The sequence below is a fragment of the Pyrus communis genome, chromosome 8, assembly GCF_041283825.1.
Source record: "Pyrus communis isolate YQ-2024b chromosome 8, ASM4128382v1, whole genome shotgun sequence".
Taxonomy (NCBI): Eukaryota; Viridiplantae; Streptophyta; class Magnoliopsida; order Rosales; family Rosaceae; genus Pyrus; species Pyrus communis.
In genome coordinates this window covers 19,016,594-19,138,682 of record NC_142572.1, presented here as the reverse complement: position 1 = coordinate 19,138,682, position 122,089 = coordinate 19,016,594, and the positions used below count along the sequence as shown (strand labels likewise).

The window sequence follows — 122,089 nt, the reverse complement described above, 5'->3', positions numbered from 1 at the left end:
TCTGAACTTTTATTTAATTTTTAATTTTTGCTTTAAACTTTTTGATTGGAAAATCGAGGACTTAAATTATTTTTTTGGTTGATTCTCCACTTACCGTTAGTTTTCCACATATTTCATTCAAATTAACGTTAATTCTTATCACGTGCATACCACGTGACTCTCTTTTGAGGACAAATGTGTCACTTCGCTGGATCTTTAGACACAAAAGTTATATAATCACGCAAATTTGCATAGGTTGACAATTTAGAAATCTAGGGTTTTCAATTATTTTAAGCATGAAGCGAGCAAACTACCCTTACATGTGTGCATGCTACCATTTAACATAAATTTGGATGTAATGAATGAAAAACTAACAACAGAGGAAATCGGCAAAGAAAATTAGTTTAAGTCCTTAATTTTCCAATTGAAAAGTTTAGGCGGAAATCAAAAGTTAAGTGAAAGTTCATGGGAAAATCGATAGTTACCCTAAATATTAATGCATTACGAAAATAAGATTTGAGACGCATATCAATTCAAAACCTCTCCTCAACATTCAAGTGAGCTAAACTTGAGACTTCAAATTTATGAGCAAGACAGAAGCACTATTAGTAATATTGATGAACGTATCACAAACAGTAGTTTAATCTTCCTCTTAGTCCAATCTTCTTAGTTTTAGCGTGAATGGACACAAAAATGTAATGGAATAATTGTAGTTTAAATTTGTTTTAAAAAATATGACGTCCTAGCAACTGGCAAGTCAAGACAACCAACAAAGAATTAAATTGATGAATAAAATTAACGTAACGTTTCGGGTTCGATACTCTACCCCTCGTTGCTTGTTTCACTAAAACAAATGAAAACAGCAGACAAGAGAGAATCTGTACGTTAAAAAAACGATTTATCTCGAAAACGAAATTGAAAGATTCGCAATATGCAAAAATTAAAAACCGGAAATTTCGCAACGTCTCTCTCTCTGTAAAAACCGCCATTAAATTATCCAAATTCTCTCTCTCTCTCTCTCCCCCGGTCTCTGTCTCTCTACCTGCTGCGTCCACAGTCGTTGGAGGGTGACGTGTCGAATACGCAATTCAAACCCTCGGTCTCCGCCATTTCGAACTCCTACTCTACACCTGTTAGGGCGGGAACCCAAAATTTTCACCCAAAACTCTCTCTCTCTCCTCACTTTCTCTCTCTACTTTGTCCTTATCGGGTTCTTTCTAAACCTCTCACGATTTCCGCTCTTCCGCCGCTTGTCGTCTTCTCCAACCGAATTCTAGGGTTTCTGGTTCTCTGAAGGCAGCTGAAATCTTCCGCCGTGGGTCCTCCGAGATGAGCCTCCGCCGGGGCTCCAAGGTCTGGGTCGAGGACCGGGATTTGGCCTGGGTTCCGGCTGAAGTCGCCGACTGGAAGGGGAAGCAGCTCCAGGTCGTCACCGCTTCGGGAAAGAAGGTGAAGTGAAACGTTTGCCCTCGGTTTTTGTGTGTAATTACTGATTAGTGTGTTTGAGTGTTTGAAATTTGGGTATTTTTGTGTTGATTGTGGGGGTTTTGGGAGTGTAGGTTTTGGCTTTGCCGGAGAAGCTGTTTCTGAGGGATGCGGATGAGGACGAGCATGGCGGAGTGGACGACATGACGAAGCTGACGTATTTGAACGAGCCGGGTGTGCTGTATAATCTTCAGAGGAGATACGCTCTCAATGATATATATGTGAGTCGACTTTTGTGTGCAATTTGTATAATTGGAGTGATACGGCTAGTTTGTGAAAGGGCTTTTATGTGCCACATTATGCTATGTCATCTAGGATTGATGATGATTTGTTAATCCGTGGATCGGCTTAAATGCTTGCGAAAATTTTCAAATTGGCTATTGATTGTCTCATTGATGGCTTACACTTGGCGTGCTACTGGTTTTCCGTTAGCCCTGGACGAGGCTTACTAGCAGATGAGTTGACCTGAATTGACTTATTCTAGAAATGTTGCTACTGGTTTTCCGTTAGCCCTGGACGAGGCTTACTAGCAGATGAGTTGACGTGAATTGACTTATTCTAGAAATGTTAAGTATAACCCCAAAATATCCTTGATTTCAACCGGAGAGTTGGGAAGGCTTAAATTGACTGCTGTTAAATGCATACGAAAGAGATCATATTGAGTGTTATAATGGAATTGGTATTTCACTTGTCATGTTTGATGCCTTCATTTCCAGACGAGATAATGATAAATGGATAATTTCATAAACCAGCGTAGAAAATGTGGTATACTAAGAACTTTTCCTTTTATATTTTCATATTATTAAAATTGGTTTACGTGACTTACTTTCGGAATTGAAGTGATTGTTTTCTTTTGTTGTTGGTAGACATATACTGGGAGCATTTTGATTGCGGTTAACCCATTCACAAAGCTTCCCCATCTATACAATGTCCACATGATGGAGCAGTATAAGGGAGCCCCATTTGGTGAGCTAAGCCCCCATGTTTTCGCAGTGGCTGATGCATCTTATAGGTATGCCAATTTTATGATAATCGAGTCTTGACCTTTGTTGTACATTGCTATTCCATTGAATGACTCAAGTTAGCTTTTCTGGATTTTGTAATCCAGAGCAATGGTGAATGATGGACAAAGCCAATCAATACTGGTCAGTGGTGAAAGTGGAGCTGGGAAGACTGAAACGACGAAACTAATTATGCAGTATCTTACTTATGTAGGAGGCCGAGCTGCTGGTGCTGGTGATGAGAGAACTGTTGAACAACAAGTTCTTGAAGTAAGATCAACCTCCATTCAAACAAATACCAACTCTGAATAAGAGTAGACATAAATTCACACTGTTATAGATAAGGGTTTTTCATTTTTGCCACTAAATTTTGGCAGTGGAGAAGTTATGGTTGAGTTAAATAATTTTTTTTTTTGACCAGTTTGGTCTTCGTCATGGTCCAACGCTTGAGAAAAAGAATTGATCTTCTTCATTTTTACTGAGAAAATTGGTCAATTTAGTTTTCTATATTTTTGTTAGATTTTGTTTTTAAATTTTATTATCTTGTTTCCTTTAATGTGTCACTGATTCTTTTTGGTGCATGGTTCAGTCGAATCCCCTTTTGGAGGCATTTGGTAATGCCAGGACTGTTAGAAATGACAATTCAAGGTGTGCTATATGTTTATTCTTCTCCTGAAATATCACTAATTTGGTATGTAAACATTTGAAATTCTCACACTTTCCATTGAGGCACATGTATGCTTTCTTGATGATAAAAGAATGGGGTAAAAGTTATGCTGGTTAGTTGAAAATCGAGGTTAGAGAGTGAGGGCAATGGAGGAAGAGTATGGATTAATGAAAAGAACTAGGTCTTGGCTTTTACTTAGTATAAAGTAAATACCTTGAGGGTAATTATAATTGGAGGATGTAGGAGAGGATATAGAATATAATTACTGAACTGTTTCTGCCCTTTTTAATAGATAACAGTATTCATTAATGAACTTGTTGTTTATTGTATCCAACAATAATTGGGGTATTTATCATTGTAATTGCTAATCAGTTTAGTATTATATCATTAACTACTAATAATGATTTTAGTTTTTCTGGCAATTTGGTTTTATGTCAAGCCTATTTTCATTTTAGTTTTTGAAGTGAAAATGATTTTCCTTCCATTGTCATTCTTCTCTGAGGCAGTCGTTTCGGCAAGTTTGTTGAGATCCAGTTTGATGCAAGTGGTAGAATATCTGGAGCTGCAATTAGAACTTATCTACTGGAAAGATCTCGTGTTGTTCAGATTACAGATCCTGAAAGGAATTACCACTGTTTTTACCAATTGTGTGCATCTGGAAAGGTACTCTTTGTGTCTGTGATTGGATGGATTTATCACACAGTTACCATTGTAAATATCTGAGCATCTATAGTCAATTAGCTGTTTATCATTGAGTGTTTATGTGTATACATGCGTCAAGTTTTCCTTATGCATCCCAGGATGTTTCAAGTTGTGTATGCGTGTACATGTGTTTTTTTACTCCCATTTCTATGTATCATCATGGTTCACATATGACCATCAGTCTTGTACTCTATTGAAGCTCATGGATATTGTTCTCTGGATTCTCCATATGTCTAGGATGCAGAGAAGTACAAGTTAGACCACCCAAGCCACTTCCATTATCTGAATCAAAGCAAGACTTATGAACTTGATGGAGTGAGCAGTGCAGAAGAGTATACGAAGACAAGAACAGCAATGGATATTGTTGGTATCAGCCGTGAAGATCAGGTTTAAAACTGAATCCAAGTTGATGGTGCTTTAAGATGACTACTTTTTTTCCCTTCACTTCCGCTCTTGGGTGTTTCTGAGGTTCATTATTCTACCTTTTTAGGAAGCAATATTCCGCACCTTGGCTGCAATTCTGCATTTGGGGAACATTGAATTTTCTCCTGGGAAAGAGCACGACTCTTCAGTTCTAAAGGATCAGAAATCGAACTTTCATATGCATATGGCTGCTAATCTTTTCATGTAGGTGATTTATATAGCTTGAACTTTAACTTTTACTTTCCCTTACTAGCTTTGAACAAACTGAAAGGTTTAATATCCTGTCAGTTTCTTTAATATTTTGTGAGTGAACATTCAATTCAGAGATTTTTTTTTATTTTATTTTTTGTAATTTACTGAGGGAGTATCTTCATGGACTTTATAATGCAATCCGTGCATATTATGAGTCAGGAGATACATCTCTAGAATGTCGCCTGTAACTTAATCACTCTATTGCATTTTGTGATAGGAGCATGCTAAAGAAAGTTCCTGCCCAAACTATATCATATGTACAATTTGCATTCGATAATTTAATTTAGAGTTGCTTAATAAATCAGGTGTGATGTGGACCTCTTATTAGCAACACTGTCTACTCGTACAATCCAAACTCGTGAAGGAACTATTGTTAAAGCTCTCGACTGTAGTGGCGCTATTTCTAGTAGAGATGCATTGGCAAAGACTGTTTATTCTCGGTTGTTTGACTGGTATGGTTTCATCAACATTCCCCAGAGGAATCATTTTCTTAACTCGTCTGGCAAGATTCTTCTTTACCTTATTTGGGTTCGGACGTTGTCACAGGCTTGTTGATAAGATTAATACATCTGTTGGCCAAGACTCGACTTCCCAAATGCAAATAGGAGTGTTGGACATTTATGGTTTTGAATGCTTTAAGGACAATAGGTGAGATCTTTACCCATATCTATTTCAATTTTAAATATTATGAGTCTTAAATTTGGGTTTGGAATACTATCTAAGTGCCATTGAAATTTTGTATGGTCAGTGGTCATGTCACTCTGAATTTTCTTGACTTGTCCAGAGGGTGTATAAGTCTATTGTAAATTAGTTAGTATCATGTGTGTTTCTGCATCTTGTTTGTCACTGTAATTCATAAGGTGATTGGACTTTTGACATCCCAGCTGATCTGTTAGTTGGTGATAGTCATAGTTTCTCTCTACTCAAGTTTTACTCTTTCATCCTATATCATGGTTATTATTATTGTTTTATTTCTGCCTTGTCAAAAGTCAAACTCTAGTCTATTATTATAAGAGTATCCTTGCAATTGTACATTATTCCTTTGGTTAAGTTAAGTTTTTCTTTTCCACAGTTTTGAGCAATTTTGCATTAACTTTGCAAATGAGAAGCTACAGCAACACTTTAATGAGGTGTGCATTAATGTTTTATGAGATTAATATACTACATCATTTTATGTTATTAATAATTATTGTATTCTAACTTTGTTCCCACTTGCTCCAGCATGTGTTCAAGATGGAGCAGGAGGAGTATAGCAAAGAGGAAATTGATTGGAGCTACATTGAATTCATTGACAACCAAGATGTTCTGGATTTGATTGAGAAGGTTTTGCCCATTCTGTCTCCCTTATTTTTGTTGACAAATATTTATGAAAAGCTGCAAAGCCATCTTCTTCTCCCCTCCCTTTTATTATATGATTTTAAAAGGATAATTGGTATCCTGGATTGATTTCATAGTAGCATGTATGCAAGGAGTTGACCTAATTTATAGTCATATTTACGTGGTAAGGAATGACCTTGTTCGCGAAGTTGTCCATATGGACTGTAATTTGTGATAGCATGTATGCAAGGAGTGGACACAACTAATTATATATCACTGAAGCTACCACCCTACTTTGGCAAAAATGCATGACGGGCAATTGTAGTCTGAGTTTTGGTAGCCCTATTGCATGACAGAAGTTGACAATAACTGTATTTCTTCATTTTTATTAATGTTTTGCCTAATCTTATTTTCTATAGTTTTTTGTTTTCATATGCCTTGAGAGTCTGTAAGGCTTGGATCTTATGTTCTCAATCATTGATTTGCAGAAACCTGTTGGGATAATTGCTCTCTTGGATGAAGCTTGGTACAATTAAGTTCACTATAATTTGGTGCGTGTTACTCGATATAGTATTCTCTGGAATTTTATCCTTATCCTGATTTTCTTATTTTTTCAGCATGTTCCCAAAATCAACACACCAAAGTTTTTCAACCAGGTTGTTTCAGCTTTTAAGGCCCCACCCAAGGTTGGAAAGGGCAAAGTTTTCGGAAACAGATTTTACCATGTCCCATTATGCTGGAAAGGTATTTATATGTCAATACATATTTGTGTGCAGCATCTTGATATTGAATCATTTATAATAGAGTATTCACTATTTGTTCAGGTTACTTATCACACAGATACCTTTTTGGATAAGAATCGTGATTATGTTGTCGTAGAACATTGCAATCTGTTGTTTTCTTCCAAATGCCCTTTTGTTGCTGGTCTTTTCGGTCCACTACCTGAGGAATCTTCAAGATCATCGTACAAATTTTCTTCTGTGGCCACTAGATTTAAGGTACATTCCATCTCTGTACCTTATATGTGATGTGATGTTGATTGGTTGCAACTGCTTAAAAGACTACAGAAGCTGATACATGAAAAGATATTTAATAGGAGAAGGCTCCAGCTGGAGATTTTTCTGTTCAAGAAACTCACATTAGATCATTAATCAATTCAAAACTTTACGGTTCAATGAAGAAGAAAAAATGTATGTTGTTTGCTGTCTTGCAGGATTTTGGGCTTAAAAACTTCTTTTCTCACAAATGAATGTCAATTTGAGGATGTCATTGTTTTCTGATTCGGTCTTAGAATTTGTGTCAATAGCTTTAGGTTGAATCTGTACCTTTCTTTTTTCTCCGACTCATGCGTCCAATAAAATCCTACTTGTTGGATATCATTCGGATAATGCTTCATGATGTGGTTATCATTTCTGCTTGTATTCAACTGATCATTTACTTTGACCTGTATTGGGAATTATTACTGCCTTTTGAACATTAGCCTATTTGTGTGATATACCTCCCTTCCTGAAAGCCTTGTATTTAATTACTTGTTTGATGGTCCTTAAGCTGATAACTCCCCCTTCCTGTTTTGGTTATTGTAGCAACAACTTCAAGCACTGATGGAAACCCTCAATTCAACCGAGCCTCATTACATACGCTGTGTTAAGCCGAACTCATTGAATCGACCGCAAAAGTTTGAGAATTTGAGCATCTTACATCAATTACGCTGCGGGGTCAGTGCGTTCAAAATTTTTATGTTTCTTTATGTTGGATCTGGTGTCATACACAGAAAAAACAGGGATTGACTACTATTTTTTTTCAGGTTTAAGGGTAAATTAAAAATAAAATTTGAATTTTCATTTAAAGAGAGTATTAGAATGATTTTCTAGTTTAAAGTGAATCTACGAAAAAAAAAATTAAATAATAAAAGAAAGAAACAATTCATATATGTGGATTTTTGCTATCTTTCATATCTTTGTCATATCTGTATTCTTAGTTTTTGAAGAGTTATTTGTATTATCAATATTGGAGCAACATAACACATGCCTGAACCCACATTGCGTAGTGTTTCTTATTGATGTCACGTTCTTTGCACTAATGATTCTCTTATTCCACATAGGGTGTTCTAGAGGCTGTTCGGATTAGTCTGGCAGGTTATCCCACACGTAGAACTTACTCAGAGTTTGTAGATCGATTTGGATTATTAGCTCCTGAATTCATGGATGGAAGGTGGGTTCATTCATAGTCCTTAATCTTGAAGACTCTGCCTAATAAATTTCAAAGATGGTCTGGTTATATTTATCACATTTGATGTTTTTAGATTTTACTTTACGTTTTATTGTGCTGCAAACTAGTGTTACTACGGTTCTAATTCTCTAATTTTGTTTTGTGCTTTTAATATTGTTCTTTTAAGTCTTTGAAGCCTTTCCTTATTCTCCATTTCCCTTTGTTCTAATATCTTATGACTTCTTTGATTTGCTATGCTTATGTAGCTATGATGAAAAATCTACAACTGAGAAAATTTTGAAAAAGTTAAAGCTAGAGAATTTTCAGGTACGAATCCAATGATCCAGTAGGATGGTATTCACATTATATTACTGCTGACAGAGAATTTGACAAGGTTGTTCTTTCCTTGAAGTTGGGTAGGACCAAAGTATTTCTTAGGGCTGGTCAAATTGGTGTTCTGGACTCCCGACGGGCAGAGGTTTTGGACAATGCTGTAAAGCGCATTCAACGTCAATTGCGAACGTTTGTTGCTCGCAAAGATTTTGTTTCCAAACGAGCTGCTGCATTTGCACTCCAAGCTTTTTGCAGAGGTCAGATTTTTCTGCCAGACTTCCATGGGAAATGTGAATTCTTATTATCGACACTTTCTTCAGATCCGTGATATTTGCTTTTTTTTTTTTTTTTTGGTTGATGTTTGATGTTTATTATGGTTGAAGGATGCCTTGCTCGAGCGTTGTATACTTTAAAACGGGAGGCAGCGGCTGCTATTTTTATACAGAAACATGTCCGAAGGTGGCTATTAAAGCGTGCTTATATGGAATTATATTCAGCTGCTACTGTCATACAGTCCAATATTCGTGGTTTTTCAATTCGCCGAAGATTTTTGCATGGAAAGAAACATAAAGCTGCCACCTTGATCCAGGTAAACTTAATTCATAGACTTTTCCTGTGTAATAATTTGCATTGTGCAAACATGTAGAGTGATGTGTTCTGAATCTGTTGTTTAGAAATTTAGGCTTTTTGGAATATTTTTATATGCGGGTGGAATGTTGTTAGGATTAGCAATATGTTCTTCATTGTGAAGTTGGGTTCTGTTCATGCATAAATGTATTTCTTCTTTGTAATAATATCTGGCTGGTTGTCTGCTCGATATGGCGCTGTCACTTACCACTTTGTTTCTGTTTTGACAAAAAATATATACTTGTAGGCTCAGTGGAGGATGTGCAAGGTTCGCTCGGCATTCCAACATCACCAAGCTTCTGTTGTAGCAATACAATGTCTTTGGAGGAAAAAGTTAGCAAGGAGAGAGCTCCAAAGGCTTAAACAAGTGAGTGAAATTATATTGCTGCTCCTGACAAAACAATATGCATGAGAATTTCCTTTATATGTTTATTTATTTATTTACTATTTGCAGGAGGCAAATGAAACCGGTGCCTTGCGTTTAGCTAAGGGTAAACTTGAGAAGAAGTTAGAGGACCTCACATGGCGGTTACAACTTGAGAAAAGATTACGGGTATTTTTTTAGCTGTGTTAATTTTGTGTTGGGTGGTTTGTGGATTCATGTCTATTAAAGTATTAGGTAACCTGTTTTGGGGGCACTCCTGTTATTACTCTGCTTGTGCCAAATGTATGTCAGTAGAGTTTGTAGCTTTTTGGCAATGTTATGGCTCATGGACTAAATGAAGCTTTTGGCCTTACCTCCATAAAATAGCTTGATCACTTGGCAATTTATCTTGATAAAGAACCATATATATTGTGAGTTTGCAAATTATTGGTTCCAACATATCATTTTATAGTTGTAATTTGCTTTATTTGCTCGTTGCATTTCCTCAGAAAATCGTTATAAAGGTGTTATGTGCTTTTCTGTAAATTATTAGTTGCAAGACTTAAACTTATTTCTTTTGGTTCAGTAACTTGACAAACTGTTGTATGGGTGTGCAGACGTTTCTTTTCTTACTGCAAGCTGAATTGAATGCAGGTATCTAATGAGGAAGCTAAGTCAGTAGAAATTTCAAAACTTCAAAAAGTGTTGGAATCCTTGAGTCTTGAGTTAGATGCGTCAAAGCTGGCTACAATTAATGAGTGCAACAAGAATGCAGTGCTTCAAAATCAATTGGAGTTATCAGTGAAAGAAAAATCATCTTTGGAAAGAGAAATCATTGGAATGGCTGAATTGAGAAGGGAAAATGCATTTTTAAAGGTGAGTTTTCTGATGTTTGTTAAATTATGTTCTTATGTCAGTTTTACTTTGGGATTTTGTACGCTACATCTTATCGACTCAGAGATTATATCTGTCTCAGGCAGTAAATCTGGAGACACCGATGTAATTAGTTGGATTCTTGTAGATTTGATAAATACAAAGTTACGAACTCGTTCTTTTGCTATTTTTTTTTAAAATCAATTTAAACTTTTCTTTTCTTGACCGACATAGGTATTTGACATTTACTGAAGTCTATTGTCTCTTTTTCTTGGCATGTCTTTCCTTTTTAGTGTGTTTTCCTTTTTCTTTACCCTATCCCTCCCAACGTTTGGGGGATGGTTAGGACATTTGCTGTGTCCTTTGAAAACTTTCTTATGTTTTTTGTTTGCAGATTTCTTTGGATGCTTTGGACAAGAAGAACTCAGCTCTTGAAACTGAACTTCTCAAGGCTCAAAAGGACAGTACAGACACCATTCAGAAGTTGCATGAATTTGAACAGAAGTGCAACCAGCTCCAGCAGAATGTAAAGAGGTGCTTTTCCGAAATTCATAACTATCTTTCAAGTGTTTATTTCAGCTTTGTTAAGTTCTTTTGTACATCAGTTTTAGAAAAAAAATTTTCACTCCAAATATGTTGTCTTATGTATCGATTATACAATTTATACTACATTTCATTGATGCTTGCAATATTGTATCTAAATTACAGCCTTGAGGAGAAACTCTCTGGATTAGAGGAGGAGAATCTTATCATGCGACAAAAGGCCCTTAGTGTGCCCGCAAAGAGCACTCGGCGTGGTGTTGAAAAGTTAGTTCCAGAGGTAATGATTATATACATGCAACATATGATTAAACAGTTTGATCTAAAAAGTAGGTTGAAAACCTCTTTATATGCAGTCTGATTTGCTTCATAAAATCTTATACCATAGATTTGTGGGTCTGGTCTCAAGTGTTAGTTTTTATTTATACAGAAAAACCCTGGTGCGGTTATTCCCATCACTGACCAGAAGCCTGCATTCGTAAGACATGATCTCTCTCCCTCTGATTTATTTTTTCATCTAACCATCACAGCATAATATCTTCTTCATGTGTCATACCATCTAATGCAGGAGTCACCCACACCTACAAAAATGATTGCACCCTTTTCACATGTCTTGTCAGAATCACGCCGATCGAAGTTAGCAGTTGAGAGGCACCAGGTTTTGTCCCTTATTGTTTATTTGAACCTTAGCTTTATATTTTGGTATCCACTGTAATCTTTTTATGGACTTTCACTGCTGTTATTTTTATATTTGGGTAGTTTTGCTTGTAAGTTTAAGCATGTCGCTTTGACATGTACAGGAGAACTATGAATTCCTATCAAGATGTGTTAAAGAAGATTTGGGGTTTAAAGACAGCAAACCATTGGCGGCTTGTATCATATACCAATGCCTTCTTCAGTGGCATGCCTTTGAGTCTGAGCGTACAGTTATTTTTGACCATATAATTGAGGGAATAAATGAGGTTCTGAAGGTAATTTACTTGCTTCAGTCAAATTTGTTTTGGCTTTATGATTTTGTTTCTACTTGAGGCTCAAACTGATGTTTTTAACTGTACCTGAAATAAATTATGTGGAGAGATACAGATATTATGTAAAAGCTATTCTCGGTCGACTGTGGATTTACATATCTTTTAAGGTTTTTTAGAATTTGAGTAAACTACTTGCTAATGTTGTAGAATATTTGAAAATTTCTGTACGGCCGTTTCAGGTGGGGGATGAGAACATAACCTTGCCCTATTGGCTGTCCAATGCCTCAGCGCTTCTATGCCTTTTGCAGAGGAATTTACGACCAAATAGTTTCCCAGCAACTCAGCGTTCTGGGTCTTCTGCTTTAGCTCTCAGGATTGCACAAGTAGGTTATAGAAACAAATGATGGGCTTGTTGAATACATATTCTTTGTATACATAATCTGTTTATCAAATGTTCGACCAAAAAACAATCTCTTTAGATTTCCTTTGAACTTTACTTAGTTGCAATTACAAAATCAATATGAGTTTATTATGTTGTTTGCTTTGCTTTCAATATTTCATTGTAGTTTATTAAATGTCCTCCCCCCACTTTCATTTTCAGGGACTGACATCTCCTTTCAAATATATTGGTTATGAAGATGGTATGTCACATCTTGAAGCAAGATATCCAGCTATATTGTTCAAACAACAGCTAACTGCTTGCGTAGAAAAGATCTTTGGCTTGATGCGTGACAGTTTGAAGAAGGAATTAGCTCCACTCTTGGGCTCATGCATTCAGGTGAATCTGATTTATTCTGATCTGCTCAAAGATTCTAATTCAAAGTATGGGTGCAAAGTTTTACTATTGTTCACTTTTGGGAAAATGGTAGTTGGTCCAAAATGTTTGTTCATGTTTGTGTGCATTTAGTGGTTACTGGCTGTAGTTTAGTTAATTTAAAGCAATGAGACAAAGAAGAAATGAATGAATGTGCATTTTCCTTCGTTTTTAGTCATGGTACACCAATGCTTGGGGCCAGAAATTATTTAACGCTTGCTTTGAATCAATCACAAGTATTGACCTGCCATGAGCAATTATCTGAACAGGAACCCATACGTCAGGTAGTACTTTAGCCTTCCCAAGTATAGAAGGGAGAAAAGAGATAGATTGTTGCTCAGCTCATTCACATAGAAGATTTACACAAAAAACCCGGAAGATTCTCACTTCCATTTTCTTTTAGCTGGCCTTCTGAAGCCTAATGTTTGATTTTAATTTCTGAATGCTATCTTTTGGCCAATAGATTTTGTTTTGTCTGTGTTTGATCGATCTACATACTAATAACATGTTATGAATATTCATGGCAAATTTTAAGGCACCCAAAGCTGCGCGAAAGTCATCTAGATCACCTGGTAATGCTCCTCAGCAATTACCTGGAAGTCAGTGGGACAACATAATCAAATTCTTGGATAGCCTAATGAGTCGATTACGTGGGAATCATGTACGTGGGAATTTTTTCTGATTTGTTTCTTTAAATCTACATTGCTTTTCTTTTCTGTTTTGATGTTATCATGTATTGCAAAAACTGTTGGCCATGGTCACCTGAATCACCAATTTCCATTAGTTGATTTCAAAGCTTTTTATCTAGATCATGTAATTGTTTGCTAAATTGAAGCTTAATATTTATTTTGTAGTTCCCCGTGATGGGTGAAAACCCAGAATTAATTACGCTTGAGCGCGTATAAGAAGTTGCAGTTGTACTCTGTTATTTCCTTTGTTGACTTTTGCTTGTTCTTTTCTGACCTAAACACTTAACTTTACTCAGGTACCTTCATTTTTTATTCGCAAGCTAATCACACAGGTCTTCTCTTTCATCAATATGTCACTTTTCAACAGGCAAGAGTTTATTGCTATTCCAGCTTTTCATTGCTAATAAATGGCATTTGTAATGGTTTATGTATTAACTCTAGCTTTTCTTTCCCTGGGCAGTCTACTGCTGCGACGCGAATGTTGCACATTTTCAAACGGTGAATATGTGAAATCAGGTCTTGCTGAACTGGAGAAATGGATTGGCAACACTGGGGAGGAGGCAAGTATATAACTACCATGTTGCAAGCATTCTGCGTTTAAATGACTTTATGCATTTGTTGGTCTGACTCTTTATGCAATGCAGTATGCCGGAACCTCTTGGCACGAGCTAAATTATATCAGACAAGCTGTTGGTTTTCTGGTAAAAGCTAAAGCTATTTTCTTTGAATTTTAAATTGTACAATCTATGAGAAGTTAGGAACCTTTTCTGTTTGTGCTATTTGGTATAGGTAATACATCAGAAGAGGAAAAAGTCTCTGGATGAAATTAGGCAGGATCTTTGTCCGGTATGATGCTCTTGCATAATTAGTTTGTCTCAATCTTCTCTTTTACCCATTACTGGCCTCACGAAAAGTGTTTTTACCTCCAAAATTAATCCATTTGGCATTGTGAACAATGTACAGGCATTGACTGTCAGACAAATCTACCGAATAAGTACCATGTACTGGGATGATAAATACGGCACTCAGAGTGTGTCCAACGAGGCATGTTTGCATGTTTAGTTCTTTGTTGTTCCGTAAACTTTGTGATTGGAGTCCCATTGTTATCTGAACGTTATTGCTTGCAGGTGGTTGCTCAAATGAGGGAGATTTTGAACAAGGACAACCAGAATCTGACCTCCAATTCGTTCTTGTTGGATGATGATCTGAGGTAATCCGCTTCTCGTCTAATTATCTCATCTAATTGCATACAAAACAAGTATTGCTACTTGTCTGATAAAAAACAGAACCGAAAACCTTAACCTATTTTCTTAACTTTCTCATTGCAGCATTCCATTCTCTACCGAAGATATTGACATGGCAATTCCTCTAACCGATCCTTCAGAAATCGAACTTCCATCATCCTTGTCTGGTTATACTTGCGCGCAGTTTCTTGTCCAGCCCCAAACTTAAATCGTGCGCTAAACTCACAAGGGTTGCGGTGTAAGCTTACGCCAGATGGATGTAAAGGGAAATGTCTTTTACACGCTTAGAAGTTCAAAAAATGAGCAGCAATCATCTAAATATTAAGAGGATGACTTGTTACATTGCTCGAATTCGTTAATTAAATTTTCGGGTTTTTAGGCTTCATCAAGCTTGATGAATTCGTTCCCCTCCAATCAGTTGCAGGTTTAGGGATTGGTCATCTTATTGTAATTAAACTACATTTCTCTCCAATTCTTTTGTTTTCGTTCTCTCGGACGACGGGGCCGGGGACGTCGGGGAGGGGTTAAGATTGGCGTCGAGAGTGACATGTTTATACTCTTGAAATCGCGTCCATGTTGTATCACGATGTTTCTGTAATTCTTATTTGTACATTCAGAAAGAGGATCAAGGAAATTGCAGAATTCTTGTACCTTTTTTTTTTTTTTTTTTTTAAAAAAAACTTTATGCCAAACAGTTATTTGTACTGGTAAACAGTATATCACCACTATCGATTCTTTGTATGAAAAAATAATTAAACGAACTATATTTCTCAAAATTAATGTATGACATGTCGAATATTTTTTGTCATCCAAAATCAATATCGATCCTTGTTGCATAAAGAAAATGCCTGTGTCGTTGTGCTCACGAAGGATTTCTCTAATTTTGTTCATGTCACATTTGACTGTATATTTCCTTATAACTTAAGATAAATCTCTTGGGTCCTGTAAATTCCTCATCCAAACATAGCATGTGAGAGATGTTTAATGTTTAGATGATGACACATTAAGCGATGTAATCATGTCTTTGACTGCTAAACCAAACTTAAAACAATCAAACCAAGGGGTTTTTTTTTTTTTTTTTTTTTGTGTTAAAACCACAAAATCAATCCCACTCCAGCATTGCTATCATGGGAAGTGACAATGAGGTATCTTTATTAAAAAGACGAAAAATACAACAGATAAGGGGAACATAAAGCCTAACCTTGACCATGATAACACCCGTAACAAACAAAACTTCGAACAACCAATACAAGATATAACAAGGCCAACAAAAATAATCTATCTAAAGCGGTAGTGTGGAAGTTCCACATAATCACGCTGATAATACGGCAGAATGAAATCAGGAGGAAAATCCCACCAAACAGGACCAATAGAAAAGGAACCATAATTTGCAAGGGCATCAGCAGCTAGATTACCTTTCCTATAAATGTGAGAAGACCGGAAATGCATTTGTGAAATTCTATGCAAGCAATTCTTCCACTCCACTCTCAATTGCCAAGAAACCAATTAAGGGGAGGGCAAGAAATGCAGAGTCAATGCCGTTAACTTCCTTGTTCACCTGATTGTATTTTGACATGTTGTAAAATGACCATGAAGGAGCGGGTCCAAGCATCTTCTCATTGCATCGGTGAAGATGATCAAAATTTCAGTTGAACTTCAGTAGGTAACGTTGATGGTTGACATCATAACTTTTCGCTTCGACAGATTCCCTGAAACGACAGACGGATTCCTGATTCAGCAACATCTCATGAGAAACTTTTTGTGGCTTGATGAAGGCTGAAGGTGAATTCAACTGGCAGTCCTTAATTTGTCTCGCATCCATCTCAGTCCCGTATGTTGTAGTCTGTGAAAAAGCTTGAGCAAACTAAGATGAGCTAGCAAATCCTGCGCACGGAAATTTGGTATCGAATTTGGTAACCGTATGATAGGCCATAGGAGTACTTCAATGGAGCGATGAATAATTACGTAAAAGCGTCATCCATATACACAGAAGAAGAAAAGTAAGCAAAGCAATATGAAGATAACCGTAACTGATGCATACGTAAATTTCTGAAAATATAGAGCCGATATGTTACCAGGAGATGACGTTGGTACTCATAATAATTCTGATGTTTGGGATGTAAGAAATCTTTGGCCACTCCTCTCCACTGCCTTGTTTACAACGATCTGCAAGCCTGGAACAGTGGCAGATGGCAAGCTCCTGCAGGGGTGTTTTGCAGAGGAAGTCTGGCAGTGTTTTTAAGGATCCACAGTGCTGAATTTCCAAGGAGGAAAGGCATGGCATGATTGAAATTTCAGAACCCTCTTTGTTCCACCCTTCCGCGCCTACTTCCCACTCTTCCAACGCATCCATGGAGCGAATTCCGAGTTTTTTTCAACTTTGGGAAAAATGAGGATGATGATGATGTCAATGACGTTTCATCTTTGTCTATTCCCAGAAACTCACCACTAACCTCTTTCACCTTCCTCAATCCCTCTAGAGACAGTTCTTCAAGGCGCGGCAGTTTCCCGAGAGGAGGCAAATACTTGCATTCACTCCATTCAAATAGATCGAGCTTTCTTAAGTTGTGCAAAAACATCAACCAACTGGGCCAGGTGTTGCCTGAATGAAACCAAATGCCTAAAGATTCCCGATTTTCGTGCGGTCGCAAGATATTCAGTATTTCTGTTGTGCTTCTTGTCTGCTTGTATCGGGCATGCTCACAATTAATTGTGAGATGAGTGATTTGTTTTCTTTCCCACAGTTGTGCTTTTTCAATCTCCCTCTCATCCTCCACATTCCCCTTGAACTTTATGAAGAGACCGCCCTCAAAGTTCAAGAGTTCCAGATCTCCCAGTTGTAATGCTGCTGTAACCTCGTCGCCACCACAAGACACAACACACTCATCTATTTTTTTTCAATTTTTTTAATCTTCGAATCCCTTTTGGCAAGTACTCCAGACTCAAACAGCCACAAATATAAAGGTCCTTTAAGCTAATCAACTTTTCCATGTTATCAGGTAATTTTTCAAGTGAATAACAGAAATTGAAGCGCAAGATATACAAATTGTACAACCCACAGATACTGTTCGGCAATATCTTCCCATTCGATGACAAATCAATATACCTCAAATGTATCAATTCACTAATTTCTTTCGGGACTTCTCTTATGTTATTTCCTCTCAAATTTAATGTCCTAACACATTTTTGTTGTAGAATAAAATTTGAGTCTGAAGTAACAATGGATGAATAAAGAATTGTGAGCGTACGTAGATTTTTGCAATTGTGATATGCATTAGATGGTTGGAATGGCTTACCATGTTCCAACACTAACGTCAAATGGTGAACCTTTTCACCCAAAACCTCTAGTTCATTACCAACACCTTCAACGTCGATGATCAAACATTCGTTCTTGGTGAGAGATTGTACAAAGTCATGAACAATATCATGCATTTTGCAGCCCATAATTTTACTATCGACACTATCTTTCTCAAAATCTTGAAAAAAGGATCGTGCTATTAAGTTATCAAAAAATGCTTCACCAATTTCTCCCTTATCTTTATTCTCTTTTGAATTAAGATAATCTTGTGCCATCCAAAGATTAATCAAGTCTTCTCTCTCAAACTTATAATCTTTAGGCAAACTAGCACAATATAAAAGACAAGATTTAATTGATGGGGCCAAATCATAATAACTTAGTAACAGTGGTTGGAAAACTTTTTGCTCCATCTCTTCTCGATCCCATATCTTACTATTCAAGACACCTAGCCATTCCTTCTTTGTTCTCTTGTTGCGCATGAGACTGCCTAAAGCTTTTGCAACGAGAGGCAAACCCTTACATTTCTCCACCATTTTCTTACTAATATCTTCAAACGCCTTAGACTCATCTACATGCCTACCAAAAAATGCCATATGGTTGAAGATTGACGAACAATATTCGTTACTCAACTCTCCTAGCTAGATTGATCATGTCACTTGTTGCTCTCATCGTATCAACAACATCACGTTGTCTTGTGGTTACCAGTATTCTACTACCTTTAGCACCACTTTGGACAAGTGGTACCCTTAACTGTTCCCACTTTTCATGATCATGAGTCCACACATCATCTAGAACTATGAGAAATCTCTTGCCCTCGATGGATTTTGACATACACTCCAAGACATGGCTCAACTGATCATTTGAACTTGGAGTGTTATCACCGGTTATTGCTTTGGCAATCTTAATCACATCAAAAGGATCTGAGACACAAATCCACACTCTCTTTTCAAAATAGGCAATAACATTGTCGTCATGATAAACTAGTTGGGTCAAAGTTGTCTTACCCGTTCCTCCCATCCCTAAAACAGGGATGACAAGGACCCCCCTATGGTCTTCTCTACCCTCACTCAACAACTTTGTTATCAAAAAATCTTTTTCTTTTTCTCGACCAAAAACCTTGGACATGTCAACAAAGTGAGAAGTCTCTTGTCGTGTAGGTACTTGTTGAATGCCGTTTTCATTGGGTTGAAACACAAGCGTGTTTCTTCTTTGCTCATCTATCACACTTAGCCTATCATTCAGATCTTTTATCTTAAGCACAATGTCATGGCGAAAGATTACCTCTCTAGCTTTGCGAAAACAAAAGCAACTAGAGGAAGCAGAGAAAGTTACCTTCTTCTTCTTCTTCTTCTTCTCAAGAACAACAGCATTTTCAGCTTCTCGTTCTTGCTGCTCAACTTGTTGTCTCAGCACATCAGTGTTCCACTCGTCCAGCACGTCCTCCATCTCGAAGGATATGTTCTTCAACTTATCCAACCAGATTCTGACACTGGCCTTCTTCACTTGTCTTCGCTCCGCATCTTCGAGAACAGCTTGAATGCCTATGAGTTTGGCAGCGAAATCTTCAACTTCTTTGGTGACGTTCAAAACAAGTTTCACCTCTCCTGCTACGTATTCATAAGCTGTTGAAGTTAGCCGATCCAGTAGCATGGAAATGAGCCCGTCAGCCATCTTTCAGCCTCTCTCCAGAAATGGGGTGACAGTGAAAGAAAGAAATAGGGAAGCCTGTAGACGAATGATGGATGAACAAGAAATGCAATGCTGAATATGTGGGTGTGCCGTTGCTTTTGCCTGGCTGATTATATAACTCCAAGTCAAATTAGTTTTGAAGGGGACAGACAGTCTTCCGCCTTTGCTGGATCTCAATTGGATAATGTTAAAGAGATTAAATTTAGAGATTAAACTTGCAAACTAAATGATGTGTCATCGATAAAAACAAACAAGTTTATGAACGTTTAAGTAATAAACCAATCATTAACTTTTATGTCTTTTAATTCTCAAAACTTTATCTACGAATTTAATCTCTTTAACATTATCTATTGCAATTATAATATAATCCAAAGTTTTAACTTTTTTTAATGACAATTACTTGAAAGTTGTGAAGAAAAAGACAATAAGGAAATATAATTAACGCTATGGAGCGTGAAAAATCACAGAAATGAGTGCCTGTGCCGACTGCCGAGGCCACTTTTGGTCCTAAAAATTGTTTAACAATTGAAACCGAAAAAATTGAGAGAACAGAGAAACGCGTGATGGTTGTGATGTCTTATTCTATGGAGGACAACCCCAATTCACATCGCACCTTAGCAATAAAGTAATTGAATACATCGAGGTTTTTACTGTAAAAACAAGGTTCTTTCTCTTAAATTGTGAAATTTATTCTCAACATAATTCGTGAGCCAAAATTTTGAACTTCATGATTTTTGCAAACGATTAATCCAGAATATGCAAATCACATACCTTAATGATTAGCTTGTCAAATGTCGTCTACAACTTGTATCTTGAGCGGTCCGTAGACGAGCCGTTGTTGTGGAGGAAATTGAGTTTCTCTCTCTAGCCTTGTTTGCATGCTAAAACCCTAATACGTGTTTTTCAACATATAATTAATTATCATCACAATAATAAAGTAGGAAACCAATTTCATAATTTGACCAATAAAATTACTTCCAAATCAATATTCTTTTTTTTTAGTACATCAATATTTTTATACTAAGGAAATGGAGAATTCGGCAAAGCCACACAATGGGTAGTCTAATTTGGTTTCGAATTCGCCATCCACGAGATTCAAATCTAAACAGAGAAATATTATCAGACCGTAATACTAAGTGGCTCAAAATCAATATCCGTTGAACCTAAATAAATCACACATGAATTATTCCATATATGGACCACACTAAAATATTGAAATATTCTTACACAAGCAGGCGTGCTCACAGTCTCACAAGAGACTTCCGCCTTTGATGGATCTAAATTATAATATAATCCAAAGTTTAACATTCTTTAGGGATCAATAGTTGGAAAGATTTTTCAGTGTGACCGTCACATGAGGTGGTACATCATGTATCCCTATATAAAAGGTGGGTTATATGTGTTAAAAGGTTAATAAAGTAAAAATTAAAATTTTTCACCACTTACATAAAAACACATGGCGTATCATCCGTATTCTCATCACAATTAAAAATTTCTTCATTAGTTAGAAGTTGGTGAAGAAAAAGACAATTAGAAAATATAAGTAACGGTTTGGAGTGTGAAAATCACAGAAATCAGTTCATGTGCCGCGACTGCCGAGGCCACTTTTGGTCCTAGAAATTGTTTAACAATTGAAACAGAAAAAATTGAGAGAACAGAGAAAAATGCAGGATGGTTGTGATGCCTTACTCTGTAAACAACTCCAATTCACACCCTAGCATTAAAGTAATTGAATCAATTGAAGTCTTTACTGTTCAAACAATTGGTAATATTAGGAATAGTTTAACATTCTTTTTCTTATAACGTGAAATTGATTCTCAACTCGACTCCTCACTTAACATTTTTTTCACGTGAGTACATGACATGCATTTTTTTTGTTGTTGTTTGGATTGTGGTAAGATGAGGACAATTCATGTCACTACAAGAATATATTGTGTTATAGTGCAATCGAATTGACTTTCCTAGCTTGTTTTAAGTGCTTTTAGCAAGTAGAGCTAAAAGTTTTTTCAGATAATCAAAAGTGTTTTAAGTGCGTTTGTAAGGAGTTGGGAGCTCTTGTCGAGTTTTTACTTAGAAACTACTTCCAGCTCAAGACTTGGGAAATTTTTGTGGTCTCGTATTCTAAAAGGCTTTCATCTTTAGACAATGCCAGGTGATTGGGATTTAACCATTTCTAGCAGGTTCCGTGCATGCCAAGTTTTAAATTAAATTTTGAGTTATTCAGATGAAGCATGTCTCGTGAGTCTGGTCATGTTATATATGTTTAGATGGGAAGACAACTGATTGTTACCACAAAAAATTGAAGGAGATGTAGTAAACATCTCATGGGGCTGTACCAGTATATGATAGATTGATTCTAGCATGCATACAACCGGCCTATATATATATGTCTCATGTGATATTTGTGAGAGGTAGAAACGAGCAATGAGTTCCAAATATTTGACAAATTTGACAGTAACACAAACCCTTGCTGTTAAATTTGACAAATTTGAGAGGTAGAAACAACCAGTATATAAATATATTTCTTGTGATACTTGTGTATAGCAGCCCACATCCTTACTATTAAATTTGACAGCAACGTCAAATATTCTTCTTCGCCGAGCTCCTACTTCTTCCCCCATTTTCTAATTCGCCGATACAAATATTCTTCTTCGCCAAGCTCCTACTTCTTCCCCCGTTTTCTGATTCGCCAATACTACCCAATAGTTGGTTTCCTTAGTTCCTCTAGACTTGCCAAAATCCAATCTTTTATTTTACCAATCCCCCAATCCTCCTCTGGTTTTTCTAGGGTTTCCTTCATATATGTTCATCAGATTGGGGATTTGATTTTGTATTTTAATTTTATATTAATCTTTCGCTTAGCTTTTTTATTTTTAAATACTAGATTTCTGAATACCGAAAATTCTTATTTGGTTGTTTCCTTTGTTTTTCTGGGAAAATTCTTATTTGGGTTTTTTTTTGGGATACTTTCAAAGACCATCTCCAAAGGAAATATCAAATTTTAAACCTAAAATTTAAATTTGAATACCTATGTGACAATTTGACATCTTTTAAAATTTTAGTCTCCATCCCATATGTCAAATTGAACTATTATTTTATTACATTATTGTCTTTTTATAATTTTTATTTTATATTTATATTTTACAAATCCCACCTCACATCTTCAAAGGTAAGAATTTTCCCAAAAAAACCCATATAAGATTTTTTCCAGGAAAACAAAGGAAACAACCCAGATAAGAATTTTCGGTTTTCCTCTTCAAGGGTTCAATTTTTCATTTGCTGCAGAAGCACTAACCAATATGGTATTCAGAAACCCAGTATTTAAAAATAAAAACCCAAAAAGCTAAGCAAAAGATTAATATAAAATTAAAATACAAAATCAAATCCCCAATCTAATGAACAGATATGAAAGAAATCCTAAAAAAAACAGAGGAGGATTAGGGGATTTGTAAAATAAAAGATGGGATTTTGGTAAGCCTGGAGGAACTGAGGAAACCAACTATTGGGTAGTATCGGCGAATCAGAAAATGGGGGAAGAGGTAGGAGCTCGATGAAGAAGAATATTTGTATCGGCGAATCAGAAAATGGGGGAAGAAGTAGGAGCTCGACGAAGAAGAATATTCAACATTGCTGTCAAATTTGACAGCAAGGGTGTGGGCTGCTATTCCATGTCATGCCACATCAGATTTGACTTCTTGTTTGAAAAATTTTGTTGTTGCCTTTTATGACTGTTGAAGCTTATTTGAACATTTTGATAGCTCCTTTGGAGATGCTCGAAGAGGTGGGGTGGGATTTGTAAAATATAATTGTCTCGAATCAATAAGACAAATAGATAATTTAAACCGGTAATTAACAATTCAAAACCTACATGCATAATATTATAACCAAATTAAAAAGCACAAAGCATAATCCCTAACTGATGAGGAAAATCTGCCCAGAATTTGCACAACCATGTTTTGGACCCAAGTCTCTTCCAAAACCAAATCTAAGAGATTTGTTTTCTACGAGAATTTAAACTTTGTTTTAAAATGAAACTATAGGGATTGTCAAACATTGGTTTGGACGAAATATAAGAGTTTCTCTGATATTTAATGGTTGTGTCAGAAATATTGACTATATATATCGATTTTAGCCTAAACTTAAGAGATTCTCCGACATAAGTGAAGTCTAAACTTCACTGCTCATTTTCATATCTTTCTCTAATTTTTTTTGGATATTTTCATAGAAATGTTGACCGTATCGAAGAAATTTTAATCACTGGGGTATTGGGTTACATAGGACAGGTATAAAATAGTATTGTTGGTTGTTTCTTGGTTGTTATTGTTGTTCTGTAGATGATAGGTGAGCAGGAAATACAAGACCTCCTGGTATATATGCCTTTTGCAGCCGGATGTTTCTAGTCTGCAGGGGCCTAAGTTCATGGCTTGTTGATTTGCAGAATATGAGAGGAGGAAGGAGATTATGCAGTGGTTGATCTTAATTATGTGCATAATTTGGAAGATTGGGAATGCTGCTGTTTTTACAGAGGCTGGAGGGGAGAGTTTGGAAGATCAGAAATTTGAAGGACGTTCGTTTCTGAATGCTAAATTATATGAAAGCCAACCTAGAATTAAGGAGTAGATAATTACACGCACAACAGCTGAAAACTAATCTTAAGAAGCCAAAAGTAATTAAGGGTAAACTAGGTATGAAAATAATCAAATCATACAAAATGCAAAGAAATAGGGTAACTTGCTTATGTGGATTCCCAATCATCGGACCTAATTCAGTAAGGAGTAAAAATTGGACTGTTGCCATAGAGACTCCTAAAAATGGACTTAATTATATCGTCTCTCTGTTGTTGTTGTTTTTTTTTTTTTTTTTTCTTCAATAGAGCGATAGTGTTTCAGTGAGTTAAATAGTTAATTGTTAGAGATTTAGTGGAGCGATAATATTTTAGTGGATTAGATAGTTGAACCAAGATCTTCTCTGGATCTAAAAAATCTAAGCCTAATGATAAAATAATCCGAACCGTTGAAATTTGATCTAACGGCTACGATTATTATAAGTTTTAGAAGCTCCCTATTTGTAACCGTTAGATCAAATTTTAATGGTCCGGATCATTTGATCTTTAGGCTTAAATTTTTTAGATTCGGAAAGGATCTGGGTTCTGGATTGTTAATTGTTAGAGATAAAATAATCAGCAGAGATTGAACCCGCAATATTATGCATAAAATCGGTCTCTTTAGTGTGTGTTAGATAGTTAATTGTTAGTGCTGCCTAATCCATTGCTTCTGTCAAAGCTCCCCTCTTGAGAAACATTCAAAATTCTAAGCAAATTAACAATATTCGTGATTGCAAATCAGTTGTGGTAATATGGGGTTATTTTACTCATTCAACATATGTACAAATAACATCAGATTTTTGAAATTCTTCTACCCTTACACTTTTAATCAAAGATTAATTAGACTAGAAGAACCATATTTCCTGACAACACCATCGCAAACTCAGCTCGATGCAGGCAGGAACACTGGCAAGATTCAAGTTAGGGTTTCTACACGTTCGGTTTCGTCGTGGAAGCCGCCGAGAATCGTGAAGCATTTACAGTCGTAGCAACGGTACATTCTTGCAGATCAGCCAATGAATACGATCTCCAAGCTGCATAACTTCCTAGTGCACAAGCGTTACCCGGTGGGAGAGGTGGCCGCGGCGACGACGGATTTGAGCTCGAATTGGATTCCTCACTTGTGCTACTAGTACTGCTTTCCGAGCAGCTGCCCAGCTTCACAGCCAGAGCCAATGCGCTTCGACTGGACGGAATCGGCCTCTTTGAAATTCCGCCGCTATTGCTTCTCAGCGGGAAGGAGGTTCGGTTCTTCTCCCACATGTGGTTGGAGGCAAGGAGGTTCCTGCGTTTTCGGGTGTAGGCATTGTCTGGTTTTGCAAGCTCCTTGATGTTGGAAGAAGATGAAGCTTCTACTAGACTTGTGAAGGACTTGGATTTATAGTTGTAGTGCTTTGAGATCCCTCTCCTGCAATTTTTTCATAATTTCATCAGTCAAAAAGCACCAAACAAACTCCGATTACAGACGTGAATTAGGTTCGTTGATCAGTTTAAATTAGGTTACATAAATTAGAGTAAATTAGAATATCGCTTTCTGTAACATGCATAACACCCAACAGAAAAAAAAGGTAAAAGACAGTATTTTATCATTTTGGTCTTATTTAAAGAAATTTTTTTACGGAACAACCAAGATGATCAACGATGGATAAACTCAGAAATCACTTTGATCGATTTTAAACGACGAAAGTAAGAAGGCATGACAATTTCATAAATTATTTTGAGTACATACCAAAGTAAAATTTGCAGTTAAAAATGAAAAAAAGATTTAACTGCTAACCTCATGGGTAAAACTTCCTCCAACTCGTTCATCATATCCAACGGACCTTTATACGAGCTCTGAGCCTCATCATTTTCGCCGCCGTCGTATCTCTCCGATTCATCGTCGCTGTTCTTCCCGATCGACGACGAACTCGAAGAAGAAACCGAAACCTCACCGGCGGGAACCCCCCGGCGGTTTTCCGGCGAGTCGAAGAGCAACCCACCACACGCGACCCCGCCGTGCGCGAACCCAGACGACGGCGCGATGCCGATCCTAGCCGCTGTGCTATTCAATGCAATCGACATTAATGTATCACAAACGCAATCTAAATCTGACAAATCAGGCAAAGTAATCGATTTGGGATTTCAACGGAGGGACGACCGGTCGATGAGCGGCGGCAGATCTTGAGATTGTTGGTCGAAAGCAGCTTTAGATTTGCCGGAGGAGGAAACGCATCGTGTCTCTCTTTTCATACACTTTGTTGTCTGGGGATTAATTTGTATATATAGCTTTAAGGTGGTTGAGATTAAGTGGTTGGATAATGATTAATTAATGCTTGATTATGTGATTAGGAGAGGATAATGTTCCTAATTAATTAATTTTATAATTAGTAAAAAAAATTGATGGCACTGCAGAGCCAGCACAGACTTTAGAGTTTAGGCCTTATCCTCAAATCCCTTTGCCAACTAAGATGTACCTTGCAATATTTTTCAAGGAGCTGTCATCCCCTGCTTCGCATCCGATTCTACTTGCTCTGTTTCCATCTCGGTTCTTTACTCTTTACACTTTTTCAATTTTTTTTTTTTCGTTTTTCTAATTTTGATCGAATAAACCAAAGATGAATCGAGTGAAAGAATAAAAATAAATAAATTTGTATGTAAGAAAAACTTAAAGTGAAAATATTCATTTTCAGCTTGAGATGTAAAAAACATTTGCTGGAAATTTTAATCACTGAATAATAACTTAATATCTTGATTTGATTAATTGATGTTTTTATATGCTGTGAAATGTTTTGAATTAACATTGTTTTTAACATCTCTAATATTAGAAAATTAGAAATCGTTTTAGACAAAATCATGTGTTTAGGGATAATTGTTTTTTATCTAGTCGAGTAATTCTTATATGAATTTGACAAAAGCATTTTGGCTAAAATGATTCTTGAAATTGACATAACTTTTTACGTGTATCTCTAAAATTTAAAATCAATAGAACTGGTTCCTGAATCTACTGTCAATCATTTTGGTCATTCCATAAAAAATCTCTATTAAATAAGGAAAATATGACAAAAATACTCTAAACTTTTGTCAACTTATTTTGGTCCATTGTTTATTAGTTTGATGGTAATTTTGTCATTTTGGTCTTATTTAATAGATCTTTTTCATGATCAAAATGATTAACAGTAGATAAAGTTACAGACAATTTCTATCGATTTCAAATTTCAAGGATTAAAATGAGAAGTTATGCAAAATTGAAGACTATTTTGACTGAAATGCCGTTATATTTTGAAATTTTTAGTTGGTATAGTAAAATTGTACAATATTTTAAAATATTAAATACTTCGAAACTTCGAGCCCTTAAATCCAATTTAGTTAAAACAAAAAAAGTTTAAATAGTGGTTGAACGATATCCGGTGCTATAACATGATCAACATGATAGAATAAAGCTAAAAGGGATTTTATTGGTCGAGATTTGGGGGCACCAAGAAAAGAGTTGCACCGGATAAAAATGGAAACTCCGTCTCCCGATGGGAGTCATAGACTTGGGGCGCATCCTACCTGAAAAACCGCCCACAGTTTGTTCTTGGCATGCCACGTTGAGTCATCAGAAGCTTCCACGTCGAAGAATGTGGTCGGCCCTCGGGAGGGAGAGAGTACTTATTTATTTTAGGTTTGTGTCGGGTTGGGAAGCCACCGGTCCTTCAACGAGATGCTCTTCGAATTCTTTTTGTAGAAATTCTACAAATTCTTAATTTGTATTCGTTCATCTTATATCATGTAATCAGAAATTATTTTAAATACTTTTATTTAAAATTAAAAATAAACAATACTAAACTAAAATTGATCTAACAATATACGATAAACCGATACAATTTAAAGATTCTTAAAATCCTTATAAAAATGATTGGGAGAGGAACCTTATTCCTCCTTCTTATCCTCGTCAGTTGTGACTGGTGAAGCTTATCCAAAAGGGCGTGGGTCCCCCCACCATCTCCCTCTCTCTAAACCCACTTTTGAAAACGAATTCGGATAAGGTTTTGCTTCTTTGTCTACCCACCTTGATAAGTTAATTAATTCGAGGATCTTATCACAGATGATTTTCTGTTTCACCGACCCATTAGTTTGCAAACTTATCAATCTAACATCGCTTCTTAATATGGTGTTTATCATCCAACTTTATTAGTAACATTGTTAATATGCTGACTTGGAATATGTGGAGCCCATCATACTAATTATTTGTCACCTGTATTAATAAAAATTCAATTTTATAAAATTGCTTAAATTTTTTAAAAGTATGGTGAATATAATTATTAATAAGAATACGATTGTGTAAAACTAAGGTAGAATTCGAAATAGAATTGGGATATCAAATCTTCATAGATCTGTATTATTTATAAGGTAAAAAAATTCATCATGATTACTATAAATACACGTGCAAGATAAAAGGTGAACGCAAAATTATCAGAAATTAAAATGGATTTAAGTTTTATTTTTTCTTGTAGAGAAAGGCATTGGTTGAAATGGTGATATTCCTTGTTGTGGCATCTTGCCGATGCTTGTAGACAATGATGGAAAAGCAAGGATTGATTTGTTTATGTAGTTGGTAGCTATATGATATACTTTTTGTAGAGGTCCTTGCGAATCATGGAGATTAATCAATCAATCAACCAACAGGGGATCTTATGGAGAATTAAAATCTTATAGAGATGAAAGAGAAGAAAGAAGAAAGAAAAACAAATTGGGTTTTAACCCAATTGGGCATGTCATATTACTTCACAGTTGTGAGATGAGCTTGTCGTTATAGAGACTCGACAACTACACCAACTTGTTCGACACCATTTTGATTATGCTCTCTAAAAGACACATGGACTGTAAGTTGAACCAACTAATTAATTAACTTCCAATAGAGTGGTACTTTTCTTTCTGATGTTCAAAATATGTCTCAAGTTCTACTCTCCACTTATCCAATAATAAAATAACAAAAAAGATACAATAAGCCAATTAATCAATCCAATGCAATATCAATATTTGTTAGACTATATAGGAAGCCTACATATTTCTTCCTTTCATCATTCATTAATGATCAAATGTTAAAGCTTAGCATATTTTACACGAGTACATATAAACAATGCAACAATTCGAAGAAAGAGAAAGTTAAAACTAGAGACGGAATAATGCTAGTTAATTAGCTTCTTTTTTTTTTTTTTTGGCTGGTTAAGTGTTGGTTTCGTCGTTTGTTTGCCTTCAAAAAAGACCATGTGGGCATTTTTGTGATGTCTCATAGTAGAGCTTCTTTGTCGGAAAAGTGTTGTGTTTTGCAAGTTCATCATAAATTGACACAAAGTTTTGTCCTAATGAGCGTAAGTTATCTCTCCGTTTGTTAAATGTGGTTATGTGGGGTACATTTTATATTTTCTTTTTATTGCGTTTGTAATCATAAAATTGTATTCATGATGGATAATATTCCTCGGTTTATTTGATTAGTAAAATTTTTATTACCTTAAAAATACAGATATACATATTCAAGTTAGACTAGTTAATTAGATTAATGTGCTCGTCTCTTTACTCTTTTTAAGTTCAAACCCCTTAGGCCATCTCTAAGCGAAGGGTCCAGAGGGCCAGAGGGTCGAAAATAGCCCGAAAACCGTCTCCAACCGAGGGCTAGGCCAGAGGGCTCGTGGAATATGAGAGGGCCCCATGGAATCTGAAAAGGCTGGAGGGTTAGCCAGAAAACTGATTAAACCTGTTGGTTATAACCGACAGGAATACATTCATTGTATTTAATATAAATGTATTCTTGTCGGTTATTTTGAATCCAACGGCTAGCTGACGTTAGCTACTTGGCGCCAGTTACCGTTGGATTCAATTTTTTTTTTTTAGGTTTTTTGGGCCTTTTTTTTAAAAAAAAAAAAGAAAAAAAATTCTATTTAAAAAAATAAAAAATTCTATTTTTTTTCCTATAAATACCTAAACCATTCCTCACAAAATTTTCACCATTCCTACACCATTTCAATTCTCATATTTTCCTTCCTCTTTCAAAAATCTATCCTTCAATTTTTTTAATAATTTTGAAATGGCTTCGTCTGCAATGAAAGGTAGGGCTTGGACCTGAAAAGAAGATGAAGCTCTTTACAAGGCTTATAGATGGGTGTCGGAAGATAGTGTGAGGGGGAATTGTCAAACAAATGACAGTGTTTGGACTCATGTGTCCAAAAAATATTTAGAGTTCTATGAAGGCACCACTCCAGTGAATATTCGAAACCACGAGAGTTGTTCTTCAAGATGGAAGAAACATCTTCAGCCAAGTTTGAACAAATGGCATCAAGCATTGTTAGCAGCCGCAAGTAGACATGAAAGTGGCGCTAATTACTGCGACGAAGTAAGTGTTTTCACAATTTATTTTAAATATTTAATTATATTACATTTAATCTCATAAATTAATTTCCTTTAATTTTTTTCTTGGTACGCCAAGCGGAGGAATTGTATATGGACAGCAGCTTGAAACCCTTTCAGTTTCACAGTTGTTGGGAAATTTGTAAAGGGTGGGTGTTATTTGAAGATCCACCACAGAGAGCTCCTACGTCAGTGTTCAGAACTGCATCCTCAATTGCAGATATGGATGAAGATGGATCTCCAACCATTCAACAAACAAGGGTAGAAAATCCGTCTTCTGGTGAAAGTTCCATACCTAGGGTTATGGGACGAAACAGGGCGCGAAGGTTGATGGAAAAGGGTAAGGCAAATGATGATTACGCCGCTCAACATGAAGTGGCGGCTTCATTGCAATTATTGGCGGAGCAAAATGCCCTTGAGGCGGAAGAAAGGAAGTGTAGGCATGAAGAACGGGCCAAACAAATACAAGAAGAGATGGATGATAAGAATATGGAAAGGAACACTTCGAATTACACTCCAATGAGTAAGGCCTATTTTGATAGGAAAAAAAAAAAGAAATTATGAGCCGACGGCAGTTGTTTACCTCTGACTATACTCCTACGATGACGGATGATGTTGATTATGGACATTAAATTTAAGTTGTTGTAGTTTTTAAATTTACGTTAATGTTGTTTTCGAATTTAATTTGTAGTTTTTAAATTTAATTTGTCGTTTTTAAATTTTAGTTGTAGTTTTTAAATATAAATTGTAGTTTTTAAATTTAAGTTGTTGTTTTTAAATTTAAATAATAAATTATGTTTGGCCCTATGACCCTCGGTTAGAGACGGTTTTTTGTGACAGGGCTAAAACGAGCCATCTGGCCCTTTGGCCCTCGATTGAAGACGGAGGCAAATATGACCATGTACTGTTCATTAAAATATTAATATCTTGGAGGACCAGAGGGCTAAAACGAGCCCTCTAGCCAACCCTCGATTGAAGATGGCCTTACCATCATCATATTTTAAATTCCTTTGTAAGAAATAAAATAAAGTTAACATTTTTTGAAGGAAAAGAACAAAAGGAAAACAGTTCATTAACTATTTTATATCACCATTTTACACCCTTCTTTCTACAGCTTTCCCTCAACAGAGGTACATTTTGTTTCCAAAAGTTTGCATCTAAATCCCAAAACCACTTTCTCTAGGTAAAATTGTATATAGAATGGTAATGGGATTAGGGTTAGGGTTTTGGACAACACATCACCGGCCGTGCATGGATCTTTTCTTAGGCCGCAAGCTTCGCCAGCGGTCCGACCGCGAGCGAGTTCACGTAAGTGCATGGCTCGGTATACGACGACGCCCAACGTTTGTCCTCGAAGTTATCAAACCTATCGGGCCCACCGACGATGGCACCAGTCAACTCATTAGGGTTTGGCACATCCTTCTTGAACCAGTACACGAAGCTCATGGCGCAGTTAACGAGGCCGTTTTCCGCCTTCGGAACCGAAGCTCCTCTGTGGTGGGGTTGTTGGGGCGCGTTGGGTCCAAACCCTACCATGTAGGATCTTTTTTTGGGATTATCACCCAACAAGTAGTCCATTTGCTTCTTGGCAAAGGCCATGAGGGCGGCGGAGTCGAACTCTTTGCCTCCGCAGTTGACTTTTTGGTTGTGTTGGGCGAGGATGTCGCTGTAGACGGCGAATAAGTGGGCTGTTCCGGTGACGTATTGGGTGTTGGCTCCGTCTCTCAAGTGGATCATACCGCCCGGTGTCATTGTGATTTGGTGGTAAGGGCTGTCGGGGATGTTTGAGCAAATGTAACTGTCAGCTCCGTTTTTGTAGTTTTCTAGGGATTTTTCACCATCAAAGAACAGCTGCAAATAATTCACAAAATAAGACAATCAAATTAGTTCAATTAGCTAATATTGTTACTCTTACTATCATGGCTGATAATGAAATGTGTCAACGTTTTGCGAAGAAGTCTTGTGTAGACAGTAAGACCGGGTGGATAATTTGACAATCAGATCATGTAGCCTATCTAACTCATTTATCGCAAAGGAGTGGAACCTTTGCATTTGAGTTAATTTGTACCTACGTGGGGCCAAGTGGTATCTAAATCCAGAAATGCCCATTTCTTTGTACAAGGGTTAGACAATTCATCTGGTTTGATTGTCAAACACAAGAACTTTCCATGCGGTACGACGAATGATAAGTTGAGATGGTACGAATTTATTTGTAGATAAGTACCTTGGCGAGGAGGACTTGTGCTCCGGCATATTTAAGGTCCCAGCTGAACTCAGACACGGTGGCGCTGATGGCTTCTTCCTGAATGTACTTGAGATACACGGGCCTCTTTGTGGCAATGTACAACCATGTTGCTGCCCACAATAGCTCATCCTACATTTTCCAGCAATTCCATTTTCTTTTAGTACCAGAAAAAACATTCATTAATTTAAACTAAAATTGAATTTCAGAGGGAGAGAGTTGAAGAAAATTACATTATAGCCAGAGTAAGAGCAGTAGAAAGGGCACTCTCCATCGTAAGTTCCCTTATGCGCCTTAGCCATTTGAAAGAGCTACAAAGAAAAACAATGATTAGAAGAATTTGATATATGTACACACTGATTAGGACATCAACAGTTGAAAATTCTGTAATCGGTTTTATTTGTGCATATGTAACGTCTGAAAAAAAAAAAATAATAATAACATACGAGTTTGGCTTTGTTGAGTAGCCTACGAGCATAGGCACGATCTATTTTTCTGAACACAACTGCAGAGGCAGCCATGGCAGCTGAAGTTTCAGCTGCAATTTCAGTTCCAGGTGTTTTATCATCAATCTTCAACACAGTTCTTGGTGTTTGCATATCTTCAGGTCTAGTCCAACATTCATGGTCTTTATTTGGGTCTCCAACCTTTAAGAATTTGATAAATAATTAGCACTAATTACTTTATAGTTTTAAAAATAATGAATACCAACTTAATTAATTCCTATACCTGAACGTATAATCTGTTTTTGCTGGTGGCTTTGAGAAAATAATCAGTGCCCCATTTGATGCCGGCAAGAACGTTTTCCAGTTCTCCAGTAGCTTGGAGCTGTTGCCTGTAAAACATGGCAGCCCACGACAGAGTTGTGACGGTGAATGCCATCGGAAGACCGTACTTGACGTTGTCCCCGGCATCATAGTATCCTCCAGCAAGGTCGACCTGCATTAAAAGCAAACATTCAAATTACAAAAATTTAAACAAAGTTAGAGAAATTATTTGTATCTGACCCTCATACATGACTTGCTCACGAACGTTCATGCGACGGTAAAATACAAAACGTAATCATTACTCAAAGGAAGAGCGAGAGAGAGAGAGAGAGAGAGAGAGAGTTAGAGAGACGAACATTTGCTTCTTTGCCGTCATCGAGGGCGGAGTCGCCTCTCCATGCAGGTCTATGATTGGGAGGGAGTTTCCCTGATCTTTGAGCCTCAAGGAAAATAATGGACTTGGTGAGGGCGTCCTTATAATTGAAACCAGTGCCATGAACGCTAAGAACAAGTCCTTGGGAGATAGCAAGGCATGCCACAACCGCGGCGACGACGCATCTTCTTCTAATAAACATTTCCATATAATTTTCGAAAACTCAGATGCCAAAACACTTTTGAAAAGAAAAGAAACCCAACTTTACAATTGAGAAAGCTGAAAAAAGAAGGGATGGGGTGAAGAAGCCCACAAATGGTGCATACTTTAATAGTCAAACTAAATAAGGGGGAAGAAGATCAAAGTGATTGGTTGTGTTTTTCTGGTTGGTGGTTAATTTGTTTTGGGAAAATAGATAATTTTATGACGTGGTATTTAACTGGCGGCTCTTGTTAACCAGTTTTGGTTTGTGATGGCGGGAAAATTGAGAATTGAGCCAGGTTTAGAGAAGATAAGCTAATTTTGTGTATGGTCGTGGGATTTTGGGTGGAAGAGGAAAATTGTGGGGTTGGAACCAAACATTTTTAACTTAAGGTTTTACTATACTTGAATATATGGTAGATGTTTACTTGGTTTGGTTGGTTTTTACATTTTTTTGCTAGCATTAGAGGGTCCAAAATAGTAAGAGGACGGGAGAGTTCGAAACTATTACAAAAATTTAGAGGAGAGGAGTTTCAAACCCGAGTGCATGAGTAGAAACTCATCATCCTATCCGCTGAAGTTTTCTTAATTTTTGGGAGATTTAATTCTCCTTATCATAAGCTTATCTAATTTGGAATCAGATGATAAAGGAGTTCGGACTCTGACATAAATGAGCAAAAATATTGTTTTAATCAACTGACCCAACTCTAACAGGAGAAAGTGTGTGAGAACTTCATTGGTTTAGGGAAGGCCAATGACCTAACAGCTTAGTGGTATCTCCCCGATGCCTTGTATTTTGAGTTTTTGACATGAAGATATGAATTCAACTCCTAGTAAAAAGGTGTAAAAAGTCACATGTTTATTGCTTCCATATTATGGACGGCAAGCTTTCAAATTTGACAACAAAGAGCCCATGGGAAGCATGTAACATGATGGACGGCAAAGTTTCGACAGAGACGGTTCAAATGAGTCAAAGAGCCGTTTCACTCTAACTAGTTCTTGGTATAGTGGTCATAATTTCGGATCTCCATGCCTAGTTGATTAAAAATTCATGAGTTTGTCTCATTAATTGGAACGTTAAGGTAAAAATTGAGCGGAAAGTTGTTCTAAAATGGCTAGCCCGTTGAGTAACAGGCATAGATATAGGGCTTTTTTGCTAAGATCAAATGTAGGATATGTGTTTATCAGTTAAATATCTAATATGTGGACCAATAACACACATGGTATTTTAATAAGACTCGCAATTTGAAACCAACATGAATATAGGGCTTGATGGTACACAACAGTTCATTAGTACGAGTTCCTGTATAATTACATTATTGTTTTTATATCGTTTTGCATGTTGATCAACTGATACTGGTATAAAACAATAAAGCCAAACAAGACCCATTTCCACCAACTAGGGTAGGGATGAAGGAAATAAGTTAAATGAAAAACTGTGTAGCATATAGTAAACATATGCATATACCATTAAGAAGAAACCAAACTATTCTTATGGGACTTGTACTTTCAGTAGCTACAATTTGAAGCTGATGATTTTTTTTCTAGGGGCTGTCATCTAACGTGTGCTAAGCTATAAAGAATGGTGCATTTCGCAAGAAAATAATCGCTATCCTAGGAGCCGGCGAGGTACGGCTAAGCACTCAGCAGTTTCACCGGATTGGCAACCGCTTGCCCTTTAAAAAGATAGGCAAGGGAGACATTTCAGCAACTTCGTATAATATTGGCGACGTTTCTGCCAATCTCTTCTTTTGTTTGCTCTGACACGGGAACATCTCCGAGGTACATGTCAAAGAAAGCCCCTGACAGTAGAACTTTGTGCATCAGAAATCTATCCCCGGAAAAGTATATGATTGGATTCTTTTCACCATATTCATTGAGACCTGATGAGATATAAAAATGTACCAAGGAGAGTATCGAAATAAAACGGATGGTTCAGAAAGAAAATTCACTTACTGCATAGATCCTTGCTGTGGACTGCTCCAATCCGATTACCTTCAACTGCAAAATTTCATACAAAATGCTAAGCAATCAACAAATTTTAACTGCAAATTTGAAGCATTACAATGTAAAATAGAAATGTGAAAGGAAGCGTTGGACGGTTCTGGGGTCTTGTCAAGCCTGTATGCTTTGTGCTCAAATTGACATTTGGTTAAGCAATCACCACTCACTTTTAGTAATTAAGTTTCCATTGGCCGTGCGTTGAAAATCGATTGTTGTTCCCTGAAATATTCGAGACCGTTAATGTAATTCAGTGAACAAAGTGGTATAAGAAAGGATGCAAGAATAATATAGTATACCAATGGCAAGGGAATATCTTGTGTAAAGTTTGAACCAAATGTTCTTATGCAATGATAGTCAGTCTCTGGGTTTGTCTGAAAGAACCAAAGGACAAGAATTAGCAAATAACAGATCAGAAACTCTAAAAAAGAAGACTCTAGAAAGGGAGATGATTTACCTTCACTAATCGGTCTCGAAGGGATTTCTCAAAGGCACTGCATCAAATGTAATCAAAAGTACATAAATGAGAATTAACAAATTTCAATTTTCAACATTGCTGTAACATGTATATACTAGGATACATAGCGAGGAAGGAACAAGGCTAACTTAGCAGAAGCTAAGCTTACGTAACATGGCAAATTAACTTGCAAAACCACTTTCTCACAAACACACCACCCGTTTCAAGGCCTATCCAAGCCACTACGAAATATGGAGCGAACCTATATGGTATACTAACAATGATGACATCAGAGACAGGGATTATGAGTGTTTAATAACCGTAATCCTAATGAAAGCCTCAAGATTGTGTCTCATCTCAATTAAAATAGGGACATCCAAAACCCAAATAAATAACAGAACAGAAATGTAACTTACTCTCTCACAGTATCGATTTTGATCCCATTGCAATTAACCACAAGCCTAACTGTCATATCAATATCCGCTCTGTAGGGAAAAAGAAAAATGCAATGAGTAGTAGAAATCTGATCAAATACAGGAAACTTAGCAGCGGGCAATAAATAAATATAGAAAACGTAAAGTGTTTAGTATCCGCTGATTTAATCGATCTTCATTTACCAGAAAAAAAATGGACAAGAAAAATGGAGAAAATTACACCGTGTAGCATGGATCATGATAGTTGTCATTACCTGAGAAGATCCTCATAGAAATCATGGCGTTTGTTTAGTTCATCAACTGAAATGGATGCATATTTTGCCCCCAATTGCTTGCAAACCGAGTGAGGATGGACATCTACATAGAAAGAATAGATAAATAAATAAAAGAGTTAACACAATGGATGCAAAAAGTTGCAGACTGGAAGTAACATATAAATACTAATAACTTACAAAACCCAAATGCGTATATCTTCAGAGATTTTATTTTGATTATCTTCATTGTTTTGGATCCAGTTCCCACAAGGACCTGCAACAGTACACAATGTCGATATTAAATCATGTAACTGAGAAGATCTGAACACAAACATGGCAGCCTTGCACTAAAGAAGAACAAAAGGACAAGCCCCAACCTCTGAACTTAAACTGGAATTACTCTCTCCTGTTAAAACATTGTCCAAAATCATAGGAAACTCAGTGCCGGTTTTAGGTTCCACTGCTTGTTTTCTCCAGTCCAAGTCGGGAAATGGTAATCCTGCACATCTGTGATGCTCAACCTCACAAGGCTTTTGGTCCATGACATCCGTATTCTCCAATGGAACAGCTAGTACATTTGATGATCTGGTGGTAATTAACAATGAAAACGGTTTGTAGTCAACATCAAAAGCAGAACCCATGGGAAATTTACACTTCAAATCTACTCCCTGGTATAGGCTTAAGAACTTACAAGCTGCCGAAAGGAGGTACAAGTCCAGCAGCTAACGAGAGCATGGGATGTGAATGTAGCTTTTCACCTTCTCTGTGCAGGAATTGCATCACAAAAGCGGAAATCTTTCCAAAAACAACTGCATTAGCAGATTCTCCTCTCAATGCAAATCCAAAGTGAAATCCTTTAAGATTATGTCGACCAGAAGTAAAATGTTTAACTTGTGGCGAAGACGTGGAGCTTCCAGGTTCAGAATCATGCATATTACCCTCTATCTCTCCAGAAGCATTTGTACTGGGTCCACTAGAGAAGAAGAATAGTAAAGAACCAGCAAGTTTAGAAACGTGGTTAAATGCTCCTTCAAGAGCTAAACTTCCGGGAACATGAAAGTATCTACACCGGTGCAATGAATTGTCCGCCAATGAACTAAAATGTGAATTGTATGGAGACCCTTCATCGAAATCCATGAACCCGAACCGCTTAATCCTCATGTTTTGCTATGTCCTAAGATCCTACCCTAATTGTCTCTTAAAACTTCCTCAACACAAAAATTGAGTTTAAGATATAAATCAAGACGGATACGATACGATATGCACCTGCAGAAATTCACACGGAAGTTCAGAAAATGAACAAGAAAATTCATGCATAACAACATTAACAAGAAATGTAACAGTGCAGTTTATAAACATTGCTTCTGGGATCAATTCATATAAACTTTTTCAATCAATTCCAATGACATAATTAAAGCAAATAATTTGATATTAGCGGATGCAATTCATAATCCAAAACCCAAATCCCTAACCATTAATTTCAAGTTTCTACATTCCATCAGAACAATTTGATAAATTATGACAAATTAATGAAAAAGCAAGTTCACACCTTTAATCAAAAGCGAATTAGTTGTTCTTGGAAAGAATCACAGAAAATTGGAAAAGGGAAATGGGAAAGCGAGAAAATGCATGCAAATGGATTTGGGAAAAGCACTTTTCTTTGTCATTCGCTTTTGGCCTTCACGTTCTCTGCGTTTGCGCATTTCCTCATTTTCTCAAGAACCAAACAGAAAACAAAAAGCACCCAGATAAAAGAAATGCAAAATCACAAGATTAAGAACCTGGGATTGCAGCAATCGAGCTTCTGGGGCGAAAGATCAATTGGGTTTTTGTTCCGCTTGATCTTCGGTGCTTCTTCTGCATGCAAAAAGTTGGGTTTCTTCTGTAATTTTAAAATTCGGGAATAAAGCGGAGAGAGAAAGGAATATATGCTTTGGCCACGAAAGTTTTCTGTGAACAAATAAGAATTCGGCTAGCGAAATGACGATTATGTGCTTGCGCGTTAGCCGTCAAAGTTGTCTTCAACCTTCTGTCCTCTTCGAACACGTGTGTTCAAATGCAGTTGGCAGACGTGGTCGGTTGCGATTGCCTTTTACATTTAAGGAGCATATGTGCTAACTGCCATAAATTACGGCGTATGCTAATCATGCATTTGATTATATGTTCCGTATTCTTTCTTTGAACTTTGATTTATTATTTTTATTGAAAAGTAACATTTAACGTGGACTCTTTATAGCATCACTCTCATCTCAGAGTTTAACATCAATTCTCGTGACAACGTTATATAACATTATGTTAAAACCATGAGTTGCAGAGAATCCATGAAGAGTCCTACTTTTGAGGAAGTCTCCTTAGCGTTTCTCATTTTTGCTCAATACTCCCAAGTGATGGTATGTTTACCATCATATTTATCATTGTTAGAAGAGTTTAAATTTCGAGACCTGTTTAGTGAATAAACATAAATCTCAAAATTTAAACTGTGTATTTATTTGAAGGTGGTGAATAAAAATGCAACCATTAAATAAAAGTAACTCCCAAGAAATTGGAACAAATACATGGAACTTGGGGAGTTTTGAAAAATGATATTCTTATTATCTATTTATATCTTTCTAATAGAGATAAGACATACATATGTTGGTGGATTTTACAATAGTCTATTGAAAAGATGGTACAAATAATGATACAAATAAATAATAAGTGTATCTATAATTTTGGTTTGGACTTCTAGGTAATATAAAATATCTTCAAAACTCCTTTTTGGGAAAAAAAAGGCGCACGGATGGGAAAAGTAATAAAACCCTAAAACATAAGCACGCGAGGGGTGCTAAACTCAAGCTTTTCATGTTTTAAATTTTTCCATAAATACATGGCAATGGCATGTGTTGTTGCAAATTCTCATCGTGCATTTGAAGCTAACGTTTCGTCAAAATTGTTTTGTTCCTTAGATACCGAACTATTTTATTCTACGTGCGTGCATTTAAAGTGCATTTTTCACGTGTTTTTGATCGATTAGGGTTTTTAAAGAACATGGATAAGAGTAATGAAGAAAGATTCTTCAAATACGAAACATCTGAGTTTGATGATTTCATGTACGAGAAATGATATTCGTGCTTTTGTTTGCTCCATTTCATCTCTTCTCTTGAACCATTTATTAATTTATTAATTCTAACAAGAGATTTTTCAATATAACCGGCACACGATGTGATACATCACGTGTTACTATACAAATGATGAGATATGTATGTTAAAAAGTTAATAACTTGAAAAGTAAAATTTCTTACCACTTACATAAAAAAAAATGATGTATCACCCGTATTTTCGTCACAATAAAAAATTTCTCTAATCTAACCGCTAAACAAAAAAATATAACATTAAATAAACAAAAAAAAATGTGCGAAAAATATTTTCCTCGAAAACGTGCTTGCGCACGAAGAAGAAACTTTGTTGGTAAGAAAACACTTGGCATGCTTTATTGGTGGGTTTCTTTTTCTGTTGAGTCTTTGACCAACCTATCAGTTGGAATTATTTGGTCGGAATCTGCCAACAGTGCGCTAAAGTCCGGAAGAATCATATGATCTTTGACAAGTACGACATATGACACAACCGACCTGCTTTTGTTTGTTTTTACTTTATTATAAAATGAAATGGACCTACTAATTGGATCATGAACCAACTAATTAGGTCATTAACCAATTAATTAGGCACTGTAATCCGCTAGTGTCCTGCTAATAAAACAATTTGAGAAAATAAGCAAGAAACAATTATATTGATCTTGAAAACTACAGGGACGGAAGTGAAACTTTGTGAGAAGTAAAAAGCTAAAAACGTGTTTTTCCTTTTCCCGACACAAGCGATATCGGGATTTGGTGCGGGGAGAATCGAATCAGAAACTCGAGCGTAGATATCGGGATTTGATGCGGGGAGAATCAAATCAGAAACTCGAGCGTAAAGATGAATTCTTGTAACCAACCAAGGGCAGAGCCAAGTACAAGGCTCTCCTAGGCTATAGCATAGGGAGAATTTGGTTCTTCAAGCTTAAAAATATTAATTTTTAGGTTAGTTAATGATTTTTAATTGTCATATTTCACATAAGAAATGAAATTTTTTTTATTAGTAAGCATATTTTTAAGAATAATAAGAACTGATCGATGTTAAATAAACTCATCAAACCAATATTATATTTAATAGTAATAAATTAAAACTTCCATATCACAAATGATTCCTTATTTTATTCACTTGAAAGCTTTAAAAGCTAGAAACCTAAAAAACATAGCATAAAATTCTTGCTTCAAATTACTACATTCAAGTTTTTACTATTATATAACTTTATGTAGACAACATAGGATTAAAAACTTGATTTCGTAGTAATAATTTCAGCTTAGCTCACTCACCGAATAATTTCTGGCTACGCCATTGTAACCAACTTACCTATAGATCCTTTGCAACAATCATTTTTTTATGTTATTACATCTGTCATGACACTCGTTTAAGTGGAACAGGATTTTAATTAAAAATATAAAATGCTAACAATCAAGGAATCTGCTGAGTGTGCTGAGAATGTGTTCTTCAAAATACAACTTGGTGTTCCCGGTCACAATAATCCGGCCTCGAAGAGATTTCTCCGTCTCAAAGTCTCGTCTACGAGCTTGAAAGTCTTCTTCACAAGCTTCTGATCAAGGGCAGTGGTTCTGTAGATCTTAAACACCCTGTCTACGCGGTCAGGGGCCGTGCTCTGGAAGTACAGTTCCTCGAATTTCTTCTTCACAAACCTGAATGCAAACATTTACAATGTTTAGCTTTCTCGTTTATCGTAGATTTACTACGGTAACTAATCTATGCAAAAAGGTGAGAACGGATATTGGAGGTTTAGGAAAAGACGATGAAGTAGGTCCGGGGTTCGGCCACAAATAATCGAGTAGGTTTGTCCCTGTATTGGATGCATCAACGACAGTGTTTTTATTGTGAAAAGGATTGGAAATGGTGGTGAAGCTTTCAGACAGCTAAAGGCCTTTTGGCAACAATTTGGACAAAAAGACAGGTTGGCAGAGTTTTCAGGGGCTCGTTAAAGCAAAATACGTGCACGCGCACGCTTTAGTAATTTTCCTTTCATCCAAAGCAAAGGACCACAACAAAGATGTAAATTATATGCTTACTCATACGCATGTTCAATCTCTTGCTTTCCTGTTGACACCGGCTGGTAATCTTTGAACCACTCGCAGACGTTAAGTTGTACCTGCACAAGGAAATTTCAATAGCCCATACAGGATGTTAGTTTGTTGCCATGAATGAAAAACCGTACACTGATTTATTAACTCTTACGTTTAGAACTTTCTTCTCGAATATATCGAACTTGTTTAAGAATAGCATGAACGACGTTTTCTGCATCCAAATAAAAAAAAAGAAAGAGAAGATAAAATGTTAAAGAGCCCACCCGGGTTAGAAGAAGAAATCTGTGCAACCGGCAAACCACACACGCGACACAAACTTGCAAGAAAATAGAAGAAAAGAAAACCTCAAAACACGGTTGCTTCAGGACCCACTCAAAAAGTTCCTTTGTCTCCATCATTCGATTTTTGCTTTCATCCTCGAAGAGTGTTTGATCATACCTGAAACACAATCGTCAATAAAAAAATACTTCATCTCGGCAGAGGTATCTTTAAAAAAATGATCGGTGACTAGTCAAAGACCAGGATCATCACTACCACACTGCATGCCTATGATGATAAAGTGGGTGACTGAAAGTAAGGATGATCTTACTCGCTAACTGCGGCACAAAATATTACAGCTGTAACGCCTTCAAATAGATGGATCCATTTCCTTCTCTCATTTCTCTGGCCTCCAACATCAAAGAGTCGATATACTTCACCGCTTTTCTTATTTTCTCCAACAGGGCTGCGAATGATAGTCATCAATGAGTTGTTTGTTAGAAACTTCAACGGTTCTATAAATGAGTCGCACAAAATAGAAATTTGTTGAAAATAAATGCATCGTTCTAAAATGTGCACGGGTTACTAGAAAATCTTGAACTAAATTAAATTATATTGGCATCCCTAGGTTGAATTTCTACAAATTCAAGAATCAGCTGATTTAGAACTGATAATTGGCACGGTCAGGATAACAGTACAACTATAAATAGAATGTCAAAGTTCCAAGAAAAAGTCGTGACAAGTCTTTAAGAAATAAAAAAAAACAGAATAATTACCTGAACTGGATCTCTACGACACCAGTTGTACGAACTCTAGCATGAAGAACATCCTCCTGCAATACGAAAACATGCCACTTTTGAGCTATAAAGTCGTAACTTTTCCACATTAGTGCAAGAAGTTCTTGTCATGCCTTAGCTACAAACTGATATACATATAAAATATTATAGTGCTTCATTCAATTCGAACAATGAGTTACAATTGTGAACTTTAGGTACCTTGGTTGGAACATAATCTGGGTCAGCTAATCTTTGAAGATTCTCCATGAAATAGTGGGCACAATCAGGAACTTGGAGTTCATTACCTCGAGCACATGTTTCCTACAATTGTAGAGTGGGAGTGCTTCACTTAGAGCATTGGACAAAAGGCAAAAGCAGAAGTAAAAAATATCTGGATTTCAACACTAGGATTGATGTCAAACAAATGGTATATGTCAGTCAGCTGCACGAAGTAACAGCTACCTGAATTGCCGCTTCTTTCCAAAGAGTCTCTATATCCTGTGCAAGCTCTTTAGTGAGACGTGGATAATCCAATCTGCTGCCAATTGTTGATAGTTTCTCTCCATTTTCCTAATAACGAATCCAAAATTTAATAAGACTCAAGCAAAGGACTGAAAAAGCCAAATTTTTTAAATAAAAGAAACTTGTGCATTAATTTTTAAGTATAAATCATATGTTAAGAAACAGTTAAATCAAAATCCGTCAACTTGTTTGCTAAATTAAAAGACAACATGAGAAAAGGCAATGTAATAGACAATCAAAGTATGAGCTCGAACCTTATTTTCTCTGGATATTTCAAACGTTTCTCTGTCGTTCTGAGCAAGTTCCTTTGACCCATCATACAGTACCTATTCAACCATATCATGCATACGTTAGATAGAAGCATTACATTCAGATTCTTTTTCTCTGAATACAAGTCCACAAGATATATTTTCTTCTATAAAGAGTGGGCTCCAATACTCCTTATATAATGCAGAAAGGGAAATAACCAACACACCCTTTCAAGTATTGCGTACTTTTATGGTCTGATATACATTGGCGTGGATGACTGAGATGTAGCTCTTGAGCTCGGACTCATCAAATCCAGTTTGAAACAAAAGCTTTATCTGCAAATAGATCATGTGTAACGAAGGTAAAAATATTTACGCTGTTGTATAAAGGACAGTAAACTTAAATAAAGAAGCGTATACAATGTCTTACCTGCTTAAAAATTGTGGACTTCCCGGATTCCCCAGCACCTTAAAAAATTAGGTTGACCATATTAGTTGTGGAAGCGAAAACCATGTTTAATGAGAAAATTAAAGCTGTAATTCTTGAAATGACCACGAAAATGCACCAGGTGCAAACTCTTTAACATCAAACAGAAATACATACTAAAGTTATATTAGTTACTTCCCTGAGATTGGAAACCATCACCTCACAAAAAGTACAACACAACTATATGCTACCCTCGGTCATAAAAATGCAAGTTTGCAACCGTGCAAAACTCAAACTAGAAGGTGCGTGGTTGTTAAGCATGTGAATCATAAAAGTCAACAAGAAATCCATTAAATGATATGTACCAAGTAGGAGAAGTTTCTGAATATGCTTTTCGGCCTTCGTTTCTTGTTCAATTCGCCTTTCAATTTCTGCAGTCTGGAAATGCACGCATTGACAATAAATTAGAGCCTATTTGTAAACGCAAAGTTCTCCAGCAACTCATGGTTAAAAGCATTACAAAGTTTGTATTCTATCATGCATAATCCACCTGAGCATTCTCTTCGCTGTCCGCTTCGTTGTAGTGTTTGCTTCTACTGCAGAGTATGCCCATATTTTCGATCAAATAGACAGCATAGACAGTGCACGACGTGTACCATGTACCTTCAACTCCCTTCCGAAAAACTTATATCAAATGGACCTAATCACAAACCTAAACGACAATCAAGGGGGCACTAGAGAACATGGGCAGAAATCCCCAAAAAAAAAAAAAACAAAATATAACAATTAAGATACAATGCCACCATCAATACGAAATTAAGAATAAACCTTTCAGCCAAGGCCCAAGTAGGCAAAGATAATTAGTTAGCAAATATTAACTACAAATTTGCTTTTGGTCTACCTATAAATTGACAACTATATATTGTTTTCCTAACAATTTAGCTGGACACCAAACAAATTAAATAAATAAAAAATTGCCCACCAACTAAAATAATTGACATTCCACAAAAAGGAAAGATTTTGAAAGCAAGCCATCAAAGAAAACTAAATCCAAAAACAACCCAAAATCGTATTCAATCAAACTAACATCTTAATCCAGTCAAGCAAGATCAAAAGCAGAGATCTGTTCTCCCAGAAGAAAACAAATCCCAAAAAAGCAAAGAGCAACAGAAGAACAATACAACACATAAAGTAAGGAGCTTTCAGTGAGCTAACCCGATGAAAAAGAAACCACCTTTCGTTTCTGGGCTGTGGAGTTTTGCACTGAAGCAGCAGCAGCAGAAGCTGATTGAGCTGAATCGAAATTGCTTTTTGTATAAGTGCTTTTGTGCTAAACGTGGGCAATAAATGGTGTTTTTTTGGGTGTGTATTTAAATTAAAAAATTTAATACAAACAGAGCAGAAAATTGGAATTTGAAACCAATGAATGTTGTGGGAATTGTATATAAATGTATGAAAAGTTATGAGGAAGCGAAATGGTTATCGAAGTGTTTGCCAAATCTGGAAACAAAAAGTGAAAAAATAGAAAGAAAAAGAAAGAGCGCCGAAAGCTGCAGAGCTCTGTTTTTCTTCTCGGATGATTCTTCTCCCTTCTCTCCTCTCACGCTTTTCAGTCAAAGTTAGAAAAGACAGGCCCAATTAAAAATTAAATATTATGTTATTATTTATATTTGTAATTAAAAAATTGGATTCTAATTTTTGTATTTTATGTAAAATAGTGTATATTATCTTCTTGGGAGAATAGACGGTCTGTTGACTGGGCCGTACTAAGCTCGATAATATATTTAGATGAGAAATGTTCAGGAATTCTCGTAAGTGGGACGAATCTTTATGAATTGGCATCTAATATTTTTGTTATAAAATTTTATAATATTGGTGTGAAAATTAATATTAAATTATAAGATGACACAGAATTTGTAGTATTTTAAATTGATTTTGCAAATCAATTTGGTACTTCTATTAGCTTTCTATCAAACTTCTTGTTAGGTACTAATATAACATAAGAGCGAGTCTCACCTATTTAATCATATTACTGAAAAATAAATTAATTTTTAATAATATTTAAAAACTAAAAGTGGAAAAGTAAAAAATAAAAATAAATAGATGGATCGTTCTTGGTGTATATTTTAGGGAGTTTGATTTGGAGTTAGGGACAAGATTGCCGGTTGCCACCAAAATGGTGGGTCATGGAGTCATAAGGGGATGCTAGTAGCTTCTCCCATCCTTATCCTTAAAAAGGTTTGTGACATTAATTATATTTTAGTATATGATTTGCCAGCCTATCCATCAGGGATTGGAATTGATGTGATGAAACTTTTTGTGTTAGAAGACCTTAGTTTAGAGAAGAGATTCCCTTCAGATTTTTCTCATCAAATTTTAAGGATTCGAATTCTTCAAATTCGATCCAACGGCTACAAACATGAGTTTCTCTAAAAGTTTTAATAATTGTAGTCGTTAGATTAAATTTCAAGGGTCCAGATCTTTGGATCCCTAGAATTTGGTGGGAAAAATCCGGAGGAGATCTCTTCCCCTTGGTTTATTCTTCTAAATAAATTATCGTTTGACATCCTAATCGATTATTTCAATTGAAATTAACATTGACGCTTTGAATTATTTTTTTGGTAAATTAACTCTTAAACTATTTGGAATAAGCCAACTAAGATCTCATAGATTCAATGAAATTTCATCACCTTTGTTGTTAAATACTGGCAAGATTTTACATTTAAGAGTGAATCATGTGCTTGTAACGTGCTTGTATTTAATGGCAAACTAGAATATCATTAAACCTAACAATGAGGGGTTAATTGGCTAATTTCAAATAGATTATAGGGGTTAATTTACCAAAAACATAGTTCAGGTGACCAACTTCAACTAGGGTAGTAGTTTAAGAAGTCAAACGACAATTTACTCTTTATTCATTTCATCCACGTGACGAGTACAATTCAGAATTCATTTAAATATTGAGAAGGATAGTATCATTAAAATAATCGTTAGGAATAAAAACTCATTTTTGTTTGAAGGGGACTAAAAATTATTATGTATCAAGTTTCACTGACATGTTAAATCAAAACTATGTTATAATAAATATACACTTGAACTTCTAAGGTCAGTTTGCAGTTTTCATCAATTTGCTTATACTTTTTAAATTTTTTCTTACGACTTTTCATCTTGTACTCCCTCAATTTTTACTTTATTTTTTATTACCAAAAACAAATTGAGAAGAAACATTTCGAAGTGCCAATAATATTCCAAAAATAAATACTTGTTTGCTCAAAAAATGAAATTGGGCTGACTGAATGATAGAGACAAGTGAGCCATAGTTGGGTCGGGTATACGTCCATTGGGCCAAACAAAATTTTGAGCTGTTCTTTGCACTAATGTCAGAAATCTTACTGGTGCGATGGTAAAACAATTTTATTGGGTTGGTGCTTTATTTAATGAGGTTTTAACGACACATTTTTGGTACTGTTCATTTTTAACAAAAATTACATTTTTATTTTAAAAAGTTGCTCTTGATACTATTTACTTACAACACATTTTTGTCCTTTTGATTAAAACTCAAGGTTTTCAAATCATTTTCTTTAGTTTTCCTTTTATTTAATCGCATGTGATTTTGTGAGATTCTAAAATTTTCATAGTGCTTAAAATGCGTTGTTGCCACTTAGTATTATGGTTTAGTGGTATTCATCTTCACTTGTAAGTGAGAGGTCTTAGGTTCGATAATTGCAAAAGGCGAATTTGAAATACATTATTGCTAGCTCATTGTGAGGCGAAGCACACAACTTCCCTTTAGTTGTACTAAGATGACACGTGGCAAGTGTGATCAAACAAAGAGAAATCAGAATTTTTCTCTTTGTCTTGCCACTTGGCATTGGCAAGCCACCATTGGACTGAAGAGAAAAGTACAAGGAGAAGAAGGTGGATCATATCAGATGGAAATAAGACCATGGGACGTCATTGCATGTACTTTACTATATAGTTAGGAACAAATCGCTTTATTTTTCATTTTTTCTGACATTTAATTGATAATATAATGTGTGACAAACTAAGATCCAAATGTGGTTGACGCATGGCAACAACCCACTCATGACTTAATTCTGTCTCGAAAGAATTTGGGTTTCTGTAATATGGCACCTAATACAACTTTGAATTCGTATATGGTGATGGAAAAAGCAAGGAGAGAGGGATCAAAGGAAGGTTTTGACCAAATTAAAAGGAAAATAAAAACCGATATTGCACGCAAGGAACTTATAGTCATACCGCGATTCAAATCGTTCAATTTTGTGTGGAGCGATCATGAGTCAACTTATTATATGAATATTTTGCAAGTGATTAGTTTGGGATAATAAAATTTTAAATATCTCGTAATAAAGTTTGCATGGATTGAATTATGCATGACTGATTCTAGAATTTTATTATTTGTAAAAGTTTAAGAACATCGTTTTTTTAGATCATAACTATTTATCATTTGTGCAACTAGTATAATAATTTTCCGATGTAATTTTGCTGCTCACGAGGTGGCCTCATGTGCTACCAAGCATGGCGATGAGTTTCCTTATTGGCCCGGATTTTTTATTTAATATTCTTGTAGCAGATATAAACCTTGTCATTTGGTTGTAATAAATTTCTATCTTTTCAACAAAAAAAAAAAAAAAAAAACAACAACATCAACGTTGATTTGTATGATTTAGGTTTGGGATAATTAATTATAATGTAGATTCTGCTTTTTTTTTATTGTTTATTTTTTATTTTTTATGAGTGAGTAAACGCATGATATGTCAAAAAAAGAATTATATATACCTCATAACTCATTCCCTACACGTAAACATGTCCCAAACGTAATATGCTCATAACTAATTAAACTGTCATTTTTCAAAGCATGCGCGAGGAGTTTGGTAAAATTCCCATGAATTTGAACGCTAATAGTTGCAGGTAGATTGATTTGTTCACCCCCTTCCCTCCCTTTTGACTATGACATCTTCGGTACCTTCCAGTTTTTACCAGCTTCATCAATTCGCATGCATGACTCGACTCTGACTGACTACGAGACATAGACGTACAACATATTATACTTGTAGATGACATGCATCATATTATTAATCTGTAAATTAAGCAATCTCGACATGCTTGAAGGTAATTAAGTACTCAGACATTTTTAAATTCCTGCATGCAAGCCAATCCTTATCTGATCTTGACGTGCTAACACCTTATTAACCTAAATAATTCAGCACTGCCAAACTGACCTACCCCACAAGGCATGATAATTAAACTACAAAAAAAAATATATAAGTATAATCCCATGGATTTTAAGTTAGAGTGGATGTGAAACCACCATGCATTCGAATTCGCTATGATCTTAGATATCGCTTGTATCAAAAGTATAACTCCATAGAGCCTTATATATATATATATATCAAGTAGTACATATAACTCCATATATGGTTTGTATGAATTTCCAAATCCTATCAAATCTATTACTATTAAAATCTTTTAAAATCTTCCTAAATATCTTAGGTTGACTACACCCCTAAACATTGCCAGTTTATTATTGGAATTTTGGAAATTAGGACTTTTTTAAAACTGGAACTTGTTTGGGGCTGATGTAGTCTGTAAAGCTTGTTTCTTAATTTGCTAATGAAGTCTGGTGTACAAGTCAAAGAGGTAGGCAAGTGATTAGCCGTCCCTAAAAGACTACAAAGCAGCACATGGTTTGGTAGAATTGTTACATATAGAATATATAATCCCCTGTATAAATTCTAATTATTTATATAAGGATATGCATGCATAGATTTATACATATACATATATATATATATTTGTGTGTGTATATATAATACCCGCCTTCACATTCGTATAACAACTTCCTCATCAATACAACAAATTAATTTCCAAATTTTTTTTTTTTCCTCAAGATATGACTAAAACGAAAATCCTCACATGGAAATGCATCATCCTAGGCTGTTACAAGAGCACTGCAGATCCAGAGAGCCGCCTGCCGCAGCCAGTTCTTAAGCAAACCCCTTTGCTGCAGCCGAGACTCTCCATCTCGGATGTAAGCGATGATCCGAGCTCGACTCTCTTCGCAGACGATTTCTCCAACCCCCTCATCGGCCTCAACCTTCACGTGTTTTCGCTCGTGGAGCTTGGAATTGTCACAAGAAATTTTTCACGGAGTAGTCTACTCGGGGAAGGTGGGTTTGGACCAGTGTTCAAAGGGTTTGTTGGTGACAAGCTTAGGCCTGGATTGAAGGCTCAGCCTGTAGCTGTCAAGCTGTTGGACTTGGATGGTTTGCAAGGCCACAAAGAATGGCTGGTTTGTTTCCTACATGTTACATGTGTATATATTTCGTGTCTGAAATAATTTTTGCACTCTTATTTTCTTCTCCGCCCTTTTTTTTTTTTTTTTTAATTGTATGATTGAATAAAATGAAGGAAAATAATGAAAAAAAATAAGGGGAGGAGAGTGTTGATCAAGGAGAAACTGAGAATATGAAAATCACTACGCTTGAATTTTAAATGACCATAATGGCCTTCTTCAGTTAAATGGCATTGAATTTTTTTTCTCTCTTTGTTTGTAGACAGAGATTATATTTCTTGGGCAACTGAGGCATCCAAATCTTGTGAAGCTGATTGGATATTGTTGTGAAGGCGAGCACCGGCTTCTAGTTTATGAATGCATAGCAGGAGGAAGCTTAGAAAATCAACTCTTCAGAAGTGAGTTGTTTTTCCATTTTTTCTTGAAAAAACTTGTGTTCATTAATCAGCTGCAAAGTTTGTTCAACAAGTGCTATAAAAATGCAGGTTATTCCACTCCTCTGTCGTGGTCGAAAAGAATGAAAATCGCCGTTGGGGCGGCGAAGGGCCTTGCATTCCTCCATGAAGCCGATCATAAGCCTGTCATATTCAGAGATTTCAAGACTTCAAACATTCTGCTGGAATCTGTATGTTCCTTCGGAACTCCTTTACATTTTTCTGATGTATATGTGATCTTTGTCACTTCTTTTTTCGTGCTACATAAGTCGAAAAAAGTTCAAAACAACTAAGCAACAATCCAACGTGACTCTATCAACATGAGTAATCGGATGCAAACATTCAGGAGGCTCATTCAAAAACTGCAAAATAGTTGTAAGATTGAATTTGAAGTAATTTGTCCCCATTCCAGGATCATACAGCTAAACTTTCAGATTTCGGGTTAGCAAGGGACGGTCCAGAAGGAGAAGACACACATATAACAACACGTAGAATAGGGACACGGGGGTATGCAGACCCTGAATACATCATGACTGGTAAGCCAATCAAGTTTGGTACTTAATTAGTTGTTTAGACTCTCATTAGTCATAAACTAATCAAGTTTAGTACTTAATTGAATACAGGTTGCCTGACGACCAAGAGTGATGTCTATAGTTTTGGAGTTGTTCTACTAGAGCTCTTGACGGGTAAACGGTGCATAGATAATAGCCGTCCCAAACGCGAACAGAACCTTGTGGAGTGGGCAAAACCTCGGTTGAAGGACCCGAGAAAGCTCGACGGGATTATAGACCCGATGATGGAGGGACAGTACTCGACCCGAGGGGCTCGAAAGGCGGCTGCATTGGCTTACAGTTCCTTGAGCCACAATCCAAAGCAAAGGCCTAGGATGAGTGATGTGGTTGTGATCTTGGAGGGACTTCAGGACTTCAATGAGGATTTAGTTGTTAGGCCATTTGTTTATGTAGCACCAAATGATGAGGATAGTAATAGTAGCATCAAAAGCATTGTAACAACATCTCCAAAGAAGATGTCAAATTTAAAACATCAAAACGATATTTGATGGCTTAGAGAATCTCCAAAGGAGAAGTCAAAAAGTATATACCAGCAATAACAATAAAAAAAGCAGCTTTAGTGTTTTCCAACCGAAATGCCAATTCCTACATGACATGACTTGGATTGACATCAGAGATGGTTGCTGTCAAATTTGACAAAAACTCCAAATCTACTTTTAGTGATTAATAAATATTTTTTACCATTTTTATTGCTATTTTTTGTTCTAGAAAGACTTATTACAATTGTAAAAATTAAATAATGCAATAAATAATAGTTAAAATGATATATTGGGTGGAGAACAAAATTAAAAAAAAAAAAAAAATCAAAGTGCCACATAAGCATTCACATTTAAATTTAATGTTTAAAATTTGACATCTCTTTTGAAGATATTTTTATCTGGTAATTTGACATTTTGTAAATATGTTGCCCCACCCGATATGTTAAATAATAATGGCATTCTATAAGTTTTTTCATCTTTTTGTGCAGTCCAATTATTGAGACAATCAATCAAATGCATGGAATACACAACAATATTTATTATATATTCCATCACATTTATTAAAAATTTATTAAATGAATTTGATAGTAGAAGGTTTTGCTTTCAATTGGCTTTGTGCCACATAAGAAACTCAAGGCTTGGTTGGAGAGAGTTTGCTGCTATTTTTTACTGTCACATGTCTATGTGGCAGTTTTGACATATCATTTGGGAATGCTCAAACAAATGAGGCAAAAATTTTAACAAAAAAATGATAATTGCATTGATTGAGAGAAAAAGAAAGGAATTCAAGTTTTTTAAGTGATATTGTACTTTGCAAAGAACATTGTTTGGCTTTTTACGGGTAAGGAACTATATTTTTCATGACCTGCAACTTATAAGTTGACATGTACACTAAAGTGACCCGTTAACGTACAAAAAATTAAAGTTTATATACTCGTGTCAAATGAACATCTTTGACTTCTTATCTATAATGAGTCATTCTTTATGATTTACAAATTATTAATCGACATGTACTAAAACGATTTATTGAAAACATAAAATGAAAAGTTTATGCACTCATGTCAAAATAAATATTGTTTGGCTTCTTTCGTGCTATGAGTGTCATTCTTCATGACTTGCAAATCACAAACTGACATAAATAAGTATTGTAGTCGCTCGTTAAAATTGTTATAAAAATTTATGTACATGTGTCAAACTGTGATTCACTGTAAGAAGAAATGTCATTTTTGTTCACAAACTAAAATAATGATATCATGTCGATTAATGATCCAAGATTAAAATAAAGGAAACACTTGATTAAGAATAGACCAATACTTAATCACATATATCTTAATCAAGGCAGACTCCCCAAGTTCCAACCAAAATATTTTACAAGAGAAGAACGCAGACCCCTCCTTTTCTGATTACGTCCTCACAGTAATCTCAGGAATTTCAACAACTGCCCGACCGATTCCTCGCTAGGGAATAGTATCATTTCCGAATCCCTTTCATCTGGATCTTTTAATTATGTCCGTTCAACCAAAAATTCAACTGCGGGGAATTAATTCTTTGTTCACATTTTATCTTCTTCCATCTTCTCCTGTTCATCTTCTTCCTTCTTCCCCACCTCTCTCTCCAACTCCAAAATTGAAGGATTTGGAAGATCCGGGTGGAAGGAATGCAGAGAGAATCTAGTCCCTAGCTACCTTGAAAACTATCCTTCCCAAAGAGGAGCCTAACTTCAATATTTTTTAATATTCACCATAATAAAATTATAAATTAAATGAGCATGTCTTTTTCTGGATGTTCATTTTGTGTATAAATAAGTTAACAGTGAAAAAATTAGTTAGAAACTATTAGGGGTTTCTTTCAGGAGAGAATATACTTTGAGGACTAAATTGAAGAATTGGTTAACTACCTCCACTTGATGTGAGATAAAAGCAGATGACACTTCTTTGAAAAAAGTTTCACATGATGAGTTATTTATTCCCTTTCAGAAGTCTAAAATGGTGAAATTTTGGACTCGTTTAAATGCTTTTTTTTTTTTTTTTTTGTAGAAAACATTTCTGCTTATAAGCATTTTAAAAGAACTCACTAAAATGTTTATTAAAAATTCAATAGGCGATTTTGGATACAATAAAATGTTTTTCATGGAGAAGTATTGAATGTGCAATTTTTCCGAAATATAAGTGCTTTTAGTTTTCTGTCAAAAGCAATTCGAAAGTGTTTTTAATCTTTCCGAAAGCAATCTCAAACAAGATTATAAGAAGTGGCTATATGCATGGAGCCTTTTACCCACACCATGCTTTTGTTAAAAGAGTTTATGGTAAATGCACATCGATGCTTCTCTAAAAAGTATTCAAAAGTGCTATTCATCTTTAACTTTTTTTGTTAGACAATATCATAAACGTTTCAGTTTTAAATAAATGACCAAATTCAAAAGTGCTTTCTGCACACAATTATTATTTTTGTAGGATGCATTTCAAGTATTTTTTAAATCTAAAGCATTTTTCATAAAAACGTTTTTAATCATTTTAAAATCATCCAAACAAATTCTTTAGGGTCTGTTTGGTATCATATTCGAAAATTTTCATCATTTCTCAAAATATTTCTTAAGAACATTTATTGAAAACAATTTTTTTTAAGACTAAAAAACTTGATTGGTATGTGATTTAAAATTTTTAAATCTTACAACTTACACTTGACAAAGAGATCTAAAAAGAGGGGTCGCAGGAGAGAGAAGGAAATAAAGTAAGAGATGATTGGAGTAAAAGAAAGTAAGAGATGATTGGAGGAAAGAAAAAGAAGAGATAGGATTGAGGAAGAGAAGTGAGAGAAAGAACCGAAAGAATAAAAAGAACGGATTGGAGGAGAGACGAAAAAGATTAAAAAAAAAAAGAGAGAAGGAGGAGAGAGAAAGAAGAAAAGAGAGATATAGATTTAGAGTGAGGGGATGAGGGAGATAAAAGAAATGAGTGAGTTTAAATTTAAAAACTCTAACAACTCACTCTTTGTGTTTTTAGAGAATAGACTATATTTTAAAGTTAGTTTTGAGTTCAGTTTTTTAAAATAGTCATACCAAACAAGTTTTTAAAGCTTAAAACTTGAAAATTATTTTTGAATTTCAAAAATTGATTCAAGTAAACTACCAAACAAATCCTTTAACTTTCTGAAAGCAAATCTCAAAAGTCACTGGAAGTGGTTATGCATGAAGCTTTTTACCCACACCATGCTTTTTTAGAAGAGTTTGCGGTACAAGCACGTCGATGCTCATCTTCAAAGTATTGAAAAGTGCTTTCCACCTTTAACATTTTTTATTAGACAATTTCATAAACATTTTTGTTTTATAAAAACGCTTTTTGCCATTTATAAAACCACTGTTAAATAGACCGCAAGCATAAACACAATACAATCGCCAAAAATACAAAACAGGTTTGTGCGGATTCTCATAATCTCATTAAACTATAAGTCGCAATAGCTTGTGATAATGACTTGATAAATAAACTAAATTACATCGTACTATTCAGTCAAATAAATATCCATCAGTGGTTAGGGATGAATTTCACACTCGTATTTCACATGGCACGTTCGATTTTAGCACTGGTGAATCACACGATGATGGCGAGAAAGAGGCTGAAATGTCTCTAAGTCTTTTCAGTGCCTAAAAGACTGGACTGTCGTGGTGAAACCACCAACTAATCCATTTTTCAATTAGAAAAATAAATGATCAAATTCATATGCATATGGTTTAATTTATGAAAGCAGCCCAAAATGGTCACAACAAAATTCAAATGGACACATATGCCCACATGAATCATATCTAAAATTGTAATTAAACATGTAAACAACTCAAACTCCTTCGCCTGTAAGATTCGAACGCACGCCGAGCCATAAAGCGACCTCTGCCGTCAAAACACGAAACGGAGCGTCTTGAAGTTTCTGTACCGACAAATTCAGAGACTGAGGGAGGGCGAGTATTTGGCACTGTATTGGCGCGATCGGAAGAGAGTGAGTGAAGAAAATGGCGACGACGGGGCAAGTCGCCGGAGGTCTGACGGCGTACGATCGCCACGTCTTGACGGCAGTAAACGCCGGAGCGGCGAGCCTATCGTTCGTTGGGTCGGGGTTCATCGTCCTCTGCTACGTCCTCTTCAAAGAGCTCCGCAAGTTCTCCTTCAAGCTCGTCTTCTACCTCGCGCTCTCCGTACGACTTCTTTCTCTCTCTCTAGAATTTGCTGAAAATAATAGGAATTGATTGCGTTGTTAAATCGAATTGCCGGTGACGTGGCGTGTTCTATATCTGGAAACTTGTAAAAACTCGAAAATTGAAACAAAATATATAGAAATTAGCATTTAATTTGATTTAGAATCGCTAGAAAATGTGAAGCTCTTAGCTTTATATAGTGGATTTACCTTGATGACTTGAGCCTGAAGGATTCGGGATAAATTTTCGGAAAATTTAGGGTTTAGGGCTTTGTTGTTCTCCAGTTTTTAACTTAAATTTTGAGTAAAATAGAAGCAGAAAAGAAAAACCAACTTTAATGTTATTGCTATTTTGCTATTTTGGAATGCAGGATATGCTTTGTAGCTTCTTCAGCATGGTTGGGTAAGCTCAATTTTCTCTCCCCAGACAAGTGCATTTAGATAATGTAACAGTTTTTATCTGATTCGGGTTCAAAATGATTAGAAAGTAAGTTGCTTTCGTGCGCAGGGATCCATCGAGAGGATTTTTTTGTTACTCGCACGGCTATAGCACTCATTTCTTCTGTGTAGCGTCTTTCTTATGGACTACCACGATTGCTTTTACACTCCACCGTACGGTTGTTAGACACAAAACTGATGTTGAAGATATGGAGGCAATGTTTCATTTGTATGTTTGGGGTATGACTTTGTTTTCTGTTACTGAAAGATCTCTCATTTTACTTTCAGTGATGCAGAGTTAGCTTCTTTTTTCTGTTATTTTTCTGAATGATTGATTCTGATTTCGTTTTTGGATTTCTATCTTCGTAATGCATCATGCTATTAGTTATATTTAATTTGTGAAGCACATTAGAGTTCAGTAGCTTCTTTTTTTTCCTCTTCACAGGGACTTCATTAGTTGTGACGGTTGTGCGCTCTATTGGTAATAACCACAGCCACCTGGGTACATGGTGTTGGTCACAATCAGGGCGTAGTGGAAAGGTAAAATGTACTACTTATTGGTTGAATGTTTTAGTTTTCCAGACAGTAGGATCTACAATTCTTCTGCAAATTAGTTGGTTTTACAATAATACTCCTTGAACCTCATTGTTGGTTCTTATTACTGTAGTTCAACATGCTTGTATAAAAAAATAGAGGGGAAGTGAGGAGTTTTATGATGTCTGGGAGGATATTTTTAATGTCAAACCTGCTGTCATCAATAATGTTTTGATTGATTTATTGGTCAGATACCATAACTTTAGATTAAACATGTAATAACCAATGATACAACAACAACAACAAAGCCTTTTCCCACTAAGTGGGGTCGGCTATATGAGTCCTAGAACGCCATTGCGCTCGGTTCTGTGTCATGTCTTCCGTTAGATCGAAGTACTCTTAAGTCTTTTCTTAGAGTCTTCCGTAATAACCAATGATAATGGGGTAAAATCTGTGCCCTACTCGTGGTGGTAATTGCATGAACAACAATATCTGTACTTAGACCAAATTGATCATGAAGATCTATTAATGTTTTTATGTGTGGTTCTTTGCATCTTAATAGTTACGTTTCATCAATTCTCGATATATGTACTACTTATAGATTCTAATTTCTATAGTAACCTGTATCTTTACAACCTTACATACGATAACGAAACTGATAATTCATTTATGTAGTACCTTGCAAGTGTAAGCATCATTTGTATTAAAACTACCTCGTCATTATTGTCCAATTCCCCCATTTGGATTTCTGACTATAGCTGCCTGATGTATTTAAGTTTTCTTTACTGCACTCTAATTTTTCCACCCATTTTTACAGGCACTTCACCTCATAACATTTTATATGCCACTCTGGGGGGCAATTCTTTACAATGGTTTTACATACTTTCAAGTGATAAGCATGCTGAAGAATGCAAGACGTGTATGTATTCCTGGTGTCATTTCTTTTATTTTTTTTCAAAAAAATAATTTCCTTTTGCTTTTACACTTGTTGAGATCATAGTTCTGGTTTGGAAATTATAGATGGCAGCTGGCATGTCAGACCGGACTTACCAATCAGATGCTAGAGCAGACATGAAGGTATATTGTGCTGCAACTGATTTCCTAGGGTCAGACTCAGACTGTGTTCCCATATGTAGAGGCATAGAAATCCGTAAAAATCTATATTTATTTATCCTGTTTTTGTAGTCTTATGTTTGGTGTATGTTAGATCATTTAAATGTACATCCAATAGCGGTTCATCTTAATTGTTTTCCGTTGCTTTCATTCAACAGGCTTTGAACCGGTGGGGGTACTATCCACTCATCCTGATAGGATCATGGGCCTTTGGCACAATCAACCGCATTCATGACTTTATTGAACCAAGTCACAAAATATTTTGGCTCTCAGTTCTTGATGTTGGGACAGCTGCACTCATGGTAACTTACTAATTTTGTATGGCAAATTAGTGTCTTTTTTTTAGTATAATGGGCATTTCGTGTTTGGAAGAACATTGTTCATGTATAATTGACGGCTACTTTACTAGGTTTTTTTATCATCCTGATAAGACATCTATTACTTTAATACTTGTTATAGGGCTTGTTCAACTCAATAGCTTACGGCTTGAACTCCTCAGTGCGACGGGCAATATATGAAAGATTGGATTTGTAAGTCACAGTTGCTTTGTGTTTTTTCCAATTATCAATCTCTCAATAGTTAAAGAACGGATTTTACAGTGATCACTGTTGTAGAGTTTTCAATATCGGGTTTAGGATGCAGTATTCTTAACTAAATGGTTGTATTTGGAAACCATTAGGTTTTGGCCAGACAGGCTTAAAAGATGGTTCCCCAACAGTTCAAGGTTTAGGAACCAAGAGCAAGAGAGTGAACTAGTGTCACTGAAAATTGAAGATCAGCACTAGCAAGTTGGACATATTTGACTTGCCGATTTTTTCAACTTAACTGAGCGTGGAATGAACGGAAGAGGAACACAGCGATGCACGTCAGCGAAGGGTCAATTGCTCTCCTCCTCTCCATGGCAATTCCGAGGTGACTAACATCTTCAAATTCTACTTGTTCCATATTGTGACTGATTGAAACTGTTGTGGTAGATGTATCCGTAGATGGGTTGGTTCGAGTAGAACTTCGTGCAGAAGTTGGCTGGATTTGTCAAGGTGTACAATTTTACCTGTAGAGAAATGTCTTGATTCATCTTTGATTAGGAATTGTCCCAAACTTTTCACTGTTATTGTCATGTATTCGGATTCCGACCGACTCCAATCCAAAAATTGGACGATTCAAATTTGAAGTCTAAAATTCCGAAATCAAGAACGGAAATGAAATGTATCTGAAAATTCAGAAAAATTTGAATTCCAAAATTACGATTTTCTGGTTAGAAATTTTTTGAAGTGGAATTGTATTTCTGATTCAACCCGGCCGGATATGCCTACAAACTCCGGTTGTGAGTTGTTAGTGTCGGATGAGGATTCTCTGCATGTTTTTTTGGGTGCATGATTATGCAAGGTTTTTAATCTCAGCCATTAAAACTCATTAGACGGTTCAGATTGTACCAACATGTTAATTTCTGATGCTCTCTCACTTTTTTTTCACTTTCCACGCACCCGTGTTAATTTATGTCATTTGACCGTCTTCCATTCATTCTATTTACGAAAATTAAAAACTGAACTTAATATGCCTACTTTGCTAAGATGAAAACTAAATTGTCCTCTCACGCTGCTTCCCTTGACTCGACGTGGTCAATCTTGCCTTCCTTGCCCATTCTTTTTCGAAATAATTCAATGTAATTTATGGTTTGTCGTTGACGACTCCATCTCAATGTAGCATAAGATGGGTAAATGAAGTGCTACGTCAAAAAGAATAAAAATTAACTTGACGGTTAGACTAACAGAGGGATCAATCGTGTAGAGATTGTAAATTAAGGGTTGTAAAGTGTTAGTTTTGTAAAGATAATAACCAAAATTATAACGGTTCAAAACTAAAAGGTGCAAACTGCAAAGTGTGATTATTCCAATTTTAATGGAATTCCGAAAATGCCCACTGTTTTCACAAAGCATTTTTCTTTGCTTTCGTTTGGAAAGTTCAGGCGCTCGGAGGTCTGAGAGAGATGGAGGGAATAGTAGAGGGGGGCGGATCGGGTGCGGGCAGATACACGCTGCGGCCGGAAAGGCTGAGCAACGAGGACATACTGTTCTGCATAGACGTTGACCCAGAGTCGATGGTGGAGATGAAGGCGGCGATGGGCCCGAACGGGCGACCCTTAACCCGATTGGACTCGATCAAGCAAGCCATACTTCTCTTCATCAACGCCAAGCTTACCATCAATCCGGAACACCGATTTGCATTCGCCACTCTCGGAAAGGCCGCGTCTTGGGTAGGTTTTCTCTGTTTTTACCGTCCTCTTTTGCTTGGTTTCTGTTTGGTTTCCGAGGAAATGTGCGATCAGGGGAAAAAAGGGTTTTCTGGGTTTTGTGTATTTTTGAGTAATTAAGCTTCTGGAAACCATGATTGTTGCGCTGGGTGATTGTTTGGAGGCTTTCTGTGATATATAGCTTTATGGGTAGATTGAATTTGTCATTTTTTGTGTTATCGTTTATAGTTTGATTGGCGGCTGAGAAAATGTAAGAAAATTCCGCGGCTTGTATTTTGGTTGCGGGATGAATGAAGGAAAGTTAGTTTTCAATCATAATTTTGAAGCAACCCATTGTACAGATTTTGGTCATTTTTACTGAATGTGGGTGAGAAATCAATTCCTTCACTAACTTTTAACAAGAATCACTCAGATACCTTGTTGTAATCTTGTGTCGTCAATGCATAGGGCTAGGAAATCGGCGTTGAAAAGCCTCATCATCAGTTCTGCTGGAATCAGATTTTTGGATACGAGCACATAAGTCTCGGAAAAAGAAGTCCATCTGCCTCATGTTTGTTGCACATTATTCTAAATTTAGTGATAAATACTTGGGGATAATTTGTTTTCGATCAAAAAAACGTTTTCAATATTAGGAATTGATGAGAAACTATGTTTGCATATAGCTTTAGACCAAAGTAAACCAAATTTCATAAATTATCTATGCAATGTAAGCACACACTGGATTTGTCCCTTGTGTCTGTTGGTTTGCTTTAGGTTTCTGTAATTGATTTGGAACCTTTTGTTTCTGCATGAAGCTTCGGAGAGAGTTTAGCAGTGAAGTTGAGTCTGCTCATGCTGCACTTCGGATACTCTCAGCCATTCCTTCTTCTGGTAATGCAGATCTTACCGGTTTATTTCGAATAGCATCTCATGAAGCGAAGAAATCTCGCGCTCAAAACAGAATTTTGAGGGTGGTAAGTAGCGCTTCGCTTCACTTTTACCTGCTTTTTCATGTGTTCGTCTATACCTATATGCTAACGCAGTCATGCACATTTGTTACTTACCAACTGAGGCTGATTATCCTATCCCTTACTCGACACTGAAATTTTATTTGTTGATTGCTAAAGCCTGACATGCTTGCCCTTAGGTTCTGATCTACTGTAGATCGTCCGTACGACCGCAAAATAATTGGCCGGTAAACCAGAAACTCTTCACCCTGGATGTTGTTTACCTTCATGACAAGCCTGGACCTGACAACTGCCCCCAGGAGGTCTACGATGCACTTGTGGATTCCTTGGAACATGTTAGCGAATTCGAGGGATACATCTTAGAGAGTGGCCAGGGATTAACACGAGTCCTCTTCCGTCACATGTGTGTGCTGCTATCGCACCCTCAGCAGCGATGCCCGCAAGACCACCTGGACATACCTAAGGCTCTCTCAAGACGGTTGCCGGCAGCAGACACAGTGAACGGTGAAGATAGTGTAACTGTATCCGGGGGCAAATCCGATCATTAGAAATTAGTTCTACTAAGGTCGTGTTGCTTCCGATCTTTAAGTCCCGTATGTATGTAGTTTTAGTGTAGTTGGTTTGATCTTAATTGCATCTGTATGAACAAATTGTGAAACATTTTATCATGGTATTTTGAATGGATTATAAGTAATGAATCTCAGTGATCATCTTAACCTCTATAATGTTTTCTGTTAAATATTGATAAGCCTTGTTACGATTCAATTTCTCGCATAAATAACCTGATTGGAAGTTATTTTTTGTTATCAAATCAGCAATATTCATTAAAAGACTTCAACGGTGTCATTCAGTACTAACGATCTAGTGATATTTTATTTTTCAGTTGTAAGTGGGAGGTCTTAGATTCGATTTTTGTGAATAGCAAGATAGATCTCAAATTATTATGATAAGCTCATTGTATGATTTTAGCCGAATCTCGAACTTTATAGTGTAAATATAAAGTTGGAGATTCGGCTACACCATTGCAACCCGACAACATAGGGTGGTTACTGAAATGAGTCTTAAGTAGGCTATCCGATCGGAGTGCATATGCGTAGGCTCTCCATGTCACACCTAACCACTCTCCATTGAGATCCCATAAGTCACCAATCAGATCCCAACTGCCAAATTCCAACTTCATTCGACGAGGCGTCAACGAACGATCTCCGCCCCGAACTCTGAGCAAACAGGTCTTGGAGGCCTAAAACAACGAGGCCGAGTACAAAGAAAGCGGTTATCTTCGGATATCTAGATTCGATATCCCACTATACAGAAATTTTCAGCAGCTTGTCAACCAGCTATCAGGAACGCTTCGACGAAGCATGAACGAATGGCTACCTGAACTGGACTCGGCAGTGGAAGAACTCGCTCCAATGCAGCATTCGAGGGAAGGGGGCACTGATTGGTCAGACTATGGCACTCTGATCCTTCTGCACTTGTTGTAGACTGCTCGGGCCCATGTTGCTGATGCATCAGGGCACACTGAGCCATGCTTCTGACTCCAACTGCCCTAACACTTCAGGCAGCTGGCAGAGCACTCAGAAGATGAACTCCAATCGCCTATAAATATGCCTCTCGACTCCTTAACGAGACAAAACTAAAGCGTACAAAAACTACCTAAAAAAAATTAAACAGTCCGAAAATGAGGAAGCTGTAAGCTAATTTTTGCCATATAGAACTAAATTCTTGGAATACAACTCAGCTGCCACTTTGCTACTCTCACCACGAGACACGTGTTCGAACCTCCTTGCTCTGAAAAAATAAAATATGGAATTAAAAAGGAAAAAGAAAAAAAGAAAGAAAAAAAAAAGTAAGCCCTCCTCATAGTTTAATAATGCAACTGGATTGAAAAGGAGAAAACCTGGTGAAGCTTTGAAACTGAAGCTTCTGGCAAAGAGAAAAGCTTGCTTGCCCCTTGGAGTTGGGTTAAGGTTTTTCCCTTCGATATTAGTCCCAAAAATGCAAAATTAAAATAAATTGGTCAAAAGTCAATAGATTAGTTAGCTAATTGAAATAGCATAATGCAAACCCAAAATTCATTATCCTTATAATTATTTTAAGTAGAAGTCAACTTTAGAGGTATGTTCCTATTCACTCATTTTATCTTTGACATCTCTATGATTAGTTTTAATAATTCAATGAATTCTTAAATTATATAGTCAGATTCATATGATATTCTCTTCGATTCTAAACAAATATGAGTAGAGATGTCCGTTCTTAGACTGTAAGGTCAGATTTATATTATACGATTTTAGATTCATATGATATTTTCTTTGACTCAAAACAAGTTTGAGTAAAAGTGTCTGTTTTTAGATTGTAAGGTCGGATTCATATGATATTCTTTTCGCTCATAAAAAACTTGAATAGAGAAATCCGTCTTAGTTTAAAAAATCTGCCGGCATGACGTGTTTTGAAGTGTGCATGATTATATTACCTTTTAATTATTGAAAATAATAAGAGTTTTATATCTATTTAATTGATTATTATATTCTTTTTAAAACTTGATCACCGGTTTTGATCTTCTTTTCTATGCACAAATTATTGGTCTATTTTTAATTGCAATCGCTAATCTCTCGTCTCTGTAAAGTGCTTATCAACGTATCAAGTTGTTCATGTCTACTCATTCCTTTCACTAGTGATTGTGGGGTTAACAAGGTTAACACTTAAACAAATTTGCAGGTTGTGCCTTGTGGGTCACTTATTCTTGTTCAACCATTTGACTCTTCACAATTAAATTATTATCGTGTGTATTCGTAAATCACAATTTGACATATATATACAAATAATTTACTAAGCAAATAAACGAAGAAGTTTATGTTCACATGTCAAATTGTTTGTTGGAGAATGTCGAAATCGAATACAAAACCTCGAACGTAGAAATAAAAATACTCTTAACCACTAGAGTCATAAGCTTATCTAATCAGTTATCTTAGACCAAAATCAAGGTTAAAGCCATTATGAGTGGCAAGTCCAAGTTGGTTAGCATTTTACAATGTTTGCATGTAAAAGTAAATGACTAACATATACTAAATTACTAACCCTAATTTGTTTATAGCAAGTTTAAAGTCCTTTCAACTTAAGTTGGGACATAGACTCTCTCCGGATTTCATTGTCCAAATTCTAAGGATAAGGTAATTCGGACCACTTAAATTGAATTCAACAGTCTTATTAGCTCATTTCATTGGTTTACCTTACACAAATTAAGGTCTCCAATCTCTCCTTCACACAAACCAAGATCCTGGTTCCGGATTTTTTTATCCTTAGACTACAAATAGTAAGATCCGGAGAGAATACAAATTCCTTTAACTTCTATATGAATCTTGGGTTAGCATATAAAATAAACAGGTACACGCAAACCACTAAAATATACTCAATTAATTTTAACTAATTAATTAGATTCAATAGATAATCATTCTGCTAAAATGTTGTTCCCTTTATATTCATAGGAAGATTTGATAAGTGGAAAATTAAGAAACCCCCATTTTCCATTTCTAATGGGACTCTGCATATCTTCTGCTTCTTCATCTCACAAAATTCAGGACGGCAATCGAACTTCAATGCCATACGAAGAGAACAATGATTCTAGTGGGATTCCCATGCTTGGTTCCCTTCATTCCATGGAAGGAAGCAAAGGAGTAAACCAAGATAGTGCCATGCTTTGCCAGGTTTGTTAACGCCGAACCAGTATAAATCTTCGTGTTTTTTGCTGGTTCCAAAACCGAACCAGTATAAATCCTCGTGTTGTTATGTGTACTTTTCTTTCGTATATTTATTGATCTCATATTTGACGCTTTCGATAGGGCTATGGGATGGAAGATGAAGCTGTGTGTGGAGTTTTCGACGGGCATGGGAAATTCGGGCACCAGGTGAGTCAGTTGGTGAGAAAAAACCTTCCATCACTTTTGCTGAACAAAATGAAAGCTCTTGATCATCAACAAGTCACTGCAGAAGCCGAGGTTGATGGTTCCCAAAACCCCGTCAGTTGCAAGGACAACGAACCAAAAGATTCAGAAACAAGCAAGAAGTTTCAGAAATGGAAAGAAGCATTTGTTAGCTCCTTCAGAGTTATGGACAAGGAGATTAAGCTTCAACAGAATATGGACAGCTCTTGCAGTGGAACGACTGCTGTTGTAGTCGTCAAACAGGTACGAAAAAACTACAGGGAAATACGCACAAACAGAATCGGTTACAGACTTTTTAATCAAAAACATAACTCAGAAGACACTTTTTAATTCCTTATTTACGGCTTATTATTTGTTTAGCGTCCATCAGTTCTATTTTTGTGCGGATTTTAATATAAGAATCGAACAGGGTGAGGATCTTTTTATAGCAAATCTGGGAGATTCAAGGGCAGTTCTAGGAACAATTACGGAGAACGGAATTAAGGCCATTCAATTGACTACTGATCTCAAGCCCGGTGTACCTAGTAAGTTCTTTCATCCTTGCTAAGCTAAGCTACTTTCTTAAGTGCTTTTCTTATAAGTGCTTTTTTCCCCTTTTTTTCTCTATGTTTTATCTAACTGATGAATGTTTTTTTTTTTTTTTTTAATGCAGGTGAAGCAGAACGAATAAGGGCGTGTGGCGGTCGAGTGCTTGCACTAAAGCAAGAACCTAACATCCAGAGAGTGTGGCTGCCTCACGTTGACCTCCCGGGACTAGCCATGTCCCGAGCTTTCGGAGACTTTATACTCAAAGACCACGGCATCATTGCCAACCCAGATGTCTCCCACCACCGTCTCACTTCCAACGATCAGTTCGTTGTCCTTGCAACCGACGGGGTAAGGCCTCGAAAGCATAACGTTTACTTGATAAGACTTTTGGTGTTACGCAAGTAGGGCTCCTTTGCGTTCTTTGTGAACCGGGTTTTTGATCGCAGTTCTGTGCTTTGGTTTTAGGTTTGGGACGTGCTCAGCAACAGTGAAGTTGCGTCCATTGTGTGGGAGGTGGAGAGCGCACAAGCAGCGACGAGGGCGGTGACTGAGGCAGCTTCGGCGATGTGGAGGAAGAAGTTCCCCAACGCTAAGAGGGATGACTGCACTGTTGTTTGTTTGTTTTTGCAAGAAAATATTACCTGATCTTGTTGTGAACGTAAAGATGCGAGTTTTTGAAGCAATCCCTTGTGATCTTTCATACATTTTAACACGACACTAGCAAGCAGTGTATCTCCGGTTCAAACTCTCCCCAATTTAGTCACATCCTTCGATGCATCTTTCAGAACGTTAGCTAATAAATGATGTTGAAATGAATATGGAAGAAGACTAATTGAAATATTACTTTTAATCACAATATCATAACGCTGAAATTGTTCAGTAAAACTCTTTCACCAGGGGAAGAACAATTTGTTGCCTCCAGGCCAACATAAACAAAGAGAATTCTCTGCATATGAAGCTCCTTTATCTTTCACTTAGATTGGGCCTTTCCTTCTACAAAAGCCCAATGTGAGGCATTCATAGAGCATGATTATTACTAGTATTATTTTTAATATTTTTTTCTCATTTTTTATGTAAACGGTAGTCTACAATAACAACAACAACAAACCTTATCCCAACAAGTGGAGTTGGTTGTATGAATTTTAAAATGTTACTACGCTTAGTTTTGCGTCAAGTCTTCTGTTAGCTTTAAGTACTCTATTTTCAAAATTTCCAAGTCTTCTGATAGTCTATTTTTGATTAATAGATATTGTTGGGAATTGGATTTCCACCCGAGTGCGAATGAGGAGCACAATATTGTTTACCTTATTCTTTAGGTCAACTGTAATTTATTCATAATGTTATGGTCTATTTTCTCTGACAAGGTTAAAGGGGGCCGGCAGTAGAGGGAGAGAGCTTAAGAGAGATGTGTTTGTAGAATTGTAGGGGAATGTATGTTGGTATCCCTTCTACATTGTGTCTGTATTTATAATAGTAAAAGGAGAGAAGATATTCCTTCTTCCCCAAGTAATACAAGTTGTAATAAGAAAGGATAACTAGAATCAAATCTAATCTAGGATTTACACAATCACACTTAAATTAGGACAGTTTACAACACTCCCCCTTGAGTGTGTAAATACTCAAGGTAGATTTAGCATCATGCAGAAGTTGAGGAAATCGACTTGTCGGCACTGATTCTAAAGAACAACGCTTATTCTCAATAAGGTAGGAACTTGCATAAGTAGTAAGTCTCACTAAAAAAACCCCTAAGGCTATGGCAAAAACCCGAGGATGGACAAAATCCATAATCTAGGAAAAAATGCGTGAGAAATGTAATGTCAAAAGAAACGTCTACGAGACGTCATCAGTGATATGACCAGCCCAAGGTGGGTGCCTCGTTAAAACCTAGTTAGGTAGCAAAAACCCAGTGGGAAAAATGCTTCTAATCGTAGGGGAAAATAGTACATTAAGATCAAGCAAGTATCTTCAAGATACTCCCCCTAGTTTGACACAGTTCCAAAGAGAAATAGCAATGTTACAACTCAGAAGGTTGCGGCTCGACGCAGGCTGCAGGCTTGGTGGCGCAAGACCAGGGGTTCGAAGAACCTTAGTGGCACCGATTGATTTGGTTTCACTTTTTTGCTTTTTTTTTTTTTTTTTTTCAATTCTATTCATGTATAATTCAATTCAAAACATATGCAATAATATAATGCATGTACATATATTTGATGCAATTCATGGCAGATATCAAATTCACATAATTCAATAATTATGAATATAATACATACTATATAGAATCTAAAATTTGAAAAACGTAAAGTTTGGTCATGCATTATGGTGAATGTTCATGCTATCAGGGCTGCAAAAATATCGAGATAAAAACCATTGTTTTGGAAGAACCTAATTGCGTGATGATATGAATGAACTAGTTTGATGCAGAAAAATTCTTCAACGTCATATTCCTAAGCGTAATGGTAGGAGCGTGCTAATAACGTGTTGTTGTCTATTTTATATGACAAGGTTAAAGGGGCCGACGGTAGAGAGAGAGAGAGAGAGAGAGAGAGAGAGAGAGAGAGAGAGAGAGAGAGAGAGAGAGAGAGAGATATATGTGTTGATACTTGTATTTTAGACATGGTAGAAAGAAATAACTAATCTCTTAGAGGCATAAATAACTCTTAAAGTTACAAATTGTTACGATTACCTAATTGGTTCGTCAAGCTTCAAAGTTCACAGTCACACCTCAAGTTGTGAGTCAATCTTTTACCTATTCATCACTGATATTTATCTAGCTATGTATCCAAAACGTTAAGATTTTCTTTGAAAAATTCTTATCTGTATTATACCGACAGTACATGTTCGCATGAGTTGGCCTAACTAAGTATTACTTGAAGAAAAACGGTTTTTGATGGTTAAACTCGCGAAATCTGTACTAATTAATAAAACACTTATTGTCAACCAAAATCTTATGAATTTACCAGATTAACCCTGTAATTGAAACAGAACATGAATAAAAAATATGGAGCAGAAATGTAATTTTACACAATCAAATTTTACTGTTTTTTTTTTCAAAGCCTTATCTACGTGTAATCTTAACATATCTCAAATTATAAAAGAAAAAAAAAATTCTCACTCCCGCGTTCTCTATCACTCTCTTCCAACTACTAATGAAGTCTTGTGTAGGTTCATTGGGAAAAGGATCATCTTTGTAGGGATTCGAAGATCCATCAATCACAGTTGTTTATTGTATATCGTGCGGTTAATTTTTATTAAATACTATTTATATTCAATTTTAAATTTTAAATGATTTCTAATCGACAATGTACAATGAACGACTGTGATTGATTGATCTCCTGGATCCCCACAAAGAGAATCCGAAAAAATCCTTTTCCGATCATTGAATCCGTCCACACTGGATTATTTTAACGAGGGGCCCATCTCCCATTGGGCAGTCCGAGCTAAGAAGTCCAGAACAAATTGGAATTGATGTGAATGGTGGAGCATGAGATTTTGAATTAGAGAAGGAGCCAGCGAAGAGAGCCCTGGGGTGGGCCCCCTGTCATCTTATACTTGTTCTCCTTGAGCACGCAATTATGTATAATCCTGTCTTCTACTTCATAAAATCTAATGTATAATTAAGTGATATTTTTGTATCATATTTCGAAATAAATTTCTTTTTTTTTAAAGAAAAAAAAACAAAATATTTAAGTTATATTTTTATGGATCGAAAGTGATGTAATGTTGTTTATCAAGGTTTAGTCGTTTAATATATACGATATGTATGAACAACAATACTAAACCACACCTTGACTGTTGAGAACTCATAATTGAAATGGTTAAAATAAATTGTTATTAGTACTTCAAAAATCTCATTTGATATCTCAAATTTTCTATAATTAGAAAGAAAAATACAATTACGATGAGTATAGAATGCTATTTTTAAAATGCTAATAGCAGTTCCCATGGTTAAAAACTTGAAGTTTTAAATTCGACCCTCCATCCTCTAGCACCCATATAAGAGAACATAAAATAAATACCAGGCAAAAAACAATTGGGAATTACATGCTACGTAAACAAAATTGCAGCTTGAAATCACATCAATTTATGTTAAACTAATTCATAAATGATTGGGAATTCAAGTCAAGGCTTTATTACATTAGCTAAAATCTCATGCTTCTCATTTGCACTTAAGTTCAAATCCGACCCTGAAAAATACTTTGATGGACCATCATTTGTGTAAAATAAATATAGAAGTATAGAAATAATTTAGGAATTCACCGTTATTTGGAGATCATATTTTCCAAAATCCAGGTGAAAAAAACAGTCGAATTATACGGCGCCAACGCTTGCAATTCCCGCAATACAGTAACATGTCCCCAGACAATGCGCTGACGTGTACGTCTCAGATTGCACAAACTCCTCAATCAAAGCGTTCTGATGGGGCCCGCAACTTGATCCTGAAAGTCTTATTGACACGGATAGGCCCACGTGACCACCAATAAATACCCACCCTTCAAACCTCCTTCTCTACCAATCCGACGCCCCCAATTTTCATCGGAAACAGCCATGACTCGGTTGGCCAGCGCCCTCGTCCTCCTGTTCCTCGCCTCCGTCTTGGCTTCTGCAGCCGGTACCCGGGACCTTAACGGAGACGTTTTGCGATTACCTTCGGAAGCTTCCAGATTCTTTGGGCGAGGCGATGATGCTCCCGATCAGCAAGACGACGGCACCGTCGGGACCAGATGGGCTGTTCTCATCGCCGGCTCCAATGGATACTGGAATTACAGACATCAGGTTATAATCCCCTTCCATATCAATCATATCATATTTCTTAATTTAGTTGTGAGTGAAATTTGAGGTTATTTTGGATGTTAAATTCACTTATGCTCTTGTTTAATTTCTGAATTTCTGTATTGGCAAGTTTATGATTGTATAATCTCGTTTAATTTGAGTTCGTGATTGTATAATCTCGTTTAATTTGAGTTCATGATTGTATAATCTCGTTTAATTTGACTTTAAATGATCCAGTTTCTGTTTATTTCACCTTTTTGCTTTTGAATTTGTCAAATTTAATTTAGGAAAATTGAGTTTGTTATGGAAGTGGAACTAATACGAATTAAACTCAAGCTTGATTCTTTCTTATTTTCCTTGAACACGTCGTGATGTGACATTGACTTTGGTTTATAGATAGCACAGAGCTTGAATTTACATGTGGAATTTGTTTTAGAACTTATATGAATCTCATCGCAGTCCGAAAGAATCGAACTTTGACATAATCTTTAATTTGTAGGTAACAGAGTTTTAAATTTACATGTGGTAAAAAATTTCTCTCAGTTTGCGATATTTATGTTGGAATCGGATTTTTGTGTCAAAGAAAAAATTGATACTTTTGTGTATATCGTCATGTCATGAATGTCGATAAATATGTTCTTGTGTTTGTATATCTTCTTGGTGCAAAACCGAGCGCAGTAGTGGGATATATACAGCCAACCCCACTTAGTGGGATAAGGCTTTGTTGTTGTCGTTGTTTGTATATATTCGAATGGAACCCATACTTCTTAATTGATATTCTGACTGACCCTTTTGTCTATTTCTGTTCTTAGGCTGATATTTGTCATGCCTATCAACTACTGAAGAAAGGAGGGTTGAAAGATGAAAACATCGTTGTATTCATGTACGATGATATTGCTTACAATGAAGAGAACCCTAGGCAAGGAGTCATCATTAACAGCCCGCATGGGAGTGACGTTTACAAAGGAGTTCCAAAGGTCCGATACCTTCCCCTTTACGTGTTCACTTAATTTTGAGTTGTTGTAAAAATTCCCCTCATGTCGGTCGATTTTCTTGTGGCAGGATTACACTGGGCAAGATGTTACTGTGAACAACTTTTTTGCTGCTATCCTTGGGGACAAATCTTCTCTTACAGGGGGTAGTGGGAAGGTTGTGGATAGCGGTCCAAACGATCATATTTTCATATACTATTCCGATCATGGTGGTCCTGGAGTTCTTGGTTAGTAGCTCTTGAGAAGCAACTTCTATAAATTTATTTGGCCTGCTTTAGGTGTTGTTTGTAAGGGCGATATTGGTGGATGGCTTATGCTAGTTTGGAAGAGCAATTACCCCAACACTTTCGTATGTATTGTGGATAGCATAGCGCTCCCACAAATACCGCAACTTTTTGTGTAGCCTTGTACCCTTGAATTTAAAAATCGAAACTGATAGCTGAAGCATGGTGGGGGACTGCAGTGATTAGATTTAAAAATGGACATTGAAATATATGTTCAAGATTTTATAGTTTATCAATGTTGTTATGACTGTTATTTGTTGTGTTTGATTAGGAGATATCAAGTCTATGCATGAAAATACTGATATTATTTTGCCCGTATCGCATATCTTATCTACTTACTCTTTTCCTAGGGATGCCGGGGATCAGTCCTTATATTTATGCCAACGATCTGATAGAAGTCCTGAAGAAGAAGCATGCTGCAGGAACCTATAAAAGCATGGTAAGTTATTAGTTCAACTGTAAATAGATGATGCATGTACCAATAGAGTTGGCCTAATTCTTGAAACTGCAGGTATTTTATCTCGAAGCTTGTGAATCTGGAAGCATCTTCGAGGGCCTTCTTCCTGAAGGTTTGAATATCTTTGCAACCACTGCATCAAATGCAGAAGAGAGCAGTTGGGGGACGTACTGCCCTGGAGAGTATCCCAGTCCTCCTCCAGAATATGAAACCTGCTTGGGCGACTTGTATAGTGTTGCGTGGATGGAAGACAGGTATGAGAGCTAGAAATTTCGAAACTGCATCAGTTCTTTCCATTTGTTTTTTCTTTTTGAAACACACAAAGAAACTGTTCAAATTTCAGTTCTAATTATCACGTTATGATTTGACATTTTAATTTGTGAACAGTGACATACACAACTTGAAGTCAGAAACCTTGAGCCAGCAGTATGAACTGGTAAGAATTTGTCAGTCACTTGATAATTCAGGCAGACTAGCTGTTTATTGTTGTACACTTCTGATAAAAAAATAACCTGTACTCAGAGGATTTTTGAATGTCTAGCCAATAAGTATCTGATAGCCTTCAACGTGTTTTTGCTAGTTGCTAATGGCAATTCTTTGGTTTCATTGTGATGGCCCAGGTTAAAACAAGGACAGCAAATGACAATTCTGGCCTTGGTTCTCATGTCATGCAATACGGCGATGTAGAGCTCAGCAAGAACAATCTCTTTGTGTACATGGGGACAAATCCTGCAAACGAGAACTTTACTTTTCTGGGCCAGAACTCCTTGAGGCCATCTTCAAAAGCTGTCAACCAGCGTGATGCTGATCTTGTTCATTTCTGGCATAAGGTTTAGTCTCTTTCACCCGTGAATACTTCTCTTGCCCTCTCTGATAATTTTTGTACTGGTCATCTTTTGGAAGATCTAATCCCCTTGGTTTCGTTTTCCTCTGCCTTTTTGGATGCAGTATCGCAAGGCTCCCGAAGGATCACCAAGGAAAGTTCAAGCTCAAAAGGAATTTGTTGAAGCAATGTCTCATAGAATGCACATAGATGAAACCATGAAGCTCATTGGGAAACTCCTGTTTGGAATTGAAAAAGGTCCAGAAGTTCTCAACGCTGTTCGACCAGCTGGCCAGCCGCTCGTTGATGACTGGGACTGCCTTAAGACAATGGTAACACTTCTGCTACTTAATATTTTTCAATGCTTTTAAAACCTGTCCAATTCTACAAGATTACACCAATTATTTGCCTTCATGATGGGACTTGTCGTGCAGGTGAGGAGTTTTGAGACACATTGTGGATCCCTATCTCAATACGGAATGAAACACATGCGTTCCCTGGCAAACATCTGCAACGCCGGCATGACAAAGGAGCAGATGGCGGAGGCTTCAGCACAAGCCTGCGTCAGCGTCCCTTCTGGTCGCTGGAGCTCCCTGCACATGGGATTCAGTGCGTGATGCTTAATGTGGAATTTGAATAACCAATCTGTGGTCACGATCTATATGCAAAAAAGACATCTAAGGTTGCATTTCGATGATTGTTGTTTCGATTGCTTTGGGTGTAACTTTGTAAATACCAACTCAAGGCTCAAGCTCCTCGCCTGTACTGGATTGCTTTGTCATGGACGTACTTAAAACTTGTAAGTAATATGTAGCACGTTTGTTATGTATGAATCTGTACCTGGTTGGTTATAAAAAGGTTTGCAATTTATCAGAGCGACTTGCCCGATACAATCTTCCGTTCCCATCTCCTGTACTTAACATGGGAAGTTCACCAGTTTTGTTTTGACGTATCGTTTGATTTGAAGCTAAAAGTAAGTCACCAGCTTTATTTTAATTTGATTCGGAGCTAAAGTTACGTCATTGTCTCATGAGATACCAGGGCTACATACATGCACCCGATCCCCAAATTTCCTTCCTCAATTTGCTCCAACGCCAAAACGCTGTGGGTCCTACAAAGCACCTTACACAAATGAGTTGATAATATTTTTGCTCACGCTCACCACCCTTAAGTAGTATTTTGGATTGTGTTTTCGGCATATTGGAAAATTTCTCAAAGTGATGTTGATACTCACCATCTTATTTATCATTGTTAGATGAATTTAAATTTCGATATTTGTGTAGTAGATAGACACAAATATCAAATTTTAAATTTATCCGCTGTGATAAATAGGATAGGGGACATTGTTGGTTTGACCATTTGAGAGCTTGATGAAAAAATGTTCTTATTTCTTCGTATGCGCAGACTAAGGGCTACATACCTTGATGAGTAAGGGGTTGGGGAAAACTTGAACCCGATTCCTATAGAGATGAATATAAAACTATGTTTGAACTATGGAAATAAACTTGGAATTTTGATAAAATTCAGAATTTATAAATTCATATGTACCAATTCCCTTGTTTGGATTCATAAACATAGGAATTTATAATTTCCGCGTGGAAAAATAACTTGTAATTTGGGACCTCCAATTCCCAAGTTTAAATTTTATGTAAATAGGTGTAATTTCTCAATTTCTATAATTGAGAGTTTAAAAATAAAAAATTTCGTATTCAATTTCATTGTTTTTTTTAAGTTAACCAAACAATAACATTCACAACTTTTAAAAAATAAAATCCCGTTATTTCAATTTTCGTCATTTTGAAATTTCTTGGTAATCTTAAATTTTTTCATCCAAATATAATGTAGAAGTAATTTTAATTCTTGAAAAGTTACGCAGTATCATTTACTATTTATTGAAGCTCAATCTCTCCTAACCATACGACCAAAAGAAACCGTGAAAACTTGAAATGAAAATATAGTGATTTTATAATTAATAAGACAAGTGGGAATCTAACTCGTGCAATGTAAGCAAAAGATAAGCTCCTAATAATGCATATCTTTTGTCGTAAGCATGTGACAATGTTCACCCCAAAAAACAATGGAAAATGTTTAAAACATGTATTAGCTAAAGTTGATGTTATCAGGTAGGAAGTTAGAGATTTGTATGAATGAGAACATCTTTAATTAATAAAGTCACAATTAAAAAGTTAAAAATTTTACTAAATAAAACACTTATATAGTAATCCATAAAGTTTTTTTTATACAAAACACTTTGGAATCATTGTTGGAGAAGTCAATCATATTGATACCAAGAGAAATGATAAGGAGACTCTTTGTGAGAAAAAAAAAATGAAGAACTAAGTGGGGGCATCTGCCCCCTCTAAGCCTATGGTGGTTCCATCCATGGATGTTAGCTAAGTTGCATGCATCTTGTTGATGCACAAAATCAGTGAAGACTTTGGAACAACATAAAGTGTCAAGTTAATGACATTCACTCGATTGTGCCAGTCACCTAGTGATGATGATGTGTAAAGAGATAGAGATAGGGAAGCAAACACAAGATGTACATGGTTTACCCTAATATGGCTACGTCCACGTAGTAGATGAGTTCTCATTAATAGTGAAGGGTTTACACAAATACATACGTTTAAGCATAATTATCATTAGTGAGTTCTAAAGACTAGTTTAAATACAGTAATGACATTAGGGATTTCATTGTAGGAGAATAATCTTCTTTTATAGTTGAGAAAAGTCTCCAACTTTCGTCCGCAATCGATGTGGAACTCTATGAGCTCTATTCTACCATTGACATGTGTCATGCTATGATTGCCCTCCTGGGTAGAGGGAAACTCTTGTGCTTCGACAGCGGTGCCTCAGCATGAACCTCTCAGTAGGCCCTTAAAGGTATGAAGTTGACTGGCACTTGGTAATTTGGCGATTGAGCAAGTACGATACAAACACACCTAATTATTCGTCTAGTTATACTTTCTTTTTAATGCTGGAAAAATTTTCAAGTTCGAATTTCTCAATTTTCATCATTATTATTATACTATAGATTATAGTTAATGTTACGCTAAGTTACATGCACAATTTCGAGCCCCAAAATTAAAGGTCTTAAATCACTCCCATGCTTGCAATCAAACGTGGTCGAATGAGCTTATCAAAATCCGTGAATGTAAAACTATTATTAATGCATTGCACCATTGTTCCGCGGTTCACAAACTGAACTCGAAATGGGTGTGTAACCACTTCGTAGGTAAAAGAATAATGCTTGTGTTTTTTCTACGGAAAACCCTATTTATCTCTCAACATAAGATTAGCGTGCCACTAAAAATTGAATTACACACATCATAATTGAATTTATTTACTCTTTATCGTCACTAAAAATCATATTTGTAAAAATAATCACTCAATTTAAACACCGTTTGGCGCATTTGATCAAAGGTGGCAGAACCGACACTCAAGATCTTTTTCTAATTTATTATTTTTGATGGACGCTCAAGATTCAAAAATTGCATTTGGTCAAAAGCCGCACCCACAACATTTAAAGGCCGGCTTGCATACGGTGTACTGTCGATCAGGGCAACCGGACATTCCGGGAAACTTTCTGATAATGTTAAACCCACGACCCCGGTTAAAATTTAACCATAGTTATCTCACTCTGAGTACATCTATATGACCCAAACGAAAACGCCACCGAACCCGGTTCACCAGAGAAAATTAAAAATAAAGGTACAGAAAAAAATTTATTTCCTTGGAAATTGTAAATAATTGGAACTTAACGGCGCAGAAGATTCTGTTAGTTTCAAGTAACGACGTGAAGAAATGAAGGCTCATAAGAACGACGTAACGACGTAACCGGGTTTAAAAGAGACGGAGCTGACGGTTTAAGAGAGCGACACGCGGGAGCCGTTGGATTGCGGAAGGGTGGAGGGCGCTCGGCGTTGGACGGTCGATGTGTCACGGAGGGAGTGACGGGCTTGCTATAAAAACTGGTTTGAAAGGCGAGAGTTCATTTCGTTTCATCAGAAAAACCAGAAGCAAGAAAGAAGAGGAAGAAGAAGAAGAACGTAGCTTTCTCTCTCTAACTTTCTCTCTCTCTCTCTCTCTCTCTCTAGAGTTTTGGCCTTCGATTTTCATTTGCTTTTTGTATTGGGTATTTGGATTCGAATTCGTAGACCTGGACTGTGTGAATGTTGAGGATCTAATCGAAGCTTTTTCCTCTGAGTTTGTGGAGCTTGGAGAGGTTTGAATTTTGAGAACAGAACTCCATTTTTGCTGGTTTAATGGAATCTAATTTCGGAAAATTAACTTGGGTTTTTGTTTTTCTGGTGTAATTTCAGTGGTGCAGATACATCCGAAGAGTTTCCGAAGTGGAAATCGATTGCGATTTCGTTCGGTAATTAAAACACCCGATCTCATTTCACTGGGATTGGCAGAGAAACGGCGAAGAAATTCGTTGTTTTGTTTTATTTCGCTGTTCTAATTCATCGTTTGGTTTTGATTTCGGTTTCGGTTTCGCAGGCGCATTTCGGAGAGATTTGACCCGTTTTCTCAAGAAATCTCAACTCGTTGATTCATGAGTGTCAGGGAGACAAGTTCTGAGCTCCGATCATTTCGTCGACTTTTGGCTCTAGATTTGCGATTTGCGTAGTCTCATAGGCCGAGCAGAACAAGATTTTCTCAGAAGAAGCAAACTTTCTTCTGCAAATTCAGGATTGTAGGTGGTTGCGGAATCTGAGCATTACAGGTGAGGATTCTTTCTTCCGGTTCACAGATCAGAGATGAACCAAAGTCTCCGTCTTTGGATTTTACTGGCGGATGTGAATTCCACCTGTTTTCTTCTTTTTCTCGTCATCTCGATCGAGTCGAAGCAATCTGTATGTTTCTAGCTCTGGTTTTGGATTTTACAACAGAATTTAAGCTTTCCCATTGAAAAATTCAACAATTCCTTCTATCTCTCTCTCTCTCTCATAAAATCTCAATCTCTCTGCATCTTTAATTGAATCCATCTCCGGATTCGTATCCTCTTTCAATTTCTCCTTCTGGGTTCTGTCGAATTTCCAGTTTTCTGCAACTAATTCACCTTAATTTTGGTGAAGATTTTGTTTTATTCTTCTCATTTTTGTTTGTTTAATTCTTCTCTTTTTTTTGTCTGGGTAATTTCCATCGACTGTCGTTACTTTTTTTTCAGCATTGAAAGAAACGGCCCTTTCTGTCAAAATCCACCAATCTTTCGAGTTTTTTGTTACCAGTTCGAACTCCGATGCTTATGTTCTTCTCCTCCATCAGTTTTTCAGAAATTCAAACACCAGAAAAAGTAGGAAACTTTCTGTTTGTTTCCCGGGAAACTGAGAGCAAGAAAAAAAAAGAACAAGGCAGGGGATGAAATTTTAATGCTTTGTCCTTTCCCTGCATTTTCTGGATCTTCATCTTCTCCGTCTATTTGGATAAACTCCTTTTTTTGTTTGAATTTTTATTTATTGGCCTCTTTTCTCCTCTTTTATTCTAATTTAACCCCGGGTTAAAATGTAAAAGTACCAGTTTGACCAACCAACCGCGGTAATTAAATGCAGATGGAAAGGGACTGTACCAGCAGTAGAGATAGAACCGGTGGGGACGCATCCGCCTCCGTCTCCGCCTCGGTTGAAATCCGACACCAAACGACGTCGGATTTCGTCTTGCAGTGGGGGAACCGCAAGCGCCTCCGGTGTATGAAGATCCAGGTGAAGGAGAAGGACGACTCCAGCAGCCCTCCGGTTACTCGAACCACGGTCCGCATCAGTCGCCGGGTTGTTCGACCCGATAAGGACCCGGCGAATCACCTTTCCACCACCGTTAATCAGACGAGTAACGGCTATTTGAATATCCGTCAACGGCCGTTATCTCCCCAGCAACCGCTACCTCAGCGTATTCTCAGGTTACTACTCTCACTCCCTCACCATTTGCTACTCCACGACGTCGTTTAGTTCTCTTGCTCTTTGTTAATCTGTAGTTTTGTATGTCCGGAACACGGTTCGGTACACAAATATAATACTATAATTAGTTGGAAATTTAAAAATAAATTTCAACCAATTGCCTTTTTGATGTACCAAATCGTATTTCCGGCACATTAAAAAATTTCTTGTGATTGTGTTGGAATGGGGATTCTCGTCAGATCCTTTTTGTGAGGCTTTTGAAAATTCTTTAATCGTGTCCGTATATCGTACATCGTGCGTTTAGTTTTTTCAAGTATATTTTGTGTTCAATTTTAATTTAAAAAATCTACATGAATTATAACCGTACGATATATAATAAAAGAACACGGTTAAAAAATTCTTGAAATCCTCACAAAAAGAATCCCGAAGGGAACCTCATTTATTATGCTGGGTTTTAGCACTTTAAATTGGATTTGGATCCTAACCGGATCCAAATTGTGGGGATTATAGAGATTCTTACGTCTTAATCATTTATCGTGCATCGTGCGGTCAGAAATTATTTGATTTATTTTATTTAAAAACTAAATAAAAATAGTAATTAATAAAAATTGATCGTACGATTTACGATAAACAACTAAGATGTAGAAATCTTTAATATCCCTATAAAGTAGATTCCGAAAGAATCTTTTTTCCTTTAAATTAGAGGCGCGTGGGCCGTATGCTCGGGTTTTGTCCTTTATTTAGTTATTTTGCCTACGTTTACAATTGTAGATTTTCCTTTCATACAAATGATAGGATATCCTATTAACTAAGAGTGGGATGTTTGAATACCGGACTCTGGTTGTAAGGATGAAAACTCTTAACAATTGTGAAGTTTTCAATTACAAGGCAATTGCAATTGTGGAGTTTTGTTTGGTCATGTTTTCGTGGTTTATGTGTTCGGTCGGAAAGAGATCTTCTTCGGATCCCTTCCTCCTAATTCACAAAGTCCGGGGATCTGGGCATTTAAAATTTAATCCAACGGTTACAAACAGGGTCCACTTTAAAAGGTACAATAACTTTAGTTGTTTGATCAAATTTCAATAGTCCGGATATCCGGACTTGGTGGATTAGATATAAGGGATCCGGAGAGGATCCCTTTCCGTGTTTGGTCCATTAGCGCAATCAAATCATCAGATCTTAGATCCACAATTTATTGATCAAAGTTTTGTGATTTAGGTTTGTTAAGCTAAGTGTTTTGTTGATCTGATTGTCAACTTACAGTCAAGTTTATTGACGAAATTGTGAGAATACATACGAGCAATTGTAAGGTCGATTTATTGACATGGTCAATAGTAAGTCCACTTGCAATTTAAAAGTTGTTCGTGTAATTTCTTCGTGCAACTATGTCAGTTTAGTTGGACAAAAACTTGGTATGGCAATGTGATCACTTGGATGATTAGACACACTAAACAAAGAAACGAATCCCATTATTTTAGGTATCATTCAACCAATTTAAGTACAATTCTCAACGCACACGAATTGGTGTGATCTAACTGCTCCATCCAAGTTTTCTCCCTTATATGAGTGGCTAGGATTGATATACAATTGGATAAAGTTAGAGAGTAAGTTCTATTTGATCTTTTTGCCATACACCACTGGTTTTATATTCCGAAGGTCTCATTCACTTAATCATACTTTGCAGCTTAATTAATCTGTAGTTTAATCAAGCTTTTGAGAGGATTAGGTCTTTAATTACAGAATTTTGGTTGGATTTGCTGTGAGGTTTTTATGTTAACCCACTCTCCAATTGGTCAGGTGGGGGTGCAGCGATGTGTAAGTTCCAGGAGGAGAGAGCTCATGGTAAGTACATGAGGCCGCCTCCTTTCCTCGTCTTTGTAGGAAACCTAGTAGCTCAATCACTATAAATAGGTTGCTCATCTAGTCACAACTCACTTTGTGCAACAGAAAACACATCAAAAACTGATCTTAGAGAGAGATCTCGAACCGCACAAAGAGCGTTTACACTCTCGCATCTTGCAAGGTAAGAGTTCGACTCCTGCTTTTCTCATGACTTAGATCTTAAGATTGTGGACCCAAGTCTGTCGAGTGAATTGATGTATTAAGATCTAGTAACTTGATTCTGAGTTTCAGCTATAGGGACGATGTACGCGTGGATGATTCTGAGCCATTGATGCAGGGCACGATGGCCCACAACATCAATGATAGAAGATTATCCGCGCATGCTTCGTCCCAATGCTTTCCTTTACCCTAGTGTCATTGATTTTCATAGGAATTGTTGAAGCTGATTTGAATAGATCATAATTCTGGCATGATATTATTCTTCTTTCCTACTGCGATCACACCGGATCGGAGCTCCCACTCCGTCTTTTGGCACGAAAGCATCCGATCCACAACGACCGGTACCCTGATTCCACGGCCTCAGGAAACATGGAATGGGCAAGCCCTTTCCACGTGTCCATCCCATAACCGAATCCCCACAGCACAACCCCTCGTCGGCCGTCCGATCCCTGATTGGATCAGGCAACAGGTCTACCCCTTTCCACATCCGACACGTGTCCTTAACCTTCCCAAAAGTCTCCTATGATCCAACGGCCCAAAACCTGCCGTAGAGCCAGCTGTGCACGTTACACAGTACATCACACAGCCCTTTTCTGAGAATTCTCTCTCTCTCTCTCTCTCTCTAAAATATCTGGCTTTTTATTTATTTAAAAAATAAATAAAAAAATAAACAACCCCCCACCATAAAAGCAACGAAGCCAAAGAAGGACCACGCTGCATTTTGTACGCAAAACCCCCCCAGAATTTCTTTCTGTAGCCTACTCTGGCACCCACCGAACTAGATCGATCGAGGTCAATCTCGTAATTTCACGCCACACAATCAAACTTTAATTCTCTCATTTTTTTAATATAATTTGTTTTTTCTTTTTGCAAAACTGTCATTTATTTGATTGATGATTTGATTATATATCTGGTTCTGCAGAAACTCAGAGACTACGAGCGCTGCTGCCATGAGAGGCCAGAGCAACGGCGGAGTAGGAGGGCTGAGGGGAATTGCCTCGCCCGACAGGGGTGCGCACGAGAAGAAAAACCACCACCACCACCATAATGATGAGACTAATCATTACAATAACAAGTCCGCGGCGTCTTCGGACACAGCGCACGATAGCAAGAAGGGCGGGTCTTCGTCGGGGAGCGGAGAGGCGGCGGCGGGGCCACAGATGGTGTGGCCGCCGAAGTTCGTGATTGCTTTGACCAATAAGGAGAAAGAAGAGGACTTTATGGCAATCAAAGGGTCGAAATTGCCTCAGAGGCCAAAGAAGCGAGCCAAGTTCGTTCAACGCACCCTCAATGTAAGCTCTCTCTCTCTCTCTCTCTAACAGTTTATAATTTAATCTGTAATTAATTAATTAGTTCCTTAATTAATGGTTAAGAATTTAAATAGCTTTGAACTCCATTGCAAAAACCCAGTTTAATTACTAGTTGCTTGATTTAGAAGAAAAGTAATTCGTCTACGAAACTGTGCGTGATTAACTTAGAATACCTCAACGTTAACATAGCGGATGGTTGTGTTTATTTGGCTAGAAATTTACATTGCTTCTTGAGGTTGGATTCTTATTTGTATATATGCAATGTTGTGACAACTAGCTCTATATTACTTGGAAGGAAAATAAAACATTTAAGTACAATAAAAATATAAATTAATAAAAGTAAAAGATAAAAGCATGGAATATATTGGCATCGGTCCACTGTCATCGTCATCGTCATCGTCGGGTTTTGTTCCAAAAGAAAAGATAGGTGTTTTAAGTTTTGTTTACGTAGCCATATTGCATTGACACGAGAGACGTTATTTAGCAAGATATCCGTGACATACAAATTGCTCTGACTAAACTGATAGGAATAGAATAATAATGTGGCATTTTCGGTATTAGATTTTATTTTTTTAATTGTTTAGTTTTAGCTAAAAGCCAAAAGGAGTGTGCTAAAGTGACAGCATGAACCAGACGTACACGTGTCACCCAAGGCATCAATTTATACCTAATCATGCCTAAAAGTTTGCCAGCTGTCCAAGTGGAAGAATATGAGGAATTATTGGTTTTTGGGCTTAAGAATTATTTTTGCGGTAATAAATAATAACAAATAAATTGTTAGAATAATATTAATTAGAGAATCCGGATTCTCGGATTCTGTTTTTGAGAATTTTGGAATTCGTCAATCTTGTTCGTGCATTGTACATCGTGCAGTTTGAAATTATTTTAAATATTTTTATTTAAAATTAAACGTAAACAGTACTTAATAAAAACTGATCGCATAATGTACGATAAACAGACATGATTTACGGATCTGCATGATCCTCACTAAAATGATCTAGAGAGGATCTTGTTGGTATGAATTAGACGGAATTGGATCCCATCCGGATCCAAATTGTGAGGATCTTAGAAATTCTCACATTTTAACCATTCAATATGTATCGTGCGGTCAAAAATTATTTAAAATTAAGCATAATACTTCACAGAAACTGATCGCACGATATACGATGAACGGTTAAGATGTAAGAATTTCTAGAACCTTCATAAAGTGGATCAGGAGTGGACGTGGCAATAGATGGTGGTGGTGGGTGGGTGTGGTGATTGGACGGTGCGTGGCCTCCCACGTGTACGCACGTGATTTAGTTAGTGGTTGACTTTTAAAAGGTCGTGGGCCTTAATTTTTAGAAGACAGAGAGGGGCATATTGGTCCAAAAGACTCTGCGCCTGTTACTTTTGGTAAATATAGTTCGTGTGGAGGGCATATAGGTACTTTTAAGTTTCATACTTAGTTGGGTGGCGACGTGCACCTGACTGTTGTCCGGCTTGGACCGCACTGCCAAATGCAGTGAGAACGCTCCTCCGAACACAAAAGCACCAACGTACTGTTAATCTGTTTTTTAGATTCCAAACAGATAAAAGTGCTTATCAGAAAAGCCTATGCTACTTTTGCCCGTTGCGTACAGCAAAAGCCTAACCCTTTTGCTTTTGTATTTTTGCTTTGACTTGACCTCTGGTTTTTTACGTTATAAACATGAAGGCCATGAAATGTGATTAGCTGGAAGATTAATCTAATTCCTCATTATTTTTGTGTATTTATGTTTAATAGCTTGTAAGCCCGGGAGCTTGGCTTTGTGATTTGACGCTGGAACGGTATGAGGTCCGGGAGAAGAAGATTTCGAAAAAGGTATTCAATTATCTTATATTTCAAGCAATTTTCTTCAATTTCGGGAGAAAGTAGGGTACACGCCTACGCGGTGGTTAGGCCACTCTCACAAACAGTAGGTCCGTGTGCATTGGAAGTTATACGTACTTAGGGCCGGAGGGTGTACAATGGGGTTTGTTCGTTTGTGAGAATGCATGTCTAAACGCTAATCTAATTGGTCGAGCTGCCCTACTCAAATTTCTCTAGTTTCGAGGATTGATATTCATTATTTGCTTAGTAATCTTACTTTTTTGATGATGCAGAGACCAAGAGGGTTAAAGGCAATGGGCAATGTGGTGGAGTCGGACTCTGAATAAAACGAGCTTCTAGCCATCTACTAATGTAGAGTTATAGGGTTTGTGTTACGTTTTTTTTCTTTCTTTTCTTCTTTTTTTGCCTTCCTTTTGAAGGTATGAGAAAATGTTAGAACTTTGTAAATCTTCCACCTTTCAACCATCGGAAATAATGAACGGATTTTATTTCCGTTTGTGTATACTGTGTTTTTCCATTTTTCGATTCCGGTCTGAAACTCCCGAACACCCGTTGCGAAAGCTTCTACCAGGGATTTTACACAATTTTTGTGTTCACTTGTCATGCAAGTTAGAAAAGAAAGGTAGTGACAAAGCTTGGACGGTTTGGTTTTGCGTAGGAGTGACTTAGGTTTCACAATGAGGTGTTCATGCATTAGAGAATGTGAGTCACCAATGTGTTTAGAGAGAAGCTTACCTACAAGCGAAACTTGAGATGCCGCCACAATAGTATTGCAGCAAGTAGGGGTGAAGCTAGAAAGTTAGTTCATTGGGATTCTAACCACACGCGGTGCCAATATTTTTTTTTTCAATTTTTTGAATTAGACGTTTCGTCGAGCACTTGACCGACTCATACTAATGTGTGCTTAGCACACATTCCGCCCTTTAGTGCTATTTTAATTGTGTGTTTTGGTCCATTGTTATAGTCAATAAAACAAATAGTTAATCATATATGTATAGGGTCGGGAGCTTCAATTTATAAAACCATTGGAAGGATGGAACGTTAATAGGCCATTTATTATTTTAAGCACAAATGACTAACTTTATACTTTTCTAAATAACAGTGTCGCTTCACTAAAAACATATAGGTTTTCAGATGTTCTTCTTCTTCATGAGTTGTCACAACCAACTCGGATATCCACCTCCCGGTGGTCTTTGATGAAGATTGAGTGACAAAGAGATGTCGATGTTGTTTAGCTTTTCTTGAACTTAATTGTTTGACGGAAAAAAATTGAAGAAGAGAATAATTGAGGGTGGGCATCCCTTCATCAGTTTCTTCACTGCATGAAAGCCCTCATGTGGTTGGCCGTTGAATTGATGACCTTTTTTTTTTTTTTTTAATAAACGATATGATATTTACAAAACCACTTTTACAACAATTAAGTATGACATTCACTACAAATTTATCGTTATCTTATTCGTGTGAGTCGAACGTAATACTTGTAAAGTTGTGAATGCCAATGAATGATGTACTGGATTACTTGTGTTGTAAGTCACTTGTTTATCGAGTTGTTAACATCATAAGTAATCTGATAGTCCTAGTGAAATAAGGATTATGGAGTCTCAACCTTTGCAATTGACCTCAAAGAAATCTAATAGGTTCCGCTACAAAGATATAGAATCATGGTAGGACTCAATCACTTAAGTGATAGGGTAGGGTTTGATTTTCACAACCAATAATAGGCCAACTGTGATTAAACTCTAATGATATAAAGACTATGGTTAAGTTCCTGCTTCCATACGCTTAATCTCTAAGATACGTTGGACCCTATTCATATAGCAAAGAGATATTATTGAAGTACTAGAAGTAGAAGACAACCTATGAACTCAAGCCACCATGTCTCCAATTGGTGCAGGTAAGTGTCATTCATCTTCTTCTTGTAATTATCATGATGCATGCTAAATTGTGATCCTATAACCATGTTGTATTAGTCCACCTTACAATACTTCTTCAACTAAATAACAGCTAAGTGGACCAATTGACTATTGCATTGAATTGACAACTTGGTTAATGCGTAAATGGGTCATGGGGAGTGTGCGCTTTGGTTGGTTGAGTGCTCATGAATCATGGTCCTCATTGACAATGGAATCGCTCTCACGATGTGGGCAATTTTCTCCTGGCTTTGTGATGGAGAAATTTGTGTTTGCATACCCGTTTACTGTCACGTAATGTGATCATTTTACTATAGATAGACTAGTATGTAGTGGCGGATCTAGAATTCGAATATTAGGGGGTCTCAATATTAAAGGTCTTAGTTTTTTAATAGAAACAAAGTGTGAAGCGCTTAAAAAAGTTTTAGTTTATTCACTGAGGCATTTTGTCAAACGCTTGGTGGGCTTGTTGTCGTCAGCCGACTCATGTTGCGCACATGTCAATAGATATTGACATATGCCAAAGCAATTTGATGAGTAGAGAATTTGTCGAGTCCTCTTGACACAACGTGTCGAGTGCTGCCGATATATGCCTGGCATGCATTACATTAAACACTTGGTGGACACAAAAGAGTCTCGCACAAAATATTCGAAGGGTCCTCAAAAGAAATACACATGTATATGTTCTGGACTCCGAGTGATCATGGGAACACCTTGGTCCCAATGTGCATCCGCCACTGCTAATATGTTGATAGGTTTCACGTATAAAATAATATATTAATAAAAAATAAATATGTGTGTTGTAATTTAAATGAAATATTGTATCACATGACAATATTTTAGTAAAAAAATCACATACATTCTAATGCTATCGTGGTTATAGTTTTCTTTTTTCTTTTCTAAAACGGGCATCAGCTAGTGACTTCGCCACGGTATCCACCATTTCGAGAGTCGAGAAGACTCACAGAGGCATTTCAGCCCTTCTAACCAGGATCGTGCCATTCACCAACGCCACAAATCGAACCTATATTGTGTCGTGTAACATACGAGCCTAAAATTCGTCTCTAGTCATTAGACCACCTGATGATAATGGTAGATGTGGTTATAGTTTTCTTAAGGATATACTTGATAGGCAGCTGTTAAGAAAATGACAACTGAAAATTAGGCGAAAAGGACCTAGTCATTAGGAAATTGAAGGGCCAACAAATATGAGGATTTGTCAATGTCACATTAAATTTAACGTGGCATCTCTAATTGGCATTTTATGTCATTAGGAAGACGTGTTAGTAATAATTTTATTTCTTAACGCAATGTACAATTTCAACGGTATCCTACCAACCGTATTTTCCCCATTTTACTATATCCACGACAGAAAACATGAGTCGTATGGTGGAGGTCAAAGGGAAGAATATGGGGGAGTTCAATTATTAGGTCGGTTCATATTATTCTGTTTTTTTTTTTTTTGTCGAATTGGTTAGATTAGATGCTAAATTAAAGAGCTGATGAAATTCGCACTCATACCGTGGTACAAGAATAATACTCCTCTTTACCACTGTAGTAAAAGTTCACATGCATTAGGTCGGTTCATATTTACATTCACCATTGTGATTTAGTTCTTAATCTCAATTTAAAAATACATAATTATGCCATTACGAAAATAATCAAATATTAGGAATAACATCTGCTCTCTGAGCGTGACCCACTACCCATCATCGAACTGGTTCTCAACGGCATATTCCAACGTTAATTGTATCAGCCACAAAGTACAGCGGAAGTTATTCGAATTTTGAAAGAATTGTTATGCGCACTTCAAAATATTCGTCACCTACTCATGTCAATCGGAAGGATGGAGGATGACCCGTGATGTATACATCAAAATAAAATTTGTATTCAAATGACGTTTTATTGTAGTGCAAAATGCAATCATTTCCACGCACTCTGCTCGTCCTTCTCGCTTATAATAACTAACAATTTAATCCTCTAATGATATCGTTTGTTCGCTTATAATAACTAACAATTTAATCATCTAATAATATCGTTTGTTAAAAAACGACGATACTAAATTATGACAACAAAAATTATACCGACATCATTTGACAAAATGTTAATTAGAACCTTATTCCTGAGTTCAAATTCTATGCATGAGGTTATCAATTGGAACTGACCACAAGAATTTCTTGATGCATTTTATTTTTTCAGGATTTATATTTCTCAGCCAGAGAAAATAATTTTAATCGTCGGTGCCCACAAAATTGAAAAACAACATTCCATGTGGTGTACTTTTATTTTATTTTTTTGACAAATAAAAAGACATGTTTTATTTTATTTTTATTTTTGCAGCTGGAAATATCGCTCTCTATGTTGGAATAAATAAACTTAATACAGATCTGAGAAGTCTTAATACAGATCTGAGAAGTCTGCAACTCCAATTTGCAAATTTTAATTGCAAGATTATCATGAAATTAAAATTAAAATTAAATTAAGAGATTAAACTGAGAGATCAAAAGCTAATCACACTCATCGAACAGGGAATTAGAAGAAGAAAGAAGAAAATTAGATAAACGATATAAAATTAATGAATTATTTACTCATAATAATACTCAGAAATCCATCACAGTAGCAATAATATAATAATAAAATCCATCATATGTAAACGAAATCCCTATAGATCCATAACCACCAGCTACTAAAACGACACTCGCTATCAAACAAAACGAATCATAAAATCCCAAACCGCTCTACACAGCCACATCCAGACAAGCAGCAACCGAGACCTCAAACCCTGAGCGCAGATCCGAAGGCCAGAGTGACGACGGCGGCGACGAGGGCGGAGACGAACGAGGGGTAGATGGATGCGGCGGGGGAGGTTGGGCTGGGAGCCGGAGAGTCCTGGGCGGCGCCGATGGCGGAGAGGACGGCGAAGAGGACCGCCACGAGAGCGAGGACGGATGATGCCTTTGAGACTGCCATTGTTGATAGGGTTTGGACCTCTGTGTTCTTTCGGGAATCTAGGGTTTTTGAAGACGTAGAGAGACTGAAAGCACAAAGTGTTTGAGATGAGAGGTGGGAGAAAGTGGCCGTAGTGAATGTATTTATAGCTGGTGTTTTTTGCGGGGAGTGGCGGGCAGGTCGGGCAGCTGCCCGTTGGAAACAGGCTGGCCAATTGTTATTGGTACGGCGCGACAGCTCACATTGCTTAATATGGTAAATTTTGTCAGAATTTCAGTAATTTCTCTGATAGCCCTGGAATTTACCTTAATTTTAATTCTTTCAACACATATTCGTATAATTTTCACTTCAGTCTCATCTGTCATTTAACCTGGCTTTCATTTATTCTTTTGCAAAAGTTTTATCTTTCTTGCTCAGTACTGTAATCTAGTGTTAATCACTTCACTTTTAAATGAAAGATCATAAGTTAGACTGCCATTCATATCGGGTTCGATGCAAAATTTTTACTATCAGTCCGTTTTGTTCTTCAATATATATATATATATATATATATATTTGTTTATATACATTACTTGATTTTTCTTTGTTTTAAACTTCTAGTAAATTAGGATAGAGAAAAAGAAAAGAGTGGCGGTGGAAATTATTTTTTGTAAACAATTGGTTCTAAGTGCTAACACAATGAAACTAAAGGACGAATGTGTAAAAAGAAACATCAAAGGCAAGAGAGTGAAAATTTGAATAAACTACGGCGCTAATGCTGCAATTCAGCCACATTTTTTCTGTGGGCCCCACTATTAAACACATCGCGTGTGGCATGTGAATTCATTTGTGCACGCGTGGGTCGTTTTAACTTTCCTGGCAATTACAGTAAAACCTAAACGACGACGTATTCGGTCATACCTTAACGTCAGGGGTTTTCTTGTTTTAGTCCAAGGGGAGAATATATTCCGGGTATTTTTACAGTGACGCGCGTATGAATCTTACTCGCGCGCATCGGATTCTACACGCACCGAATCAGGTGACTCCGCAAAATTGACGAAGGATATGGGCGCGTGGAAGCACGCGGAAAAGGAAGAAACTGTAATATTTTCCGCGGTAAGAATTACTGGTTTTTTATTTGTTTCCCTTTTTTTAATTTAAATAGGAAAAAAAAAAGGGCCCACAATACGGCATCAGAGGGATTACAGCGTAGAATTGCCCGACTTTCTGCGTAACAACTCGGCGGCCAATGGGTGGCCGACACGTGGGAAGTGAGAAAACGACAGGGTGTTGAATCGCATAGAAAAAGATGCGACAGGTGTAGTGTGGAGATTTGGTTCTGCTTGCTACCGGAACATTCGCTTGGCATCATTTGTTTGGAAGTTGAGGGGCGCACATGCATGAGTGGAATTTACTATAGTACCCTTACAGGTGATGGGGTGTGGCATTTTTATGTTCACATTCGTCATAGGATGGCCTATGATTGTCTACATATGAAATAATAAAGGAATGTAGGACTGCTAACACTTTGTTTTGATGAAGAAATTTTAAAACGATCGAATTTTATTTTGTAGAATTTGTGAATTTTCTTATTTGATTAACTTACAAGAACAATAAAATTTGAAACATAATTTGCTTTTTTAATCTCTCACTCATGGAAACTCATAAATGAAACTTGTTTATATGGAATTTAAACTTGAAAATTGAAGATTCCAAATTTCACGTTTTTTTTCTCACACAAAATGTTTATGAATTCAACCGAGAGAATAAGTGCACGTTAATTTATAAAATTTGACTTTTATCAAAATTTCAAGTTTATTTTTCTCATTTAAACATAGTGTAAGTTTGTTTTCAATTTAAAGAAATAAATTTGTACAGCTTACCAAAAAAGAAAAATAAATAAATAACTTTGCTTTTAGAGGTAGTTGAGTTGTTGAAGACCAAGTTTTCTACGAGTTCGTACTTTGTTCTATATATATATATATATATATATATATTACTTGATATTGTAAGTGTGATGACGATACTCAATCAAATTGTGACGAATGCTGTTACAGGGTTAGGTTTCAAAGTTATATATATTTTTAATTTAGATTAGGTATTTTCCGTCTGTGGTAAATAAAGCTCTCTTGTTCGATTATATTGGTTATCGTTGTGATTGTTGTCATTCTGTTTAATTGATTTATCTTTATCTGCTATTAAAATTAAAAACATACACTCTTGATGGTAATCCACGTAGGAATGACACTGTGATTGGAGCTTATTTCATGCTTTCAAATTATGTTACATGGCAGTCCATCTTCGGTTTCAAATTATGTTACGTTCAAATTCACCTTTAATAAAAATCGAACCTAAGAATTCTTGCATACAAATAAAAAGAAATATGACTAGACTGTAATATTAATTAGCGATGCGACTCCAAAAAAATTAAGGGAGTTTTAACGAAAAGCCCATGGTACGGTTCACTTTAACAAAAAACCACATTTTTACACTAAAAAGTCAATCTTGGTACTATTCACTTTACCCTTTATTTTATCTTTATTGTTAAAACTCAAAGTTTTCAAGTCGGTTTTCCTAAAAATTAAAGGAAAAAGAAAAAGAATTGGTGTACCAAAAAGAAAGTGGAACTAAATGGGTTTGAGGTCCATTAATGTGCTCCAAGGCTTTTCCGAAATTTCTTCCACATTCCATGCCGTATCCAGAGGGTAATGGGTCTTGTGTGGGCCCAACATATTCTTTGTTGGTCACATCGAAATGACGAGGTTTGGTCCTGCACCTAACAAAACTGGATTTTTCTCCAACGCAGTAAAAAATACTACGAGCCTCGAGAATAAACTATCAGGCGGTGGAAAGAACTGATGACTCACATCCCACAACACAAGAAGGATGGAAAGTCGTGGAATTGATCGAAGTTAGCCAAGTTCTCTTAGCCGTTACGTTAGGGTGACTCGAGAAAGCTTGAAAGAATAAGATATGTAGAGCGTGAACCAAGGTTCATAGGCGGATCAAAGTAGAATCTTGCAGATCCTAGTTCGCTTTCTAATGGCCTACGCATATAGAGAAATTATATATTACTCATCAAGCTATATAGATTTATTGCTAGCAATCACTCATAGGCATGTGAATTGTGAGCGTCTGACTGTCGTATATAGTGGCAAATTCAACATAGAGTCATTAGTTGTTATTGACTCTAATAACTCTAAAAACCCACGTATATTTGTCTGTGTATTATATTTGACATCTATAAATTGCTAAGACAAACCAAACTTCAACCTTCTCCTCTTACTTATTTTATTTTCTTCTATCATATTTGTCTTCGTTTTCTCTCTTCTTGTATGAAATATTTAGTTGAAAAGCGTTGGCAATCTTCAACATTTCTCCATAGTATCCTGCAGCCACCCTCGATAAACTTTTACAAATAATAATAGTTGTCTACTTATGTTGGCATAACATTTGGCATATGCTGATAGGAATTGGCAGTTGCCAACTAGGTGCTTAACGAAATGGCACAATGAAGCTTTTTAGTTGATATTATGATCCCATTATTTAAAAATCATAGCCACGCCACTGGTAGCATATGCTATGATTCATGCGCACAGAAAAAAGAGAACAGAATCAAGAAAATGTTATTTCAAATACAGTGTATGTATGATATCAAATTCTCAATACAAAAATGTGGAATGCCAAAGCTAAATTGGGCGCCTACTTCTCTGTACATCTGATACTGTTTTAAACAGTATAGTTTGCCAAAGTGCTATCAAGTGACACCCCAAACTAGTAAACATTACAACTGAGGTTGAATTTATGGTAACGAGTAATACACACCGGTCGAATTTCGCACGCTCGTTTGGCTCCAGAAGTCGATTTGGATGAGGGTTTATCTGTTAGAAACTCGTAACTTAGAAGCCCAAAAACTTTGGTGATAAATGCAAAAGAGGTTCCATGGCACTTGGAGCAAACTTCCTTCCGAAAAGAAAGCAGATTGTAGAGTTCCGGTCATTGTAAGTGCAACGTTGAGTCTCAAAAATTCGCTTCAAAAATTCCTCGGTGATATCCGCTCTTCCAAAGGTAGCCGGGTGAGGACCACCCCTTGACCAATCTACCCAAGTGATGCTTCTATTTGCTAAAGAATTCCCAGCTTCAATGGTTAGCATGGTGGGGAAGTAGTGCTCATCAACGTAACATGCGGGCCTGCAGAACTCTTTAAATTTGGGGTAAAATTTTGTATCCTCGACAATGGTGATGGCGAGCTTTCGGTTAACTTCAAACCACTGAGAGCCCTTACGCCACTTGGATATTTTCACTTCAGGTGCCATGTTGTCATTGTAGCGTCCTCTTCCATATGGCCCGGGGTCATCAAATGCACCCACATAGCTGTACTTGGACTTCATCAAGTAGTGGTAAATGACACTGAAATTATAGAGCGGAATGCATGATTCAGAAAGAAGAATGAACCGTTCATTGGATATGTCAAGCAATGCATTAGCAAGGAGTCTTCTCTCGGCATCACACATACTCATTCTTCCCCACTCAGCAACCTGCGCAGGGGAACACCAAAACTCTTAGCTGATATATTAGAGATATTGCATTACATATTTCCAGATCTAAAACGTTTTCCCTCCCCCGGAGATGGTATCCTACATCACTGTGCATCCAAATGTGATAAAGTTGAATTGCCTCTTTTCTACCAATACACAGATTTAACCCTTTCTTTGGTGATCTCGAAAAATTACCACCTCTTGCAGGGACACATTCCATTTTCGTTACATTTTAAGCTTTGGATACACACCCTAATGCAAGCAACCGGGGTGTGTGTGCTCACCACGGAGAAAATCAAGATGTGCAAAAAGAAAACGCCAGAGAAACCATTGAAAGAAGAAAAGATATTGAACGAATACCAAACCCAAAAACACATATTGTGCACTTATTGCAGAATCTTTAGTAGAACATGGAATATCATAAACGGATTCGATATTACATAGATAGGTGCATACCTGGCTTGGAATATGTCTCCCATAAAAAACCGACGAAGGATTAAAATGGGGTTGAAACGATGGTAGTGAATGAACGTAGACTGAATAAAGCACTTCGTGTCCCTTCAGAAACCTCTCCCAAAGGGGTGCCAGCGGCAACGGCCCCTTAGTTAAGAACATAAATGCAATCTTTGGTACCCTTTCAAAAGGATATTTCTTTATCCTAGGCGTAAAAGAAGCCCTCCACAACAATTCCTCATCATTCATTGTGTGTTTAACACTTGATGGCGGCTTAATCCATCGATCCAAACCTTTTGGTTCCTCAGGGCACGGCTGGAAAGAGGCCGCGACTGTTGTCATCACGCCATTGATTCCAAAATGCCGAATTGTGTATATGCTAATGACTGAGAAAGTAATACAGAAAACCAGAAACAGCGCGAATAACTGAAGTAGCCTTATCGGCAAGGCCTTCGTCTGGCTTGGGCGGCTGCTACTAACACCGGCATCCTTCCCTTCCTCCACTGGCACAACCCTCATTTGCAAGTTCTGCATCCCGATAAAAACACCCCACCAGAATCAAATTCCTCAACTCTTCTGATTTCTACAGGGTACCTCCAAGTGTCTGAGATCAAAATTTTCGACACGAACTTACTTCTCTCAAACCAGCACAAATTGCAGAGTCCAAAATCACAACTCGCATCACAGATAGTAAACTGGACTTAAAATTAACCATATTCCAATCGAAATTACTCAGTTTTCTCCCAAATTACAACCCCACTAAGCAAAAACTATATGTTGGCAGATCTGAAAACTAATTCTACAGCATCCCAAGATCTAAACTCAACACATGCTGCATAAAAATCTTGACTTTTTCACATGGGTTGTCGATAAATCAAGGTCATAGCTTAAAACAAGAATCTAAGCTGGGATCGAATGTTAAACGAATCGAACTGCTTATGCACCAGAAAAGAAGCATGACATACCATGTGACTGTAAAAGGTTGGAGGCCGAATTGAAGGACATGAAAGGAGGGTTTGGATCCTTAAACTTCACCGCTTGGATTGCGCCCGAGAGTACGAGAAGTGGTCACTTCGATGAAGAACATGAGAAGGCGGACACGCAGAGAAGACTTGAGGGACAGCAACAAAGGTTGTCTGAATTATTTGAGAGTGTGCGTTTTGTGTGAGATTTAAGATAAGAGGAATCTCTGAGATTTTAAGAGAGTTTATTATGTTTGAATTTTGGTGATTCTCCTCACACGAGGCGAGTGAGAAGGAGATGGGATCGGTTTGTCGGGTGGGAAGAACTAACTTACCTGATCGAGTTGCCTGTGTGTATATTTTGGGTAAATTTTGAGATGGCAGAGGTGAAAAATATATAAGTTTTAATGGTAACAAATCAAAGAAATAAATGTGAGATAGACACAAATATATAACTTTTGTCATTAAAAACAATGTTAGTAGCTAAATTTGTACAAATGCGAATTTAAATCACATTATTATATCTCGTTCATTATGAGATTTAGACCATTTCCACATCCTTTAATGTAAATAATACTGTTTTTCTGTTTAAAAAATTGTACCATGGAGGATTTGGAAAAGAAAAAAAAAAATTGTACCAAAGAGAACGTATTTTTTGTCTATGATTGGTAAATGGGCGAAAAATGCGTCTTTCCAATGACATTCAAGGATTTTTATGATAAGTATTGTTATTTAAACACTTAAGAGCATCTTCAATGGAGACCTGGATAGTTAAAAAACAAAGCAGCAATAATGTTTTTTAACCAAAAAGTCAAATCTGATGTGGTCTGATATGAATTGGCATTTGACACGCAAAATTGACAGCGACTTCAAATCTTTTTTTAATTGATTATTAAATGCATTTTATTACTTTTACTATTGTTTTTTGTTTTAAACATTTATTACAATAATTTAATTTGATACATCAAGTGGGGAGCAAAATTTTTAAGGCCTAATTGGATAAATCGTCCTCATGGTGATAGAGTATTTGGAAGGGAGCCTCTGTGGTAAAAAAATTTGGATTTAAACCCTTGTGGTGAAGTCCATTATGATTTAAACCCAAAAACAAAATTTTCGTTAACTTCATTAGCCATAACTCCACACTCAACAACCAAATTTCCTCCACTGCCATTGCTAGTTACAAAGGACCCAACCAAAGTTTGAAATCAACTTGACTGTTGCCTCCATTTGTTTGCACTTTTTTTTTTATTCGAATAGCTCCAATCGATTTATTAATAGAGCAGCAAAACACCCTGCCCCATTTCACTTCAAAATTTATTCTGAGTACTTGAAAAAGCTCAAGAGTGTGTGTGTGTGTGTGTTGTGTTGAGGTTTTATGTAACAATTTCTCAACTAAAACCAAAGAAACTGAAATTTGCACCATAAAACAGAGAAAAGGCTATTATTTTTCCTAGTACCTTTCTGTTCTCAACTAAAACCAAACAAATGGAGCATCAGGGGTGCCGAAGCTGTTGTCACCACCAACACCGAAGTTATCACCAGAACCTTTCCGGTTAAAAGTAGCCATAGAAGACTCTCAGGCAAGGTTCTCCACCTGGCTTTGCAGCTAGTATTACTTTCTGGCATTCTAGAATTGACAAACCCCTGAAGGAAATTCCCCTTAATTGAAAAAGAAAAAGGAACTTAACGGTGAAACTAACGAAAATTTCCTAACAAAATTCACCATAAAGGTTTAAATCTGAAGTTTTTTTACCATATTGGTTATCTTCCGAATACTTTATCACCACCATGACCATTTATCCAATTAGCCCAAATTTTAAAATATGTCAAAGTGCCATATAGGGTATCAAATTTAAATTTTATGCTTAAAATTGATTCTAATAGAACGTTATGGATGAGATTAAGAGGTTCTTCAACCACAAAAAGTCTTGTTATTGAATTCAAAAACCAAAAAAATACAGAAAAAAAACATCTAAATGCGGTTAATTTTGTGTAGCTTATGTTAGTGAAAATACTTTTAAGAATCAAACCATAGATATGTAATGAAATAGCTGTCAAGTGCAAGAATTTTTTCCTTTAAAACAGTGCTCAAAGTGTTCCGACTACGAAATAGAATTAGGATCTTATTTGGCTTTCCGTACAGAAATACCACCTTCCCTTAAAAAAAGCGACCTCAAATCAGGCTTTACCTAGAGATTAGCCTTTGATCAATCCAGCTATTTTAGGCCTTGGTGAGCTGTCCAAGCCTAAAGTCAATGTATTAAAGAACTCATGTGCGAATTTGGATTCTCTTCGAATCTTGGTGTTTGGAGGCTAATGATTAGAAAATCTGAATCTTTGGTTTGTGTGAAAAAAAAAATATCAGAGTATTTAATATGTGTGAAATGAACTAGTAAAATAAGTTAATAGAGACCATTAAATCTAATTTAAATAATTTGAATTGCCTCGTTGTTAAGATCGGATAGTTTTAAATCGCTCGTGTGCTTACTAGCGATGGTGATAGAGGAAAGGCTGTATATAGACTGTAGGCCCAAGTGGGACTCCTACAATTTCGTCTCATGATTTGGAGAAACTGGACTCTATGGAGAAGGTGGTATATCAGAAACCATGTCAGCCCCACCTTCACTCGCAAATCGAACCCAAATCACGAGAAGAATTTGTGTATCTGTCACCCGTCACACCATCACATAGTATTACTACAATCCACGGAAATGGGGCACACAACACAACAGATAAATACATTTTGAAATAAATACATCACAGAAATATGTGTAAGACAACTAAGTCTGTCTTGTGCATCAGCTCCATGGACTGTCAAAAACAACCAAGTATAGGCTTTTATAGTCGAAGCCGCTGGCAAGGTGTAGTCCCATCCAACCACGCTCAAAACAAACAAGCAGTTAAAACTACTCAAGAGAAGTAGAATCGTAGAACTATTCATGCATTCATTTGGAAATTTTAACAGCATAACATGCCGTATCTACGTAACTATATCATTTTACAACTGAGTAACGTTCCGCAACATTAACTCTAAAGTTTTATCTTATGCACAGATGAACAGTTAGCTTCACATACCAAGTTTTAAAACCACGACGAATTTCAGATGGCATAAAAGACCCAAACACAAAAGCAGCCTGACGATTAGAAATCATAACTGGGTACTCCACATCATACCCAACAAACTTCCCTGCCGACAAGTCAATGTGCTCAAAATTTATGCCACTTGGCTACAAAAGAAATGAACACTAGTTTAATTTGACATAAAGGATGCAAAGACAAATAAATTTGGTGATAATTCAATCCTTAACGCTTAAGCACTGAAGTTAAGAGGCGAATAACGAAAGTATTCAACAGATAAATAGTGTTATTTGTACCACATTTACTGACACATCTTTAATAGGGGACACCGTTTCAGCAATGTGGTCAGTAGAATGTTGTCCAAATAGCAAGACTTTTATACATATGTGCTGACGTTCATAGGAGGTACAGGCCCTACAGAAGGCACTTTCCGGCCCCTGAAGTACAATGAGAAATTTTCGTTCGATATGCTATAGTTATACGATTGAAAGTTGCGTTTGAGGAAGAGAAACTTACAGACTCAGCTCTCCAGGCACCAACAAGTACAAAGTTCACAGGTACAAAACCTCTGAAATAAAAAATCATCACGGGGGCGAACTGCCTGGCATCACTTGCTGAGGAGCTGCACAAGATTTAAGTCCTCGAATAAAACGAATATAATGAATAATATTTGGCTACTTAAGAGTACGAATTCCTATTAAAAAAATTTCGTGTTCGAATCACAGAGTTTCGTGCTTATGATCAGAGCCGTTCATATTGTACATAATTCTGTAAAGATCGTCTATGTACAAAATGAATTAAAACTAAGGTCGTTTAGTCAATCTATTATAGCAAATAAATGGATATCATAATGCTTTTACCAATTCCGTTCATTTGTTTTTATCTTTTTATACAGTTCGATGACCAAACGACCTTAGTTTTAATTTATTTTTTTGTAAAGACGATCTTTATAGAATGATCCATAATATAAACAGTTCTGATCCATGCGTTCAAATTTCTTTCCTCTCAATATTGCTTGTATAAAAAACAAAGAATAAAATTTAACTAGGTAACGAGTTTTATCTCAAAATGCAAAATCAAACCACTTCATGATTTGAACTAGTTGAAAAATAGAAAAATATCTTTAGATTTACGTTTTAAATTGTTGATATCAAGTGTTTAAATATGAATTATAATAGATTTTGCAAGGAAAAATATATTTTAAAGAACATGAATATGATAATTTGTTATTATGGTAAGAGAAAAGAAACATTAACACGCACAAATAAAAAATAAAAAAATAAAAAAATAAAACTGAAAAAAAATTGAAAAGATGGATCGGTATGATTCTAGCGACTTTATGTGGATATAGTCGCTATATTGTTAGCAACACTCTTCGAAGTGAATATGTAATGAAGTACCGATCGTATCATTTTCTATTTCTTTTCTCTTTTTTTCTTTTTCCGTTGATTTTTTTATTATTCCTAAGTAACTTTATTTAGATCCGTATACCTTTAGATTTATATTTAGATTTAACAAATCAACAGTTAAGAGGTATGGAAATGAAATATTTATTTCATACACATTGCAAAAAAAAGTCATTAGTTAACATCTTAAAGTTCTACCAAAGTGGCATATTTTCCATTTATGCCCAAAAGATTGCACCACATTTGAACCAGATTCAGTTTTTGGATGTTTACAAGAGGTTTCCAAATAAGTGTATATTTTGTTGGGGAATGATGGCCATCTGTTTTACTTGCTTTTCCTACTTAATTGATGTAATAGATTTTATGTAAGATTTTTAGAGTGTCAATTACAATTTATTAAAACCAAAATTTTTAGGCTATCACTGGCGAAGCAAAAACCGACAATAACTCTAATTTATGTAATCAGCGTCGATTAAAAACGACACTGAACATTACGTCGGTTAAAAGTGACGTGCGCTTCTGACATGATAGCAGATGAAACTGACATAAAGTAGCAATTAAAATATAAAGTATTCAACCCACTGTCGGTTTTAACCGACATAGTGATAAAATTAAACAAATAAAATCTTGAGCTAGGCGGAGATCTGAAGCAAGAACTTCCCATTTTTGGATTCTTGGAGTAAACGTCAAGCTACTCTCTCACTCTCTTGTTTCTCTCTCTACTGTGTAACTGTGTGAATTTGTACCAGAGAGTGGCGGGATTGGTAATAAATGGAGGTGACTTGGGTCACGCGGAACCGCGCTAAATCTGTTCGCTTGACAAAATGGAGTCGTTTTGTGCAACGGCTTAGATTCTTTTTACAACGGTTTTGTTAAGTTTTTACAATATTTTTTGGGAAGTGTTATTGACACTTTAAAATTTTCATTCTACACTCCTCATAAATATATTTTTCTTTCCTAATATAGAAAGTTTGAAGTGTAGAATGAAATTTTTGGAATGCTAATAACAATTCCCTATTTTTTTTACTAATTATTTATGGGCAGTTATATCATTTACTAAGGAGCTGCACAAGATTTAAGTCCTCGGATAAAACGAATGTAATGAATAATATTTGGCTATTTAAGAGTAAGATTCTTATTAAAAAAAATTTGTGTTCGAATCACAAAGCTTCATGCTTATGATCAGAATTGTTCATATTGTACATCATTCTGTAAATATCGTCTCTATACAAAATGAATTAAAACTAAGGTCGTTTAGTCAATCTATTGTAGCAAATAAATGGATGGTTCGTAATGCTTTTACCAATTCCGTTCACCTGTTTTTAACTTTTTATACAGTTCGATGACTAAACAATCTTAGTTTTAATCTATTTTTTTTGCAGAGACGATCTTTATAGATTGATCCATAATATAAACAGTTCTGATCCATGAGTTCAATTTTCTTTCCTCTCAATATTGCGTGTATAAAAAACCAAGAATAAAATTTAACTAGGTACGAGTTTTATCTTAAAATGCAAAAGCAAACCACTTCATGATTTGAAGTAGTTAAAAAATAGAAAAATATCTTTAGATTTAGGTTTTAAATCGTTGATCTAAAGTGTTTAAATATGAATTATAATAGATTTTGCACGAAAAAATATATTTTAAAGAACATGAATATGATAATTTGTTGTTATGGTAAGAGAAACAAAAGAAACATTAACAGACAGACACACACAAATAAAAAAATAAAAAACTGAAAAAGGAAGTTAAAATTGAAAAAATGGATCGGTATGAAGTTAGCGACTTTAGTGGGATATAGTCGCTACCTTGTTAGCAATATTCTTCGTAGTCAATATGTAATAACGTACCGATCGTATCATTTTCTATTTCTTTTCTTCTTCTTTTTTCGTTCTCCGTCGATTTTTTTTTAATTCCTAAGTTATCTTATTTAGATCCAAATACCTTTAGATTTATATTTAGATTTAACAAATCAACAGTTAAGAGGTATGGAAATGAAATATTTATTCCATATACATTGCAAAAAAAATTCATAAGTTAACATCTTAAGGTTCTACCAAAGTGGCATATTTTCCATTTATGCCCAAAAGATTGCACCACATTTGAACCAGATTCAGTTTTTGGATGTTTACAAGAGGTTTCCAAATAAGTTTATATTTTGTTGGGGAATGCTGACCATCTGTTTTACTTGCTTTTGCTACTTAATTGATGTAATAGACTTTATGTAAGATTTTTAGAATATCAATTACAGTTTATTAAAAATAACAAAATTTTCGGATTTAAACCCTTGTGGTGAAGTCCATTATGATTTAAACCCAAAAACAAAATTTCTGTTAACTTCATTAGCCATAACTCCACACTCAACAACCAAATTTCCTCCACTGCCATTGCTAGTTACAAAGCACCCAACCAAAATTTGAAATCAATTTGACTGTTGCCTCCATGTGTTTGCACTTTTTTTTTTATTCGAATAGCTCCAATCGATTTATTAATAGAGCAGCAAAACACCCTGCCCCATTTCACTTCAAAATTTCTTATGAGTACTTGAAAAAGCTCAAGAGTGTGTGTGTGTGTTGAGGTTTTATGTAACAATTTCTCAACTAAAACCAAAGAAACTGAAATTTGCACAATAAAACAGAGAAAGGGCTTTTATTTTTCCTAGTACCTTTCTGTTCTCAACTAAAACCAAACAAATGGAGCATCAGGGCTGCCGAAGCTGTTGACACCACCAACACCGAAGTTATCACCAGAACCTTTCCGATTAAAAGTAGCCATAGAAGACTCTCAGGCAAAGGTTCTCCACCTGGCTTTGCAGCTAGTATTACTTTCTGGCATTCTAGAATTGACAAACCCCTGAAGCAAATTCCCCTTAATTGAAAAAGAAAAAGTAACTTAACGGTGAAACTAACGAAAATTTTAATTTTGGGCTTAATTCCTAACGAACTTCGCCACAAGGGTTTAAATCCGAATTTTTTTACTACATTGGCTATCTTCCGAATACTTTATCACCACCATGACCATTTATCCAATTAGGCCAAATTTTAAGATATCTCAAAGTGCCATATAGAGTATCAAATTTAAATTTTATGCTTAAAATTGATTCTAATAGAACGTTATGGATGAGATTAAGAGGTTCTTCAACCACAAAAAGTTTTGTTATTGAATTCAAAAACCAAAAAAAAAGTACAGAAAAAAACATCTAAATGCGGTTAATTTTGTGTAGCTTATGTTAGTGAAAATTACTTTTAAGAATCAAACCATAGATATGTAATGAAATAGCTGTCAAGTGCAAGAATTTTTTCCTTTAAAACAGTGGTCAAAGTGTTCCGACTACGAAATAGAATTAGGATCTTATTTGGCTTTCCGTACAGAAATACCACCTTCCCTAAAAAAAAAAAAACCCTGGTCAATCCGGCTATTTTAGGCCTTGGTGAGCTGTCCAAGCCTAAAGTCAATGTATAAAAGAACTCATGTGCGAATTTGGATTCTCTTCGAATCTTTAGTGTTTGGAGGCTCAGGATTAGAAAATCTGAATCTTTGGTTTGTGTAAAAAAGAGATCAGAGTATTTAATTTGTGTGAAGTGAACCAGTAAAATAAGTTAATAGAAACCATTGAATCTAATTTAAATAATCTGAATTGCCTCTTTTTTAAGATCGGACAGTTTTAAATCGCTCGTGTGCTTATTAGTGATGGTAGTGATAGAGGAAAGGCCGTATATATACTGTACGCCCAAGTGGGACTTCTACAATTTCGTCTCGTGATTTGGAGAAACTGAACTCTTTGGAGAAGGTGGTATATCAGAAACCATGTAAGGCCACCTTCACTCGCAAATCGAACCCAAATCACGAGAAGAATTTGTGTACTTGTCACCCGTTACACCATCACATAGTATTACTACAATCCACGCCAATGGGGCACACAACACAACAGATATATACATTTTGAAATAAATACATCACAGAAATATGTGTAAGACAACTAAGTCTGTCTTGTGCATCAGCTTCATGGACTGTCAAAAACAACCAAGTATAGGCTTTTATAGTCGAAGCCGCTGGCAAGGTGTAGTCCCATCCAACCACGCTCAAAACAAACAAGCAGTTAAAACTACTCAAGAGAAGTAGAATCGTAGAACTATTCATGCATTCATTTGGAAAGTTTAACAGCATAATATGCCGTATCTACATAACCATATCATTTTACAACTGAGTAACATTCCGCAACATTAACTCTAAAGTTTTATCTTATGCACAGATGAACAGTTAGCTTCACATACCAAGTTTTAAAAACCACGACGAATTTCAGGTGGCATAAAAGACCCAACCACAAAAGCTGCCTGAAGATTAGAAATCATAACTGGGTACTCCACATCATACCCAACAAACTTCCCTGCAGACAAGTCAATGTGCTCAAAATTTATGCCACTTGGCTACAAAAGAAATGAACACTAGTTTAATTTGACATAAAAGATGCAAAGACAAATAAATTTGGTGATAATTCAATCCTTAACGCTTAAGCACTGAAGTTAAGAGGCGAATAACGAAAGTATTCAATAGATAAATAATGTTATTTGTACCACATTTACTGACACATCTAATAGGGGACACCGTTTCAGCAACGTGGCCAATAGAATGTTGTCCAAATAGCAAGACTTTTATACATATGTGCTGAAGTTCATAGGAGGTACATGCCCTACACAAGGCACTTTCCGGCCCCTGAAGTACAATGAGAAATTTTTCGTTCGATATGCTATAGTTATACGATTGAAAGTTGCCGTTTGAGGGAGAGAAACTTACAGACTCAGCTCTCCAAGCACCAACAAGTACAAAGTCCACAGGTACAAAACCTCTGAAATAAAAAATCATCACGGGGGCGAACTGCCTGGCATCACTTGCTGAGGAGCTGCACAAGATTTAAATCCTCGAATAAAACGAATGTAATGAATAATATTTGGCTATTTAAGAGTACGAATTCCTATTAAAAAAAATTCGTGTTCGAATCACAGAGTTTCGTGCTTATGATCAGAGCCGTTCATATTGTACATAATTCTGTAAAGATCGTCTATGTACAAAATGAATTAAAACTAAGGTCGTTTAGTCAATCTATTATAGCAAATAAATGGATGTCATAATGCTTTTACCAATTCCGTTCATTTGTTTTTATCTTTTTATACAGTTCGATGACCAAACGACCTTAATTTTAATTTATTTTTTTTGTAAAGACGATCTTTATAGAATGATCCATAATATAAACAGTTATGATCCATGCGTTCAAATTTCTTTCCTCTCAATATTGCTTGTATAAAAAACCAAGAATAAAATTTAACTAGGTAACGAGTTTTATCTCAAAATGCAAAATCAAACCACTTCATGATTTGAACTAGTTGAAAAATAGAAAAATATCTTTAGATTTACGTTTTAAATTGTTGATCTCAAGTGTTTAAATATGAATTATAATATATTTTGCACGGAAAAATATATTTTGAAGAATATGAATATGACAATTTGTTATTATGGTAAGAGAAAAGAAACATTAACATGCACAAATAAAAAATAAAAATAAATAAATAAATAACTGAAAAAGGAGGCAAAAATTGAAAAGATGGATCGGTATGATTCTAGCGACTTTATGTGGAGATAGTCGCTATATTGTTAGCAACACTCTTCGAAGTGAATCTGTAATGAAGTACCGATCGTATCATTTTCTATTTCTTTTCTCTTTTTTTCTTTTTCCGTTGATTTTTTTTATTATTCCTAAGTAACTTTATTTAGATCCGTATACCTTTAGATTTATATTTAGATTTAACAAATCAACAGTTAAGAGGTATGGAAATGAAATATTTATTTCATACACATTGCAAAAAAAAGTCATTAGTTAACATCTTAAAGTTCTACCAAAGTGGCATATTTTCCATTTATGCCCAAAAGATTGCACCACATTTGAACCAGATTCAGTTTTTGGATGTTTACAAGAGGTTTCCAAATAAGTGTATATTTTGTTGGGGAATGATGGCCATCTGTTTTACTTGCTTTTCCTACTTAATTGATGTAATAGACTTTATGTAAGATTTTTAGAGTGTCAATTACAATTTATTAAAACCAAGATTTTTAAGTTATCATTGGCGAAGCAAAAACCGACAATAACTCTAATTTCTGTAATCAGCGTCGATTAAAAACGACACTGAACATTACGTCGGTTAAAAGTGACGTGCGCTTCTGACATGATAGCAGATGAAACTGACATAAAGTAGCAATTAAAATATAAATTATTCAACCCACTGTCGGTTTTAACCGACATAGTGATAAAATTAAACAAATAAAATCTTGAGCTAGGCGGAGATCTGAAGCAAGAACTTCCCATTTTTGGATTCTTGGAGTAAACGTCAAGCTACTCTCTCACTCTCTTGTTTCTCTCTCTACTGTGTAACTGTGTGAATTTGTACCAGAGAGTGGCGGGATTGGTAATAAATGGAGGTGACTTGGGTCACGCGGAACCGCGCTAAATCTGTTCGCTTGACAAAATGGAGTCGTTTTGTGCAACGGCTTAGATTCTTTTTACAACGGTTTTGTTAAGTTTTTACAATATTTTTTGGGAAGTGTTATTGGCACTCCAAAAATTTCATTCTACACTCCTCACAGATATATTTTTCTTTCCTAATATAGAAAGTTTGGAGTGTAGAATGAAATTTTTGGAGTGCTAATAACAATTCCCTTTTTTTTTTACTAATTATTTATAGGCAGTTATATCATTTACTGAGGAGCTGCACAAGATTTAAGTCCTCGAATAAAACGAATGTAATGAATAATATTTGGTTATTTAAGAGTAGGATTCTTATTAAAAAAAAATCGTGTTCCAATCACAGAGCTTCATACTTATGATCAGAACCGTTCATATTGTACATCATTCTGTAAATATCGTCTCTATACAAAATGAATTAAAACTAAGGTCGTTTAGTCAATCTATTGTAGCAAATAAATGGATGGTTCGTAATGCTTTTACCAATTCCGTTCACCTGTTTTTAACTTTTTATACAGTTCGATGACTAAACAATCTTAGTTTTAATTTATTTTTTTGCAGAGACGATCTTTATAGATTGATCCATAATATAAACAGTTCTGATCCATGAGTTCAATTTTCTTTCCTCTCAATATTGCTTGTATAAAAAACCAAGAATAAAATTTAACTAGGTAGCGAGTTTTATCTTAAAATGCAAAAGTAAACCACTTCATGATTTGAAGTAGTTAAAAAATAGAAAAATATCTTTAGATTTAGGTTTTAAATCGTTGATCTAAAGTGTTTAAATATGAATTATAATAAATTTTGCACGAAAAAATATATTTTAAAGAACATGAATATGATAATTTGTTATTATGGTAAGAGAAACAAAAGAAACATTAACAGACAGACACACACAAATAAAAAAATAAAAAACTGAAAAAGAAAGTTAAAATTGAAAAGATGGATCGGTACGAAGTTAGCGACTGTAATCGGATTTAGTCGCTACCTTGTTAGCAACTCTCTTCCTAGTGAATATGTAATAACGTACCGATCGTATCATTTTCTATTTCTTTTCTTCTTCTTTTTTCATTCTCTGTCGATTTTTTTTTTTTTTTAATTCCTAAGTTACCTTATTTAGATCCAAATACCTTTAGATTTATATTTAGATTTAACAAATCAACAGTTAAGAGGTATGGAAATGAAATATTTATTCCATATACATTGCAAAAAAAATTCATTAGTTAACATCTTAAGGTTCTACCAAAGTGGCATATTTTCCATTTATGCCCAAAAGATTGCACCACATTTGAACCGGATTCAGTTTTTGGATGTTTACAAGAGGTTTCCAAATAAGTTTATATTTTGTTGGGGAATGCTGGCCATCTGTTTTACTTGCTTTTGCTACTTAATTGATGTAATAGACTTTATGTAAGATTTTTAGAATATCAATTACAGTTTATTAAAAATAACAAAATTTGTCATATTCAATGGATAATTTCAGTGATTTGGTTGACATCTAGAATTTCATTAGGGGCTTAAATGGGAAGAGAATAAAGAAATTTTATAGACAATTAATACATAGATTTAGGTGTAAATAAGGTTGAGATGACCTCCATTGAGTGAGAAAGGCAAATGGAGAATGTAGCTTGATGGATAATATCAATGATTTGGTTGAAATTCGGAATTTAATTAGGGACATAACATTCTGTTTGGATGAAGAAATTTAAGATTACTAAGGAATTTTAAAATGACTGAAATTGAAATGACAGTATTCAATTTTCTAGAATTTGTAAATTTTCTTACCTTAAAAGAACATTAGAATTTGAACGGAATTTGTTATTTTTAAACTATCACCCTAGAAATTTGAAAATGACACATATTTACATGGAATTTAAACTTGGGAATTGAAAGTCCTAAATTTCAAGTATTTTTCCACGAGGAAATTCTAAATTTCTATGTTTATGAATCCAAACAAGGGAATTGGTGCATTGACATTCATAAATTCTGACTTTTATCAAAATCCCAAATTTATTTCCCTCATCCAAACATAGTGTAAGTGAAAAGAGAAGAAATAAAATTTATCAGCAATTAATGCATAGATTTAGATGTAAATAAAGCCCACGTGGCTTTGAAATGCAAGTAGGGAAGAGAGCTCGATGAATAATAATAATGATCTGGTTGACACGCGAAATTTACTTAGGAGCATACACGGAAACAAAAAAGAAATTTTATAAACAATTGATACATAGATTTAAGTGTCAATAAGGTCCACATGACATCCATGGAATCGGAAATACAAATGAAGAAGGTAACTAGCATTCCTTTTACGGATAATTCTTACATGAATTCTTTGAATTTGCACATTTTTTTACAGAATTTGTTGAATTAAAAGATAACCAATTGTCCAATAAATAAGCAAGTTTGTCTCTCTAATTAATCACAACAGCTTGATTCACTGAATACAGATGTAACCCCTCTTCCTTTCCATACATGCAAAATTTTCCAGCTCACTATTTAAACCTGCATGAATTGCTCATTTGACACGTGGACTAAAACTGAAGCCATGAGGGCATGCACGCACAGTACATAATCAAGACATTCTTATCTTCCTCCTCTCAAACCAGACACATTCCTCTCTCTCTCTCTCTCTCTCTGTGTGCTCTGCAAGATTTTGAGTGAAGCGGAGAGATCGATGATGGGGAAAAGGAGTATATTGCTCTTGTTAGTAATGGGATTGTTTGTTTTTAGTGTTGGAGCAGCATATCATCATCCTCATGTGAATTCTAAAGCAAAGCAAGCTACTTTGGAAGTTCATAAGAAGTTGAAGCTTCTCAATAAGCCCCGGGTGAAGACTATTAAGGTCCGATTTTCCGCCATTTTAATTATCTTTTCTGCAGACTAATCTCACTTTAACACCTTTGAGATTTTTTGATTTCTTGTAGAGTGAAGATGGAGATACCATTGATTGTGTTGACATCTACAAACAGCCTTCTTTTGATCATCCCGCGTTGCGGAACCACAAAATTCAGGTCTTCAATCATTTATGTTAATTCGAAGAATGTATGAAACAAAAACTTGAAGAAATCTGTCGGATTTTTGGTGTGTTTTTTTTTCCTTTTTTGAGAAGCATTTGGCAGTTACATCTAACTGAGTTAATAGAACATTTGATTGTTTACATATTTTGTGAGGGATTTCGTTGTGATTTATGTGTATTAATGTTTTATGATTGGAAAATTAATGAGGTTAATTATGTATTGCAGATAACACCGAATTTTCGAGAGGCTTCTACTCCAAGCCCTAGTTCTAGTCCCAGTCCCAGTGCAAGTAATCATGTACAAAATGATCATAATTCTTCTCAGCAAGTATTATCTCAAATTTGGCAGAGGAGTGGTAGTTGTCCAGATGGAACCATTCCGATTAGGAGAATTCAAAGGCGAGACTTGCTGAGAGCTACTGGACTTGAACACTTTGGGAAGAAACCAGCAAATTCCTACCACTCAACCAACGATGAGAAAGGCAGTGTAATCATCAATGGCACCCGAGTCGAACTTGGTCCTCAAGTCAATCGCTCAGTAAGCAAACGTCATGTATTGGGCTCATTAGATAACCATTTCAGTTTTTAGTGTTCAATTTTCATTGAACAAAAAGCTGAAAACAATGTCCCATTGATATCTTGTTGAACTTGTGCAATTATTGGCCCAAATTTTATGTGAACCTGCAGGCTGCTATCCTTGTAACAGTTGGATATAGTTATATAGGTGCTCAAGGAGATATAAATATTTGGAACCCAAAAGTTGAATCGCCAGATGAGTTCACTACTGCTCAAATATGGCTCAAGAATGGACCTGGCGACGCCTTTGAAAGCGTTGAATCAGGCTGGGTGGTAAGTAATACTGGACGCTTCATCTGTAAATGAATAAATATCGATTTCATCTGAAGTCCCAAAATGACAGTCTAACACGTATACATACATACATCTTCCTTTTTATCTTATAGGTAAATCCAAGGGTATATGGTGATGGATCAACTCGACTTTTCGTCTATTGGACTGTAAGTACTTCATTACAAAATGATCAAAAGAAACAGGCAAATGCCACTGGTTCCATACAAAAATGATGAGTTGCCAAACCTCGGAGAACTTTTCTGATAAAAACCCTTTATTTATCTTCTTTCAGAAGGACGCATACAAATCAACAGGCTGCTTTGATCTTACTTGCTCAGGATTTGTGCAAACGAACAAAGACATAGCCCTCGGCATGGCCCTTCAACCTATTTCATCTGCTTCGGGTCCGCAGTATCAGACCACCTTCAGCATCACCAAGGTCTGAAATATCAACTCGTTGACGCTAAACAATTCCCCCTTATCCGTTACTTCTGTTTTTCTATAATTAACATTTTATAACCAGTTCTGTTCCTGCCTTAGGACTTCCACACGAACAACTGGTGGGTGCGCGTCGGCCAAAACATCCCAGTCGGATACTTTCCCGGAGAGCTCCTCTTACCTGACAAAAGGCGCTGCATCTTTAGTTGAGTGGGGTGGGGAGGTGTACAGCTCCAAGATTAAGAAAAACCATCCACACACTGCAACTGGAATGGGAAGCGGTGATTTTGCATGGAACAAAGAGGGGAATGCATGTTATATTAAGCAAATTAGGATCATAGATTACTCACAGCAGCTCAAGTATCCTGAGTGGGTAGGGACTTTTACAGATGAAGAGTATTGCTACGCTGCAGTGAACTATGCAGCTTCACTTGCTGAAGAACCTGTGTTTTACTTCGGCGGCCCGGGTTTACATCCTCCTGATTGTAACTGATTATTCTAAATACTCGGATTAGGGTGCTTAGTGGTTATTAATTATATGCTCTTTCTCAGTTAAAAAAAAAAATAAAAAGTGAAAAATTGCACGATGATTATTTTAAAGTGCTAATAGATGTTACCGAGTCGAATTATAGAGTAACTTTATTGCCAACCTCACATTTTGAGGTTTCTTCGTGTTTGACGAGTACAATTTCATTGTGGTACAAGGTTTTGGTCTTTTGACAAGACATTTGTTCTTTCTTACATGATGAACGCGTCGAGCAAAATCTTGTTTTTACCTAGTTTTATTCAACTTTAATCCTAGGAAGCTTAAATTTAAGTTTTAAGTGTTCACAGTCCAAGGCCAAAAACCTAGAATTCACGCTCTAAATGATGATTCAATGCCCTAAAAATGGACAATTACACCTTTTACCCGAAAATAGCAAATGCCATTGCTACCTATATTCCCAATATAACATAACACAAGAGATAACATCTCGCATATTCAGATTACACAGCTCTGGTTGTGATTTATATTAACATACATTCACAAGAGGTATATATATATATATATATATATATGATATACATATATGAACATACATTCACAAGACCGAGACGAGCGAAAGAAAAAACTCGTTACAAAATATAATTCCGAAAATGGTACATGAGGAAGTGACCGAACCACGCCAACTAGAGAAAATCAGCTAGGTTGAATCCTGCTGCTTTCTCTCTGCTTGTATGGACTGGAAAATTCGAGCAGCTGATGCAGTTGCAGTTCTAGGATTGTGAGGCACAACTTTTATCGCCCGCGTTGGCTGGTCTGTATCGTGAGATTGGGGAACTCCGTCTGGAATGACCGGAACCATAGGAAGTAGTTGGAGAGCATCGCTTCCTTCAGCATTTTGATTTGTCCTCACTGGTGCTCTGTCGCCTGTACTATTTGCAGTACTTCCTTGTAACCCACTGTCAGTAGATGGCTGAAACTTTTTGGCATGGGGAATAGTGACATTTTTCCGGGATGGCATGTTGCACGAGCTTTGATGCTGCACATTGGAGTTTGTACCTCCTCCCGATGACTGATCGGTGTGACCATGTGAACCAAGTCCAGCAAACCAATGCATTTGCTCAACAGGTAAGGTCGACATGGCTGGATTCATAACAGACATGCCATATGGAGGAAAGTAAGTGTGACCTAGTGAGGGGGGGACAGGAAGAACCCCCATTCCTTGATGATGAGAAGATGGAACCCCGTAAGTTGGCTTAACAAAGTTGCCCGCCATGGGAGTTGAGCTGAAAGGTCCGCATCCTCCACAAACTGCTCCCATATATCCTGGTCCATTATACGGCTTGTATACAAGTCCTTCCGAGGGTGACATTACTGGAATTAACAACTGATGTCCAGGTGATTGATGGAAACACCAAGGATTGGCTTTATTATCAGTAGCCACAGGTGTTGGCTGTGGGTTTCCTAAATATGGCCCATTATTTGAAGTCTGACTACCATTTCTCACAGAAGAATGAGATGTTTTCCCTACTGCATTTTCCGCAGAACATTCCATTTTGTTGTTTGGCTCCTCAGGCTCGTGTTTGCGCTTTACAACATGTAAAAGTGGCTTTACAACATACTCCGATGAGAGTTTTTTTGCCGGAGAGCCCCTTAAAGTAGATGTGCCCAGAAAAGCAGTATCTTCAAGCAAAAGATGTGGAGATCCAGCAATCAGTCGTTGGACCTGTTCAAAAGAAAATTTCATTAAGCTAATTCTTCCAACCTAAGTCAATATATACGGTTATATATATATTCTCAACACAAGGAAATCAAACGGAATCGATCCATTTAGGGTCTTACCTTAATGAGTCTATGCAACTCAAATACTTGAACTGCAAACAATCTTTGCTGACTGTAGAAAGTAAGAGGAGTCGGGTCAAAAACATAGTTGCACAATAGACAACAAATCATATGAAGCTTGGAGAATCACAAAAACAAAAGAAAACCAATATGAGAAAACACAACAATAAACTGGACAGAAACTAAAATCGGGCACTTGACAGAATCATTTGTACTAAAACAATCCCCCACTGTGGATTATTGGATTAGATTCATGAGAACAGAAAATAGAAACTCACATTATTAAGAGAGAACAGAAAAAGGACTACGTGCTTTAATCACAAAATATATGCTTACCCGTGAAAATCACCATAGCCCATTAACTCCACCTGACCAACCCCAAGGTAATCCTTAGACGTGATATTGATCAGGATTGTGGACAAATATGACATTTACCAAACATGGGAAGGAAACATCTTAAGTATGGATGCAGCAAATTGCACATCAGAAATTATAAACAACGAAGCACTTCAGAGCAATAAAACTAATAATGGATAAAAAAAATAACTTCAAAATTATCTTCAGAGCAATTAGAACGAAAGCTAAATGCTATAATGGATTCCAAAACATAGCAAATATCAGTGACATAAATCATTTAGACGTCTGCAAATCTCCTTTCTTTAACATAAAAACAGCCTGAAATTTGTAATGTTCAATTAAAATCATAAAACAATTTTGCAAACTAAAGCTTTCTGATTCACATGGAAATAATTACATTTCATAATGAAAAATAAACGAGCGTGTAATGATTAGAACCCATATATAGGGGAAACTCTCATATCCTATAAAGCATATAAAACGACAACATAAACCCCAACCTAATAAGATTTTTCCAACACACCACGTCAAAATACTACATAAGAGATGTAATCCTCCTCACCACCATGCCCACCACCATATCAACTATATTGTCAAATATAGTCCAAGATCCACAAAATGTAGTCCCAAGGACAACCCTTCATCACTTGTTCCCCTTTTTGCTCCCAGCCCTCAAGTGCCATGAAGGGAAATCTTTTCATAGTGAACAAGGAAACCCCCAAAAGCATCACCAAACCGAGACAGGAATACACCCGACAGGCAGATACAAAAAGGCAACGAATAATGAGATGATCCGCTGTCTCAGAGGCCATGTTGCACAAGGTAACTCTATTAAGATGTACTTTTCCCTGCTGTAAGATGATTCATATCCAGTGTTAGTTATTGAGGGCCTTATAAAACAAAATAATTCCACTTTAGAAGGAATCCCGGGACTATGCACTATGGAATCTCACCTCCCTTCAAAGTTGCCGTTCTAATAAAACTTATTCAATGTTCCTAATGGTTAAATAAATAATAGTCTAAACCAGCGACGTGGAAGAAAAAAGTAACGCAAAGCATAAGTACATAAATATTCAATAAAACGAAGATATTATGACGCCAAATGCTTCATATACTGCATACTGGGAAAAAGGTGAACTTCAAAATTTTTAAGCGCAAAGTAACAACTGAATTGAACTACTGGAGAAAATAGAGACTTACTTGACAATTGCTTTTCTTGCCGTCCAGAAATGTTTCTGGCCTATTATTCCTACAACGTCATCAGGAGAGATGTCCATGCCGGATATAGAATCCACCATGGAGGTCTCTGAGACATCGTCACTTTTGTCTACATGTCCCATTTGAGGTGAAATACACGCTGTGTCTCCACGGTATTCACTGTCATTATCAGGCTCATTTGGACTGCTAGGATCCGCCCTGGAACAAGAAACACTTCTTTCCCTGGAAACAGTTCCCTTCTCTACATCCCTTGAAGACTCAACAAGACCATCACCTTGTCCAGTGACGTTTGGCCGTGATCCAGATCTGGACTCTTGTTGTAAGCAAGCATCACTCTCAGCTAACCTGTTGAATCTCGGAACTGAACATTCTGCATCCTCTTGATTTGGTGATGCATTTACTTCTCGTCTTAAATTCAGAGTTGGGGAGCTTATTTGTTTTGGATCCTTCTTCGCCGCATTTTTTACTTTTACTAAATGGCCAGAATGAGGTGAGCTGATGGGAGTAAGCTTTTCCTTGTCACTAACAATTTGAGTTTTACTATGACCAAGACCCATCCTTGATTGAACAAACTCAGGAACACTAAAATCATCTTCATCTCCGATCTTCCTTGTTAGGTTGGTTTGTTCAAAGGGCAAGTTCACATTTGCTCGGTCGGACTGGCGACCATGCAACATCTCAGCCTGATGAGTAGGTGTAGATGGATGACCATGAAGTGGAAAAGGCAAATTTCCATCCGAACAACTCCCCTGGAAACATAAATTGTTCCCAAAATTCAGATATGCGATAATCATTTTCTGTTCATACTAAACAAGCTTGCAACACTAACACACCATTACTTTTCCCCTCTAAAATCAGCATGCTGCAAATATTAGCTATATTGGCATTTTTTAAATTTTTTGGACTGAATTAATAAGCACTAAAACATAACTTATAGACATAGTAACATGTAAAACTACTGGATATAGCATAAAACAAAATTTATAGTTATCTACTACAAAAAAAATTAAATCCACATCCTGAGAAAAATTCATAACCTAACTACTTGGTAAAAAGAATAACACATCAAAAATAGTCCCAAATAAACCATAAATAAGAAACAATAAGCACAAATTATAACCTGGTTATTTGAATTAAGAGGCAGCACTCCAGGATTGAACCTCTGAGATGGGATGCTCAGCTGCTCATAGAGGGCCATCTTGTTCCTTGGAGGAGCTCTTGGTCCTCCTTTATCTGCATCATTCACATGGAGCCTCGGAAACATAGGCCCCATAACCTTCTCCTCGTTCCCTCTCTTCATATTTCAACACCAACACTCCAAACCCAAAGTGCAAAAAACCGATTTTTACATTCGATTTTCCAAAACCCACTTGAAAATTACTCCAAAAACAGCTCCTTTGTCAAAGGATCTGAAAAAAATCTAAAGGTAGATAGCTAAAAAGCCTTCACCTTTCCGTAAAAGATCGAATTCCAGAAGAACCCAGAAGTGGAAACCAGGTTTTCCAAAAGCTGAAAACAGACCAGCTGATCAGAACCCAGAAAGGGAAGCTCGAAATCAGGTAGAACCCAGATGTCAAAATTCACAGAAAATGTTAGAAAAAATGAGAGATTTCTGGATTATCCCAGCTGAGGGGGGGAAAAGGGACTTGGGAAGTGAAAACTAATGGAGGAACGAACTCAGAGCGTGAGTTGTGGAAAAGAAGGGATAGGAACAAAAGCAGAGCCAAGAAACAGATTGGGGTTTGAGGGCTCAGAGAGAGGAGAGAGAAACATGGAGAGAGAGAAGGCAAAGCTTAATTCAGGGATTCCGCAAGGAGAGAGAGATAATGAAAAGGGAAAGTGAAAAGTGCGGGGTTTGTTGGGCCCCTTGTTTGGCTTAAAGGCTATAGATTGCTAGGAGGAAAAAAAAACTCCACTTTTTATCATTATTGCCTTGTCTTGCCTTTTTATTCTTGTCCTTGCCGTTTCCAACTCAGTATTATTTTGGTAAATTACAAAACATTACATTAGCTCAATCACAATTTCTATTTTAATGTCATATTTTATCTTCTAATTTATTGCAATGTTATACCTTCCGTTTGTTTATCTTTCAATTCCTCTGTTAAATGCTGACGTGACTTGAGATAGGACATACTTTCTATTAAAAATTTAATTAAATATTAAAAAAATTAAAATACAATTATTTAAATATTTTTTTTAAATAATGTGGGACCCACCCACCTTTTTCCTCCCCCCACCCCCACCCTTCCCACCGTGACTTTCCCTCGCACTCATCCTCCCAACTCAATCGTCTTCTCCACCCAGCCATCCTTGCCAAATTCCAATCAAGTCTCTGCCATCTACACTATAATCAAGCCATTCCCCTCCATGCCCGTCCTCTCCTACTCCCCCCTCCGCTGCCGCACTTGGCGCTCCGTCCTCAACCCCTTCTCCACCGTCAATTACACCGCCAAGATCTGGATCTGGCTTTTCTGCTTCACCCGCAACCACTTCCCTCCCCACTACACCACCATCTCCGACGAGAACCTCCCCGCCGAGCTTTTCCCCCAGGTACGCCACCATCGAGTACAACTCGTCCATTGAAAAACCCACCTTACCTCCAGTCTTTATTTTCATCGTCAACACCTGCATGATCGAGGAGGAGCTATCGTTTCTCAAGCCTGCTCTGTCTCAGTCTCTTAGTCTTCATCCCTCATATTTGGAGATAAGGGAGTAGGCGAGTGATGGGGAATGGGGTGATGGGGGATTTTTAGGTTGGGGAAAGGAGATTTTGGGAGAAGAGGGAAGGGTGAGGGAGGATGACGGCGATAAATAAGGGCGAGGGCGAAGAAGAGTCACGATGGAGAAGGGTTGGGGGGGGGGGGGGGACGGGTTGGGATAGGAAGAAGGTGGTTGGGTCCCACATTAGTTTTATAAAAATATTTAGATAATTGTATTTTAATTTTTTTAATAGTTAATTAATTTTTTAATAGAAAGTGGGTCTCGTCTCAAGCTACATCAACATTTAACAGAGGAATTGACAGACAAACTAACGAAAGGTATGACATTGCAACAAGTTCGAAGACAAGGTATGACATTGAAATGTTTTAAAGATGGGGTATGAAACTGTAGTTGACCTAATAGTTGATGTAGTTTTTTGTAATTTATCATTTTTTTTCATTTTATTTAGGAGAGTATTTAATTGGAATTTTAAAAGATTTAATTTTTAAAAAGAATTCATAAGCATTCAAGTAGGATTTTAAAGGAGTGTCTAATATTTTGCATGTATTCAATTAACAATTGATTTTAAGGGATTTTAAAAAGTTAGGACCTATGAAACAAATAGAGAGACTTTGTAGTGTATTTTGAGACCAACTCCAACCCTTGGAGTAAGTTCTAAATTTTTTTCTTCTATTCCCCCCATTTCGTTCCAACCCTTGTTCTAAAATGGGGTTATGTCTTAAAATGGAAGAAAAAAAAAAAGTCCAGATTTAGGCCAAAATTTAGGTCAAGGTTAGTGGTGGAGTCCACATGCGAGAGTGAAAAACGAGATGTGAAGCCCAGTTACCCAAGACCCACGCTTGGATGCGCTGGCACGCGCTAACTAGCAATAGTCCAACACCAGCCAGACCCCACCCACGTGGGCATGTCCCTATCTTGTATGCCGCAACAATGAGTCCAACAACTTTTTTTTTTTTCTGATACAACTGCCACAATTCAAATGGACTAATGATCCAGATTTATATATTTTTTTTGTTTTATATTTATAATTTCATTGAATCCAACTGCTGATATCTAATATGATTAAATCCAACGATATAAAAAAAGATCTAACAGCCCAAATTTACATATAACGGCTAAAATAATTAAAAATTTTATTTAACTCAAAATTCACCCAAATTTAGTGATTTTTCAATATTTATCGGAATCTAAATTTTTTTTTATGTTAAAATGTTCATAAAATTAAATTAGGATGGTGCACATAATTTTTTTTTTAATTAGCCCAATTTTATTCTTTAATAATAACCTCAAGCTAAAAATTTTAGGCCAAAAATGTTGGAGCAGAAAAACTGATTTTGAGTTAAAACCTAAATTTTCTAAGCTAAAAATTTTAGGTTTTATTCTAAGGATTGGAGATGGTCTAATCATTCTTAGCTCTCATATCTCCTCGAAATTTGAGGAAGTTCACTCAAATTTTACCTAGCATCTCTAGAAATGAATTAAATTCCATCAAAACTTATGGATTCATAAATCCAGTATTCCTCAAAATCATTGAATACACCCCTTAATTTCTCTTCTCAAAGACTGATCTTTTGGTCTTTGAAAGCCTAAATTTATTTAATTTTGAGTATTATTCCTTAATTTTGTTTCATGGGTAAAATAAATAGTACGAACAACTTGAGCTACAAATCCTTTACATTCACTGTGACAGCCCGTCCCAGAAATATTACAACGTACGTGTGAAAAGACAAAATTGCCCCTAGTTCGATTTCTTTAGGTTTATTGGTTGTTTTTTAGTTTGGTTGGCATGTTGTAGGCCACACACACTTTCCCACACACCACAACCCTTCCTCCTGTTTCCTGCACACTGTCCCGAGTCCCCATTCCTTTCCCATTTCCTTTGAAATGTACGGACACACCCACAAACCTATCAAACCTTCACAGATCGTGGAATCCAAGCACATATTCGAGCTCGTGAGGCTTGTAGGAGTCCAACCATACCTTTTTCAGGTAAGAACACCTTCGTTTTCACGTCGAATCCACGATGCCCGATTTCGGGTACTGTTCATGCACATGTGATTTCTCACGTTTTAGGAAATTTCAAGCTTGTAGGAAGCTTGGTGAGGTCCCTAGGAGGCTCGGGGTGGTTCGTTTGAAGGTTTTGGACGTCGGGATCACGAGTTTCGAGGTTGGCCGGAGTTGGGTTGATTTTCCAGGTGAGATTTCATGGTTTTTAGCACTTGAAAGTGGTATGATTGTGTTCCTCTCGTTGTAAGCTTCATTTTGGTACCAATTTTGTGAAATTTGGTTGAAAAACGAAGAAGATATCGAAGTTTGAAATTTTCCCGATTTTCCGGCGCCAGAGGCTCGCCGGAGAAGACGACGGAATATTCCGTCAAGTCTGACGGAATATTCCTGACGCCGTTGACGGAAACCGTTAGGGATAACGGAATATTCCCTTACGGCGTCAGTTGATGCCGTCAGCATGCCAGGCACGTGCCTTGGCCGGCCCGTGAGGGCGCGTGCGGTGGTGAAAAATTATTTTAAAAATATGGGGATGTTCCTGAGGTTGAGTAGATCACGTTGGTGTATTCATACAGCCCATTTGAGCATTGTATGAGAAGTTATTTCAAAAGGTTGGTTATGTGCTTTAACATTAACGTTTTTGTAGTTGTTTCGCATATAGGTGATACCTATCCCGAGGACGAGCGTGGTCACTCGAGGCAGGGGGGCTACGACCCTTCCACATACCAGTGAGTGGGCTTTTGGTTTTCCGTATATACCTATATACTTATATTTTCCCAGAAATTGATTTGAATTGTCATTTGCCATATGCCATGCATTAGATTATCGTTATTTATGCATCATTAGTTGCATTATTAGTTGTATATATATACATATGCATATTGGGTGCTGCGGACGCACAGGTAAGTGCCAGGTAAGTGTTATTCATGTTTACATTCAGTGGCGATTTGAGATGCTTAGAGAGCTCATAACCTGCACCCCCGGTGTTAGTGCTCCCGCCCAGAGTAGGGCACAGTCCTTCACGTGATGTTCACCTCCCGCACCACACGCTCAGCTTGGATCCAAGTTAGGTGCACAGTCCTGTCGTACAGACCACATTAGGTGATTCCGACTCGTAGGTGACCCGCGATTATTCGCACAGCCTTCACGTGATCGTAGCACTAGAGCGTTTATATGTATTACACCCAGGCCTGTCGTACAGACCACTTTAGGTGGTTCCGACTCGTGGGCAGGTTTAGTTATTGAGATGGAGATTTGAGCTCTAGATTCAGCCGTACAAGTCACGTTAGGTGACTCCGGCTGCCAAACTATATGATATTGATATGATTTTCACTTGAGCACTTGCATTTCATTGTGAGAATTGGCATGGCATATCCTGGAGCATGATTGGTATATATATATATGTACATATGTTTATTTTCTGGGAAGTATACAGGTTTTACGGCGAGGGGTTAGAACTTATTTGTTAAATGGTTTTCGAAAAGCTTTGTTTTTGCCCACTCACGCTTTTGTTTTGCGACCCTCCAGGTTCTAGTTGTCTAGCAGGTTTGGTGGTTTCCCAGAGGGCTTTCCCGGCATTTCTGACAGACGATCACCAGCGTAGGGCCACCTTCGGGTGTACTGCTGTTGCGTCATTTTCTTTGGACTGCTTTAGGTGTTATGCTCTGAACTTGTGTCACACTTACGTTTGCACCTATTATCATTTCAGGTAAACCAGTTTTTATTTATTCGTATTACTATTTCCATTATTGTTTTATTAGCTTCCGCACTGTGCACATGGTTACGTCACCTCCGCGTGACGGCCATCACGCCCTGATCTCGGTCGGGGTGTGTCATTCACAATATAAATTTAAAATCTCAATCTCTTTTAACAATTTGTAAGCATTTGTATTAATATTCATTTTCATTATACAAGTAATACCATGGAAGGGGAGAATTTGTAATACACTTTTTTTAGTATATAACAAAATAATGACATAAATAAGCATTTTCGGTCGAAAATATTTTTGCTCACCCCTCTAAAGTAGCATTGATGCTGATCATTTTATTTATTACTGTTAAATATGTTTGATTTAATCGATTTACTACACAAAATTCAAAAATTTAAACTAATTCAATAGTAATTAACATGCTCATTACCACTTTAAAACGGTGAGCAAACATGCACCTTTTTTAAAGTAATTTGCAATAGAGTACTTGATGATATTTAAAATAGGGAATATTTTTGCTCATCATCATTTAGTGTGGTATATGTTCATCACCCTATTTATTACTGTTAGATAAGTTTGAATTTCGAGATTCGTGTAGTGGATAAGCACAAATCTCAAAATTCAAACTCATCTAACGGTAATAAATAGGATGGTGAGCATACACTACACTAAATAATAGTGAACAAAAATACACTCATTTAAAATAAGCAAAACTAGGTAAATTAGAGTTGAGTCAATTTTGTACTTTTTGATCCGACGTGTAGCTGCCACGTATCATTTTCTTCTGTTCTGGGATCTAAATGGCCTCAAATCCTCTGTACGGGATACTAGTACCAAAAAAATATTCACCTCTAATATTTGTCACATGTTCACTTAACTCTTTAACCTAACAGTGTTAAAGTAAAATTAAA

The 122,089-nt window shown here is 36.5% G+C and overlaps 13 protein-coding genes and 2 pseudogenes across 26 annotated transcripts; 8 read left to right on the top strand and 7 right to left on the bottom strand.

The window, feature by feature from the left end:
- The first annotated feature begins 905 nt into the window (after positions 1-905).
- Positions 906-15,136, top strand: LOC137718477 (myosin-15). The gene is made up of 38 exons (XM_068458035.2): positions 906-1,428; positions 1,539-1,685; positions 2,331-2,476; positions 2,573-2,735; positions 3,055-3,113; positions 3,639-3,795; positions 4,072-4,221; positions 4,325-4,461; positions 4,815-4,961; positions 5,056-5,157; positions 5,582-5,639; positions 5,731-5,832; positions 6,315-6,352; positions 6,444-6,570; positions 6,651-6,824; positions 7,410-7,541; positions 7,928-8,037; positions 8,301-8,361; positions 8,447-8,624; positions 8,751-8,956; positions 9,242-9,361; positions 9,449-9,547; positions 10,013-10,234; positions 10,626-10,765; positions 10,940-11,051; positions 11,202-11,249; positions 11,340-11,429; positions 11,572-11,742; positions 11,979-12,122; positions 12,341-12,517; positions 13,089-13,214; positions 13,539-13,609; positions 13,703-13,802; positions 13,887-13,943; positions 14,032-14,088; positions 14,206-14,286; positions 14,370-14,452; positions 14,571-15,136. The coding sequence occupies exons 1-38, from the start codon at positions 1,309-1,311 to the stop codon at positions 14,692-14,694; spliced, it is 4,536 nt and encodes a 1,511-aa protein (XP_068314136.2). The 5' UTR covers positions 906-1,308; the 3' UTR covers positions 14,695-15,136.
- A 1,110-nt stretch (positions 15,137-16,246) lies between these two features.
- Positions 16,247-19,567, bottom strand: LOC137718151 (disease resistance protein RGA2-like; annotated as a pseudogene). The gene is made up of 2 exons (XR_015965459.1): positions 16,562-19,567; positions 16,247-16,370 (listed from the first exon to the last, which is right to left on the bottom strand). The product of XR_015965459.1 is annotated as a disease resistance protein RGA2-like (transcript).
- A 5,251-nt stretch (positions 19,568-24,818) lies between these two features.
- On the bottom strand, positions 24,819-26,402 carry LOC137718313 (uncharacterized). The gene is made up of 2 exons (XM_068457837.2): positions 25,854-26,402; positions 24,819-25,484 (listed from the first exon to the last, which is right to left on the bottom strand). The coding sequence occupies exons 1-2, from the start codon at positions 26,138-26,140 to the stop codon at positions 25,007-25,009; spliced, it is 765 nt and encodes a 254-aa protein (XP_068313938.2). The 5' UTR covers positions 26,141-26,402; the 3' UTR covers positions 24,819-25,006.
- Positions 26,403-31,352: 4,950 nt separating this feature from the next.
- Positions 31,353-34,143, bottom strand: LOC137718728 (endoglucanase 16-like). Its single transcript, XM_068458267.2, has 6 exons — positions 33,811-34,143; positions 33,417-33,626; positions 33,134-33,334; positions 32,921-32,998; positions 32,670-32,819; positions 31,353-32,296 (listed from the first exon to the last, which is right to left on the bottom strand). Exons 1-6 carry the CDS (start codon positions 34,033-34,035, stop codon positions 31,709-31,711), a joined length of 1,452 nt encoding a protein of 483 aa, XP_068314368.2. The 5' UTR covers positions 34,036-34,143; the 3' UTR covers positions 31,353-31,708.
- A 1,129-nt stretch (positions 34,144-35,272) lies between these two features.
- On the bottom strand, positions 35,273-39,245 carry LOC137718280 (fatty-acid-binding protein 2). 2 transcript variants are annotated; one of them, XM_068457801.2, is made up of 11 exons: positions 38,956-39,245; positions 37,866-38,440; positions 37,552-37,759; positions 37,373-37,448; positions 37,175-37,277; positions 36,903-36,971; positions 36,487-36,523; positions 36,329-36,403; positions 36,200-36,251; positions 35,985-36,029; positions 35,273-35,830 (listed from the first exon to the last, which is right to left on the bottom strand). In XM_068457801.2, exons 2-11 carry the CDS (start codon positions 38,333-38,335, stop codon positions 35,733-35,735), a joined length of 1,233 nt encoding a protein of 410 aa, XP_068313902.2. In that variant the 5' UTR covers positions 38,336-38,440; positions 38,956-39,245; the 3' UTR covers positions 35,273-35,732. The 2 variants fall into 2 exon arrangements, with proteins under 2 accessions (XP_068313902.2, XP_088555378.1); XM_088699252.1 differs by lacking the exon at positions 38,956-39,245 and adding an exon at positions 38,724-38,863.
- Positions 39,246-41,519: 2,274 nt separating this feature from the next.
- Positions 41,520-46,209, bottom strand: LOC137717672 (guanine nucleotide-binding protein alpha-1 subunit). 5 transcript variants are annotated; one of them, XM_068457110.2, is made up of 14 exons: positions 45,808-46,209; positions 45,124-45,273; positions 44,939-45,011; positions 44,577-44,614; positions 44,393-44,482; positions 44,153-44,224; positions 43,839-43,946; positions 43,596-43,697; positions 43,377-43,432; positions 42,932-43,066; positions 42,687-42,780; positions 42,494-42,553; positions 42,328-42,407; positions 41,520-41,943 (listed from the first exon to the last, which is right to left on the bottom strand). In XM_068457110.2, exons 2-14 carry the CDS (start codon positions 45,184-45,186, stop codon positions 41,766-41,768), a joined length of 1,149 nt encoding a protein of 382 aa, XP_068313211.2. In that variant the 5' UTR covers positions 45,187-45,273; positions 45,808-46,209; the 3' UTR covers positions 41,520-41,765. The 5 variants fall into 5 exon arrangements, with proteins under 5 accessions (XP_068313211.2, XP_068313210.2, XP_088555245.1 ...); XM_068457109.2 differs by having other exon boundaries at positions 45,789-46,188; XM_088699119.1 differs by having other exon boundaries at positions 45,124-45,285; positions 45,789-46,171.
- A 4,212-nt stretch (positions 46,210-50,421) lies between these two features.
- Positions 50,422-52,580, top strand: LOC137718782 (serine/threonine-protein kinase RIPK-like). Of its 2 annotated transcripts, XM_068458316.2 has the most exons (5): positions 50,423-50,886; positions 51,152-51,287; positions 51,375-51,514; positions 51,736-51,859; positions 51,947-52,580. In XM_068458316.2, exons 1-5 carry the CDS (start codon positions 50,488-50,490, stop codon positions 52,381-52,383), a joined length of 1,236 nt encoding a protein of 411 aa, XP_068314417.2. In that variant the 5' UTR covers positions 50,423-50,487; the 3' UTR covers positions 52,384-52,580. The 2 variants fall into 2 exon arrangements, with proteins under 2 accessions (XP_088554297.1, XP_068314417.2); XM_088698171.1 differs by having other exon boundaries at positions 50,422-50,886; positions 51,152-51,514.
- A 3,516-nt stretch (positions 52,581-56,096) lies between these two features.
- LOC137718330 (G protein-coupled receptor 1) lies at positions 56,097-59,903 on the top strand. Of its 2 annotated transcripts, none has more exons than XR_015965458.1 (9): positions 56,097-56,557; positions 56,928-56,959; positions 57,065-57,234; positions 57,440-57,534; positions 58,346-58,447; positions 58,549-58,678; positions 58,800-58,943; positions 59,101-59,171; positions 59,321-59,903. XR_015965458.1 is itself a non-coding variant. In XM_068457854.2 (9 exons), exons 1-9 carry the CDS (start codon positions 56,375-56,377, stop codon positions 59,424-59,426), a joined length of 960 nt encoding a protein of 319 aa, XP_068313955.2. In that variant the 5' UTR covers positions 56,097-56,374; the 3' UTR covers positions 59,427-59,903. The 2 variants fall into 2 exon arrangements, 1 of the variants encoding a protein (XP_068313955.2); XM_068457854.2 differs by having other exon boundaries at positions 58,549-58,605.
- A 658-nt stretch (positions 59,904-60,561) lies between these two features.
- Positions 60,562-62,542, top strand: LOC137718147 (BRISC/BRCA1-A complex protein). The gene is made up of 3 exons (XM_068457650.2): positions 60,562-60,895; positions 61,687-61,845; positions 62,019-62,542. The coding sequence occupies exons 1-3, from the start codon at positions 60,629-60,631 to the stop codon at positions 62,385-62,387; spliced, it is 795 nt and encodes a 264-aa protein (XP_068313751.1). The 5' UTR covers positions 60,562-60,628; the 3' UTR covers positions 62,388-62,542.
- A 2,793-nt stretch (positions 62,543-65,335) lies between these two features.
- LOC137717264 (putative protein phosphatase 2C 72) lies at positions 65,336-66,991 on the top strand. Its single transcript, XM_068456570.2, has 5 exons — positions 65,336-65,543; positions 65,679-66,023; positions 66,190-66,304; positions 66,433-66,656; positions 66,774-66,991. The coding sequence occupies exons 1-5, from the start codon at positions 65,373-65,375 to the stop codon at positions 66,951-66,953; spliced, it is 1,035 nt and encodes a 344-aa protein (XP_068312671.2). The 5' UTR covers positions 65,336-65,372; the 3' UTR covers positions 66,954-66,991.
- Positions 66,992-70,683: 3,692 nt separating this feature from the next.
- LOC137717367 (vacuolar-processing enzyme) lies at positions 70,684-74,506 on the top strand. Its single transcript, XM_068456722.2, has 9 exons — positions 70,684-71,078; positions 71,888-72,052; positions 72,138-72,294; positions 72,702-72,790; positions 72,863-73,062; positions 73,196-73,244; positions 73,429-73,638; positions 73,757-73,963; positions 74,066-74,506. The coding sequence occupies exons 1-9, from the start codon at positions 70,851-70,853 to the stop codon at positions 74,246-74,248; spliced, it is 1,488 nt and encodes a 495-aa protein (XP_068312823.2). The 5' UTR covers positions 70,684-70,850; the 3' UTR covers positions 74,249-74,506.
- A 3,118-nt stretch (positions 74,507-77,624) lies between these two features.
- On the top strand, positions 77,625-85,253 carry LOC137718034 (uncharacterized). Of its 4 annotated transcripts, XM_088698777.1 has the most exons (9): positions 77,625-77,856; positions 77,954-78,009; positions 78,135-78,360; positions 79,187-79,530; positions 81,326-81,370; positions 81,476-81,551; positions 82,512-82,881; positions 84,665-84,742; positions 85,024-85,253. In XM_088698777.1, the coding sequence occupies exons 5-9, from the start codon at positions 81,340-81,342 to the stop codon at positions 85,075-85,077; spliced, it is 609 nt and encodes a 202-aa protein (XP_088554903.1). In that variant the 5' UTR covers positions 77,625-77,856; positions 77,954-78,009; positions 78,135-78,360; positions 79,187-79,530; positions 81,326-81,339; the 3' UTR covers positions 85,078-85,253. The 4 variants fall into 4 exon arrangements, with proteins under 4 accessions (XP_088554903.1, XP_068313656.2, XP_088554901.1 ...); XM_068457555.2 differs by lacking the exons at positions 81,326-81,370; positions 81,476-81,551; XM_088698775.1 differs by lacking the exons at positions 81,326-81,370; positions 81,476-81,551 and having other exon boundaries at positions 78,135-78,490.
- Positions 85,254-93,194: 7,941 nt separating this feature from the next.
- On the bottom strand, positions 93,195-95,905 carry LOC137717357 (glycosyltransferase BC10). Of its 2 annotated transcripts, XM_068456689.2 has the most exons (3): positions 95,546-95,827; positions 94,584-95,184; positions 93,195-94,127 (listed from the first exon to the last, which is right to left on the bottom strand). In XM_068456689.2, exons 2-3 carry the CDS (start codon positions 95,112-95,114, stop codon positions 93,489-93,491), a joined length of 1,170 nt encoding a protein of 389 aa, XP_068312790.2. In that variant the 5' UTR covers positions 95,115-95,184; positions 95,546-95,827; the 3' UTR covers positions 93,195-93,488. The 2 variants fall into 2 exon arrangements, with proteins under 2 accessions (XP_068312790.2, XP_068312789.2); XM_068456688.2 differs by having other exon boundaries at positions 94,584-95,905.
- Positions 95,906-109,158: 13,253 nt separating this feature from the next.
- LOC137718155 (protein neprosin-like) lies at positions 109,159-111,450 on the top strand (annotated as a pseudogene). The gene is made up of 7 exons (XR_015965503.1): positions 109,159-109,382; positions 109,465-109,551; positions 109,783-110,094; positions 110,244-110,405; positions 110,519-110,572; positions 110,698-110,844; positions 110,946-111,450. The product of XR_015965503.1 is annotated as a protein neprosin-like (transcript).
- Positions 111,451-111,747: 297 nt separating this feature from the next.
- LOC137717354 (protein EARLY FLOWERING 3) lies at positions 111,748-116,616 on the bottom strand. Its single transcript, XM_068456686.2, has 4 exons — positions 115,865-116,616; positions 114,727-115,493; positions 113,170-113,221; positions 111,748-113,053 (listed from the first exon to the last, which is right to left on the bottom strand). The coding sequence occupies exons 1-4, from the start codon at positions 116,042-116,044 to the stop codon at positions 112,028-112,030; spliced, it is 2,025 nt and encodes a 674-aa protein (XP_068312787.2). The 5' UTR covers positions 116,045-116,616; the 3' UTR covers positions 111,748-112,027.
- Positions 116,617-122,089: the final 5,473 nt, after the last annotated feature.

What these genes read in the sequence shown, in the direction of transcription:
- LOC137717367 (XM_068456722.2), top strand. Translation starts at nt 70,851, where the DNA reads ATGACTCGGTTGGCCAGCGCCCTCGTCCTCCTGTTCCTCGCCTCCGTC. An exon ending in ACTGGAATTACAGACATCAG is followed by an intron (nt 71,079 to 71,887) that starts GTTATAATCCCC and finishes TTCTGTTCTTAG; the next exon opens with GCTGATATTTGTCATGCCTA. An exon ending in TGAGCCAGCAGTATGAACTG is followed by an intron (nt 73,245 to 73,428) that starts GTAAGAATTTGT and finishes GTGATGGCCCAG; the next exon opens with GTTAAAACAAGGACAGCAAA.
- LOC137718280 (XM_068457801.2), bottom strand. Translation starts at nt 38,335, where the DNA reads ATGAGGATTAAGCGGTTCGGGTTCATGGATTTCGATGAAGGGTCTCCA. An exon ending in GTACCTCCTTTCGGCAGCTT is followed by an intron (nt 37,760 to 37,865) that starts GTAAGTTCTTAA and finishes AATTACCACCAG; the next exon opens with ATCATCAAATGTACTAGCTG. An exon ending in AAAATCGATACTGTGAGAGA is followed by an intron (nt 36,524 to 36,902) that starts GTAAGTTACATT and finishes CATTTGATGCAG; the next exon opens with TGCCTTTGAGAAATCCCTTC.
- LOC137718313 (XM_068457837.2), bottom strand. Translation starts at nt 26,140, where the DNA reads ATGTCGATTGCATTGAATAGCACAGCGGCTAGGATCGGCATCGCGCCG. An exon ending in GAGGAAGTTTTACCCATGAG is followed by an intron (nt 25,485 to 25,853) that starts GTTAGCAGTTAA and finishes AAAAAATTGCAG; the next exon opens with GAGAGGGATCTCAAAGCACT.
- LOC137718034 (XM_088698775.1), top strand. Translation starts at nt 78,395, where the DNA reads ATGAACCAAAGTCTCCGTCTTTGGATTTTACTGGCGGATGTGAATTCC. An exon ending in CTACCTCAGCGTATTCTCAG is followed by an intron (nt 79,531 to 82,511) that starts GTTACTACTCTC and finishes CTGGTTCTGCAG; the next exon opens with AAACTCAGAGACTACGAGCG. An exon ending in TCGTTCAACGCACCCTCAAT is followed by an intron (nt 82,882 to 84,664) that starts GTAAGCTCTCTC and finishes TATGTTTAATAG; the next exon opens with CTTGTAAGCCCGGGAGCTTG.
- LOC137717264 (XM_068456570.2), top strand. Translation starts at nt 65,373, where the DNA reads ATGGGACTCTGCATATCTTCTGCTTCTTCATCTCACAAAATTCAGGAC. An exon ending in ATAGTGCCATGCTTTGCCAG is followed by an intron (nt 65,544 to 65,678) that starts GTTTGTTAACGC and finishes CGCTTTCGATAG; the next exon opens with GGCTATGGGATGGAAGATGA. An exon ending in TTGTCCTTGCAACCGACGGG is followed by an intron (nt 66,657 to 66,773) that starts GTAAGGCCTCGA and finishes CTTTGGTTTTAG; the next exon opens with GTTTGGGACGTGCTCAGCAA.
- LOC137718782 (XM_088698171.1), top strand. Translation starts at nt 50,488, where the DNA reads ATGACTAAAACGAAAATCCTCACATGGAAATGCATCATCCTAGGCTGT. An exon ending in AAGGCCACAAAGAATGGCTG is followed by an intron (nt 50,887 to 51,151) that starts GTTTGTTTCCTA and finishes CTTTGTTTGTAG; the next exon opens with ACAGAGATTATATTTCTTGG. An exon ending in CAAACATTCTGCTGGAATCT is followed by an intron (nt 51,515 to 51,735) that starts GTATGTTCCTTC and finishes TCCCCATTCCAG; the next exon opens with GATCATACAGCTAAACTTTC.
- LOC137718477 (XM_068458035.2), top strand. Translation starts at nt 1,309, where the DNA reads ATGAGCCTCCGCCGGGGCTCCAAGGTCTGGGTCGAGGACCGGGATTTG. An exon ending in TTGAACAACAAGTTCTTGAA is followed by an intron (nt 2,736 to 3,054) that starts GTAAGATCAACC and finishes TGCATGGTTCAG; the next exon opens with TCGAATCCCCTTTTGGAGGC. An exon ending in TTGTTGGATGATGATCTGAG is followed by an intron (nt 14,453 to 14,570) that starts GTAATCCGCTTC and finishes TTCTCATTGCAG; the next exon opens with CATTCCATTCTCTACCGAAG.
- LOC137718728 (XM_068458267.2), bottom strand. Translation starts at nt 34,035, where the DNA reads ATGGAAATGTTTATTAGAAGAAGATGCGTCGTCGCCGCGGTTGTGGCA. An exon ending in AAAACAGATTATACGTTCAG is followed by an intron (nt 33,335 to 33,416) that starts GTATAGGAATTA and finishes AAATTCTTAAAG; the next exon opens with GTTGGAGACCCAAATAAAGA. An exon ending in TACTCAACAAAGCCAAACTC is followed by an intron (nt 32,999 to 33,133) that starts GTATGTTATTAT and finishes TTTTCTTTGTAG; the next exon opens with CTCTTTCAAATGGCTAAGGC.
- LOC137717672 (XM_068457110.2), bottom strand. Translation starts at nt 45,186, where the DNA reads ATGGGCATACTCTGCAGTAGAAGCAAACACTACAACGAAGCGGACAGC. An exon ending in TCAGAAACTTCTCCTACTTG is followed by an intron (nt 44,615 to 44,938) that starts GTACATATCATT and finishes TAATTTTTTAAG; the next exon opens with GTGCTGGGGAATCCGGGAAG. An exon ending in GAGATTGAACATGCGTATGA is followed by an intron (nt 41,944 to 42,327) that starts GTAAGCATATAA and finishes GTTTGCATTCAG; the next exon opens with GTTTGTGAAGAAGAAATTCG.
- LOC137718330 (XM_068457854.2), top strand. Translation starts at nt 56,375, where the DNA reads ATGGCGACGACGGGGCAAGTCGCCGGAGGTCTGACGGCGTACGATCGC. An exon ending in AGCTTCTTCAGCATGGTTGG is followed by an intron (nt 56,960 to 57,064) that starts GTAAGCTCAATT and finishes TTTCGTGCGCAG; the next exon opens with GGATCCATCGAGAGGATTTT. An exon ending in TGCTGAAGAATGCAAGACGT is followed by an intron (nt 58,448 to 58,548) that starts GTATGTATTCCT and finishes TGGAAATTATAG; the next exon opens with ATGGCAGCTGGCATGTCAGA.
- LOC137717357 (XM_068456688.2), bottom strand. Translation starts at nt 95,114, where the DNA reads ATGCAGAACTTGCAAATGAGGGTTGTGCCAGTGGAGGAAGGGAAGGAT. An exon ending in GGAGACATATTCCAAGCCAG is followed by an intron (nt 94,128 to 94,583) that starts GTATGCACCTAT and finishes TCCCCTGCGCAG; the next exon opens with GTTGCTGAGTGGGGAAGAAT.
- LOC137718147 (XM_068457650.2), top strand. Translation starts at nt 60,629, where the DNA reads ATGGAGGGAATAGTAGAGGGGGGCGGATCGGGTGCGGGCAGATACACG. An exon ending in TCGGAAAGGCCGCGTCTTGG is followed by an intron (nt 60,896 to 61,686) that starts GTAGGTTTTCTC and finishes TTCTGCATGAAG; the next exon opens with CTTCGGAGAGAGTTTAGCAG. An exon ending in AAAACAGAATTTTGAGGGTG is followed by an intron (nt 61,846 to 62,018) that starts GTAAGTAGCGCT and finishes GCTTGCCCTTAG; the next exon opens with GTTCTGATCTACTGTAGATC.
- LOC137717354 (XM_068456686.2), bottom strand. Translation starts at nt 116,044, where the DNA reads ATGAAGAGAGGGAACGAGGAGAAGGTTATGGGGCCTATGTTTCCGAGG. An exon ending in CTCTTAATTCAAATAACCAG is followed by an intron (nt 115,494 to 115,864) that starts GTTATAATTTGT and finishes TTATGTTTCCAG; the next exon opens with GGGAGTTGTTCGGATGGAAA. An exon ending in AGTTGCATAGACTCATTAAG is followed by an intron (nt 113,054 to 113,169) that starts GTAAGACCCTAA and finishes TCTTTTGAACAG; the next exon opens with GTCCAACGACTGATTGCTGG.